The sequence below is a fragment of the Pseudochaenichthys georgianus genome, chromosome 13 (assembly GCF_902827115.2).
Source record: "Pseudochaenichthys georgianus chromosome 13, fPseGeo1.2, whole genome shotgun sequence".
Lineage (NCBI taxonomy): Eukaryota > Metazoa > Chordata > Actinopteri > Perciformes > Channichthyidae > Pseudochaenichthys > Pseudochaenichthys georgianus.
In genome coordinates this window covers 2,478,319-2,608,217 of record NC_047515.1, presented here as the reverse complement: position 1 = coordinate 2,608,217, position 129,899 = coordinate 2,478,319, and the positions used below count along the sequence as shown (strand labels likewise).

Genomic DNA, 129,899 nt, shown 5'->3' with positions numbered 1-129,899 from the left:
TGTGTGTGTGTGTGTGTGTGTGTGTGTGTGTGTGTGTGTGTGTGTGTGTGTGTGTGTGTGTGTGTGTATGTGTGTGCGTGCGCGTGTGGGAGTGTGCGTGCGTGCGCGTGCGTGTGTGGGAGTGTGTGTGCGTGTCCTCAGATCAACATGTTTTCTCTGATACATTAAACCTGAGTCGATGTGAATTTGATTTTCAAAGTTTTAAATAATAGAGGGAAGGACATGATGTGTTACTGTCAGAAACACAGTAAGAACAGATGCACTTAGTGAACAAGCAACAAAACAAGCAGCTCTTGAAATATCACATTTAAAGAAAGCAACTACAAACAATACAGATGAATGAAAAGTGTGGGGTATCATCTGCATAACACAAGAGATAAGGTGAAAAATGGCCGACGATTAAATATATTAAAATCAAAAACATAATGAAGAAGAGAAAGTCACACTGACGGCGTCTCCCTTAGCGTTTTTCTTTATTATTAAAACAATGAATGAAATACAACATGACTTAAACGTGAAAACATGGCGTAGGGTTGTGTGTGTGGAAGAGGAGACACACTTGCACCTTAATTACCATGGTGTCCTGTCAGTGGACAGATGTGGTGACGAGGGTGCAGACAGTGAAGGTGGAGTCCTGTCCTGGAACATGGCTGATCTCCTGCCTGCTCTCTCAGGACTCCACGACACAGGAGCTCTGCAGTAGGATCTGAGGATGGATGTGTGACGATAAGGCCAATCTATTGTGAAGAGTAGCAGCTCTTATCACTGGGGATAATAATAACACTATTCTGTTGGGCACGTTGTGAAAAGTCCCTTTAGCTGGCTTTTCAGTTCAATTTAACAAGTTGATTTAATGGCCACAAGGGGGCGCTGTTTGATCCACAGTCAAAGCTTAGGGCTTGTTCTTATTCTTCAAAATTCATTTCTATTTGATAGTGTTTAGATATCCTACTATTTAACAAATACAAAAATGAAAAACCTATTCATATTAAATGTTTAATTATGATAACAGCTGTGCAGAATGTAACAATATGTAATACTTAAAAAAAAATATAAAATCTATATAAGTGATCTGGATGATATTTGGTGTGTGTGTGTGTGTGTGTGTGTGTGTGTGTGTGTGTGTGTGTGTGTGTGTGTGTGTGTGTGTGTGTGTGTGTGTACACTCTACTCATTCACTGCAGTATTGTGACAGGTATCTGCTTGTGTCACTCTTCATCAGATGCTCCAGCTCCACACGAAGCTGCAGGAAGGACCAAAGTACGCTCAGCAGGTGCTGTGTGTGTTTGAATACAACTCCTGTGATACACTGACAGAATATTGAGTGGAAACCTTAGTTGAACTTCCCCAGAACAAATGTTTCCTCTGTGATACATTGAGACGATGTGAATTTGGTTTCTTTATTTCTAAAAAGAAATACAGGTAACTTGAGTTAAACATGATATCACATGGCGTAGGGTTGTGTGTGTGGAAGAGGAGACACACTTGCACCTTAATTACCATGGTGTCCTGTCAGTGGACAGATGTGGTGACGAGGGTGCAGACAGTGAAGGTGGAGTCCTGTCCTGGAACATGGCTGATCTCCTGCCTGCTCTCTCAGGACTCCACGACACAGGAGCTCTGGAGGGATGTTTGGGGCTCTTTCGATGTGAGGAACAACCAGAGCTATTGGTTATCTAAAGTGTGCTGTATCTCACACACATATCTGAGCCTGCACACTAGGGCTGCTCCATTATGGCAAACATCATAATCTCCATTATTTGGGTCAATAATTGATATCACGATTATTAAAAATGACTATCCATTTACTTTGAAAACATCATATTGGAGAAGAAAACTGTGAACAGTATGTTTTTAACAGTTGATTACCCTGAACTTTAAGTATAGCTGAAAGTCCAATCAAAAAAAAAGTAATAATAAAAAAATAATCGTTTTATTTCGATTATTTTGTTTTCGTAATCGTTGCAAGCCATAACTTATTTGCGATTAAAATACGATTAATTGAGCAGCCCTACTGCACACACACACACACACACACACACACACACACACACACACACACACACACACACACACGCACGCACACACACACACACACACACTCAGTGGTATGTCCAACATGTCACTTCCCAGTATGTACACTTTTCAGTGTCATCAGGGGTCTTGTAACGCAGCAGAGCCCCACCCTGGAGGTTATTTATGTCTCCTGCTAACCATCGAGCCCTGTGTGTGTGTGTGTGTGTGTGTGTGTGTGTGTGTGTGTGTGTGTGTGTGTGTGTGTGTGTGTGTGTGTGTGTGTGTGTGTGTGTGTGTGTGTGTGTGTGTGTGTGTGTGTGTCCTAGCATTACTATACTTGTGGGGACCTACATCTGTTTACATAGTCACATGTGGGGACTCGCCTCCCTTATGGGGACAAATTGGAGGTCCCCATAAGGGAAATCATTAATTTTAGGGTGAAGACTTGGTTAGGGTAAGGTTAAGGTTAAGGGTAAGGGTAAGTGTTAGGCATGTGTTGGTTAAGGTTAGGATAAGTCTCCAGGAAATGCATGTAAGTCAATGTAATGTCCCCTGAAGTGATGTATACATGGTGTGTGTGTGTGTGTGTGTGTGTGTGTGTGTGTGTGTGTGTGTGTGTGTGTGTGTGTGTGCGTGTGTGCGTGCGTGTGCAAACTATTCTCATTTTCTATGCAGTACTGTGACAGATTATCTCTCTCTTCATCAGATGTTCCAGCTCCACATTTCTTCAGGAAGGTCCATAGAACACGCAGCAGGTGTGTGTGTGTGTGTGTGTGTGTGTGTGTGTGTGTGTGTGTGTGTGTGTGTGTGTGTGTGTGCTTGCGTGCGTGCGTGTGTGTATGTGTGTGTGTGTGGGTGTGTGCGTGCGCGTGTGGGAGTGTGTGTGCGTGCGCGTGCGTGTGTGGGAGTGTGTGTGCGTGTCCTCAGATCAACATGTTTTCTCTGATACATTAAACCTGAGTCGATGTGAATTTGATTTTCAAAGTTTTAAATAATAGAGGGAAGGACATGATGTGTTACTGTCAGAAACACAGTAAGAACAGATGCACTTAGTGAACAAGCAACAAAACAAGCAGCTCTTGAAATATCACATTTAAAGAAAGCAACTACAAACAATACAGATGAATGAAAAGTGTGGGGTATCATCTGCATAACACAAGAGATAAGGTGAAAAATGGCCGACGATTAAATATATTAAAATCAAAAACATAATGAAGAAGAGAAAGTCACACTGACGGCGTCTCCCTTAGCGTTTTTCTTTATTATTAAAACAATGAATGAAATACAACATGACTTAAACGTGAAAACATGGCGTAGGGTTGTGTGTGTGGAAGAGGAGACACACTTGCACCTTAATTACCATGGTGTCCTGTCAGTGGACAGATGTGGTGACGAGGGTGCAGACAGTGAAGGTGGAGTCCTGTCCTGGAACATGGCTGATCTCCTGCCTGCTCTCTCAGGACTCCACGACACAGGAGCTCTGCAGTAGGATCTGAGGATGGATGTGTGACGATAAGGCCAATCTATTGTGAAGAGTAGCAGCTCTTATCACTGGGGATAATAATAACACTATTCTGTTGGGCACGTTGTGAAAAGTCCCTTTAGCTGGCTTTTCAGTTCCATTTAACAAGTTGATTTAATGGCCACAAGGGGGCGCTGTTTGATCCACAGTCAAAGCTTAGGGCTTGTTCTTATTCTTCAAAATTCATTTATATTTGATAGTGTTTAGATATCCTACTATTTAACAAATACAAACATGAAAAACTATTCATAGCAAATGTTTAATTATGATAACAGCTGTGCAGAATGTAACAATATGTAATACTTAAAAAAATATATAAGTGATCTGGATGATATTTGGTGTGTGTGTGTGTGTGTGTGTGTGTGTGTGTGTGTGTGTGTGTGTGTGTGTGTGTGTGTGTGTGTGTGTGTGTGTGTGTGTGTGTGTGTGTGTGTGTGTGTGTGTGTGTGTGTGTGTGTGTGTGTGTACACTCTACTCATTCACTGCAGTATTGTGACAGGTATCTGCTTGTGTCACTCTTCATCAGATGCTCCAGCTCCACACGAAGCTGCAGGAAGGACCAAAGTACGCTCAGCAGGTGCTGTGTGTGTTTGAATACAACTCCTGTGATACACTGACAGAATATTGAGTGGAAACCTTAGTTGAACTTCCCCAGAACAAATGTTTCCTCTGTGATACATTGAGACGATGTGAATTTGGTTTCTTTATTTCTAAAAAGAAATACAAGTAACTTGAGTTAAACATGATATCACATGGCGTAGGGTTGTGTGTGTGGAAGAGGAGACACACTTGCACCTTAATTACCATGGTGTCCTGTCAGTGGACAGATGTGGTGACGAGGGTGCAGACAGTGAAGGTGGAGTCCTGTCCTGGAACATGGCTGATCTCCTGCCTGCTCTCTCAGGACTCCACGACACAGGAGCTCTGCAGTAGGATCTGAGGATGGATGTGTGACGTTGCATCACTTCCCGATAAGGCCAATCTATTGTGAAGAGTAGCAGCTCTTATCACTGGGGATAATAATAACACTATTCTGTTGGGCACGTTGTGAAAAGTCCCTTTAGCTGGCTTTTCAGTTCCATTTAACAAGTTGATTTAATGGCCACAAGGGGGCGCTGTTTGATCCACAGTCAAAGCTTAGGGCTTGTTCTTATTCTTCAAAATTCATTTATATTTGATAGTGTTTAGATCTGATTGGTCGATAGCATTTTTGCGGACCTCTTTGATTACAGATTTGAAAACATCGTTGCTTGCTTTAAAAGTATCACTTCATTATGTCAAACCTTGGAAAGTATCTAGATATCCCTGCCCTAATGCCAAAGTAACTGCACACTGAATATGTGTTGCCGTTTGATGTCTATGTCTGGACCGCTGCGTAAAATGGAGGGTTTCTGCTCCGTTACTTCTCCGCTGCTTTCTTGTTCCAGTTTGAAAAGCAAACTGCATGCAGTTCGCTTTTCAGCCCAACGGTATACTGTTTTTCTCAGACGCGGGGGGATACTGACTTGTTGTGAAAAGTAACTTACAATTCTACCCGTGGTATACGCTCAGTATATCACGGCTAAGAACCAATCAGATTGCTTGATTTGACTTGTCCGTTTTATAAAAATGTATTTATACATTTATACAAATGTATAAATACATTTGTATTGATTTTAAGATCTTTTCATAGTTCATACAATCATACGTATTGGGATCATTTGTATTAATGTGGACCGGAGGGAGAGGGTGACGAGCAGAAGTTTCACTTTCCTCAGGGTGTCCGCGGGGTCTTAAAAAGTATTAAAAGTTGATAAATCAATTTAGCGAAAATTAAGGCTATTAAAAAGTATTAAAAAGTATTAAACGGCATTTTCCAAGGTATTAAGAAGGTCCACAGCAATGACAACATGAAACACCCTTTAATTTACTGAAACAACATGTCGGGAAACCCCCTCAAGGTGGCCCCATGCATAGCGTGCCTTAAAATGTTGCTTCTTATTTTAAATTTCGTTGCCTTGCTCCACTCTGTGGGTTTATCTGCTGGTGGACTACCTGAGAGATATACAGCAGGAGAACACGCCGTCCACCGCGGAGAATAAACACAAGGGCAACCATGAAAACCATGCTCCGGGGTCTTCTTCTCTGCTTTTGGTGTATTTTGTGGCGGCAGCAGCGCCACTTACGGGCCTGGCATATGTACTACAGCGTTTCCAGCATTTCCAGCGGTCTAGTGTGAACGGACACGTTAATGAATCAAATGCGTGTGAACGGAAGACTTTTTTGCGTATGCGTTTTACTGTATGAGGCCCCTCGTGGGGCCGGGGTCTAAGCCAAACTATATCCGGTCACAGAGATCTGCTATTTTAAAGTAAGTTCAACACATATCGACCCTAAATATAGTCTATATTAAGAACGAGAAAAGTCTTAACATATATATCGTTTTTTGTAACCGGTTAGAACTCGAAGTTGCGATGAGGTCTTAAAATGTATGGAAAGGGTCTTAAAAGGTATTAAATTTGGCTTCAGGATTCCTGTATATACCCTGTTCCTTTTTTATTTCAATTCCAACTTTGGTCCTGAAGAATATGTTTCTCTGTTGTCCACGTTCATAAAGAAAAGCAGCAGCATCAGAGCACGGTGCAGAGTCTCTAGATGAGTTCACAGTAGTCCCTCCTTCTTATTAAACATCCATGTTGTAGTCCGCTGTATAGAAAACTGTAGTTTCCATGGTTTCCCCACAGCAGCAGACGCACAAAATGACGTCCGCTGGCGCATCATAAACACGTCGGATAGTGAAAGTGCAGTCGATTCTCTAAAGCACCGCAGTCTCTTCTCCTAAGTCCTTTTGAATTCTCCTATCCACTATCCCTTAACCCCGTGACGTTTCACTCAGAGGTCAAGGGATAGACGATAGGGATAGAATTTAGGAGCTGATTTTTGGATTATCAGAACGCAACCATGGTCTTGATTCTAACTAAAGGACTCTCTCCCACAGGCAGGATCAGCGTTGGACAAACGGCACAGCAGCCAGAGAAAACTGAGGAACGACTGCAAATCAAACTGGATTTACTTCATGTGTTTTGTATAATATGTGTTCATATTGTATAAAAGTAAAGCAGGTTGCTTTAAGCATTCATGTTGCCTTCTATTATCATTGATATGGAAAATAATCAAAATGGGGCCAAATGTCTAGATGAGTCACTTTGTGTCCTTAGGTTCTACAGCTGGACTTCAAAATAAAGTAAATCAGATGTTCTAGCTTTCATCCCCTCTTACTTCTGAATATTATCAACTAATTTAGATCATTTTTCAATTCCATCCTATTTAATCAGTTGAAAGGGCCGTTAATGGCTCTGAAGGGCAGATGCCAACCTGTTTCTCTGGGTCTCCAGTTTTACTTGTTTAAATATTTGACTCATACAACAATGATATGTTTTCATAAAATGGCCTCCATGACAACGCTTTCTTATAAAACTCGCACACATTTCAATTTGTGATGCTAGCCAAAAAATTCAAAAACCTTTGATCTGTTCTCTGGGTGATCCTGTAGAGAACCTTTCATGGCAATCCATCCAAAAGTTGTTTAGACATTTCAATAATAACCACATTGCTTTAGTTCATCATGGTGGTACTAAAGAACACTTCAGAGGGACACATTCTCTGGGAAATGTCAGTGTATAATAATAATACATTTGATTTAAAGCGCCTTTCATGACACCCAAGGACACCGTACAATTTGTTAAATATTCTAAGAGGTAAAAGCAACAGAACATGATAAAAACACAAACATACCATCATGGAGAGGACAATTAAAGTGGACACAAATGATTGGGAAAAGGTATTCAGGGGAGACAGGCGATAGGGAGCACTACAGAGAGTAGGCTGATCTGAACAGGTGGGTTTTGAGGAGGGACTAAGTTATAATAACTCAATTATTGGGATTATTCAGATGGACCAAAGTGGTGGCACTGCCAACCCCAGAGTCATGTCGTGCATGGTGGAACAGGAAGGACAGAAGAAAGAAACAAGGGAAATAAAATATGAATAAAGATTTAGACTATGCTATATATTAAATCAAGTTAATTTCTACAAATAATTAACTGATATAACTATTTTAAAAAATCATAACTTTCCACCTCTGTAGTTAATCAGACATTTTAGGCTGGTTATAATTTTGGACACTTACGGCCCGTCCACACAGCGGCGTGCGTTGACGCTTCACCATTCACTTTGAATGGGGTGACGTAACTTTTAGCCGAAATGCATCGTGGGAAGCGGAGCGTAGCTGGCGTGGCTCGCTGCAAAAGTTGAGCAATGTTCAACTTTTGACGCCTCGGCAGAAGCGTCAGCCAATCGAATCATATGCCAGTACAAGCTCTAGCCAATCAAACCGCTGCCTGTGTGTCAGGGGCGGGAGATTCATGTGATTGGTTGTTGGTCGAGTTTCAGACACGCCCGCCGGCAAGCGTCAGCGCATGCCGCTGTGTGGACGGGCCGTTATGGAAGCTCGAATTCAAGAATTTAAAGTTACATGGAGAGGATTGCAAAAGGTCATTTTGGGCGTAGTATTCCTTTAAACTTCTAGTAGATTTCCATACCATACGAATTATGTGGATTCCAATGGCAATCATAAGATTGCCTATGGATCAAAAAAACATCAAAAAAACATTTGAGCTTCTAAACACGACGCTGAAGTTGGCTTCCGATTCAGAGCATCCGATTCGGCAGTTAAGGGGAAAGTTAAGGGATATTTAATTTACAGCGTTGAGCGAACAATCTTCCGTGTTTGAACCTCTTAAATCGCTGCATAGACGATTTATCTGGACTGGATTATCCCAGAGTCTAAAGATTCTTTATAACACAGTGAGATTTGTGAAACCTTTATTCTATTTGTGAAAATACAAACAAGGGAGATTGTAGTACTTTTTTTTACATGTAGACCACATTAGACCAGGTCCTGATCTAAAACCACTAGACCTACACTCATCAAATCTGGACTGGATTATCCCAGAGAGTCTAAAGATTCTTTATAACACCGTTTCAGATTTGTGAAATCTTTATTCTATTTTAAATGCAGCCGAACCGTGTATTAAAATGCCGTTATGTGATGACTTCCAAAGAGAAAAGCAAGAACACTCGGAATAAAGTATTATTTAAAATAAATGTTTTTCCGATTTCATATCGCATAATTGCACCATCTCCCAACATGCATTGCGGCTAAAACATCAATTGTTTTAGCCTATCAAAACCTCTGAAAAAAGAAAGGTGTCTCTCAGAATCGAAAGAGAAAACCCTATGGGAAAAACACAAAAGCATTGTACACAATTTAAACCAATTAATGTCGTATAATTAACTAGGATAAACTGATGTTTTTTAGTGGATGAGTAGTGCAGATATCACTGTTAAATCATTTGATCATTGGTTTTATTTTGAAAACGTGGAGACCGGAAATACTGTTTTCAACCCGTAACTTTACATGGAGGCTGCCGCATACCTCAAATCATCTTCGTAATATCTATAAAACTATAGATCCTACATATCGACTGGACGTGGATTCTAAAAGTACAATATACACTTCTCGCTAGAAATCTAATCAAAAAGCGTTTTAATGGCCAAACTATCCTACAATTTAGGATTTTACAGAGAGGGTTATTTGTGAATAAACGACCATCTGTAACGTTAGCATTCAACGGGAGCACTAGAGGCCGAACACTTTAAAACGTAATTATAGGACGTATTAAGCACTTGAACAAACGACATATTTGGTCGTAATAAGGGCCCGAGCAATCCGCCCATTTGGTCGTATGAGTTGGAGGACTTGTTGTAGGAAACCTGGGAAATATCCAACCAGTCCAGGCAGTTAAAGACCTATAGCTCTGACATCGCACTTGTGTAAAGTTATGGAAAGAATGATAACAGAAAGGCTGAAGTACTATGTTGAAAAAAATGAATGAATGACTCCTTCTCAGAGTGGGTTTAGAAGAGGGCGGAGTACTTTAGATCCACTGCTGTGCCTGGAATCTGAAGTCAGGAAAGCCCAAGCGAACAAGGAGTGTGTAGCTGTATTCTTTGATGTGGAAAAAGCTTACGATATGATGTGGAAGGAAGGATTATTAATAAAACTGGACATTATGGGTCTGCGAGGTAACGTATATAAAATTGGATTATGGATTTTTAGTCGGCAATTGATATTCTCGAATGCATGAAGTTGAGAATGGAACCCCGCAGGGGAGTGTAATTAGTCCTCTTTTGTTTTCTATTATGAAAATGATATATATACACAAGTAGGATCTGATATTGGTAAGTCACTTTTTGCAGATGATGGAGCTATTTGGAAAAGGGGTAGAAATGTAAATTATATTGTAGGTAAGATTCAGGAAGCCATTACGGAAATTGAAAGCTGGTCTCTGACATGGGGGTTTAGATTGTCGGTGGAAAAAACTGAAACTTTATTTTTTACGAGGAAAAGGATAGGTGAGGAGGTTAGGGTAAAACTGTATGGACAAGAACTAAAGAAAGTGAAGACATTTACTGGGAATATGACTGGACGAGAGAGTCACATGGAGTACTCACATTGATAAAGTAGTAGATACATGTAAAAAGGTTTTAAATGTTATGAGGTGCTTGGCACTAAGTGGGGGGGGCTGATAAAGCTGCTTTGAGGAACGTATACACAGCCTTAATTAGATCAGTCATAGAATACGGACTAATAGTGTATGGTTCAGCTGCATACTCTTCTCTTCAAAAATTAGATAGAGTCCAGGCACAAGCACTAAGGATATGCTGTGGGGCAGTCAGATCTACACCAGTGTCGGCACTTCAGGTAAATACCAATTGTTTTGAGGAGAAAACAGTTAATTGTTAATTACTGGGCAAATCTACAGGGCCATGAAGATACTCACCCTACTAAACAAACTGTAAAAACAAGTTGGGAAAGTAACTAAACTAAAAAAGAAAGTTTTTGTGTTTGTGTTTCGGAATTATGTAAGGAATTCAAAGTTAAAGAATGGAATATTAGTCCGACTGTGTTGATACCAGCTGTTCCACCATGGTTGCTGCCTCAACCTGTAATATATTTATCCTTATTGAAACGGTTACATTCAATGAAAAATAAAATCAACGTGCAGGCTTATGTGAACACTGTTCTCCATGAACAATATGGCCAGTTTATACAGATATTTACAGGTGGATCCAAAAATCCAGAAAATGGTAAAACTAGTCGTGAATTTTATGTTCCTGAGTTAAAGGTCAAAGTGGAAAAGTGAGCGAGTGATCACATCGCAGTGTACACAGTGGAGATGATGGCTATCTCACTAGCACTTCAGTGGGTAGAGGAAGTACAGCCAATGCGAGTGGTCATTTGCTCTGACACTGTGTGTGTGTGTGTGTGTGTGTGTGTGTGTGTGTGTGTGTGTGTGTGTGTGTGTGTGTGTGTGTGTGTGTGTGTGTGTGTGTGTGTGTGTGTGTGTGTGTGTGTGTGTGTGTGTGTGTGTGTGTGTGTGTGCGCCGGCTTTATTCTCGATGACTCAGCTCTCAACTACTCTGCACTTTGGAGGGATTAGCTGAGGCATGTGGCAGACAGACACGGCTCCTAATGAGTACAGAAACTAGGCCTACATTAATCACCCTGAAGACACTCACACAGTCTGAGTGTCTCTGTGGGGCAGACAACCCATTTGCTAAAAACTCAATCTTAATACTGATTATGGAAACAAAACTAATTCAGATGTGGGTGCTTTTGACGAAAAAATAATGCACTGTAATAATTTGTTGTTTAAAATGCTGGAAGTATTGGATGGTTGTGTTTTATGACAGGTTTGCAGCACTGCATTTGGCAAGTCCAAGGCTTAGTGAAATATCTGAACAACACATTTAATTGGAATATGACGACATTTGAGTAGCAGTCATTTCAGGGCAATTCGGAGGATACCTGTGCAATAGATCATTTCATGATGATTCTCAGTGGCTAGAAAGCAGTGCACTCTGTCCCATACTGCCTGCAGCCACAGTTGTCCAGAACAGTTCATTGTCATTCTCTTCCTGTCCACCAGATGCCCTCAGATCCCCTAATACGGGGCGTGCCTATGGGTGCTGTCCTATCGCGGAAGGTGGTCACCACAGACGCATGTCTAACGGGCTGGGGGCGTATATACGAAGGTCGACCTGTCAGGGATCTCTGGAGCAGAGACCTCCAACGGTCACACATAAATTATCTGGAGCTTTTAGCGGTGTTCCTCACCCTGAAACGCTTTCTGCCTTTTCTCAGAGGACATCATGTCCTCGTGAGGACAGACAACATGACCACAATATCGTATATAAACCGCGAAGGGGGTTTGCGTTCTCTCCAGTTACACATGCTGGCACGCAAACTAATCTTATGGAGCTGAGAGCGACGCACGTACCAGGAGTGATGAACCTCGGGGCGGATCTGCTGTCCAGAGGTGCACCACTATATGCAGACTGGACTCTACCTCCAATGATTGTGAGTCAGTTGTGGGTGCGTTACAGCCGAGCCGCGGTGGATCTGTTCGCATCAAAAGAAAACGCTCAATGTCAGCTGTTCTTTTCAATGCACGATTTAAATGCACCGTTAGGCGTGGACGCGCTCGCACACGTTTGGCCTCCGGTCCTTCTGTATGCGTTCCCACCCCTGGCTCTGATACCCCCAACTCTGGCCAGAGTGAGAGAACAACGCCAAACACTGATCTTAATAGCTCCACACTGGCCTGCAATGTACTGGCTGTCGGAGATATATCAGCGCGGGCAGCCGTGGCAGCTCCCGCTACGCAGGGACATACTGTCTCAGGCGGGGGGGACGATTTTTCACCCACACCCAGAGCACGGGGCACTATGGGCCTGGCCCATGAGTGGTATAACCTGAATACAGTGGGACTCCCTCAGAAGGTGATAAACACTATTCAGAGTGCAAGAGCTTCCTCCACCAGGTCCCTCTATGACTGTAAGTGGAGGGTGTTTGAGGAGTGGTGCCTTCAAGAAGGACACATCTCTTTTCAATGTCCTGTCGGGGTGATTCTATCATTTCTACAGGACTTGATCGATAAACACAGAGCTTTCTCCACGATCAAGGTGTACCTGGCTGCTATTTCTGCATGCCATGTGGGCTTTGAGGGAAAGATGGCTAGCCAACATCCCTTGGTCTGCCGTTTTATGAAAGGGGCTCGCAGGCTCCTCCCTGTTTCCTGGTCACTGGTGCCCTTATGGGACCTGGCAGCGGTTTTAGATGGGCTCACTCGACCTCCATTTGAACCCCTGGAAGAAGCTGACATGAAACACCTGTCACTGAAGACAGTGTTGTTACTGGCTCTGGCATCTGCCAAGCGAGTCAGTGACATTCATGCGCTCTCTGTACATCCTTCATGCTTCAGTGTTGCTGAAGCCCAACCCTGCCTTTGTACCTAAGGTGGTTGGCTCATGTACCCCCATTGACATTGAGGCATTTCCTCCGCCACTGTGTTCCTCTGAGGAACAGCGGCCGAATTTGCTGTGCCCAGTCCGTGCTTTATACACCTATATGGACAGGTCAAAAGAGTTTCGATGCAATGACCAACTCTTTGTATCCTGGGCTAACCCTCATAAGGGCAAGCCCGTTACCAGGCAACGGCTCTCCCACTGGATTGTGGAAGCGATTGCTCTGGCTTATACGAGTCAGGGTTTGCAGGCACCAACGGGCATGCGTGCTCATTCTACTCGTGGACTGGCTACATCCTGGGCTTTGTTCAAGGATGTTTCCATCCAAGACATTTGTGCAGCAGCAAGCTGGTCCCAGCTCTCTGCAGGTCATTGACTAGGTCCCCCCGTGTGGTTCTGGGATTTTTGCTCACCGTTCTTGTGATCATGTTGACCCCACGGGGTGAGATCTTGCGTGGTGCCCCAGATCGAGGGAGATTATCAATCGTCTTGTATGTCTTCCATTTTCTAATAATTGCTCCCACAGTTGATTTCTTCACACCAAGCTGCTTACCTGTTGCAGATTCAGTCTTCCCAGCCTGGTGCAGGTCTACCATTTTGTTTCTGGTGTCCTTTGACAGCTCTTTGGTCTTGGCCATAGTGGAGTGTGGAGTGTGACTGTTTGAGGTTGTGGACAGGTGTCTTTTATACTGATAACGAGTTCAAACAGGTGCCATTAATACAGTTAACGAGTGGAGGACAGAGGAGGCTCTTAAAGAAGAAGTTACAGGTCTGTGAGAGCCAGAAATCTTGTTTGTTTGTAGGTGACCAATTACTTATTGTACCGAGGAATTTACCAATTAATTCATTAAAAATCCTACAATGTGATTTCCTGGATTCTTTCCCCCCATTCTGTCTCTCATAGTTGAAGTGTACCAGGGTGAACATTACAGGCCTCTCTCATCTTTTTAAGTGGGAGAACTTGCACAATACTTTTTTGCCCCACTGTATGTAGGAAGAGATGGGCGCCATGGAAGCAAAAAAGTTCCTGTCATTTTCCATTTGTTAACCTCAATTGGACCAATGATTCCCCAAGTTCCTCATTTTGATGTATTTTGGACGTATTGAAATAATTCAATAAATCTGAAATAATATGAAATGCATCAGCTACCGATACAATAATATGAAGTTCAAACACTGTAAGCAAATACAGCGGTATGTTTATAAAACCATGTTCTTACAACTGTTCACCATGATATCCTATTAAAGCAATGTAGATAACTTGTTTTTATTCACCTTTAAATCTCAGGATTCAACATTGTCTATGATAACTCCCACTTTGGATCGTCTGTCCAATAGATTTGAAAACGTCTTCGACCAAACATCTAATGAGAATTGCACACCTGTTCTGCATTTACTGTCTATGTGGTTGGCTTTGTGTTTATCCTGTTTGACTCTGATGAAGATACAGTATGTGAAATGTCAGATTTAGCCAGAGTCTAATTTTCATCTGCAGTCCCTGGCAGGTTGATGATTAGAAGAAAAAACAGTAACACTTTATATTAAGGTATAAACAAATTAACCGTCAACTAGTTGTTCATTAACATGCATATTAGCAGTATATTGGCTCTTTATTAGTAATTATAAAACACTTATTAATGCCTTATTCTACATGACCATATTCTACAAGTAATAAGCCATTAGTTGAGAGTTTTTCCTCAATAACCCTCTAATTAGTGCTTATTTGTTGCAAGTAAGGAAGATGTTGTAGATGAGTTTTGGTCTTAATATGCTCTGCTCAATATGGGCCTAATAAGGCAGTAGTAACTCAAGAATAGTAATTCTCCTACAGTATAATAACACTTAACAAATATGATCTACAGGGTACATGCAGGAATCCTGAAGTCAAATTTAAGACCTTTTTTAAGACCCTTTCCAAACATTTTAAGACCTCATCGCAACTTCGAGTTCTAACCGGTTACATTGGCGACACACTTTACCTCACATTTACTATATTGATTGTAAGATAGCACAACTAAACAGAGTGCAGACAGACTACTGAAGCCTCCTCCTGCAGTATGCTGCTTTGTTGCTTCTGTACTCTGTGCTCTTTCATTCCAGTAAAACTCCTCAGAAACCATTAGAAACCAGTATTTGACCAATAAACAAAGCAATTGACAAAACTTTGAACTATGAAATATATTAAACTTTGGTGAGCTTCAGCGGTAATGCCATATACAGTAGGAGCTCCCTCACAAATACCCAGGGGTTAAATTGGGCTGGGGCTGTCCGGGGCTAAGCCCGGCACATAGGACGATGCTCTTACGTCATCACCCTCACACATATGTCATATGTTTACAAAAAACGATATATATGTTAAGACTTTTCTCGTTCTTAATATAGACTATATTTAGGGTCGATATGTGTTGACCTTACTTTGAAATAGCAGATCTCTGTGACCGGAAATAGTTTGGCTTAGACCCCGGCCCCACGAGGACGTATACAGTAAAACGCATACGCAAACGCAAACAAGTCTTCCGTTCACACGCATTCGATTCATTAACGTGTCCGTTCACACTAGACCGCTGGAAATGCTGGAAACGCTGTAGTACATATGCCAGGCCTGTAAGTGGCGCTGCTGCCGCCACAAAATACACCAAAAGCAGCGAAGAAGACCCCGGAGCATGGTTGTCATGGTTGCCCTTCTGTTTATTCTCCGCGGACGGCGTGTTCTCCTGCTGTATATCTCTCAGGTATACAGCACAGAGCAGAGCAAGGCAACGAAACTTAAAATAAGAAGCAGCATTTTATGGCACGCTATGCATGGGGCCACCTTGAGGGGGTTTCCCGACATGTTGTTTCAGTAAATTAAAGGGTGTTTCATGTTGTCGTTGCTGTGGACCTTCTTAATACCTTGGAAAATGCCGTTTAATACTTTTTAATAGCCTTAATTTTCGCTAAATTGTGTTATCAACTTTTAATACTTTTTAAGACCCCGCGGACACCCTGATCTATTCTTATGTAACAACGTAAGAGTAGATTTAACTGGTTTACTTTGGTAACATGCTTCCGGGACTTCCTCATGGGAACGTATACAACAGGCTCTTTCAATACCAAGAGTGAGTTTTCCCCCTGCTGGACAAATGCAATAACATGTAATAATAACAAAAGGTAAGATACCACATTTCCCCCCCTTTAAGCTAACAATACTTCCCGAAGGTGGGGGTATAACATACTCCCGTTACACAACATTTCGAGGTACTGACATAAATCCTTTCACTTTCAAAGATTAACATTCTAAACATTTCCTTAAAGTGAGAACAGAGAATTATGCTGCTCTATTAATTGAACATCTCTTGATCTATTTAACAAAGTCTTTCAGGTATACAGGTGGCTGTTTCTCGCGCTCTGATCGTCTCACCACGGGTGTAGCAGGCAAGTCCGGCGGGACCGGAGTACACAGAATCACTGGCTCACTTGCAGGAGGTCCTTCTTGCTCGATTGTCACTGGAACCACAGTGTCTCTGTTGGAGTCCAGCACTGGCTCTAAGGACACGGTGTCTGTCAATCTGGCTCTTACTTGATCCACATGCCGCTTCACGACTTGACCACTTACAATGATCACTGTCTATGACACTGGACCTGATGAGCTGTCGAGGACCGCAGGGATCCATTTAGGTCCATAAGGGTAGTTTCTGATGAAAACTGTATCCCCAGGTGAGAAACTTCTCAGTTTCCTGTTTGTGTCATGGGACTGTTTCTGTTTTAGTTGTTTTTGCTGCACTCTTGTTTTCACATCTGGCAGGAGCAGGTCAAGTGCAGATCTGAGTCTCCTTGTCATCACCAACTCTGCAGGCGACAGGCCTGTGGTCGCGTGAGGTGTGATGCGGTAACTGAACAGAAACCTTGACAGTCTAGTTTGCAATGTTTCACCTTTCATCTTTTTCATTTTTTTTTTTTAAGGTTTGGACCGCCCTCTCTGCCAGCCCATTAGAAGACGGGTGAAACGGTGCTGACCTCACATGGCGGATGCCATTTTGTTTCATGAAAGTCTCAAATTCAGCACTTGTAAAACAGGTTCCGTTATCTGACACCAAAAACACTGAAACTCTGACGTAGCTTTTCAATGGTCACCTGTGATGTAGCTGACTTCACTGGATAAATATCCATCCATTTTGAGTGAGCATCCACCATCAGTAGAAACATCTCTCCCAGGAAAGGACCTGCATAGTCCACATGAATTCTCGTCCAGGGAGACTCCGGCCACTCCCAGGGATGTAATGGTGCTGATGGTGGTGACTTGTGGTGCTTTTGGCACTCCTCACAAGACTGCACTTCCTTTTCTACATCCTGGTCCATCCCCGGCCACCATACATAAGATCTAGCCAGACCTTTCATCTTTGACATGCCGGAATGTGTTTGGTGCAGTACTTTCAATATCTTTTCCCTGCCTTTGTTTGGTACGATGACTCTGGCTCCCCAGAGCACGCAGCCATCCCTCACACTCAGTTCCTCTCTCCTCTGATGATACGGCTTGAGAGGAGCCTCAGTCACTGAAGGCCATCCCGACAGGACATAACCATGAACTTCAGACAATATTACATCCTTAGCTGTCCAGTGTTTTATTTTGGCTGTGTCCACGAGTGTGTCATCCAGAAGATCAATCATCATGAGCACTTGTTCTGCGGTCTCACTCTCTCGCACATCTTCCGACAGCGGCAGTCTGCTTAATGCGTCCGCATTAGCGTTGTTCTTTCCTGGTTTGTACACAATGTGATACTCATAGGCACTCAGGTGCACCGCCCATCTCTGAACTCTAGGGGAACCCATCTGTGGAATGGGTTTCTTTTCGTTGAAGAGAGATATCAGTGGCTTGTGATCTGTATAGATGGTGAAAGTTCAACCATACAAGTACTTGTGGAATTTCTTGATTCCAAATATAACTGCTAAGCCTTCTTTGTCTAGCTGTGAGTAATTCTTTTCAGCAGGCGCTAGGGTACGCAACATGAACCCCAAAGGACGTTCAGTTCCATCGTCCATTACGTGTGATAAAACAGCGCCCACCCCGTAAGGTGACGCATCACATGACATAATTAACTCTCGGTCAGCAGAGTAATGCACCAACACTTCTGCTGAGTTTAACAGGGCCTTTGATTTGTCGCAGGAGCTCATGCAGTGGTGCCAATAGTGTAGCTAAGTTTGGCAGAAATGTGTTATAGTAATTTAGCAAACCTAAGTACGACTTGAGTTCAGTAACATTTGTGGGGTTGGGAGCCTCCATGATGGTTTTGACTTTCTTTTCCACAGGGTGAAGTCCCTGTGCGTCCACTCGATGTCCCAGATATTCCACTTCCTCTTCCAGGAAAGTGCACTTGCTCCTTCTCAGACGCAATCCTGCCTCCTCCAGCTTTGCCAACACCGTTTCGAGGTTCTGCAGATGGTCTTCCTCATCCACACCGATCACCAGGATGTCATCTAAATACACTGCCACGAAAGGAATGCCTCGCAGGATACCTTCCATTGTCCTCTGAAATATAGCTGGGGCTGATGCTACTCCAAAAGGCAGTCTGTTGTATGTGAATAAGCCTCTGTGCGTATTCACTGTTAAGTATTTCTTTGATTCATCATTAGGGATGCACGATATTGGTTTTTTGAAACTGATACCGATAACTTCCTGCTTCTCAAGACCGATACCGATAACCGATAATAAAAAAAAAAAATTACGCCACTAATTATTTTAACGCATGTGTATTGTTTTTCCTTGGCTAGTTTCAGAGCGCATCGAGTTTAAAATACCATCTACAAGCTGATGCTGACAGCCCCGCTCCTGCCGCCCGCTTGTGGCAGACCACACTTCCACGCTCACCGGACACCGACTGGCCATCTGGAGGACCGGGAGGGTGTGTGTATGTGTGGCCCGAGCGAGCGAGAGAGAGACCTTACGTGCATTGTTGTTGTTAGCATCTGGTGCTAGCTAGCTACGCTAACGGATATAAGGAGCTGTTTAAATGAAAACAGAGGAGCGACATTTCGCCACAACTGCGCCGAGCACTTGACTTGATGCAGGAAGCCAGACAGTGGGACAGTGTACGAAAAGTCAGCACACTCAGCACGGATACATGAACATGATTGCAGCTTCCAGGCAGCTCCGGTTCGAGCATATGCCTTCAGTTGCACATAGCTCCAACGCGCGCGTGCACACACTCACACTCACACTCTTTGTATTGTATTATTGTCTTCGTACGCTTTTAACACACCATCGTAGCGATGGCGATGTTTCAGGTGACTGATCAGGTTCGAAGTATTAGGGAGCGCTGGATTTGTGAAGAACTCCCCTCTTCCTAAACCACTAATACCACAGTACTGGCAAAACGGGAGGAGCCGAGTGAAAAACAAGCGCCCCTCATCCCAATCCACCCACACTGCAGTATTTTTTTCTTTTTTTGTACCCAAAAAATATATTGTATATTATCGGGGCTATTAATACTGGTATCGGGTTTATCGGGATGACGTCATAATTCCTAATATCGGACCGATAATTATCGGGCCGATAATTATCGTGCATCCCTATTCATCATCCATGAGTATTTGTTGGTATGCATGACTCATGTCCAACTTTGTGAACGTTCTGTTTTCCTCCTGTCAGTGCTGCAAACAGATCTTCCATTCGGGGTATGGGGTATTGTTCAAGTGAGGAAACTGTATTTACAGTGAGCTTGTAGTCTCCACATAGCCTTACTGTCTCAACAGGCTTCAGTATTGGAACCACTGGTGCTGCCCATTCTGAATGTTTAACAGGTGAGATTACTCCTTCTTTCAACAATCTGTCTATTTCTTCATCTACTTTGGTGCGCATGGCATACGGGACAGACCTTGGACGGAAGAAACGAGGGACTGAATCAGCCTTTACATGGATGGTAGCGTTCATACCTTTCAGTGTGCCAAGCTCCTCTTTGAAGACATTTTCATGTTTGCTCAGTACTTGCTGCAGCGATTTGTCCTCTGTCTTCAGGTGTTTCAGGACTCGGGATTTGTGTCTGAGCTTGATTTCTTTCCAACTCAGATGTATTTCCTCCAGCCAGCCTCTTCCCAGCAGACTGGGGCCGTCCCCTTTAACCACAATGAGGGGTTACCGCCTTTGATGTTTGTATTTCACTCTAACAATGGCAGCTCCGACCACCTGTATAAGACTCAATGTGGATTTTGGTTGGTCTCAAACATGGACTTTTTGTGTCTTTCCATAGTTTTTGGAATGTCTGTTCATTCATTATTGTGAGACTACAGCCAGTGTCTATCTCAAAGTTAACAAACTTACTATCCAGGTTCACTTCAACCATGTATGGGTCTACTCGTCTCAGGTGCACTTCACTCATGCGTCCCAATCTGAACCTCATCTTATTCAGAAAGAATGTATCTTCTTCTGAGCTATCACTGTGGCTCTGTTGCTCTTGTACTTTATGAGAACGGTGATATGTGGTTTGCCTCCTTTCTCTCTTTGGGTCTGCATTTTTGTTGCTGTTTCCATTCTGTGTAGATCTACTACGACAAGCTGTGTCCCATTTTACCACATGCATGACATTTCTCTTGTTTAAACTTACAGTCTGCTGCTTCATGCTTGGTTCCCTTGCATCTGTAACACTCGTTGGTAGGTTCTCTGTGTGCATAAGCCTCCTGTAGCTTTTTATCCATGTTGAAGCATTTAGCTGTGGCCCCTTGGTTTTGTATCTCCTGTGCATTTGTATTTGCCGTCTCTGACGCCACAGCAATTGACAATGCTTTTTCAAATGTTAAATCCGCTTCTGATAAGAGTCGTCTCTGAATCCGATCTTCATTTATTCCACAGACCATCCTGTCTCTCAACCTCTGCTGCAAAGTGTTACCATAGTTGCAATCCTGCACTAACCGACGCAGCTCAGCCACGTATTCCATTACTGACTCATTGGGCTCACGGTTGCGGGAGTCAAACTTGTACCTTTGCACAATTTCACTAGGCTTTGGGTAAAAGTGATTTTTTAGCAGCTCCACAAGTTGTGTGTAAGTCTTATCCTTGGGCTTATCCGGACTGAGGAGGTTTTTCATAAGGCTGTATGTTGATGATCCCACAACACTTATTAATATGGCTCTTTGTCTGTCTCCATTGTCAATTTCATTAGCCTCAAAAAACTGTTCCAATACCTTACAGTATTCTTCCCACTTCTGATGTTTTGCATCAAAAGTTGCCAGCGTGCCAATCATTGCCATTGTGTGTCAATGAATCCTCTCCTCCACCCGCAGACGTTGCTAATAATTTGAGCTAGCTGCCGCTAACGACCCAAACCTGCATGTAAGGTGCTAACCAGTCAGTTCGGCATGTCCTCTTTGATCCCGTCTTGATCCTTGTCTTAATCCTCTTCTTAATCCTCGTCGCCAATAATATGTTGTATCTTGTGATCAATAATTGTATGTCCACAACGTAAGAGTAGATTTAACTGGTTTACTTTGGTAACATGCTTCCGGGACTTCCTCATGGGAACGTATACAACAGGCTCTTTTAATACCAAGAGTGAGTTTGCCTCCTGCTGGACAAATGCAATAACACGTAATAATAACACAAGGTAAGATACCACACAAGACATGAAACTCAAACTATAAGTGTTAATTGTGTCTAAATAACTCAAAATTAGGTATTTATATCTAAGAATATGTTTTGGGGTAATGACAGTTCAGCTACCAATAGCAAGGTGATATTGACCTGTATGTTTCATATTTGCACATTTGTATATTTGTAAAATGTGTAGCCTACTGAAGGTTAGACAGGAAACCGGTGCAACCTGAAGAGTAAAGGGGTCAAGTCCGTCAGAAAGCAATGACTGTAAGTGTAAGCCTTACACTTATACTGTAAGGATTAGTAACATATTTATTTCGTTTATGTGATGACATTTGGAGATGGTTAAACGGTGTAAACACAATGAGAAAATGCGTTAGCATTCGCGCTAGCGTTAGCATACATGCTAGCGTTAGCCATACTAGCCTGTACACATGCTTATTGCACAGCTAGCATTAGCTATATTTACCTTGTTTACACTTAGCGGTCCTATGTATTAATCTGCGTATGTTACACTTGCATATGAGATCATCACGTGCCTTGTATCTTCTTCTTTTTTTTTCGGGCGACTGTGGCTGCAAGGGAGTGCGGTCGTCTTTCCACCAGAAGGTTGTGGGTTCGATCCCAGCCCATGCAGTCAACATGTCGATGTATCCTTGGGCAAGATACTTAACCCTGATGGCATGGCCAACGGTGTGTGAATGTGTATGCGTGTTAGTTCCTAGAGTAATATACACTGCTCTGTATGAATGGGTGTGAATGGGTGAACGACATGTAGTATGTAAAGCGCTTTGAGGGGTCTTAAAGACTGGATAAAGCGCTATATAAGTACAGTCCATTTACCATTTTTTTATTGTTTCACTCTGTTTGAATGTCAGTGGACTGCAAATAAGTCAATAAAAGAGCATGGCTGCTCATTCACTGGCTCTCAAAAGAGTTTGGCTGGCTGTTTAATCTATGTTCACACTGAGACAGTATAACACAGAGAGAAGAGTACACTGTCCTATTGTGTAAGTACATACAAGCAGGTCACACAGTATGATCGATCACAAATACATAAACTCTGTTTTTATTAAAAAGTACAGGCTGCATGTGTTCTCAGCCTTGGAGAAACTTGATGTTTTGGCACATGTGTCTGAACCTCTCTTTAGCGGTTCATTAATAAAACAGATATTTCAACGTGTGCCTACTTTGTTCATGTACTTTTGAGGTTAGTTTCAGTATTTGTGTGCTATAATGTATTTACAAAGTGTGAAGAGGAGGCAACTTTAGAATAGGGAACCTGTTCTGGTCAATTAGAGTCAAACTAATAGCGTATTGGTTATGAACAAGACTTCACTTTAAAATAGGGAACATTTTCTTAGATATAAATACCTAATTTTGAGTTATTTAGATGCAATTAACACTTATAGTTTAATGTCTTGTTACGTAAAAATAGATCATATTTGTTAAAGGTGGGGTAGGTAAGTTTGAGAAACCGGCTCGAGATACACATTTTGTTATATTCCATGGAATGCTCTTAACATCCCGATAGCAATGAATATCTTAAGTGCTTTGACAAAAAATCCATAAAAAATTTCATCTGTAGCTGTAGAAGCCGTAATACTGTAAAAAATATTTTTTACAGTATTACGGCTTCTACAGATGAATTTTTTTTTAAGATGGCCTACCTGCTTGTCAGCCTTCCATCGGGGCACAAACTTATCTTGTGCGCTCATTGGTCATGTGCGCGTTCGTGTGTGTTGGAGGAGGGGCTCTGTAAGGAAGTGGCAGATGTTCTCCGGTTGTGTATTTCCAAATTCTAGCGATCTCGAGCCGGTTTCTCAAACTTACCTACCCCACCTTTAAGTGTTATTATGGGAGAATTTCTATTCTTGTGGTACTTCTGCCTCATTAGGCCCATATTGAGCAGAGCATATTAAGACCAAAACTCATGAACAACAACTTCCTTACTTGCAACAAATCAGCACTAATTAGAGGGTTATTGAGGAAAAACTCTCAACGAATGGCCTAGTACTGGGAGAATATGGTCATGTAGAATAAGGCATTAATAAGTGTTTTATTATTACTAAAGAGCCAATATACTGCTAATATGCATGTTAATTAACAACTAGTCAATGGTGAATTTGTGTACCTTAATATAAAGTGTTACCGAAAAAACACAAAATCAATACAACACAGCAGACACAAATTATTATACATAAGTAAAGATAACATAAAAACGATACGGCCCCCCCTCCATTCTGTACAGAATGTTTAACTGTCCACTGTTTTATAGATTTGTAGAAAGAGTTGAGAGATGTTCCTCAGCTCTGTGGGTTCAGTGCTCCTAAGCCTGAGAGGCCGACTGCCCAAAAGATACTTTCTCCATAAGGTAACCTACCATGCCGGCTGGTAGTGGCTCTGGTTGATGAGTTTTGATTTGTTTAATGAATTCATTGAGTGAGTTCTTCCCTGGAGGTGTGCTGTCTGAGCGGTGGGTGGTCTGACTGGTTTCAGCCGCTCTAAGCCCGCTAACAAGACCCTGCTGGGCCACCGCTAAAGCCTGCAGCACCACTAACAATGGAGCAGGGCTTTACAGAGGGCCGGGGCAAACTGCTGACTGTCCACTAGTGCTAATACACCCCCATTCTGTCCTGTCTGCTGCGGTCGCCTCTCACACACACACACACACACACACACACACACACACACACACACACACACACACACACTCACACAATGTCTCTGTGGTGGTTTGCAGCAGAAAAAGAAAGTTCACTGGTCCATATGTTGATATGTACACACACTCTGTCAATCTCCCTTTCTGTTGACCCCCTCCTCTCTGTGCTCTCCATCCCTCTTTCTCCCTCAACCCATCCCTCTCTCCCCCAGCCCGGGACCCTCCACCACTCTGTCCCTCTCTTTCTCTCTATGTGTGACCCACAAACAGTGTAGCTCGGTCTTCCGTGGGCCCAAACAGTCAAACGGATCCCGCATCGCCTCTGACCCCCCCCAGCCTCCCCATCTCTGCCGCCCGGCTCTCCCTGCCCCACAGCCCGTGTTGGGCTCCTCACCCGAGTGTTCCCTCCATCGGCCTCCTGCTGTGGACCATGTGTGACTGTCTGCGTGGAATATTCAGAGTCTCCTGGACGCCTTCCTCTAACTCAGGTCAGGATGAATAACAGGATATAACTCCAAATGGTTACACACAACTTTTGCAAAACAACAGTTTCCCTTTTTTGTAGATAAAAATGGAAGATATGTGTCATCATAGTGATTCATGTGTAGGACCAATAGTCACATATCTACTGTGAGGGTTGAGCTTTGGAAACAAATGTGAAAGATAAGTGTTCACAATAAGAACTGAAAAAAGTCAGTTGGAAGCAAGGATATTAAATTGAACCTAATATGTTTGAAATGTATAACTATTGCATTCAACTAACCTAATACAGTTATGTGAAATCTGTTGACATAATACATTTAATCAAAGTTCATGTTTCAGTGTTTTGAGTTAGCTTTGGTTAATGTTAGGCAGTTCAAACTTTGAGTAAAGTTGATTATTCCTTGGTGAGTTCAGAATTAAATAAGAAATCCTTTAACGGTCTGAAATGAATTGACCTCAAAGCACCTATTGTTGTCACTATTTTTGCTTTTATTCTTTTGTACTCATGTCTACTGCATGTCATACGGTGGTGAAATGCAGTTCTCAATTGTTTACTTCATATACTGTATGTATATACTGTGTGACATTCTGATTGGATTTGTTGGAATGTATTATTATTTACATGCTAAAACTTGAAGTGACCTACGATGAGTAAACAGTGGTAGATTCAGGGACATGAAGAGGGACACTTTATAGTGTTATCACTTGTTCTGTGGTTACCAAAATGTTTGGTAAAGTTTCAGTAACTGAAGCTTCTCCACTCAATAACCGACTACAGAGGTTACTGTCCATCCAATGTTCATTTATTGGGACGCTGACTTCTCTGTCCACTGTTTTTAGACAGGAAGGAAGCGGACAGGATTGTCATTTGGTCATTTTAGTTTTCCTACTACATTCTTACATCTTTTGTTTAAAATCTGATGAGGTTTCTAAAAACTCATTAAAAAAAATGATGAATGAATAATGCAGTGAGATGGCATTTAAAATGGCTCCTTATATTGTGGCATTTATTAACATTTAATACAACTTAATCAAATGTATGCAACGCTAGAGGAACATAATAGTGAAGTGAAATGCTGCAGCTCAAGTCTTTGTTTAGTGATGTCACCTAAGGATAGGACATTCCATCAAAGTGACCTTTTGTTTAATGGGAATCCTCTCTGGTTCCTACTTCACATCCTCTCAATGGGGACATCGACTTCAACTAAACTATAGTATATAATTATATATATTATTACAAACTATGAGTGACTTCTGAAGCGTTAGACAAGACAAATCTACAAATCTTGTTCTTTTTTACAGCCTCACTATATTAATAGATGTATTTTATATGCATATATATGTACATATATACTCAAGCATTTTGAGAATTGAATTCCCCACATTCATCTCTATTAATATCCAGAGGTCAGGTCAGCTCAGGGGAAGGTCGTTCAGCTGCAGGTCAGGAGGAGCTGAGGGAGGAAGTGAGCATTGTGTCCCTGAACAGTTTCTGTTGAGTTGATCTGCACACTCTGAAGAGTCTGAGCTCAGCAGAGACAATGTCCTTCCTCTTTGTGTCCCAGCATTTCCGCTCCCTTCAGAAACCAAAGGGATGACACTCACACACTCACACTGTGATTTGTGAGAACAAAGTCTGGGTTTGGCCTTCTACAGCTTTCTTTATTCTTGACCTCACAATCCTTCGCCCAATTGGTGTAAACTTCCCTGTGCCAAACTAGGACTGCCTTCCAGGGAGAACCTGAACATGTGCGTTTCTCCATGCCATGTGTATCAATCTCAATTGTACTATGGGCCACACTGGGACCTGAGAATCACACCAGGGGCCGTCCATATATGGTTTATTGACATGCTTTTATTTGAAAAAACATTTTACGCAACAAAAAAAGCTTTTGATTTGATCAAGTGGGCTAACATAGAATACACGTTTGGATCCGACCTAATCTTAAATGGAAGTTCACATGTTGAACCAATGTGGGCATGATATGTAGTAACATAGACAACATGTTCCAGCAGGCATCTTTTCTGTGAAGCAAGTTTCGCTATAACTAGATGGCCCTCATCTTTCAGTCTGCCATTGATTGTAGCCATTCAAAACAACTCTTTCAATTTTGGAAAACTAGTTCTAATCATGTAAAAAGGATCATACATATTGACATCGCTCCCTGCTCATGCAACGGCGTATAGGCAATAACACAGATTTGGATTGTTTACACATCTTTCTATGTAACGCACAACCGGCTCCAGTCTCTTGGCCCAAGTACGAGCTGATGAGGGCAGAGCTAAGGTCTGGTGGGACCTTGTGCCCCATGCCCACTGAGCTGCCCCCCCTCACCCCATCACTCGACTCCTCCTTAGACTCCCATTACCATGAGCACTGGGTGTGTCACTGCCATGTGAAGAGTAGTGGTTTTAACTTGGTGATGACACATTTTGGTTTATAAAAAAGCATCATAGCGTTGCAAACGGATACCTGCTCTCTGCCTCTCCCCCCCCCATCCCTCCCTCTCAGCCCAGCCCTTGTTTCAGTGTCCCGAGCCCCCCCATATCTAAATCCTGGCTTTGTGTGCGAGCTGGAGTGCAACAATGACCATGTTAGCTGACACAGTGCCGGCTGCCTGATCTGCGCTGACAGCGTTTCTGACAGTTGTTTTTACTTTACAGAGTCAGTTTAACTCATTTGATCCAGCTGCATTTCATCCAATGGATTGAATGCTTCCCTCTCATTTCACCTCAGTGGGTGTGAGTCCTCGCATGAATGCATCTTGAAGTCTGGGAGACAGGTGCTGAATATAAGTCTAGATGCAGCCTATAGAGGTGTACCACCTGTGGATTGAACCCGCATGGTGTCCAGTAGACACCATGCTGAAGCGTCCTTGAGCAAGATACTGAACCCCACTGGCAGAGTGACCTCTGACCCCAGTTGTTAGAGGGAAAGAGAATGTAGCTACTGGGATCACATAACTAACCCCTGGGCTTCGCCGTGAGAAATGTCCCTTAATGAGACACACACCACTGTAAAGGCCTTGTGTCCACATAGTGTCTTTTTCTGGCAGAAAGGCAAAGTCTCCTCCCAGCGTTTCTTATTGTTTCTATGACATCGATATCTCGACAACACATCACCGTTGATGTATGACGGACACAAAATGTTTCAACAATTAACATCAATCAAAAGATGCTTTCTCTCGCACTTGAGTTTCAACGCTTATATAGCGAGGAGGCTGATCTGTGAACGAATACACAAGTCTCACGCTCACTGGTGGCAACGGTCAGTGTTCTCCCGTCCGATCCGTTCAAAGACATTTCACTTTTTTTTTTTTTTTTGCATTCCATCTGACAAACACGGTCAAAAACAAGCTTCCCCCTCCAATGTGTACAGTGACGTCTCAATGCGTTTCAGAAAAGTTGGATATTTTCAACACGAATACCAAAAACGTAACGAGACAGTGCTTTTTCCTGAGGCACCGTCATGTGGTGGCATGCGCTCTGTTCTCATTGGAATCAATTGAGAAAAAATACTGGTGCTGTGGCCCTAAAACAAGAATCACAAAACGATTACATGCAACCACATTATTTGTAGATGTTTTGTCTTTGCTAGCCTGGGTCCCATATAAGGGAGGGGTGGGGGCCTCTTCTCAGGGGGGTTGTCTTGCTGTCCGGCACATACAGGATAAGCCTTTATCATTTGAACACCTATGCAGCCAGCTGGTCCATAACAAATCATCAATTAGAACAAACAGACAAACACCAATGTAAAGACCGATGCATGCAGACTGGAATACACAACAGCAGTTGCTTTCCTGTAAGTAAGCAACACTTTCTCTCAAATTAGATCCAAGGCCTGCTGCTACTATTTTCGGCCATTTGAGATAAAAATAACTTCCCAACATCACTTGTTGGAATGTTCATCCCAGCACCTTTGGGATTGTATTAGCGCTTGTCTTTTGGTTTATTTTGGCTTCCAGTCAGGTTTGAAGTTAGATCTCTAAGCTGGGACATTGAGATCCAACCCACAGACACACAACTGACTGGAAAGAAGGCCCGTGTGTCTAATGTAACACAACATCAGTGGGTGTGTTATTCAAAGAGCATTCATCACTGTTAACAGGATATATCACATTAGTTCAGAAGTGGGGTCGTATGAGGTGCTAAAGGAGAGCATACCCTAAACTAGACTGTGCTTTCGAGAAACTGAGTATCAACACAGAAGCAAATCCTACTATGAATAAAAACCTCACTTCAAACACGCGAACAATCACGTTATGGCTCATCATCCTCTCTGCACTCGAACATGGAACCTCAGCAGCATGCTGTTGGGAAGTGGAGGCGCATTAGCCAAAGCAGAAAGGCTGACCTTTGAGCTTTCACTTTATAGCCTTTAGTATGCATTTTTTTAAATGATATATCATTACCCGGATGTTGCTGATGTAGCCAGGTCTATGTCTGTCCGTTACTATATCACTTTAAAGGCCCCTGCAAGCAGGATAGGAAGACCTGCAGTTATCTCCTGATGATGATCACCTTGTGTCCTTTAAAATCCAAACTGACCTAATAGCATGGTTCTTGTTTTGATGTTTGTTTCTGAATTGTCAAACTAGATGAGGCTTTTTTATAAAACCACGACAGGGTTATTGATGTTTGTGTCAAGATTCAGAGAGGGAAACAGGAGTTTCACGGCTCAGACAGACAGTCACACACTTTGTTATCTTCTTCTCCTCCCTCTTTATCGAAGTGCTGCTGCCCCGCCTCTTACTGCCCTAATATGGGGGCATCTCTCTGCTATCTGGCCAATCAGACGGCTGGATGCGTCCCTCCTAAGGATGCCATGGTCCCAGGCCAGGCCTGAGGTTTCAGAGGGGAGCAACAGGCTGGCTGGTGACAAGGGGCAAAGTCTTTAGAAAGAGAGAGGTCGGACGGATTCAAAATACAAACAACAAGTGAAAGAGAGCGGCTGAGCACAAACAGGAAGTGCATGTTTGAGAAAGGGAGTCAGTGAGAGATAAGAAAGGAGAGAGAGGCTGAGCTCTGCAGGTGGAGGTCTGCCACCTTTGAACCCCTGGAGGAGGCACGCTGAGGCTGAGAGGAAAGGTAGGAGCATGGCTGTGCTTTAATCAAGCCTGGGTGCTGATGACACCCGACGGCTCTCTGTGGGTGCTCTGTGCGGAGAGGGAGCAGCTGGGAGAAGTCATGCTTAAAGTGACTGATCATTTAGTTTGTCATTTAGTTTCAGCCGGATCACTTTTTACATTTTCTGAAATGTTGCTTAAACATTGAGCAGCTCAGGCGGTGCTGAGAGCAGAGCCGTTCGTAAAGCAGCTTGCAGACGGCTGACTGGGGAGAGCTCAACAATAGCGGGCTGTTTAAATGCAAAGACAGTTTTAGGAAGACAGCTGTCGCTTGTGTTTATTCCACCGTGCCAGTTGTTGGTTACAACACTTGAGTATTCACTGAGGTTTAGGGTAACTATTTGCATGTCACGATGCCGCGTGTTTTGTAATGTGACCTGGGTCGAAAAGCACTTGGACATTATTTTTGGCCGTTATTTAAACCTTGAGACGTGCCAAATTGGTGTGGCCCACACAAACACATGGACCACAACATTTGGAGAAAAGCACGTTCATGCTAATGTCCCTGAGTGATAAAGTGTCCCAGTCCAAAATCAGTTTAAACAGGCTCATACAGGGCTGCTGGTGGCCGTGGCGGTCATTTCCAATAGCCCTTGTCTGAATGTTACATACCGGCGACAGCTGCAGTGTGGTGGTCATAGGATCTGCAGCAGCTCCAGCAGCCTGGTATGTGTGCTGGCCCAAAGTGGGCACAGAGCTGCTGAGCCCGAACACTACTCTGTGATGGAGGACCACCAGTGCTAGTGTCGAACCGATTACATAATACGCATTGGCTCTGTGTGAACATTCTGACTCGAAAGAAAAACGTTTATAAGACAGATTTTCTTTTTCTTTGCATCCTTTCCTTTTTTTTTTTTCTTTCCTTCAGGATCAAAATGAATTCTCATTAAGCTCCTTCAGATTCAAACAGATTTCTCAAAAATATCTGTTTGACAGGTTTCAACAGTTTCCTACTTATGGTAATTGTTGGTAAACGGTTCGCTTCAGTAAGTGTTACTTAAATGCAACGTGACAGCATCGGCTCAGCTAGGCAGCAGTGAGCTACGGAGTCCATAAACAAAATGGGATGAATATTCAGAGTCCAGGACAGTCGAACTCCTCCCTGGCCTACAGCTGTGTGAGCACCTTTTCTGGTTCTGTCAAAGGTGATCATGTTATGTTACACATTATAAAATGAAAGCTTCAGAAAGAATAAGGCTGTGATTTTTCCAATAATATTTTATAGCAACTGTCATTATTCTAGTTCCCTAAAACAGATGTTATGCACCCTAATGGTTGCACAGAAGCTTGGCTGCAGATTTAGTTTGTGTTTGTTGAAAACGTTTGGAGATTTGTGTTGTTGTTGTTGTTGTGCACTCTCTGATGTCATGCTTTATCATGTTAGTGCATATGGAGGTTCAGTTTGTTGATGTCTCTGCAGAGGATATTGCCACCTCTCTCACTCCATCTTACGAACAGTAAAGGGAAGCCAGTCACTGAACTCTGCTCTAATTCTGCGGGTCCAGACATTCACAGGTCGGATGCTACAAATACAGCCTGAGGTGTCAGACTCCTGTGGCACGTTGTTGTTGTTGTTGTTGTGGACGCTTTAATAAATCATAATCTGTTATTTTGAGGTCTTGTGTTGCTGGACGATGTGAAGATGATATCAAATGTGTGTGTACGTGAGCTGAGAGTAAATGTCGTAAAAAATGAAATGATGGATGATGGTAGCAGTTTCCTGGCGACAGACTTTGGGTGGTGGTGGTAAGGGGTTGAGGGTGGGGTTAATTTTAGAGCAGGAAGAAGGGTCAAGAGTGGATTGGGCCGTTTGGGAGGGAGACCTCATGAGGAAACATCGCTTGGCGTACGTACGAGGGAGAACTTCCCTCCGAGCCGAGAGGACTGTTCAGGAAGGAAGATGCATGTAAACAAACGACTGGAGAGCGTGTCAGCTCATATTTGAGTTACGACTTCAATGTTCAACGTTCCAAAAATGATAAATACAGTAGATCTTTGCAGAGGTTTCTTTTTATCTCTGAATGACTACATGGTGTGTCCCAATGTGTGCCAAGTATATCTGTCCAAAATGACTGCTTCCTGTTTACATGTAGGCCTTTCCTGTCCAGAGCCCCACGTCAGCGGGTGTGTCTTGTGTTGACCATCTGATGTCTCAGAAGGCCAGAGGGCATGCTGGGATATATCTCCCTGAAACACTTTAAACATAACGCTGTTTGGTGGACGCTCTTATCTGAAGTTGATCACAGCAGCAACACTTCCTAACTGTTCTGCTCTGATGGAGTCGAAGCTGAGAACCACTGAAGTCTTTAGCTTTTCATTTCCTCTCCTGCTGAAGCAAGCGCAGCACATTTTAAACATCCAGTCATTATACTGTGCTCACATTCATCTCCGGAATGCCTTTATGTTCGTAGTAACGGCATTTGGGGCAGCAGTAGCTCAGTCAGTAGGGGTTCAAATCCCCATCTGAAGCACAAACTGGAACGCACCTTCTCTCTGGAACCTCTAGTGCATGTCTATAGGTTTTCTTTGTGCATGTGAGTCTGTCTATGTTTGTCATTGTAAAATAACACCAGGGTGAAGAACTGAATTTCTCCTCTGGGATTAATAAAAGGGATGAAGCTCTCAATATCCTTGTTAAATTATTTTACCAACAAAAAACCCTCACAAAGCAAGTGTTGTCGACATATCTTGAAAACTCAACTCCGAAAAAAAGTTAAAGGAGACATGTCATGCTTTTCCGGTTATTGCCCGTCCCCTTGTGTGTTATGAAGGTTTTTCTGCATGTAAGCGGTGTGCCGAGTCAAAACCCTCAAAGTACACCCTGTAGGGAGTAAAACTCTAACACAGAAAATACCTCCCCAAAACGCCTCGTTGGTGAAACGTCATTGTCCATTTTTTACTTCCTGGGTGCTGTGTCGTAGAAGCACCCAGTAGCCACGCCCAGAACTATGACGCGATACGGTCATGCGGTACCCGGAACCAAATGGGCCAATCCGCGGAGCCGTTACGTTAAGTCCGTGGAGCCGTTACGTTAAGCCCCCGCTGATTGGTCCAAATTGACCAATCCACGACTTCCTCACACACTCAGTGCAGAGAGCTCTGCTGATGTCTCCTCCCTGGCTGCTGCTGATAACAGACAGTTGGGATCTTGGGGAAATCCTCTCTGCAGACCCATTCTCACAGCGTTCATCAACCTTTCTCTTCTCAATATCAAGCCACACTTATTGTTTTTACTTCGGCTGTGACTTTGTGTGTGCTCAGGGTGAGTTTGGCTGTGTTTCGCTGTGTATCGCTAAACAAGGAAATCTCACCTCCACGGAGCTCAGCGCGATTCACAACGTCCCGACTGGTCCCGACCAATCGGAGCACACTGGGCTCACAGGGAGGGGGGGTGCAAGAGCTGCAACGAGCCGTTTAGTGGAGAGAGTGAATACTGCTGAATACACGTACTTTACAGAGATGCTGTATGCGAAACCAATGTGAGTTTGGAAAATTGCACAGTATAAATCTATTCTAGTAGACCTCAACAATGGAATTATGATCAGGGGAAATGGCCATGACATGGGACCTTTAAGCTTAGTTGTAGCTGATCCTAGTACTAGACTCCTGGTACTAGGATGGGTTCAAAGCAGAGAACACATTTCACTGTGTGCTCTGCATGTGTGACCATTAAAGAGGGTTTCATCCCTCCCTCCCAATATTATTATTATTATTAGAGTCTTTATCGTATAGAAATTGCTTTAAGGGCTCACAAAGAATCAAAAATATATGTATGATTTAATTAAATTAAATTAATTGTGGCAATGATTTATTTATTTATTTCTCTCTATAGCTCGTCCCAGGCTCCGTAGTACATTTTTACCTCAATATATAAACTTGTCTTTCTGTGGCACTTCTAGGCTCTGTTCTTAGGCACCTGCAGCCTTGTGACTATTATCATTAGGGAACTCAGCAGGGAACACATCCTTTTCCAAACTTCACATCTAGTGTGTAACGATATGGGGATTGGAAGGCTTTCTCTTTTAAAATGTTCACAGGCTAGGTAGCACAAGTAAACTGACCTTTACTGTATATGTCGAGGTTAAACCAGCAGAGTGTCTTTCCAAAAACATGTCCTTGTTACTTTGAAGTATACACAGACCTCACTGTAAACACTTCAATGTGTTTAATACTGAAGTTACTAATACAAATCCCCTAATAACAAAGTTTGACAGAGATCAAATAAAAAAATGCATGTATTGAATGAAAGTGGAAACAGAAACACCTGCAAAACACCACCACTTTCCAAATCAATAATAACTGATGGTGGAAATTCAAGATTTTTTTGAAATTGTGCGAACTGCCCCTTTAACTGTTATCTATCTGACTGTTCATTGGCTTCCTGCCTAGTGTTCACTGCCAGCATGTGTGGTATTTATTTATGTTGGAATCAACCCTCATGTCTCAGAGGCTGAGTACACTGCCCTGTTTTGGAAGAGGTTTCCATGGAGACATGACGATAACATGATGACGATGAGACAGTACTTCTTTTATTTAAGAAAGCGGTAGTCTCCCACTTGTACTTTACGGGCTCACAGTGAAAACCTCTCCCTCTTTATTATTCTATATCAAAAGACTACAAATGATTTTCTATTTACTTATTGTAAACTTATTGTCCACGTCTTTTACTTTTACCTTGTTTAATTTCTATTCTTGACATTACGTAAGTGAATTCACAGAGTACACAAGCAGACTATCAAGGATACACTTATTGGAGAATGTTGAATAACATACTGGCAATATGCTGCTGTGTTGACCTTCGTCAGTCTAATTAAAAACATTCTGAGTGTTTTGATGACTGATTTCTTTTCAGAGAGTATTTGTCTGCTGTCTGGAGAGAAACAGTGTTCTTCCTCCGGCTTCAGATTGTCCCACAATTAGATTCAGATTAGATTGTGTTATGTACTCAAGCAGCCTCCAATTGTGAACGAGTGTTGAGGTATTTCCTCTGTGTGTGAACTCTCGTGCAATACGCAAGAAGAAAGCCTATTTCTGTGGAGATCTGGCCTCAGCTGATAATACCGTGCTCCACAAATAAATCCCAACCCCACATCCTCAGCTGTCCCTCGTGCTGCATCCCCGCTGCACGGTGTTACGTCTACGAACGTTATCAACTTTTAAAGGGCAGATGGGTGGTTTTTTGTTTGGGTAGACACCTGATGCTGGAGTCCGGCTACTACTGAGCCAACTATAACATCATTAACTTGTCCATGTCTAGTTGGCCTGGAGCTTCAGGGTTGAGGCAGTATTGCAATTTTAAACAGGACAACAACAACAAGTATTCCGCTCCATCACAATCCCTGAAAGACGTCTCGAGCAGTCTGAGGGCTCACAGCTTCACAATAACACTGACCGTGACTTGACTTGATGTGAGATCGAACCAAGGATAATATTTGTATACTTCATTCAGTGACTTGCAAATATGGAGGAAGCAGCTCACCGTTGTTATACTGCTAAAAAACAGTTACATTTACATTATTCCGTGTACCAAGAGTGGGACCTGGGACTTTTGTATACTAGACACATCTGTAGACAATTGACAGGATGAAACTTTGTTAGTGAAAGTATTCAGCTCTTTTGGAGAATCATCCAATATTCACGTTCTGATGAGAGAGGGGTGAACCTCAAACAGGGGTCCTAGTTGTATGTCCTGTTTCCTAGCAGCAACATGCTATTTAAACCATGAAGTCAATCTTTCTTGAAATAGCACACTTGTTAGTAAACAGTTGCTTATTTGTAGATTTAGAAATTACGGAGCAACATTACTTATTTTTCATTTGGATTCGTAGTGTCCACATGTAAGTCCAATATTCACCCTCTTTTAGCTCTGTTTTTGTATTAAAGAAACATACAAATTTGACATGATTGGACAATACTTGAAACATGTGATTTTGAAATGACTTCCCAGCATGCATCTGTACAGTCACGTCAAGACGGTAAGTCTCAATGTGTGGCATTTGTAAGAACTCTTTCAAAACCCACTTCCCAAAGACCTATCCTACTTGATCCATGTGTGGTGAATGCATGATCTGACTCCTTTAGTGAGAGTTTCAAGCAAGGCTTACCTTGATCTCCACATGACCCGGATGTTTTATATGGAATTGTATTGTCTTATTAAATGGAATGTAGGGCACTGACTGACATGATTTATACTTTCACTAAGGTGTGAGGACCGCAGTTGTGGAGAACATGTATTTATTTCTGTCGTGTGATTGCACCGACCACTGGGGACCATAGCCGCTTTCACACCAAGTACTTTGCCGTACTTAGGGCTGGCACTAAGTTCCCCCATGAAACTAAGTACAGATCGCGTTCACACCGGAATACGTTTGCTGATGGAAGATTACGCAAATGAAGCCGCTGACGTCACTTCTTCTTCTTCTTCTGCTTTGGGTTTACTGGCAGGCCCCAAACAACTTCACGGCGTATACTGCCACCCGAAGTCCCGGGCCGGAAGTCCCCGGAGTTGGGGACTGGCTTCAGTAGAAGCTGCTGGGACTTCCAGCAGCTTCTACTGAAGCCTTCCGAGTAAATCGCCAGAACGCCGACACCTCCTCATCTCCACCGCCATTTTTTTTGTGTTGCCATAAGTTATTCTCTCTCCGTTGGTGCACGGGGCTAATGCTAATAATGCTAATGCCAGCAAATACAATGGTGGCTTTACAAAACCTTTCAGAGTTTTACGGGCGTGGTTTGCAATTCGCCCAGCCGATAGAAATTGGTACTTTTTTCTCCAAAGGATAGTCCCACCTCTCTAGCAGGCACTAAACATGGGGGTAAAAGTTCTCGGAACTAAGTTCTCTTTTTGGTGTGAACGCAAAATTCCAGGCACTAACGGAACTAAATGGGAAAAGTACAGGGAAAAGTACTCCGGTGTGAACGCGCTGGTACCACACCACTAAGAACCGCCTGCATTATCAAATGCACTCATAAACACTTAATCCAGCTGTTAGACAAACTGCAGTGTCTGACAGCACAAAAACAAGCTCTTCAGACTCAGACCCATCCTGAGAGCCGGTAGGCAGCGAGAGACTCTTTGGCTGCATGGTTGCCTCTGATCCCGTTAGCAGAGAGCTCTGGATCCTCCTTATTGGTATATGTTTATGGTCTTCAAATTAAGTTATGTTTTTAAAAAAATGGTTTACTCAGAAGAAAATCCAACTGCAATAAGATTAGCAAATATATAGGATTCGTTGGTGAATCAACATGTCCGAAGACATTTCATGTTTCTCACACCTCTAACATGTGATAATAACCTGCAGGTTCATGTCCTCTGTGTCTGTCTCATTCAGTATTACATTCTGCTCACTACTAAGATGTAGTGTGATATCGAATCCCACTATTACTTATTCTACTATGCTGATTGTGGCGGGCATCAGGCGTGTGTAGACCTGCAGATGTGTGAGTCTGATCTAAAAAAAGAACTGTGAGGCATTTCAAATCTTCACCTCCTCCTCCTCCTCCATCCAGCCATTCCACCATTCCTCCTCTCCGTTCAGGGAGTGCCACCTGCTGCCGTCCGTCTGTCTGTCACACAGAGCTGCAGTTCAAACTGCTTTAGGTGCACCGAGCTGATAAACATTTAGAATTTTTACTGACATTTTCAGTTTTTCTCTACAGGTCTCAGAGATCAGGAAACTATTTTTTTATTGTAAATCACCACGTTGAGAGGAACTAAATTGCGTTTTTAGGATACAAATGTACAGACAAGATTGCCATCCTGCATATTACTTTCACCAACGTGTCTCCTGGAGAATCTTGAATCACTGCCATGACTATTGCTCATTTGGACTCTGCCACTGTCAGGACATCCGTCTCAGTGCAATGGGTGCACCTGCTGTTGCTGCTGCACCTGACACAATGCCGGAAACTCAGCACAAAAATAACAGATAGAAGTCCTGGTCATCAACACGGCATGCTGAACATCTTTGTTTGACAAGTATGTCACCAAAATTGAATTTGCTAGTGAAACTAAAAGAGTTGTATTTAAACTTTAAGATTTAGTGTTTAAAATCAGTTTTTTTCAATCTGATTATTTTTATTAAATTGCACACGGACCATTTATTCACAGCAGTTACATTTGTAGATGTTTGTTGACATGAAATGTAAGGGAAAGTCTGGCCGTGCTCAGTGTCTAGATGGTTATTGTAGAGTTATCAAGATATTCACGGGTACCATTTAATTATGTATATATCATCAGAGATCTAGCTCTAGCTCAGGGAAGGTTTTGATGTCTCCGTTCTCATCCCTTCAGATCAGATCGCTCCATGTGTGCAGGGTCTATCCCTTCAGAAGTTGTTCTATGCCATGAATACCTGTCCCTGCTCCTCTGTGACTGATACACTGACCGCCGGCCAGCAGTGAATGTGTGCTATGTGTTCCTGTGACCTGCAGGACACCAGATACCTCCAACCCGCCCAAACAGGCATCCAGGCTGACACCGTACACGTCTAAACACACACGCACACATTCAAACACACAGATAGACTTTCTCCCTGTGCACAGACACAAATACACACACATAGCTAGGCCTGGGCAGTTAAAGAAGTGGACACATGAAGGTAGGACTGTGAGGAATGGCATTGCTGGGGGCCAGAGTGATGGAAAGTCACGTGATTCTGTGTAACTATAGCACTTATGACTGGCTGATGGTAAACTGACCAGGAGACAGCTTCAGCAAAATCTTCAGATAAATCAATGAAATCTTAAATATTCTACGAAAGACTAGTATCTGCCGAGGTCCGGCTGTTTGCATAGCCGAAAAAAGGACCTGTGGATTTACTGCAGCTGTCAAAGTTGGTCGTTATTTCTCACCACATCAAGTCAACCCAAGGAGTTTGCCATCTTTAAAACACAGCAACTATCCAAGTAATAGGGTTAGGGAATGCTCCGGTATTGGGACAAAATTAACATGGGATCACTCCGGTCATTGTACGTACTTCGTCTCACTGGAATATTAACCGTCAGATTGAATACAACATCGACCCAATTTCTCCGGGCAATGACGGGAGAGTTTTGAAAGTGACAAAACACTGTTTTCACACATTTAAAAACACTTAAACAATGTTTACCCAGGATTCAGGCACCTTCCCTGGCTTGTAAAATGTGGTGATGCGCCCTGGAGGTATCAGACTATTTAAAACATGTATACCCAGGATTCAATCACTTTTCCTGGCTTGCAAAGTGCTGTGAAGCAGCCTGTTCTCTGGGTGCAGTCTGGGTGTGCATGGAGGGGTTTAGTCCAAGTGAGGAGTGCTCAAGTGTGGGAGGATGTGTAACGCAGAGGAGGGTAAAAAAAAAAGTTAAAGTGTGAACCTCCAGCAGGGCAGGTGGTGCTGTGAATAAGGCCGAATATTGATGCTGGTGTGCGGACAGTAAAGCACCACAAAATCCACCTCCTTTAAGTGTTACCAGGGCCATGAGAACATCCTGCACAGGAGGGTGGGTGGTGCTGCTGTGAATAAGGCCGAATATGGATGCTGGTGGGCGGACTGTAAAGCACCGCAAAATCCACCACCTTTAAGTGTCACCAGGGGCATGAGGTTCTGGAGGGTGTGAACATCTGGGTTTAGTCCGTTGGGGAGTGCTTAAGTCCGGGGGTCCGGGGTATCACGGTGGGCGAGGTTATGAAAGTATGCATAATTTTCGAAATTCTCGAAAAAACGGCTAAGTGCCAACGGAGGAGGGGCTACAAAAAGCTCAAGTCTTCGGCGCTTCCGGCGGAAGCCCCGGAGACATTTGCACCCCCCCGTTGCATTTTACAACGGAGAGGGGAATCGAGACCTCCCTTCCTCCGTCGAAAAAATGCATTCATCTTTTCCAAGCTACCATCTGCACGAAATCGGAAACCCGGTTTTTGAGAGCACTTTGAAAAAAACGGGCTATTTTCCATCATGGAGAAATCATAGAGGAATGCATCCGCTACATGAGCACTTTGGATCGGATACAATTGTTGCCTGGAGGACCCCCAATCATGGTTCTTGACAAACTTTAAGTCTTTGAACTGGTCTCTGGGTGAATTCAAGGGGAGTTGGCACGGAATAATGAGACACTATTTTCGGATACATTTTATCCATTTTCACCCCTTCCTCTGGTTCTTCCAAAAGTTAACTTAGACTTTTCCTGACTCTGGGTGAATGTAAGGGCAGTTGTCAGGGGACTGTACCTGCATTAAGAGACTCTATTTTGGGATACAATTTCTTCAATTTCTCTGATGCCTGGAGACCCCCCCAGCCTGGTTCTTAACTTTAAGTCCAAACTGGTCTCTGGAGGAATGCAAGGGGAGTCGAAAGGGGACTCTTCTTGCTGTTTGTCTTGTCAAAATTGAAGGGTGTGTTTGAGGGGAGGGCCCTGGCTGTTTCGGCAGCCTCCGCTCCTCTCTTCTCTCCCTCCCCGAGACCAGCTTGTGCTCCCGCTGTAAAAGGCAGGTGCGCGGGCACCCACTGCCACTCACTCTGAGGCTGGCTCCCGAGCAGCGCGTTCTCCCCGGCAGTCCGCCAGCAGAGGAAAAACACCCACCTCTCCACCTCTTCCGAGGGACGAGGGAACCGCGCGGGGGGGTCTGCTGGAGGCTCCTGCCGGGTGCTCCGTCCTGCGTTTCACCGGGACCTGGCTCCAACACTCGGAACTTTGACTCCAGCGTGGTGTGGCTGCCTCGCCCTGGCTGTCCACCGTGCGCCCTCCGGGTACCTGACTCCCCTGCCTCCTCCGGGGGCAGGTGTGAGGGGTTCAATGCCTCCTCCCCCCGCTGCGGTGAATGCCGGAGCGGGATGGAGCGCCCGGAGGTACTGTTGTCCCCACGTTACCATGTTGTCTGGAGGATAGGACCGAGAGATGACATACTCTCTACCCGGGTTACAAGTCACTATTTTCGGACACTTTCTTTGCTTTACCCCGGTTCTATCACTCTTTCCTCCTTTGATCATAAAACGTGTTTCCTGCTGGGGTACTGCCTGGTTCCGGGGCACCCCAAACCCTCTCATGGTCGGGCCACCATGAATTGATGCATCGGACCCAATGTTGCCATCACCAGCCCCGCGTTGGTGCGGAGGTCAGACCATTTTGCCAGGTGGTAACCCAAGTCCTCCTTTGGTCCGTGTACCAGGCATTGAAGCATCAAACTTGTGTTGCAATTACCAGTTACGCTAACGCATATAAACGGAGAAAAACAACAGAATTGAAATACAATTAACTGTGTCTGTTTCAGTAAGGATGCCCGGTGTGCAGACTCTTCTATCTGGCTTTGAACAAGCACCTTAAGCACAAACATGCAGTGCGGAACTTGGAGGAAAGAGGCATCATTCTTAAAATGGCCAGTGGCCGAATAAATGTTCGGACCAAACCCCGTCCCATCACAGGGTGTTCGTATGCTGGAAAGAAACTGCACCGTCATGTCACTCATGGCCACCCTGAGTTATCCCGAGATGAAGCACATCAGGTCCTGGCAAGGCTGAAGCATAGTGTGGCCCTGCAGTTGCTCCATGACCTCAGACAGACTAATCCCATCATTGGAATGGCTACATCGTTGGATATAGACAATGAGGAGGAATACCCGGTGCACCCTCCACCCTTCTCCCCACATACTGAGTGTGACGAAGAGGACTGCAGGCAGGTGATGCTGGAAAATGTGGCATTGAGGGCTCAGAAGGATGCCCTCATTGATGAGGTGAAGACCCTGTGCTCCAGGCTGAAAAAGGGGCTAAAACCCTGTGCTTGAGGAAGAGGAAGAATGTATACGATTTAAGGGCCTGGCAATCTCAAGGACCTCCGGCATAAACACAGCAGACTCCTGTAGTCAGACCCCGGTCAAGACTGTCATGCGGTCTCCAGCAGCCTCTGGTAGTCAGACCCCTCTCAAGACCCCGGTCAAGACTGTCATGCGGTCTCCAGCAGCCTCTGGTAGTCAGACGCCTCTCATGACCCCGTTCAAGACTGTCCTGCGGTCTCCGTGCTACTTCAAATGTCTGAGTGGGCATCAAAGTGGTACGAAACTAGCCATGGAATCTGCTGGGCAGTCCCACCCTGATCCAATGCAATTTATTTGGTCGCAGCGAGAACCTAGCCCGAAACCAGTGTAATATTCTTGTTTTCGTAAATATGTCCTTTTGCGCTACATTTCAATGCCAGAACAAACATCTCATCATGTGATTGACCAATGTAAGACCATGTGTATTTCAGGACAGCGACACACTTGGCAGCATTTCATTTGTATCTATGTTCGGGACACGGTGCATTGGTTGGTGCACTGTTGTTGCTTTCTTCCGTTTCACTGGAATGTTCTGCCGTTTCCGCTCTCAAGACCCAAATACATTTTCTGTTTCCTGGGAGGGACATTCGACCGGACTTTAACCCTTACAAGCATTAGTAGACATTGCAACTAATTATTGGGAAATGTTAGTTTTGCAGGTGTACTTCTAACCCTAGCATAGCCTTGGGCATTTTGGAAACATTTTGGCTTGGGTTGCCGATGTAGAGGAATGACCAGGACTATGGAAAGAATCTAAAGAACGTTGTCCCAGAAGCTTCAGAGTTACGGCCATGTCACTGTTAGCAGGCTCTTAAAGTCCACATTATAACTGAGCCTGCCGTGCAGCTACACCTTCTTAAGAATGTTGCTGGAACTAATTTACTGATATATGATACGGTCCTGTTATGATGGCATGTCAGGGGGTATGCTGCATATAGACGTATTAAAGGACCACATGTATTGAAATAGTACCATGAATAATTCAACTATCACTACTGCTGGACAGTAAGTGAGACAGTGAGTGAGGAAATGATTGCTCATATCATTTTAACTTTTGAATATGGTAGGGTATTATTAATTATTATTATCATTATTATTATTATTATTATTATTATTATTATTAAGCAAGGCAAGGAAAGTTTATGTATATAGCCCCTTTCAACACATGGCAATTCAAAGTGCTTTACAAAAAATGAAAGACATTAAGAAAATGGCATTTAAAAACAGTCATTAAAAATCAAAGATAATAAAAGAAACATTAAAAGAAAAAATACATGAATACAAGTTACAGTGCAGTTTAAGATATTAATAGTTCAATTAACAGCAGCGGCAAAAGGAAAAGTCTTTAGTCTGGATTTACCAGGACCTGCAGGTTTCTGGTAGTTTGTTCCAGATGTTTGGAGCATAATAACTGAACTTCTCCATGTTTAGTTCTGACTCTGGGGACAGGAAGCTGACCAGTCCCTGAAGACCTGAGAGTTCTGGATGGTTCATCATTTAGCAGGAGGTCAGAAATGTATTTTTGGCCTAAACTATTCAATGCTTTATAAACCAGCAGCAGTATTTTGAAATAAATTATTTGATACACGGGAAGCCAGTGTCTTCCTTTACCGTACATCTCCCTTTAAGAAGGGCCAACCATTTCTCAATAGGGTTTAGGTCAGGTGAGGAAGGGGTTAGGTCAGGTGAGGAAGGGGTAAGGTCAGGTGAGGAAGGGGTTAGGTCAGGTGAGGAAGGGGTTAGGTCAGGTGAGGAAGGGTTAAGGTCAGGTGAGGAAGGGGTTAGGTCAGGTGAGGAAGGGGTTAGGTCAGGTGAGGAAGGGTTTAGGTCAGGTGAGGAAGGGGTTAGGTCAGGTGAGGAAGGGGTTAGTTCAGGTGAGGAAGGGGTTAGGTCAGGTGAGGAAGGGGTTAGTTCAGGTGAGGAAGGGGTTAGTTCAGGTGAGGAAGGGGTTAGGTCAGGTGAGGAAGGGGTAAGGTCAGGTGAGGAAGGAGGCCATGTCATTATTCTTTCATCTTTAATAATACCAGCCCATACCAGAACCCACCTCCACCTTGCTGTCACTGAGTGGAACTGGAGCTCTGGGCCCGGTACTGATCCAGCCATGGGCCCATCCATCTGGTCCGTCAACAGTCTCCCTCGTCTCATCAGTCCATAAAACCTTTGAAAAATCTGTCTTCAGATATGTATTGACCCAGTCTTGACGTTTCAACTCGTGTGTTGTTCAGTGGTGGGTTTAGCCTTCCTCTCCTTGGCCATGTCTCTGAACACCTGGTACTGCTGGCCCTCCTGGTAGGTTGCAGTTCTTGAATATGACAGCACTGGAGGATAATGGCTTCCTGGTAGATTCACGCTTGATTATTCTCTTTGGCAACACTTTTTTGATGGTCCTTTGATCACGAACAAATATCTTAGCAATGTCAAGGGTGCTGCATCGCTCTGAGAGGCTTTAAACATTTTTTGACTTTTCAAAAGTCAGTTAAATCTCTTTTTTGGCCCATTTTGCCTGAGGAAAAGAAGCTGCCTAATAATTATAGACACCTGGATATAGGGTGTTGATCTCCCTAGGCCACACCCTCCCTCGTTACACAAATACACATGACACCTGATGTGCTTACATCCAATACACATTCAAGTTCATACAGCTTGGAGTTGGAATATATTCACAACAATTATGATATAGTCAAAATACTCACTTGCCTAATAATTGTGCACACAGTGTAATGTCTCTTTTTAATTGACCTTGAAACATTGTAAGTTATTGAGTGAACCAGAATAACCTGTGGTCTTTCTCTGTTTCAGACTCTGACAGAGACCTGGAGGACAGCCATGTTTGCAGCCAATCAAGAGATCCAGCTGTGAGTCAAAACTCAGCTCCTTCCCTTTATGCAAAATTAATACACAAACATACTGTAGAATTTCTTAAGTCAGAGCTGTAATACTAAAGTGAGTTTTGAGAGATTGGAGCCCCTGATCAATTTGACACATTTCAGTTTACATCAGTATTCACTGAGGAGGACATGGTGCATGTTTTGTTTCTGTGTTGTCAATCCTTGTTTTAAGACACCATCTGCCGTGCGCACAGTAATAACACAGTACTGCAGCTCTGATACAGTATGGCACTTTAACTCAGTGGAGCGATTATTTTTGCACTTTTGCAGTTTAATGACCAAAATAAATGGAACAGATGTTGCTGTTTGTTTTCCACACGAAAATGGACTTTCGTGTGGTCAAATGTTATATGTGTAACCCTCCATCATCACCACATTTCATTTAACACCATTTCAAACTGTAAATATTGTATCAGACTACATGAAAAACTGCAGTAAATATACAAAGAACATGTATTGCGTGTGCCAGGTGTGATCCATGTGGGGGGATGGGCACATAAGGGGGGGAATACATCTAGAGTGTGTGCGTGTGCGTGTGTGTGTGTGTGTACTTTTCTTTATGGCGGTACACCATGGGTGTTACAAAGTTGACTAAATCATCCAAGATTCAATGAAAGTGGTGATCAGCAATTTAATATGTTCAAATGTCTGCTGTGAAGGATATCATGAAGCCTTAATACAATCGAATGTAAAACAAAAAAGTTATGATTGATGAAAGTAGTAAATCGGTCAGATTTGACCCGAAGACAACAGGAGGGTAAACATAACTGTTATACTTTAGTAAGACAGTTCTTTTTGACTGTTTACAGGGTGCTTAATCTGGGCTGTGTCTTCATTTTGTTGTTACAGTGAGTGTGTTTTTTTGAGCTTCCAACAGTAAATAATACGACCACCGTGTGTCATAAAGGGGTCAAATAGAATTTGGTTTTGAGTAGGTTTTGAAAAAAACATAGAATAAAATAAATAATTAGTATTGTATAATTAGTTTACACCTGTTTGGAAATGTGTAGTCGGTAAGTGTCAGTGGTGAAGCCTGAGACCAGGTGAAGGGCTGAGACAGGATGTTTTTACAAGATTGACCATGCAAGAGTTTATGAAACAAGTAGATAGCAGATATGGAAGACTGGGACATGCCATGTTTGCCCCAGGAGGTACGAGGTTAAAAACAAACAAAAAATAGCTCAGTTTGATTCAGCCCACAATAACAAATAAATCCAGCAGAGAGACAGCAGATGTAGCAATTAGGGGAATTAAAGACACACATTAAAACCACATGATAATAATACACAGTAACATATCCAGAAAATCTATATCAGTTTTGGCAGAAGAAGTACATGTTCTTCATTACCTGCCACCACTGATCTATAGTCAGAATAGATTCAATAAACAGATTCAGGAGAGAAATTACCAGTTCTATTTCATCCTTACTGACCGCCAGAGGCGGTGCTTTAGCACTGGATATCTTCCGTCTCGCGCATGCATAGGTCGAATATGTATATCAACAAAGTCACGTGTGACCTCGTATGACCCCGGAAGGCATAAGTTCCGGTGTTGTCAACGAGTTCAGTCCTTTTTCATCTTCTCACTGCGCAGGTTACTACTTTTTGAGTAGAAGCCAAGCTAGCTTATTAAAAATTAAGATTCTAGCTCATCGCTGTGGGTCTGGCCACTGGAGGGCCCGACCCACTGCTGAGCGACTGCATAGAGTCTGTCAAGAAGACTATTCTCAGATGCCAGGGCACCATCTACTCGTAGGCAGTAAGAAAACAGGTGGAAACTTTTTTTTTTTTACTGGTGCCAAGGGCGAAATGAGGACCCAGTATATTGCTCGGTGCCTACGCCCCTTGAGTTCCTGCAGTCCCTCCTGGACGACGGCCGGTGTCCCGCTACCGTCAGGGTGTATGTGGCTGCTATATCAGCTCAACAAGCAAGGGTTGACAACAACACAGTGTGGAGCCATAGGTTGTATCCCTCTTTTTAAGGGGGAGCTCTGAGGCTTCGCCCCCCCGAATATCCCAAGGGCCCCTACATGGGATCTGCCCTTGGTGCTGGATGCCCTATGCTCGCCTCCTGTTGAACCTTTGTTACAGGCAGAACTGGAGTGGCTCTCAGCTAAGACTGCTTTCCTTCTTGCCATCACCTCAGCAAAGTGTGTAAGCGAGCTTCAGGCCTTGTCCGTGAACAGCTCGTGTCTGAGGTGGAACTCAGATGGCTCAGGTGTCACCTTATGGCCGAACACAGCGTTCCTCCCTAAGGTGCAAGGACATATGTGCTGCGGCCACATGGGCATCCCAGAGCACATTCGCCAGATACTACAGGGTGAATGTTGCCGCCCCTCACCCGATAGTTACGTATGTAACTACGGTTCTATGAATACTGGATGACCGCCAGAGTTTCTTGATCACTCGGAATCTCGTGTTTCTGCGAGAAGATTCCATAGGACTGAACTCGTTGACAACACCGGAACTTATGCCTTCCGGGGTCATACGAGGTCACACGTGACTTTGTTGATATAAATATTCGACCTACGCATGCGCGAGACGGAAGATATCCAGTACTAAAGCACCGCCTCTGGCGGTCATCCAGTATTCATAGTACCGTAGTTACATACGTAACTATCGTTTTCCCTGCTTTTCCAAAAGAAACATTCAGTTATAAAATATCTGACCATCAATCATCTGCATGTTCTCTGAGTGAAGCTTCATACATCCTCAAGTGGATTAGGAGTGAAAAGGCATGGTCAGTTTACAGAGCAGTTCGGAGTACAACAAAGTTTGTATTACCTTTTTAAAGCTGCCTGAGACACACACACACACACACACACACACACACAAACCTGGCAGCCTGGAGCGTCTCAGTATAACCAATTTTCTTTATTTGAGTAGCTTCACTGGAGCTGAGAATGTCAGTGGTTGTTGAAATAAATGAATATCTGCGGTCCCTGAGTGATTTACATGTTCCCACAGCAGTCTCCCAGAGGCTGCTGTGCCAACGCTGCTAGGAGGCACTGGAGATAATGTAGTTAGTTGAGTTAAAGGGTAAAAGCACTCTGAAAACTGCTGATGCATCAACATTTCAAACGATCTTCTTCCTGTGTGGGCAGGTAAGAGACAAGAGGCGGTCGCCCCCCTCCAACAGATCCCCCTCCTCCCAACAACGCAACCCTCACCACAGCACAGAGGAACAGGAGAGCCCAGAGAGAGTGGTGAGACACACACACACACACACACACCACGTCCGTCTGCAGGAATGTGTGTGTGTCACAGGAGGCTGTGGCTCAGTGGGTTAGTGCGTTGATCTTTGGATCAGGGCATCCCCAGTGCAGTCAGCATGTAGTCGTGTCCCAGGGCAAGACCCCTCACCCAAAATTGCTCCTGTGGGGACTGCCAACACCTACAGGATTGAGTGTATGCAAGTTGCTTTGGATAAAAGCGTCTAACAAATGACCTGTAATGTAATGCCCCTTTAGATGTACAGAAATACGTTGGTGATGCAAACACCAAATACCATGATGCTAAAGTAGGGGCCCTATTCTGCTTTTTGGGGGTTGGGGCCCTATTCCCTCTTCTGTAGTGTGTTATAAAGGTGTGTGTGCATATGGTCTGCAAAGGCTAACATCCCTGTGTTCCCTCCAGGGGGAGTTTCTCTCCCACTCCCCCCTGACTGCAACACTTCCATTTGTCGTCCTTTGTTTACTTCCGCAATATTGTTACATATGGAAAACTCACACTCCTATTGGTTAGCGCTCCAACACATTGTTTGTGAAGGCTAAGGGGCGGGAGATCTCTAAGCGGTTGACCAATCACAACAGAGCCGACCAGCTAACCAATCAGAGCAGACTGGGCTCTGGTTTCAGACAGAGGGTGAAAAGAGGTGCTGCAGCACAGGCAGAGAACAATAAAGAGCTTTTTGAACATTAAAGCATGCAGACATGTCACAGTAGAGACACTAAGTCAGGGGTCTCCAACCTTTCTCCACCTGAGAGCTACTTTGAAAAAATGAAAGTGGCCAAGAGCTACTTGCATCGCATCGCTTACATGTATTCACATAGCACTCATCAGTTGAATTAAGCTACTTTTGTGTGAAATCAATACCTAAAGCTTATCTAAAATCTTAACTTCACATCAAGGTCCAAGAAAACGACAATTTCTCACGTATTAATATGGACAACATAGTAAGTACTTCACTGAAGATTCACATACATGTCCAAGAGACAAATACAATGTTTTCACTTCTTATTATGGCCCACATAGTAAATACATCGCCTTAATCACCACCTTGCAAGTATCTTATGGCACGTGTACAATAAGTGCATTCACTCTTTTTTACAGTTAGTGAGATGACTGGCGCTGCATGGAGTCCACCATAGAGGTGTCTGCTGGACCCACTTAGGTTCACTCTAATGGAGTCATTTACATGTTCATCAGTCGGTCTTGTTCTGTAGTTAGATTTCATGCCGGAAAAAGCTGCTTCACAAAGGGATGTAGAGCCTAATAAAGCAGACATGTTCAGCGCTGCTTGGTGAATGTTCTTATAGTTTTCTGGGTCTACAAGGCTCCAGAAATGTTGTGAGTTTTGCTGAGACTTAAGCTGAACATGATTTTGGAGATGTATAACCTCCATCTCCACAGGATTGACACTGAACAGTGCAGCCATCTTTTCTTCTTCTTCGTCTTGACATTAAATTATAAACCATAATTAATCAATTGTATAGGTCTAGCCTCCCTATATCTGTGTGTGACATTTTTCCATCCTCAAAAACAAAAAACTAATACTTCTGCAGTCTAGCTGCAGCTTCTAGCCACGGTCTTCTGTTAAAGAAAGGACACTGAATGTCTTGAATGAGGCATCACACACAGGACTTGAGTCAGAACACAGCAGACAACAGGAGTATTTACAACAGCATTATAAAAACAAAAATAGTGCATGTGGGTGCACACTCACATTCTCTGTCTTACTGTTACATGAATCCCATGAATGTATGAGATGAAGTTAGCTTCATCATCTCAATCAGTGAATAATAAAGTTTCTATCAGCCTGTCACTCAGGGGGCGGGGTTTGGAGGAACCGAGAGGAGACGGTGATTGCGGAAGCTTTCCTCCTGTCTTCACAAACTTTACACGCGTATTTATCAACTGAAAATAGCAAGAGGACTTTCATACTCTGCAATCCAAGACTTGATTAAATCCAGCAAAAACCTGACATTACGATAACGAGTGTTTTTCAAAAACACAAATCCCTCCCTGTGTGTCTGAGCCGCAGCGACGCGGCCTGATTCAGAGCGGGTCATTCTGCTGTTGGTTCTGACTGGTGCTGCTGGAGAAAGCAGACTGCTCCGTGTGTGGTGCCGCTGTCACGTCTGCTCCTTGATCTCTGCGTCACCGACCAATTTTATATTTGTGTGACAGAAACAATTCTAAAATAAAAACACTTTATTGTCCGGCCGCGGCCGAAAAATCAAGAAGCAACCTTACTACGCTATAATCGATAAACGAGCGGAGAGCTACTGAAAAGCTGCCCGCGAGCTACCGGTAGCTCGCGATCGACGTGTTGGAGACCCCTGCACTAAGTACTAATATGAAACTGAACATTTGAATTATGGGGCCCCTTAAACTAGAAGAATTTGTCTTACTGTTCTCACTGTTCTTACTGCTCGGTATGGCTAGGCCTCGTTAGGACTGGCTCACTTTATGGCGCATTTCAGTTTAGGAACTGGGGTAGTATCTAACGCAGTGTAGGCGGAGCCGTGACCAGTGGCGTCGCCTGGCCTGGGCATTCGGGGCTTTAGCCCCGAATGTTTTTTCTGTAGCCCCGGACAATTCTTCCTCAATAATATAATACATTAACCGTGCTTTACGTGAACCTCATCATGACACAAGAGAGGACGGCAGGACTGTAATTTCCCGTGTTCAGTGAATGCAACAGAGGCAAGACATCAGACCAATCAGAGAGTTGCATGGAAATAAACGTGTGCTTGTGTCATTCAAGCTCGGCTCTGTGTGTGTGTGGCAATAGCGCATTAGTAGAGAGAGAGAGAGAGAGAGAGAGAGAGAGAGAGAGAGAGAGAGAGAGAGAGAGAGAGAGAGAGAGAGAGAGAGAGAGAGAGAGAGAGAGAGAGAGAGAGAGAGAGAGAGAGAGGTGAGAGGAGAGGGAGGAGGAGAGGAGAGAGAGAGAGAGAGAGGTGCCAGCAGGGACCGTGTTGTTAGCATCTGGTTAGCTAGCTGCACCAACGGACATAAGGAGCTGTTTGTTCCACGACAAGCTGGAGGAGAGTCCTCCCCTCTCAGACTGAGAGTCCTCTCCTGTCAGACTGAGGGACTCAGGTGAGCTAAAGGACTCTCTGAAGATTTAGATAGTTAACTTTAGTCTAAGTTATCTCAGTGGGTTTGGTCACAAATTATTCAAAAGATTATTTCCGCGGCACACCTTCATATGATCATTATAGTTATAACAAAAATAAGAGAATAAAGGAAAAACAGTTATGAAATACTATATGGCAGTAAAACAAGAATAGAGTTAAAAGGGGAGTGATTTGTAAAATATCCATAAAGAAATAGTAAATCTGTTTCCAGTTCTATTTCATATGGGTGTTGAGAGATGTATCCATAGTTCTCTTAATGTTGCTCTCAAAGTGCACCAGATTGATGCTTTTAACTTCAATATTTAAAAAAAAAATCTTCCCGCCACTGTGGGCTAAGCCCGAATGTGTTCAGGTCCAGGCAACGCCCCGTGACGTCATCTTCAATGAGCCCCCCAGAAAAACAACACAGCCGTTAGCTGTTAGCACTCAGAGCTCACAGCTCCTCATATCTGTTCAGAAACTAGACAAAAATGAAACAAGTACAAACCACAGACTGCCTGTGTCATGGCGAATACAGTCGCTGGTTTATTTATGTCTGTAGGCCGTTGTTGTGAGTGTGGACGGTCGGAGCATATACAACGTTAGGTTAGCCAATCTCCATTTAGAAAACACGCATTTTAAAAGGTTTTTCGCCTGCCGTCTGTCTGCAGACTTGTCAAAGCATTAATTCATGGTTTTTACTAACCGGTATCAGTATGTTGTTACTTCGGCATCATTTTGAAACGTGTATTACAATTAAATCACGGTCAAATATGTTGATCTTGTTGTAGTTGTAGCCCCCTTGCCAGCGATTCTCTCTCTAGTTTAGCATACCCAGCCTGGTTGTTCCTGGCCCTAGAACCACGATTTTATGGGGCCAGAAAAACTGTGAATTATGACCCGCTAGCCGGTACTAGGCCAAGTGGAAACGCAACCAAAAACGGGCCCCGCACGGCTCTGCACGCTTAAAGCGAGCTCTGCGCTGCAGTGGAAACGCGCAATTAGTTGGTGAATGTGCAATACAATGTGTGGGCAAATCTGAAATAACAATGTGGTCAAGTTACAAGAAAAAACAGATTTTCTTTAATGAAATACTTCACCCCCAGTCCATTCTTTTTATCTATAACTCACACCTTGTTTTTGTAATGCCTGCATGGTAAACCAAGAACATGTAAATGAAGAAAAGTCATGACTCGTTGAAGTAAATGGTTTCACAAAGACATACTTTTTTAGCTCAAATGTGACTGTATAAACAGATTCATAATGGTGCAGCTACTTTCCTGACGAGAGCTCTTTATGCAAAGGTGTATTAAATAGTTTGTGAAAATGCATGCATTTGGAGAACAGTAATCTTTTCACAGTTTTTTTTTTAATCACAGAAGAGTTCAGTTTTCCATGGATCGGGATGCTCCTGATTTCTTTCTATGGACTTGAGACACTGACCTCAGGAAGCGCAGTGCTCCATACAGAAAGGCTACATTGTTTTTGGGACAGGGGGAATGCAGCTTTGTGGCTGACATGGCGACCCCAGCAGACACCAGGCCCATACAAACCAGATCACAATAGTCCAGGCCGATCTGCTGAGGTCACTGTCCGGCACATAAACAACCAGCTTAGCAAGCCTGTCGCATGCAGCCTTTTCATGCCACAGCAGGAGATTGCCATTTGCAAAGTCAACAACAAAACACATGTGAATGTGACAGATCTGAAACCAGCTGCAGGTGTCAGTGTAAACACCCAGACCCACATTCACGGATGGAAGATTAACGAGTTATACCGAATAAAGCTGGTTTCCAACTGAAATGTCTGTGTAGCTAACAGCCATGTTAAACAGAAGGTGAGGGTTAAAGGGAAAAGTAAAACATCTGTAACAATACATTAAACTGTACACAGTTCCTGTTTACATCACACCATCACCATCTAGATTGAACAGAAGTGCACATAGTAAAGAAATGAGAGCATTATTATAGAATTAAGTAAAAGCAATATACCCCAAGATAATACTTTTAACAAAAGCGTGGTTGATTCTGTGTTGATCTTCTGGCCTCAAGACATACTCCCTCTGTACTGCAGGTGCAGAAGGAGAAGCTACATGCAGAGCTGAAGCAGGTGTTGAGTCAAAAGAGAAGTCACCTGAGAGAGTCCACCTGCCAACCGGCCCGACCAGAGATGGACTCAGAGCCGACAGACCAGCAGACAGTAAGCAGCAGCTTGTTAAACTCTGAGAGCTAAAACATGTTGTTTGTATCAGTGAGGGAAACTGGAGATCATAGTTTTTTTATCTGCCATCGCTAATGTTATTAAAGGAGAGGGAACACATGCACATAAGGTTACTCCAATGGTTAATAAAGTCCACTATTTCCTTTGTTTCAGTTAAAGTGTACCAATCATGCTATATTTGAATAATATATTGTAGGGCCATACCTTTATAAAACATGTGTGTGAAGTTCTTTTTTCAAAATACCAAACAGATCATGCATTTTAGTCATGCCTCATTTCGCTCTATTTGCTGTATTCCAGCCCCGTCTTCACAAGGGCTGATTCTGTGGCAAATGAGCTGCAGCTGACCACGCCCCCCTGCAAAGGAGGGGGGCAAGGCACGAGCGTCATGTTACCATGCTGTTACCATGCTGTTACCATGCCACGCAACCTCTCATTCCCCTGATAGGTGGAGAGTTGCCCATATAGGCGGAGCTCCTTGTTTCTGACGTCAGAACAATTTCAAATCTGTATCAGTCTGTATCAGATCCGTTGCAGCCCCGTTTTTAGAGATTTGGGTATGGAGGAAAAGAGAGAGGGTTGTGTTTTCTGACACTTGGTGAGTTCCCTGACACACCGGGGACACATTCATGTATAAAAGACGTACAAAAGTGCATTTTGCATGATAGGTCCCCTTTAACCTGTTCTACACTGCCCCCCCCGATACCGGGGAGAAAAATGCGTCATCTGCAGGAAACAGAGTCTGAGGGCATCTTAATATTCAATAAACTATGAATGTTTTATATCCATGTAACGGGAAGAAACTCATCTAACTGATATTTTTTTCCAAAAAAAAACACAAAGCTAGCGCTGAGCCTATGAATTAGCCACGAGCGGAAAAATGCTAACGCATTACTGCACAGAAACTCACTCATAACACCCTTATTACTTATCGTAGCTGCCCATCCAACCCTTCGATCTGATCGTGAGATGACACAGAATCGATCGGTCCATACATCATCACTCCATGATAAGTACTCGCGAAGATATTAACAAGAACAGACATCAAAACATGTGGCGCTAGGTAGCTAGAAACGGCAAAATGGCTCACCTTTGTTGTTGTCTGGTCAAAAGTGGTCTTCAATGGCATTAAAACGATAAAAAACGCCGCTGAAGTTAATCCATAGGTTATTCCAATGTGTCTGTGTCGCTTTGAAATGATTTCTGATAATCCATAAGCAATAAACCTGCTTTTCCGTTTCCAGATGTCAGAGCGAGAGATTCGCTCTCATGCAAACCTGCATGCACAAAGCTCCCACCTTTTTTTGTTAATGTTGGTGTGTATGTGGAAATTCCCCTTCGATTCTATTGGCTCTAACGGTCAAAAAGAGATGTCAATCACCAAAATCGACCAATGGGTTCCAGAGAAATGGTATAAACGGCCATTTCCACCCAAATCACCTCAGAGGTGGTGTTTTTTTTGCTAAACCTCTCTAAAAAGGTCAAATGTCACTTGTTTTTCAATCAACCTTGATACAGGGTACTTATATGTTGTACTTTGGATTCCTAAAGCATTTAGTCTACCTTACCAACTTTCATGATATAACTTCTCCGTCATAATCGTTTGTTTCTGTGAACGGCCGACTGTTGTGTGAAGGCAAATGCTGCGGCTGCAAGGCATTGTGGGGCAGCATTTTCTCCTCTCCTTTCGGTTAGGGAGGTCCAGTGGTTCCTAAGCTAAAGGAGATTATAAAAGAAGTTTGAAACCTCCTTTCGGCCCATTCCCAAACCGCCCCCTACACCCTACCCCTCCGTTTGCGCGTTCACGAGGAGGGTCCGCCATATTGAGGGCTGTTCCAAAGCAACGAGTGTGGAGGGGGAGTGGGCTATCAAGCCCTCAAACAGCGAGTCTGCATCGGTGCTGACTTGAGACCGGTCTCTATCTGACCGGAGTCACGCTGTGTGTGTCCGTCAGGAAACACGCTGTTTACAAGTAGTTCCAGCAAACATCCACTGATAAACTGCGATGTTAACAACCTCTTGATAACCTCATATGTTTAACTTAGGATCAAACCTGTGTTTAGTCTAGAAAAAGGTAAATGTGTGCATTTTATTATAAAGTTGTGTATATTTACAGACCGTTGCAAAAACTAAGAAGCTTATAAACATCAGGTTTAAAACTAAAAGAGCTTTGAAACACAATGAAAGATGTTTGGAGTTTTATTTGAGTTATTAATTTAAACTTTTTGTCTAAGAGATGCTGATTTGAAACCGTTGTTACATACAGTTACGGCATTTCCTGTTTCTGCCGGAGAGAGGGGAGGCCGTCCCAAAGCTTGCTGCTGTATTTACTCCCTCCATCTGACAGGAGGGAGCCTCGTTGAGCTGCGAGTGTGGCTACAGACGGAGTTCACTCCGTCACGGAGGGGTAGGGTCGAGGGAGTGGTTTGGGATTGGGCCTTCCTATCATTCTAGAGAATTCGAACGGCACTTATCATGGCTGCCACTGAGGGACTTCCGGGTCATTTCACTCCGTTAGGAAGGTTCCTAAGCCAAATGGACTATTCGACTTCAGCCCTCATTTCTCTAAATGCACTTCGAGGACCGAGGATCGAGCGTCGTGGAGGCTCTCTGGAGGAGCTCTAACCGAGGATACACTGATGGGTCCTCCACGGTCCTCCACGGCTCCTTCGTGGATGCATTTCCAGCAACAGAGATGTGACGCACGGGTGGACTTATCTCAGCCAATGACAGCTCTGCATGCATCCCCTGGATATTATTTAATTAACTGCTTTCATCGCGACGTGATGTTTACAGTGAGAACAGCTGTGAGGTCCGTGCAGAAAGCAGAGCAGTGTGTATAACATATATCACTCAGTATAACAGGCCTACTCTTTTTATTTGCTTTAGTTTAGTAGATATCTACAAAGAGTCGATATTTTTCTAAAACCATTTAGTGCTTCACATAATAAAATACACAACGGCTGTAGCCTGTTTTAGGAACTGTATGTGCGTGTGTGTGGTACAGTGTGCGTATATGCAGCGGACAGACAGGTCTCAGTTGGTTTGGTGTCATCTGCTTACTTTTAATAATTGTAAATAAAACATTTGGCCCGTAATTTATTTTCCTCATTGTAGCGACCAGAGAGGGGGGGGGGGGGGATATATCCAGTCTCTGATAGTGTTACGTTATTATGAGAGTGCTCCGTTTGATTCTGAAATTGTATATATTTATATAAATATATACATATGTGTGTGTGTGTGTGTGTGTGTGTGTGTGTGTGTGTGTGTGTGTGTGTGTGTGTGTGTGTGTGTGTGTGTGTGTGTGTGTGTGTGTGTGTGTGTGTGTGTGTGTGTGTGTGTGTGTGTGTGTGTGTGTGTGTGTGTGTGTGTGTGTGTGTGTGTGTGTGTGTGTGTGTGTGTGTGTGTGTGTGTGTGTGTGTGTGTGTGTGTGTGTGTGTGTGTGTGTGTATCCACTGTGATTGAATCAAAGTAAATATAGAAGTGGTCATGAACACATGTGTCCATCAGACAGAGGGCTGCTGTGCCTCCTTTCATCATTAATGGACGTCTCTTTAAAATGACCGCTCAGAGGAGAGGAGTTCTCATTTCTCTAACCGCCTGCTGCTTCCCCTCCTCTCTCCTCGGTTCCCCTCCTCGGCTCCTCCGCTCGAATCTCCTGTGGGCGGGACTAAGTATCGAGGAGGGGAGTCGAGGAGGGGAGTCGAGGAGGGGAGTTAGAGAAACATTCACACTCCATTCTGTTTAAACCATCAGGATTCACAACAACGCCCAGAATCCATTGCACACATAACAAATGGATGTAATGCATACAAGCGCCTGTACAAATGCGGTACAAAACATCTTACCATGTAGTGCAGAAATGTACAAGCACGCTAGAGTGTTACCAGAATGGTTTGGTTTTACCAATGATGTCTTTGCTAACATCCCAAATACACCTGATGTTGTGTTTGTTGACACCACAGGGAGGTGCTAATATTAGAAGTAGGCTGTGCCTTTGACCTGTGCATGGACCAGGCTTTCCAGGACAAGTATATTAAATACCAACCACTGCTCGATGTGATAACCAGCTTTGGGTACAAGTGTAGATATAGCATACTCATATTCAGAAGTCTTTGCCATGTATATAAATGCACCATGATTAGTCTGAGAATTGCTGGAATGTCAAAGAGAAAAGCCAAACAAATGACCAAATATTGCTCTGTTTCAGCTGCTATTGGCAGCTTAGCCGTGTGGAAAGGAGATGATATGTGTTCCCTTAAGGCTGCTGCTTAGCCGTGTGGAGAAGGAGATGCTATGTGTTCCCTTAAGGCTGCTGCTTAGCCGTGTGGAGAAGGAGGTGCTATGTGTTCCCCTAAGTGTTCTGTGCTGCTTAGCCCCGATATATTTGATTCCCTGTCTTATGTAATATAATTTGTGGAACCAAATAAAGTATTCAAATATGTGTGTGTGTGTGTGTGTGTGTGTGTGTGTGTGTGTGTGTGTGTGTGTGTGTGTGTGTGTGTGTGTGTGTGTGTGTGTGTGTGTGTGCGTGTGCGTGTGCGTGTGCGTGTGCGTGTGCGTGTGTGTGTGTGTATGTGTGTGTGTGTGTGTGTGTGTGTTAGTGTGTGGAAGAAGCCTCTCCATCCATGGAGATCGTGGTGGAGACGGAGGCGGAGGCTGGAGCCAGCGGCTACAGTGTGACTGGTGGAGGACAGCGAGGGATCTTTGTGAAAGATGTCCTCAGAGACTCACCAGCTGCTAAACATCTCAGTCTCCAGGAAGGTACCTGTCATCTTTATGAGCACCTACAGTGAACATTCTGTAGTTAAAATGAAACGGTCAAATGGTTAGCTACTACCATTGCCACTCCCCTACGGACATTTTGAACACTGGACATAATAATTCAAATGTTCTCTGTGTTAAGGGGACCAGCTGCTGAGTGCCAAGGTCTACTTTGACAACGTGAAGTATGAAGACGCTCTGAAGATCCTCCAGTGCGCCGAGCCATATAAGGTCAGCTTCCAGCTGAAGAGGATCATCCCTGGATTAGAGATCTGCGTACGGCCTTGTGTTCCCAGTGTGGAGGTCAAAGGTCCCAAAGCCAAGGTGGCCAAAATGGTATTTAATTATATTATGATATATACATACATATCCGTGGTAAACATCCGTGCGGGAGGAAGTTTGGGGGTTAACTTGATAATATGATTAATTTGCACGAAAAGAATGAACACATCAAGGTTTCCAGATGTAATACGAGAGTTAATGTTGACAGCCCTAATTATTAGTCTGTATGTGTGATTTATAATTCTAAACTCAATTGAGTCATTTTAGATAGAGTATCATTTTTATATAGTATAAACATTTCGTCCAATCTTCTAGTCCCAAATTAGATAAACAAACCTATTTTCCAAACAATTTCAGTTGTCAATCGATCAACCTAAAGCTAGTGCCTTAACAGTTCTATTTCGTCCCTAATGACCGTCAGAGGCGTGTGCTTTAGCACTGGATATGTCCATCGCACGCATGCGCAGTTCGAGTACCAATAACAACAAAGTCACCTGTGACCCACGTGACTACGGCTACATAGGCCGGCGTCATTAGTGGATCGGTTCCTTTTCATCTTCTCGCTTTGCGAGAGTACCGCGGCTACATTCTTGTAGCCTACAGCGTTCAGGTTTGAACGTTTGATCTGAGGGATTTCTCTGCAAGCAGCTGGCTGCGTGCAGCTTCGCGACTGACAGTCGGAGCTACGGGTTGTTAACGCGTCCTCCAGGAGCTGTGGCCGGCTGTGCAGAGCCTCGACGGACAGGTTTGTGTCAACTTGTTGCTGGTGATGGCTGTGTTCCCGCACCCTCTCCCAGCTAAGTTGTCCTGATTGCTGTCTTATTTATTGTTTGGCTTAGACTTTCTGGTGACGACAGTGTTCCCGCTTCCTCTCCCATAAAGTTGCCCTTATTATGCTATTTTGAGAGTTCTGCTTGTGGCGGTTGTGCCCGAGCTATCATTAGCATTTGAGTCCCAGCTTTAGCTGCGTCTCTCATTCAATTGAGTATGGAAAGCCAAGTGTGCCATAATTTGCCCGTTTTTTGTTTAGATGCAGAGAGTAAGGTAAGTACTGGCCATAGTTACTACTGTAACTACGGTCCTATGTAATCACTGGCTATGGTTACTACTGTGACCATGGCCTACGGTTTATGCGGGCAGATAGAAGCTAATTATCTGGTCTTAACATTGTGTTTTGACTTGGTTGCTTGATTGTTAGCAGCAGCCGCTTGGCTAACACCTTGCATGTACTGTTAAGCTTCATTATTTAACTCAGTGCTCTCGCTCCCGCTCCCGGTAATGTATGGTTTTGATTGCAGTAGCGCTATATCGTGGTATTTACTGCTCCTAGTACTAGACTCTAGTCTACTACCACTGTACTAGGATGATATGCAGAGAACAATCTTCACTGTGTGTGCTGTGTGATCTGCATGTGTGGCCATTAAAGAGGATTTCATCCTCCCAATATTATATTATCTAGGGTGCAGCCGTTGGCTAACACTTTTAGACGCCGGCCACAGTTACTACTGTAACTACGGTTCTAAGCCGTGTAAGTACTGGCCATAGTTACTACTGTAACTACGGTTCCAAGCTGCGTAAGTACTGGCCACAGTTACTACTGTAACTACGGCTCTGAGCCGCGTAAGTACTGGCCATAGTTACTACTGTAACTATGGTTCTATGCTGTGTAAGTATTGGCCAGAGTTACTACTGTAACTACGGTTCTAAGCCGTGTAAGTACTGGCCATAGTTACTACTGTAACTATGGGTCTAAGCCGTGTAAATACTGGCCATAGTTACTACTGTAACTACGGTTCTATGCCGGGTAAGCACTGGCCATGGTTACTGCTGTAACTACGGCTCTGTGCTGTTCTCTTCTTTAGAAGCTAGTTGTCTGGTCTTAAACATTTGTGTTGACTTGATCTCGCTTGATTGTAAACTTATTGTTTTGATTGTTAGCAGCAGCCGCTTGGCTAACATCTTGCATGTTTTGTTAAAGCTTCTTTATTTAAACTCAGCCGGTGAAGGCAGTGCTCTCGCTCCCGCTCCCTGTAACGTATTGCTCTGATTGTTAGCAGCAGCCGCTTGGCTAACATCTGGCGTGGCTGCCCCGTTAAGCTTCTTTATTTAATCCAGCTAGGTGAAGGCAGTGCTCTCGCTCCCGCTCCCTCTGCCGGTAACGTGGGTGTAGTCACATCCCTCTCTGTGTTCGGCGAGTAGGAGCATTGCTCTACTCTTTCCGTTCAGCAGGTAGCCGGTGAAGGCTGTGTTCTCGCACCCGCTCCCGGGTACGCTGCACCTGGCATTCGTTATGAACTCAACCAGTGAAGGCCGTGTTCTCGCCCCCGCTCCTGGTAGACGTGTTGCTTGATTCTAGCAGCAGCCTGGCTCTACTCTTTCCGTTCAGCAGGTAGCTGGTGAAGGCTGTGTTCTCGCGCCCACTCCCGGCTACGCTGCCCACTCCCGGCTACGCTGCATCCGGCTACCTATAGACTGGCTCATTCATGTCGCGCCTGTATGGCTTCTCTTGAGCCCGAGGACGGCCATGACCGCTGCCCCCCTCTGCCTTGGCCTCGAGCATTTGAGGGAGGGTCTCACGCAAAGCGCCTGCATGAGCTGTAGATTCATGCTTCGGGCGCTCAGAGTGGCTAGAGTCGCAGAGGTGGCACCTGTCCTCGTCACAACTTCCTCCAGCTCAGTCTGACCGTTCCCGGCGACTTGATGGAGGGATGGCTATGGGTTCACCCCCCAGGTAGAGGGCTAGAAACAGGCTGTCCTCTAAGGTGGGTCGGTTAGCTGCCGTCATGGAGCAGACGAAGTCGCTCCTGTTGGCCCTTCAGCCAGGGGCCGGTGCGGGGGCTACTAGCTTGCCGCCTGGCCCTCGTTCGGTTGCCACACCTCTACTTGAGGACAAACCTCTTCTATGAAGGGGGGGGCGGGGCCCAGCTCACCCCCGAGGAGGCTTCCCACTCCTCTGCTCAGAGCTCTCTGCAGAGCACGGAGGACGCCTTCATGGCGGCCATTATTCGTGCAGCCTTGTTACGCTTGCAGCTTCAGGTTCCGCAGGCCGACTCGGCTCAGGCTAGCGCCTTTTTCTGGCATAACCCTGCCCCTTTTCACTCCCACTGTTCCTCCTTCAGAGAAGTACCTGAGGGACCTCCATGCAGGCTGGAGAGACACCAGGGCCCTCTCCCACTCTGCTGCCAGGCAGGATCCGGCGAGGGTGGGGCTGGGTCGCTTGCCATCCATTGAGCCTGCCATCGCCTCCCCGATTCGGGCTCCTGATGCCAGGTGCCCTCGGCCTCAGTGCAGGGTCACAAACGAGCTGCTCTGTAGGGCCTACGACACAGCGGCACGCATCTGATACTGGCTTTCTCTACCTCTCTGCAGCAGGCGCCGGCTGAGCCTTCTTTGCTGGGCCTCAGTGATGCATCACTGTAAGCCTTTGCCCTAATGTCTAGGGAAGGGGGACGAGTTATGTCCTTATTGGTGCAAACTCGTCGCCAGGTCTGGCCTACGACCGTCGTAGGCTGCTTTCCCAGTTACAGCTCAGTTACTGGGCTGTCTGTACTTCCGACCCTTGGGTGGTTTCCACCTTAACCCAGGGGTACGAACCGCAGTTCCGGCCCCTAGCCTTCGGCCCGGCCAAAATGAAAGTCGTCAGCGATCCGGCAGAGGCCCTAGCTCTGGCCCAAGAGTTGTCCGTCCTTCTGTCCAAGGACGCAATCGAGCCAGTAGACCCTCTGCTTAGCCTAGGGGGTTCTACTCGGCGTACTTTCTCGTGAGCAAGAAAGTCGGCAGATTTCGCCTGATCTTGGACCTCAGAGGAATCAACAGATTCTTGAAGGTGCTGCCACTCTATATGCTGACCACAGCACATGCACAGCCGTGGAATTGAGGGATGCCTACTTCCACGTGGGCCGGGCAACATGGTGCCTTATATTCAGTTCCTTCGGCCCTTGGGCAGGCTGCCTCGGCCATTGTGCCCTTTGGCCCGCTGGCGTGGCGCCCCATGCAGACGTGGCTGAACAGCCTTCACTTGGACGCCAAGTGGCACAGGCGCAGGGAAGTCAGGGTGTCGCAGCGTTGCCTCCACTCTCGGTCACACTGGAGGGGCCTATCTCCTAATGGGCGTGCCCATGGGTGCCATCCCATCCCGCCAGGAGACCGTCACCATAGGTGCAGGTCTCTCAGGGTGGGGTGCAGTACGGCAGGGCAGGGCCGTTCAGGGTCAGTAGTCTGCCCAGGAGGGTGCACGCCATGCCAACGTGCTAGAGCTTCGGGCTGTGCAGCTTGCACTCACGCACTTTCTACCCCTACTGGGGGGCAAGAATGTGCGTGTTCCTTGGGACAGCAGGTACGCTGTTGCCCAGACAGCAGTCCCTTCTAGACAGTGGGCGTTCTCACTCCACCTTGAAGGTCTATACGGCTGCTATATCTGCCCGTCATGTGGGAGTGGACGGCGCCACAGGTTATTGTCCCTCTTCCTGAGAGGGGCTTTACGGCTGCGTCCGCCTAGCACCCCGAGGGCTCCAGCTTGGGACTTGCCCCTAGTGCTGAATGCCCTGTCATCTCCTCCCTTCGAGCCCCTAGCCCAGGTGGAGCTTAAGTGGCTGTCCCTGAAGGCAGCATTTCTGCTGGCCATGACCTCAGGGAAACGAGTTGGAGAGCTACATGCCCTCTCTGTGAGTGATACATGCCTGAGGTGGAACTCCGATGGCTCGGGTGTTGCCCTCTGGCCAAACGTGGCGTTCCTGCCCAAAGTGCTTCCACTAGCCCACTCCAATCGGCCTATCCAGCTGGCGCGCTTTAATGTCCCACAGGAGAACGGCACAACTGAGTTGCTGTGCCCTGTGCGTGCCCTAGAGGCGTATATTGGTGCTACGGCCCATATACGACAGTCAGAGCAGCTCTTCATCTGCCATGGCGGCACGAGAAGGGTCTGTGCTCTCTCAAAACAGTGGCTGTCCCACTGGGTTGTGGATACAATCACACATGCCTATGGGGCCAGTGGCCGCCCCCCGCCATCAGGGGTGAGATGTCACTCTACAAGGAGCATCTCAACATCTTGGGCTGCCCTGAGAGGGGTGTCCCTGGAGACCATCTGCGCTGCGGCGTCGTGGTCATCGTCTGGCACATTCTCCAGGTTCTACCGGGTCAATGTCGCCACTCCCCATCCTTTGGGCGTGGTCCTGTTGCCGAGCTCCGCTGCTTCCAACTAGGTACTGTTCGGATTCTTCATGACATGGTTGGTATAGTCATCCAATGCTAAAGCACCGCTTCTGGCGGTCATTAGGGACGAAATAGAACGATAGTTACGGCTGTAACTACGGTTCTATGAGTCCCGGATGACCGCCAGAGTTTCCGGTCACTCAGAATTCTTGTGTGCTCGCGAGAAGATTCTGGGAACCGATCCACTAATGACGCCGGCCTATGTAGCCGTAGTCACGTGGGTCACAGGTGACTTTGTTGTTATTGGTACTCGAACTGCGCATGCGTGCAATGGACATATCCAGTGCTAAAGCACCGCCTCTGGCGGTCATCCGGGACTCATAGAACCGTAGTTACAGCCGTAACTATCGTTAGTACCATACTCAATTTGAAAGCCTGAGGCTGAAACCTCTTGCCTTTTATGATTTATCAGAGTATGAAGGGCAGCAAGCAGTTCAAGGCCAAGAAGATGAGAGGTGGGCGTTTTGGTCTGAAGAGGCTGAAGGAGAAGCGCAGTGAGGAGCTGGTGATCGAGGGACAGCCTACCACGCTGGAGATGAGTGACGTAGACGTGGAGTTTTCTCTCCCAAAGTTCAAACCGAGGAAGAGCACTAAGGCTGAAGCAGAAGGAGCCGAGGGAGCAGCAGCTGTGGGGAAGGCCAAGAGGAGGATCAGGTTGGCCTTGTTTGTGTCCTTTTCATATTGAAATTGTCAAAATTACCCTCTGATCCAACTTGTGTAGGTGTTTAGAAACATTATGAGGCTAAAGAATAGTTACAAAAGTACCACAATTCTATACATCTATTTTTCAAAAACATCATCAAATTATGATCGGAAAACTATTCTTATTTTATACAGTACAGTATTCTTTACAAAATATTTTTGTAAATATGTCACAGTGTTTTTTCTTCTTCTCTCCATCCTTTCTCCTAGGTTTCCCCACATGAAAACAAAGGTTCTCACTGGAGACATCACAGGAGGTAAAGTGGAAACAGAACATCTCGAGGGAGAGGTGAACATCTCTCCACCTGAGATACCTGGAGCTAAGGTGAAAACCAAAGTAAAAGGACACAAGTTACCTAAGAGCAAACACACAAAGTCAGGCTCAGCATTGGAGACTGGATCTGTGGAGCTGAAGCCCCCTGGGGTGAACATCCAGCCACCCTCAGTGGAGTTTAGTTTGTCTGGAGATACAAACATAGACATGGAGATGGGAGGAGTTAAGCTTAATGCGCCTGATGTGGAGTTTGCACTACCTTCCGGAAAAGCTGAGGCGTCTTTGCCCGCTGTGAAGGGAGAGGCTAAAATCAAAGCTCCTAAGATCAACATCAAAGGAGGCTCTGATGCAGAGGCTACAAGTGGTAACATGAATGTAGACTCAGGCAAAGGAGATGCAAAGCTAAGAATGCCAAAGTTGAAACTGCCAAAAGTTAGACTCTCACGCCATTCGGATGAGATAGATGGTGAGATTAAGGTGAAAGCCAAAGGTATGAATGTGCCTCAAACTGACATTACACCTCCAAAAGTAGAACTCAAAGGAGGTGGTAAGATCAATCTCCCTGAGGCAAACATTTCAAAATCAAAGATGGAAGTTGATCTCTCGGGAAACGCTGCATCTGTTGAAATGCCTTCTCTTGATATTTCTTTACCACACGTGAAGGGAAAGTCTGACATGGAGATTTCGCTCCCAAAGTACGAAGGAGCTGGGAAGACAGCAATCAAAATGCCTGCCATGGACATCTCTGTGCCTGAAGTAGGTTTGGAATTTGACACTGGATGCAGAATTCCTGATGAGGTTGAGGGCACTTTCACAGGGCCCAAAATCTCCAGGCCAAAGGTTGACATCTCATTACCAAAAATGGGTCCATCAAATGTGAACATTGAAAGTCCAGAAGGTGGAGGGAAATGTGGTCTACCTTCTGTTGACATAGCTCTCCCAAAGGTGGAAGCAGAGGGGGACGATGTAGATATGCACTACTTTGTTGGTGGAGATGGGAAGTTCAAAATGCCTGAGTTTGACATATCTCTTCCAAAGATGAAGTCACCAGAAGGAGAAGTACATTTTAAAGGAGAAGGCTTTAAGTTACCCATGGTAGACCTGATACTTCCTGAAGGCAAAACTGGAGCAACTGATGTTGGAGAAGGAGGAGCATTTCAGTTACCAACGTTTGACATCTCCATCCCTAAAATGAAGACAGGTGAGGTGGACATCGAAGGCCTGAATAAAAGGTTGGAAGATCAAAGCGCCCACTGTTGATATCTCTGTTCCCAAGGGAACCGTAGAGGAGCATTTGAACATTGGGATCAGTGAATTCAAAGGTGGTAAATTCAATATGCCCTCTGTAGACATTTCTCTCCCAAAAGTGGAGGTACCTGAAGGAGACTTGAGCCTAGAATGCCCCAAACTTCCAAATGTTGACTATTCCCTCCCCACGGCAAACTTGGGGGGCAACATGGAGTTAGAGAGCAGTGTTGGTAGTGGAGCCAAGTTCAAGCTGCCAACTTTTGACAAAACACTCCCAAAGTTGAAAAACAAGGAAGGAGAGGTTAATATTCAAGGACCTGATATTAAAGGAGGAGCAAAGTTCAACACGCCTTCTTTAGATGTGTCACTACCCAAGATTAAGATGCCTGAGGTAAATATTGGACTTGAGGGACACTCCGTTGATATCTCTCTTCCAAAGGGGAAAGTTGAGGTTTCTCTCCCTACAATTAAATCAAAGAAAGGTGACATCAAAATCAAGGGATCAGACATCAAGGCTGGGGAAATGAAGATGCCAACTATTGAGATTTCAACCCCACCAGGAACATCACAAGGCAAATTCACCGCTGAGGGTGAAGGAAGAGGTGCTGAATTCAGCTTGCCATCTGCAGACATCGCTCTTCCTGCAATAAAAATCCCTGAAGGAGATGTGAATATACAAGGGCCGAAAGTCAAGGGTAGGAAATTTCAAATGCCAAAAATCAACTTCTTGTTTGCCAAAAGAAAAGCAAAGGGAGATATTGACATTGATGTTCACTCTGGAAAAGATGGGAATTTTGAAATACCATCCTATGATATTGGACTACCTAAAGGAAAAGTCAAAGGCCCTAAGCTTAAGGGAGGAAAAATCAACATGCCAGACATTGACTTGTCTCTCCCCAAAGGCAAGGCTGACCTCAGTATTGAGGGTCCTGAGGTCAAAGGAGGAAAACTCAAACACCTAAATTTGATGTTTCACTTCCGAAAATGAAGCTGCCAGAGGGCAATGTGGAAATTCCCACGGTTGATATTTCACTCCCAAAAGGAAAAATAGCGGGAGATATAGATATGCAAGGACCTGAAATCAAAGGTGACATGTCCCTCCCTAAATGAAGTCTCCAGAGGTAGATATCAGCCTTGAAGGTCCTGATGTTAAAGGATCAACGTTTAACTTGCCAACTGTTGACATTTCGCTCCCTAAAGGAAACCTTGAGGGTGACCTTAAAGTTGAAGGTCCTGAGGTAAAGGGGGTACATTTAAAATGCCAACATTTGATATGTCTTTCCCAAAAATGAATTTCCCCAGACGGTGATGTCAAACTTAAAGGCCCAGATATCAAAGGAGAGAAGATTGCGATGCCAGACATTGATATTTCACTTCCCAAGTGAAAGCATTAGGAGAAATGTCAGGACATGCTGGGAAAGGAGGCAAGTTCCATATGCCCTCTTTTGATATCTCTCTTCCCAACATGAAAGCTAAGGGGCCAGAGGTCAACATAGAAGGTCCTGAACAGAAGGGAGGAAACATCGACATGCCAGACATTGACCTTTCACTCCCAAAAGGAAAGGCTGATGTTGATCTCAATATTGAGGGTCCTGAGGGAAAAGGAGGAACATTCAAAATGCCCAAATGTGACATTTCACTTCCAAAGATGAACCTGCCAGAGGGCAATCTGGAAATGCCAAAGGTTGATATCTCACTCCCCAAAGGAAAGGTAAAGGGAGATGTTGACATAAAGGGACCTGACTTTAAAGGTGACGTTTCACTCCCCAAGGGAAGAGTTGAGGGAGACATCGATGTGGAGGGTCCTGAGGCGAAGGGTGGCACATTTAAAATGCCAACATTTGATGTCTCAATGCCAACAGTTAGTCTCCCAAAGGGTGATGTCAAGCTTAAAGGCCCAGACATGAAGGGAGGGAAGATCGAGATGCCAGACATTGATATTTCACTGCCTAAAGGAAAGGCAGGAGGACACATTGAAATCGAAGGACATGGTGCAAAAGGAGGCAAGTTCCATATGCCCTCTGTTGATTTCTCTCTTCCCAAAATGAAAGCTAGGGGGCCAGAGATAAACATTGAAGGTCCTGAAGTTAAAGGTGGAAAGCTAAACATGCCTTCACTTGATGTTTTCTCTGCCCAAAATAAAATCTCCTGATGTCGATATCAGCCTTGAGGGTCCTGATGTTTAAAGGAGGAAAGGTCAACATCCCAACTGTTGACATTTCACCTCCCAGAGGAAGGGTTGAGGGGGAGATAAATGTTGAAGGCCCTCAGTTGAAAGGAGGGACATTCAAAATGCCAAAATGTGATGTTTCTCTACCAAAGCGAGTCTACCAAAGGTGATGCCAATGTAGAAGGAACCGATTTGAAAGGAAAAATGTATATGCCAACTGTTGACCTTTCACTTCCAAAAGGAAAAGCAGATGTGGATATAGACATTGATGGGCATGGTGGTAAAGGAGGCAAGTTTCACATGCCCTCACTCGATATCTCTCTTCCTAAAATCAAAGCAAAGGGACCTGATCTTAATATCAAAGGACCTGAAATCAAAGGTGACATGTCCCTCCCTAAAATGAAGTCTCCAGAGGTAGATATCAGCCTTGAAGGTCCTGATGTTAAAGGATCAACGTTTAACTTGCCAACTGTTGACATTTCGCTCCCTAAAGGAAACCTTGAGGGTGACCTTAAAGTTGAAGGTCCTGAGGTAAAAGGGGGTACATTTAAAATGCCAACATTTGATATGTCTTTCCCAAAAATGAATTTCCCAGACGGTGATGTCAAACTTAAAGGCCCAGATATCAAAGGAGAGAAGATTGCGATGCCAGACATTGATATTTCACTTCCCAAAGTGAAAGCATTAGGAGAAATGTCAGGACATGCTGGGAAAGGAGGCAAGTTCCATATGCCCTCTTTTGATATCTCTCTTCCCAACATGAAAGCTAAGGGGCCAGAGGTCAACATAGAAGGTCCTGAACAGAAGGGAGGAAAAATCGACATGCCAGACATTGACCTTTCACTCCCAAAAGGAAAGGCTGATGTTGATCTCAATATTGAGGGTCCTGAGGGAAAAGGAGGAACATTCAAAATGCCCAAATGTGACATTTCACTTCCAAAGATGAACCTGCCAGAGGGCAATCTGGAAATGCCAAAGGTTGATATCTCACTCCCAAAAGGAAAGGTAAAGGGAGATGTTGACATAAAGGGACCTGACTTTAAAGGTGACGTTTCACTCCCCAAGGGAAGAGTTGAGGGAGACATCGATGTGGAGGGTCCTGAGGCGAAGGGTGGCACATTTAAAATGCCAACATTTGATGTCTCAATGCCAACAGTAGTCTCCCAAAGGGTGATGTCAAGCTTAAAGGCCCAGACATGAAGGGAGGGAAGATCGAGATGAGACATTGATATTCTCTGCCTAAAGGAAAGGCAGGAGGACACATTGAAATCGAAGGACATGGTGCAAAAGGAGGCAAGTTCCATATGCCCTCTGTTGATTCTCTCTTCCCAAAATGAAAGCTAGGGGGCCAGAGATAAACATTGAAGGTCCTGAAGTTAAAGGTGGAAAGCTAAACATGCCTTCACTTGATGTTTCTCTGCCCAAAATAAAATCTCCCGATGTCGATATCAGCCTTGAGGGTCCTGATGTTAAAGGAGGAAAGGTCAACATCCCAACTGTTGACATTTCACCTCCCAGAGGAAGGGTTGAGGGGGAGATAAATGTTGAAGGCCCTCAGTTGAAAGGAGGGACATTCAAAATGCCAAAATGTGATGTTTCTCTACCAAAGGCGAGTCTACCAAAGGTTGATGCCAATGTAGAAGGACCAAATATGAAAGGAAAAATTGAAACACCAACTGTTGACATTTCAATACCCAAAGCAAACCTTAATGTCGAGGGATCTAAGGTTTTGGGAGGTACATTAAAATGCCCAAATTTGATATGTCTTTACCAAAAGCAAATCTGCCAAAGGGTGATGTCAAACTCAAAGGCCCGGAAATCAAGGGGGGGAGGATTGAGATGCCCAACATTGATATTTCACTTCCCAAAGGAAAAGCAAGAGGTGAAATGGAAATTGAAGGACATGCTGGAAAGGAGGCAAGTTCCATATGCCCTCTGTTGATTTCTCTCTTCATTTGCTTTAGTTTAGTAGATATCTACAAAGAGTCGATATTTTTCTAAAACCATTTAGTGCTTCACATAATAAAATACACAACGGCTGTAGCCTGTTTTAGGAACTGTATGTGCGTGTGTGTGGTACAGTGTGCGTATATGCAGCGGACAGACAGGTCTCAGTTGGTTTGGTGTCATCTGCTTACTTTTAATAATTGTAAATAAAACATTTGGCCCGTAATTTATTTTCCTCATTGTAGCGACCAGAGAGGGGGGGGGGGGGGATATATCCAGTCTCTGATAGTGTTACGTTATTATGAGAGTGCTCCGTTTGATTCTGAAATTGTATATATTTATATAAATATATACATATGTGTGTGTGTGTGTGTGTGTGTGTGTGTGTGTGTGTGTGTGTGTGGTGTGTGTGGTGTGTGGTGTGTGTGTGTGTGTGTGTGTGTGTGTGTGTGTGTGTGTGGGTGTGTGTTTGTGTGTGTGTGTGTGGGTTGTGTGTGTGGTGTGTGTGTGTGTGTGTGTGTGTGTGTGTGTGTGTGTGTGTGTGTGTGTGGTGTGTGTGTGTGTGTGTGTATCCACTGTGATTGAATCAAAGTAAATATAGAAGTGGTCATGAACACATGTGTCCATCAGACAGAGGGCTGCTGTGCCTCCTTTCATCATTAATGGACGTCTCTTTAAAATGACCGCTCAGAGGAGAGGAGTTCTCATTTCTCTAACCGCCTGCTGCTTCCCCTCCTCTCTCCTCGGTTCCCCTCCTCGGCTCCTCCGCTCGAATCTCCTGTGGGCGGGACTAAGTATCGAGGAGGGGAGTCGAGGAGGGGAGTCGAGGAGGGGAGTTAGAGAAACATTCACACTCCATTCTGTTTAAACCATCAGGATTCACAACAACGCCCAGAATCCATTGCACACATAACAAATGGATGTAATGCATACAAGCGCCTGTACAAATGCGGTACAAAAACATCTTACCATGTAGTGCAGAAATGTACAAGCACGCTAGAGTGTTACCAGAATGGTTTGGTTTTACCAATGATGTCTTTGCTAACATCCCAAATACACCTGATGTTGTGTTTGTTGACACCACAGGGAGGTGCTAATATTAGAAGTAGGCTGTGCCTTTGACCTGTGCATGGACCAGGCTTTCCAGGACAAGTATATTAAATACCAACCACTGCTCGATGTGATAACCAGCTTTGGGTACAAGTGTAGATATAGCATACTCATATTCAGAAGTCTTTGCCATGTATATAAATGCACCATGATTAGTCTGAGAATTGCTGGAATGTCAAAGAGAAAAGCCAAACAAATGACCAAATATTGCTCTGTTTCAGCTGCTATTGGCAGCTTAGCCGTGTGGAAAGGAGATGATATGTGTTCCCTTAAGGCTGCTGCTTAGCCGTGTGGAGAAGGAGGTGCTATGTGTTCCCTTAAGGCTGCTGCTTAGCCGTGTGGAGGAGGAGGTGCTATGTGTTCCCTTATGTGTTCTGTGCTGCTTAGCCCCGATATATTTGATTCCCTGTCTTATGTAATATAATTTGTGGAACCAAATAAAGTATTCAAATATGTGTGTGTGTGTGTGTGTGTGTGTGTGGTGTGTGTGTGTGTGTGTGTGTGGTGTGTGTGTGTGTGTGTGTGTGTGTGTGTGTGTGTGCGTGTGCGTGTGCGTGTGTGTGCGTGTGTGTGTGTGTATGTGTGTGTGTGTGTGTGTGTTAGTGTGTGGAAGAAGCCTCTCCATCCATGGAGATCGTGGTGGAGACGGAGGCGGAGGCTGGAGCCAGCGGCTACAGTGTGACTGGTGGAGGACAGCGAGGGATCTTTGTGAAAGATGTCCTCAGAGACTCACCAGCTGCTAAACATCTCAGTCTCCAGGAAGGTACCTGTCATCTTTATGAGCACCTACAGTGAACATTCTGTAGTTAAAATGAAACGGTCAAATGGTTAGCTACTACCATTGCCACTCCCCTACGGACATTTTGAACACTGGACATAATAATTCAAATGTTCTCTGTGTTAAGGGGACCAGCTGCTGAGTGCCAAGGTCTACTTTGACAACGTGAAGTATGAAGACGCTCTGAAGATCCTCCAGTGCGCCGAGCCATATAAGGTCAGCTTCCAGCTGAAGAGGATCATCCCTGGATTAGAGATCTGCGTACGGCCTTGTGTTCCCAGTGTGGAGGTCAAAGGTCCCAAAGCCAAGGTGGCCAAAATGGTATTTAATTATATTATGATATATACATACATATCCGTGGTAAACATCCGTGCGGGAGGAAGTTTGGGGGTTAACTTGATAATATGATTAATTTGCACGAAAAGAATGAACACATCAAGGTTTCCAGATGTAATACGAGAGTTAATGTTGACAGCCCTAATTATTAGTCTGTATGTGTGATTTATAATTCTAAACTCAATTGAGTCATTTTAGATAGAGTATCATTTTTATATAGTATAAACATTTCGTCCAATCTTCTAGTCCCAAATTAGATAAACAAACCTATTTTCCAAACAATTTCAGTTGTCAATCGATCAACCTAAAGCTAGTGCCTTAACAGTTCTATTTCGTCCCTAATGACCGTCAGAGGCGTGTGCTTTAGCACTGGATATGTCCATCGCACGCATGCGCAGTTCGAGTACCAATAACAACAAAGTCAGCTGTGACCCACGTGACTACGGCTACATAGGCCGGCGTCACTAGTGGATCGGTTCCTTTTCATCTTCTCGCTTCGCGAGAGTACCGCGGCTACATTCTTGTAGCCTACAGCGTTCAGGTTTGAACGTTTGATTTGAGTGCAGCTTCGCGACTGACAGTCGGAGCTACGGGTTGTTAACGCGTCCTCCAGGAGCTGTGGCCGGCTGTGCGCCGTGCAGAGCCTCGACGGACAGGTTTGTGTCAACTTGTCAACCACTCTGCTGGTGATGGCTGTGTCCCCGCACCCTCTCCCAGCTAAGTTGTCCTGATTGCTGTCTTTTTTATTGTTTGGCTTAGATTTTCTGGTGACGACAGTGTTCCCGCTTCCTCTCCCATAAAGTTGCCCTTATTATGCTATTTTGAGAGTTCTGCTTGTGGCGGTTGTGCCCGAGCTATCATTAGCATTTGAGTCCCAGCTTTAGCTGCGTCTCTCATTCAATTGAGTATGGAAGCCAAGTGTGCCATAATTTGCCCGTTTTTGTTTAGATGCAGAGAGGTAAGGTAAGTAATGGCCATAGTTACTACTGTAACTACGGTCCTATGTAATCACTGGCTATGGTTACTACTGTGACCATGGCCTACGGTTTATGCGGGCTTCTAGTCATAGAAGCTAATTATCTGGTCTTAACATTGTGTTTTGACTTGGTTGCTTGATTGTTAGCAGCAAGCCGCTTGGCTAACACCTTTGCATGTACTGTTAAGCTTCATTATTTAACTCAGTGCTCTCGCTCCCAGCTCCCGGTAATGTATGGTTTTGATTGCAGTAGCGCTATATCGTGGTATTTACTGCTCCTAGTACTAGACTCTAGTCTACTACAACTGTACTAGGATGATATGCAGAGAACAATCTTCAGTGTGTGCTGTGCGCTCTGCATGTGTGGCCAATAAAGAGGATTTCATCCTCCCAATATTATATTATCTAGGGTGCAGCCGTTGGCTGACACTTTTAGGCACCGGCCACAGTTACTACTGTAACTACGGCTCTGAGCCGCGTAAGTACTGGCCATAGTTACTATACTACTGTAACTACGGCTCTGAGCCGCGTAAGTACTGGCCATAGTTACAGTGAAGGCAGTGCTCTCGCTCCCGCTCCCGGTAACGTATTGCTCTGATTGTTATCAGCGGCCGCTTGGCTAACATCTGGCGTGTTCTGTTTGAGCTTCGTTGTTTAACTCATCCAGTGGAGGCAGTGTTTTTCGACCCCGCTCCTGGTAGACGTGCTGCTTGATTCTTAGCAGCAGCCGCCTGGCTAACATCTGGCGTGGCTGCCCCGTTAAGCTTCTTTATTTAATCCAGCTAGGTGAAGGCAGTGCTCTCGCTCCCGCTCCCTCTGCCGGTAACGTGGGTGTAGTTACATCCCTCTCTGTGTTCGGCGAGTAGGAGCATTGCTCTCCTCTTTCCGTTCAGCAGGTAGCCGGTGAAGGCTGTGTTCGCGCACCCGCTCCCGGGTACGCTGCACCTGGCATTCGTTATGAACTCAACTAGTGAAGGCAGTGTTTTCGCCCCCGCTCCTGGTAGACGTGTTGCTTGATTCTAGCAGCAGCCCGGCTCTACTCTTCCGTTCAGCAGGTAGCTGGTGAAGGCTGTGTTCTCGCGCCCACTCCCGGCTACGCTGCCCACTCCCGGCTACGCTGCATCCGGCTACCTATAGACTGGCTCATTCATGTCGCGCCTGTATGGCTTCTCTTGAGCCCGAGGACGGCCATGACCGCTGCCCCCCTCTGCCTTGGCCTCGAGCATTTGAGGGAGGGTCTCACGCAAAGCGCCTGCATGAGCTGTAGATTCATGCTTCGGGCGCTCAGAGTGGCTAGAGTCGCAGAGGTGGCACCTGTCCTCGTCACAACTTCCTCCAGCTCAGTCTGACCGTTCCCGGCGACTTGATGGAGGGATGGCTATGGGTTCACCCCCAGGTAGGGGGCTAGAAACAGGCTGTCCCTCTAAGGGGGTCGGTTAGCTGCCGTCATGGAGCAGACGAAGTCGCTCCTGTTGGCCCTTCAGCCAGGGGCCGGTGCGGGGGCTACTAGCTTGCCGCCTGGCCCTCCTTCGGTTGCCACACCTCTACTTGAGGACAAACCTCTTCTATGAAGGGGGGGCGGGGCCCAGCTCACCCCAGAGGAGGCTTCCCCACTCCTCTGCTCAGAGCTCTCTGCAGAGCACGGAGGACGCCTTCATGGCGGCCATTATTCGTGCAGCCCTTGTTACGCTTGCAGCTTCAGGTTCCGCAGGCCGACTCGGCTCAGGCTAGCGCCCTTTTTCTGGCATAACCCTGCCCCTTTTCACTCCCACTGTTCCTCCTTCAGAGAAGTACCTGAGGGACCTCCATGCAGGCTGGAGAGACACCAGGGCCCTCTCCCACTCTGCTGCCAGGCAGGATCCGGCGAGGGTGGGGCTGGGTCGCTTGCCATCCATTGAGCCTGCCATCGCCTCCCCGATTCGGGCTCCTGATGCCAGGTGCCCTCGGCCTCAGTGCAGGGTCACAAACGAGCTGCTCTGTAGGGCCTACGACACAGCGGCACGCATCTGATACTGGCTTTCTCTACCTCTCTGCAGCAGGCGCCGGCTGAGCCTTCTTTGCTGGGCCTCAGTGATGCATCACTGTAAGCCTTTGCCCTAATGTCTAGGGAAGGGGGACGAGTTATGTCCTTATTGGTGCAAACTCGTCGCCAGGTCTGGCCTACGACCGTCGTAGGCTGCTTTCCCAGTTACAGCTCAGTTACTGGGCTGTCTGTACTTCCGACCCTTGGGTGGTTTCCACCTTAACCCAGGGGTACGAACCGCAGTTCCGGCCCCTAGCCTTCGGCCCGGCCAAAATGAAAGTCGTCAGCGATCCGGCAGAGGCCCTAGCTCTGGCCCAAGAGTTGTCCGTCCTTCTGTCCAAGGACGCAATCGAGCCAGTAGACCCTCTGCTTAGCCTAGGGGGTTCTACTCGGCGTACTTTCTCGTGAGCAAGAAAGTCGGCAGATTTCGCCTGATCTTGGACCTCAGAGGAATCAACAGATTCTTGAAGGTGCTGCCACTCTATATGCTGACCACAGCACATGCACAGCCGTGGAATTGAGGGATGCCTACTTCCACGTGGGCCGGGCAACATGGTGCCTTATATTCAGTTCCTTCGGCCCTTGGGCAGGCTGCCTCGGCCATTGTGCCCTTTGGCCCGCTGGCGTGGCGCCCCATGCAGACGTGGCTGAACAGCCTTCACTTGGACGCCAAGTGGCACAGGCGCAGGGAAGTCAGGGTGTCGCAGCGTTGCCTCCACTCTCGGTCACACTGGAGGGGCCTATCTCCTAATGGGCGTGCCCATGGGTGCCATCCCATCCCGCCAGGAGACCGTCACCATAGGTGCAGGTCTCTCAGGGTGGGGTGCAGTACGGCAGGGCAGGGCCGTTCAGGGTCAGTAGTCTGCCCAGGAGGGTGCACGCCATGCCAACGTGCTAGAGCTTCGGGCTGTGCAGCTTGCACTCACGCACTTTCTACCCCTACTGGGGGGCAAGAATGTGCGTGTTCCTTGGGACAGCAGGTACGCTGTTGCCCAGACAGCAGTCCCTTCTAGACAGTGGGCGTTCTCACTCCACCTTGAAGGTCTATACGGCTGCTATATCTGCCCGTCATGTGGGAGTGGACGGCGCCACAGGTTATTGTCCCTCTTCCTGAGAGGGGCTTTACGGCTGCGTCCGCCTAGCACCCCGAGGGCTCCAGCTTGGGACTTGCCCCTAGTGCTGAATGCCCTGTCATCTCCTCCCTTCGAGCCCCTAGCCCAGGTGGAGCTTAAGTGGCTGTCCCTGAAGGCAGCATTTCTGCTGGCCATGACCTCAGGGAAACGAGTTGGAGAGCTACATGCCCTCTCTGTGAGTGATACATGCCTGAGGTGGAACTCCGATGGCTCGGGTGTTGCCCTCTGGCCAAACGTGGCGTTCCTGCCCAAAGTGCTTCCACTAGCCCACTCCAATCGGCCTATCCAGCTGGCGCGCTTTAATGTCCCACAGGAGAACGGCACAACTGAGTTGCTGTGCCCTGTGCGTGCCCTAGAGGCGTATATTGGTGCTACGGCCCATATACGACAGTCAGAGCAGCTCTTCATCTGCCATGGCGGCACGAGAAGGGTCTGTGCTCTCTCAAAACAGTGGCTGTCCCACTGGGTTGTGGATACAATCACACATGCCTATGGGGCCAGTGGCCGCCCCCCGCCATCAGGGGTGAGATGTCACTCTACAAGGAGCATCTCAACATCTTGGGCTGCCCTGAGAGGGGTGTCCCTGGAGACCATCTGCGCTGCGGCGTCGTGGTCATCGTCTGGCACATTCTCCAGGTTCTACCGGGTCAATGTCGCCACTCCCCATCCTTTGGGCGTGGTCCTGTTGCCGAGCTCCGCTGCTTCCAACTAGGTACTGTTCGGATTCTTCATGACATGGTTGGTATAGTCATCCAATGCTAAAGCACCGCTTCTGGCGGTCATTAGGGACGAAATAGAACGATAGTTACGGCTGTAACTACGGTTCTATGAGTCCCGGATGACCGCCAGAGTTTCCGGTCACTCAGAATTCTTGTGTGCTCGCGAGAAGATTCTGGGAACCGATCCACTAATGACGCCGGCCTATGTAGCCGTAGTCACGTGGGTCACAGGTGACTTTGTTGTTATTGGTACTCGAACTGCGCATGCGTGCAGATGGACATATCCAGTGCTAAAGCACCGCCTCTGGCGGTCATCCGGGACTCATAGAACCGTAGTTACAGCCGTAACTATCGTTAGTACCATACTCAATTTGAAAGCCTGAGGCTGAAACCTCTTGCCTTTTATGATTTATCAGAGTATGAAGGGCAGCAAGCAGTTCAAGGCCAAGAAGATGAGGGGTGGGCGTTTTGGTCTGAAGAGGCTGAAGGAGAAGCGCAGTGAGGAGCTGGTGATCGAGGGACAGCCTACCACGCTGGAGATGAGTGACGTAGACGTGGAGTTTTCTCTCCCAAAGTTCAAACCGAGGAAGAGCACTAAGGCTGAAGCAGAAGGAGCGAGGGAGCAGCAGCTGTGGGGAAGGCCAAGAGGAGGATCAGGTTGGCCTTGTTTGTGTCCTTTTCATATTGAAATTGGTCAAATACCCTCTGATCCAACTTGTGTAGGGTGTTTAGAAACCATTATGAGGCTAAAGAATAGTTACAAAAGTACCACATTCTATACATCTATTTTCAAAAACATCATCAAATTATGATCGGAAAACTATTCTTATTTATACAGTACAGTATTCTTTACAAATATTTTTGTAATATGTCACAGTGTTTTTTCTTCTTCTCTCCATCCTTTCTCCTAGGTTTCCCCACATGAAAACAAAGGTTCTCACTGGAGACATCACAGGATGGTAAAGTGGAAACAGAACATCTCGAGGGAGAGGTGAACATCTCTCCACCTGAGATACTGGAGCTAAGGTGAAACCAAAGTAAAAGGACACAAGTTACCTAAGAGCAAACACACAAAGTCAGGCTCAGCATTGGAGACTGGATCTGTGGAGCTGAAGCCCCCTGGGGTGAACATCCAGCCACCCTCAGTGGAGTTTAGTTTGTCTGGAGATACCAAACATAGACATGGAGATGGGAGGAGTTAAGCTTAATGCGCCTGATGTGGAGTTTGCACTACCTTCCGGAAAAGCTGAGGCGTCTTTGCCCGCTGTGAAGGGAGAGGCTAAAATCAAAGCTCCTAAGATCAACATCAAAGGAGGCTCTGATGCAGAGGCTACAAGTGGTAACATGAATGTAGACTCAGGCAAAGGAGATGCAAAGCTAAGAATGCCCAAAGTTGAAACTGCCAAAAGTTAGACTCTCACGCCATTCGGATGAGATAGATGGTGAGATTAAGGTGAAAGCCAAAGGTATGAATGTGCCTCAAACTGACATTACACCTCCAAAAGTAGAACTCAAAGGAGGTGGTAAGATCAATCTCCCTGAGGCAAACATTTCAAATCAAAGATGGAAGTTGATCTCTCGGGAAACGCTGCATCTGTTGAAATGCCTTCTCTTGATATTTCTTTACCACACGTGAAGGGAAAGTCTGACATGGAGATTTCGCTCCCAAAGTACGAAGGAGCTGGGAAGACAGCAATCAAAATGCCTGCCATGGACATCTCTGTGCCTGAAGTAGGTTTGGAATTTGACACTGGATGCAGAATTCCTGATGAGGTTGAGGGCACTTTCACAGGGCCCAAAATCTCCAGGCCAAAGGTTGACATCTCATTACCAAAAATGGGTCCATCAAATGTGAACATTGAAAGTCCAGAAGGTGGAGGGAAATGTGGTCTACCTTCTGTTGACATAGCTCTCCCAAAGGTGGAAGCAGAGGGGGACGATGTAGATATGCACTACTTTGTTGGTGGAGATGGGAAGTTCAAAATGCCTGAGTTTGACATATCTCTTCCAAAGATGAAGTCACCAGAAGGAGAAGTACATTTTAAAGGAGAAGGCTTTAAGTTACCCATGGTAGACCTGATACTTCCTGAAGGCAAAACTGGAGCAACTGATGTTGGAGAAGGAGGAGCATTTCAGTTACCAACGTTTGACATCTCCATCCCTAAAATGAAGACAGGTGAGGTGGACATCGAAGGCCCTGAAATAAAAGGTTGGAAGATCAAAGCGCCCACTGTTGATATCTCTGTTCCCAAGGGAACCGTAGAGGAGCATTTGAACATTGGGATCAGTGAATTCAAAGGTGGTAAATTCAATATGCCCTCTGTAGACATTTCTCTCCCAAAAGTGGAGGTACCTGAAGGAGACTTGAGCCTAGAATGCCCCAAACTTCCAAATGTTGACTATTCCCTCCCCACGGCAAACTTGGGGGGCAACATGGAGTTAGAGAGCAGTGTTGGTAGTGGAGCCAAGTTCAAGCTGCCAACTTTTGACAAAACACTCCCAAAGTTGAAAAACAAGGAAGGAGAGGTTAATATTCAAGGACCTGATATTAAAGGAGGAGCAAAGTTCAACACGCCTTCTTTAGATGTGTCACTACCCAAGATTAAGATGCCTGAGGTAAATATTGGACTTGAGGGACACTCCGTTGATATCTCTCTTCCAAAGGGGAAAGTTGAGGTTTCTCTCCCTACAATTAATCAAAGAAAGGTGACATCAAAATCAAGGGATCAGACATCAAGGCTGGGGAAATGAAGATGCCAACTATTGAGATTTCAACCCCACCAGGAACATCACAAGGCAAATTCACCGCTGAGGGTGAAGGAAGAGGTGCTGAATTCAGCTTGCCATCTGCAGACATCGCTCTTCCTGCAATAAAAATCCCTGAAGGAGATGTGAATATACAAGGGCCGAAAGTCAAGGGTAGGAAATTTCAAATGCCAAAAATCAACTTCTTGTTTGCCAAAAGAAAAGCAAAGGGAGATATTGACATTGATGTTCACTCTGGAAAAGATGGGAATTTTGAAATACCATCCTATGATATTGGACTACCTAAAGGAAAAGTCAAAGGCCCTAAGCTTAAGGGAGGAAAAATCAACATGCCAGACATTGACTTGTCTCTCCCCAAAGGCAAGGCTGACCTCAGTATTGAGGGTCCTGAGGTCAAAGGAGGAAAACTCAAAACACCTAAATTTGATGTTTCACTTCCGAAAATGAAGCTGCCAGAGGGCAATGTGGAAATTCCCACGGTTGATATTTCACTCCCAAAAGGAAAAATAGCGGGAGATATAGATATGCAAGGACCTGAAATCAAAGGTGACATGTCCCTCCCTAAAATGAAGTCTCCAGAGGTAGATATCAGCCTTGAAGGTCCTGATGTTAAAGGATCAACGTTTAACTTGCCAACTGTTGACATTTCGCTCCCTAAAGGAAACCTTGAGGGTGACCTTAAAGTTGAAGGTCCTGAGGTAAAAGGGGGTACATTTAAAATGCCAACATTTGATATGTCTTTCCCAAAAATGAATTTCCCAGACGGTGATGTCAAACTTAAAGGCCCAGATATCAAAGGAGAGAAGATTGCGATGCCAGACATTGATATTTCACTTCCCAAAGTGAAAGCATTAGGAGAAATGTCAGGACATGCTGGGAAAGGAGGCAAGTTCCATATGCCCTCTTTTGATATCTCTCTTCCCAACATGAAAGCTAAGGGGCCAGAGGTCAACATAGAAGGTCCTGAACAGAAGGGAGGAAACATCGACATGCCAGACATTGACCTTTCACTCCCAAAAGGAAAGGCTGATGTTGATCTCAATATTGAGGGTCCTGAGGGAAAAGGAGGAACATTCAAAATGCCCAAATGTGACATTTCACTTCCAAAGATGAACCTGCCAGAGGGCAATCTGGAAATGCCAAAGGTTGATATCTCACTCCCAAAAGGAAAGGTAAAGGGAGATGTTGACATAAAGGGACCTGACTTTAAAGGTGACGTTTCACTCCCCAAGGGAAGAGTTGAGGGAGACATCGATGTGGAGGGTCCTGAGGCGAAGGGTGGCACATTTAAAATGCCAACATTTGATGTCTCAATGCCAACAGTTAGTCTCCCAAAGGGTGATGTCAAGCTTAAAGGCCCAGACATGAAGGGAGGGAAGATCGAGATGCCAGACATTGATATTTCACTGCCTAAAGGAAAGGCAGGAGGACACATTGAAATCGAAGGACATGGTGCAAAAGGAGGCAAGTTCCATATGCCCTCTGTTGATTTCTCTCTTCCCAAAATGAAAGCTAGGGGGCCAGAGATAAACATTGAAGGTCCTGAAGTTAAAGGTGGAAAGCTAAACATGCCTTCACTTGATGTTTCTCTGCCCAAAATAAAATCTCCTGATGTCGATATCAGCCTTGAGGGTCCTGATGTTAAAGGAGGAAAGGTCAACATCCCAACTGTTGACATTTCACCTCCCAGAGGAAGGGTTGAGGGGGAGATAAATGTTGAAGGCCCTCAGTTGAAAGGAGGGACATTCAAAATGCCAAAATGTGATGTTTCTCTACCAAAAGCGAGTCTACCAAAGGTTGATGCCAATGTAGAAGGAACCGATTTGAAAGGAAAAATGTATATGCCAACTGTTGACCTTTCACTTCCAAAAGGAAAAGCAGATGTGGATATAGACATTGATGGGCATGGTGGTAAAGGAGGCAAGTTTCACATGCCCTCACTCGATATCTCTCTTCCTAAAATCAAAGCAAAGGGACCTGATCTTAATATCAAAGGACCTGAAATCAAAGGTGACATGTCCCTCCCTAAAATGAAGTCTCCAGAGGTAGATATCAGCCTTGAAGGTCCTGATGTTAAAGGATCAACGTTTAACTTGCCAACTGTTGACATTTCGCTCCCTAAAGGAAACCTTGAGGGTGACCTTAAAGTTGAAGGTCCTGAGGTAAAAGGGGGGTACATTTAAAAATGCCAACATTTGATATGTCTTTCCCAAAAATGAATTTCCCAGACGGTGATGTCAAACTTAAAGGCCCAGATATCAAAGGAGAGAAGATTGCGATGCCAGACATTGATATTTCACTTCCCAAAGTGAAAGCATTAGGAGAAATGTCAGGACATGCTGGGAAAGGAGGCAAGTTCCATATGCCCTCTTTTGATATCTCTCTTCCCAACATGAAAGCTAAGGGGCCAGAGGTCAACATAGAAGGTCCTGAACAGAAGGGAGGAAAAATCGACATGCCAGACATTGACCTTTCACTCCCAAAAGGAAAGGCTGATGTTGATCTCAATATTGAGGGTCCTGAGGGAAAAGGAGGAACATTCAAAATGCCCAAATGTGACATTTCACTTCCAAAGATGAACCTGCCAGAGGGCAATCTGGAAATGCCAAAGGTTGATATCTCACTCCCAAAAGGAAAGGTAAAGGGAGATGTTGACATAAAGGGACCTGACTTTAAAGGTGACGTTTCACTCCCCAAGGGAAGAGTTGAGGGAGACATCGATGTGGAGGGTCCTGAGGCGAAGGGTGGCACATTTAAAATGCCAACATTTGATGTCTCAATGCCAACAGTTAGTCTCCCAAAGGGTGATGTCAAGCTTAAAGGCCCAGACATGAAGGGAGGGAAGATCGAGATGCCAGACATTGATATTTCTCTGCCTAAAGGAAAGGCAGGAGGACACATTGAAATCGAAGGACATGGTGCAAAAGGAGGCAAGTTCCATATGCCCTCTGTTGATTTCTCTCTTCCCAAAATGAAAGCTAGGGGGCCAGAGATAAACATTGAAGGTCCTGAAGTTAAAGGTGGAAAGCTAAACATGCCTTCACTTGATGTTTCTCTGCCCAAAATAAAATCTCCCGATGTCGATATCAGCCTTGAGGGTCCTGATGTTAAAGGAGGAAAGGTCAACATCCCAACTGTTGACATTTCACCTCCCAGAGGAAGGGTTGAGGGGGAGATAAATGTTGAAGGCCCTCAGTTGAAAGGAGGGACATTCAAAATGCCAAAATGTGATGTTTCTCTACCAAAGGCGAGTCTACCAAAGGTTGATGCCAATGTAGAAGGACCAAATATGAAAGGAAAAATTGAAACACCAACTGTTGACATTTCAATACCCAAAGCAAACCTTAATGTCGAGGGATCTAAGGTTTTGGGAGGTACATTTAAAATGCCCAAATTTGATATGTCTTTACCAAAAGCAAATCTGCCAAAGGGTGATGTCAAACTCAAAGGCCCGGAAATCAAGGGGGGGAGGATTGAGATGCCCAACATTGATATTTCACTTCCCAAAGGAAAAGCAAGAGGTGAAATGGAAATTGAAGGACATGCTGGAAAAGGAGGCAAGTTCCATATGCCCTCTGTTGATTTCTCTCTTCCGAAAATGACAGCTAAGGGACCAGAGATTCATATTAAAGGCCCTGAATTTAAGGAAGGAAATATCAACATGCCAGACATTGACCTGTCAGTTCCCAAAGGAAAGGCTGGCATCAGTATTGAGGGTCCTGAGGTAAAAGGAGGAATATTCAAAACGCCTACATTTGACGTGTCACTTCCAAAGATGAACCTGCCAGAGGGCAATGTCAAAGTTGAAGGACCAAAGATTAATGGAGGAGAGATCTCAACACCAGATGTTGATCTTTCAGTTCCTGTTGGAAAATTAGAGGGAGATATCAGCTTTGAAGGACCGTCTGGAAGGGGAAAGTATGAATTGCCAAAGGTGGACTTATCTGGTGTTGGGTTCCATATGCCAACTCTTGACATAAATCTCCCCAAATTTGATCTTGACCTTAGCCTTCCCTCTGGTCATAAAGACAAAAGCCTCAAAGTGGACACCTCTGGGCCCGAAGCATCAGGAGATTTAAAGATGTCTGGTCTCATAGGAGAAATCAATCCAGCCAAGGTGAAAGTAAAGTGTACAGACATGGCGACAGGTGGTGTAGAAGCTCCAGGTGCATCCCTCAAACCTCCTACTATCAGCGGCGTTCTTAAAGCCGAGGGAGGCAGGCCTTCTTCAGGGGGCAGCTTTGATCTGCCTGATGTTTCCCTCAAATTCCCAAGTTTCTCTCTACCAAGGTTTGGTGGAAAGTCTAAGAGTGGTGATTTTGCAATGTCTGTCCCCAAAGGAGACATTTCCCTCAGCTCACCGCATGTGGAAGGAGAGATAAGGGCACCATCAGTAGAGTTTGATGGGGACGGAAAAGTCAAGGTGAAAAAACCTACAATTAAAATGCCATCATTTGGTGTATCCAAAAAGCATGCAGATGTATCCGTGTCTTGTCCTGATGTAGATGTTAAAGTTAAAAAGGGAAAATTCCCCAAGTTTAAAATATCATCAAAAAGTCAGCTCCCAGAGGGAGGGGTTGATGCTGAGCTGGGGGCAGATGTTGAAGGGAAAGGTGGCTTCCATGCCCCTGACGTCACTCTCAAACTACCAAAGTTCTCAATGCCAGGATTTGGCTCTAAAGAGAAAGATTTAGGTCAGCAAAGTGTTAACTTTGAGTCTAAAGCCAAGGTTAAGATGCCCTCTGTTGAGTTGTCACTACCAGCAGCTAAGACACCAGAGACTGAGGTTGTGTTACCTAAAGCAGAGGTGGATGTCTCAGAGGCTGATATCAGAGGTTATGAGGTAAGCCTCAACATTCCAAAAATGCCAACAATTGACATTTCCAGCCCCAAAGTAGACCTGGATGTGTCCCTGCCTAGAGTAGAGCATGATGCAAAGACTGATGGAAAAGGAGGCAAATTCAACTTGCCTGGAATCAAGATGCCTGACATTGATCTGTCCCTTCCTAGAGGGAAAACTGGGGACCTAAAAATGCCAGATGTTGACATCTCTCTGCCTAAAGGAAAGATTGAAGGTCCAGATTTTGGAATGGAAGTAGGTACAGGTGGAATATTCAAAATGCCTCACATGAAAATGCCCAACATCGACATCTCCCTGCCCAAAGGAAGGATTGAGGGTTCAGAGATGGAAATCGAAGGCGAGGATGGAAAGTTTAAAATGCCTCATCTCAACATGCCTTCAGTTGACATTTCACTTCCCAAAGGAAAGATAGAAGGTCCCGATTTTAAAATGGGGGGAGGTACAGAAGGAAAGTTCAAAATGCCTCACATGAAAATGCCAGATGTTGACATCTCTCTGCCCAAGGGAAGGATTGAAGGTCCAGGCGTTGAAATGGAAGGAAGTCAAGGAGGAAAGTTCAAAATGCCTGATGTGAAAATGCCAGATGTTGACATCTCTCTGCCTAAAGGAAAGATTGAAGGTCCAGATGTTGGAATGGAAGGAGGTACAGGTGGAAGATTCAAAATGCCTCACATGAAAATGCCCAACATCGACCTCTCTCTGCCCAAAGGAAAGATTCAGGGTCCAGATGTTGAAATGGATGGAGGTACAGGAGGAAAGTTCAAAATGCCTCAGATCAAAATGCCAGATGTTGACATCTCTCTGCCCAAGGGAAGGATTGAGGGTCCAGAGATGGCTATCAAGGGAGATGGTGCTAAATTCAAGATGCCACATCTCAGTATGCCCTCTGTTGATGTTTCACTTCCTAAAGGAAAGATCGGTGATCCGGATATTGAAATAGAAGGAGGCACCGGAGGCAAATTTAAAATGCCGCACTTGAAAATGCCCAACATTGGCATCTCTCTACCCAAAGGAAGGATTGAAGGTCCAGGCGTTGAAATGGAGGGAAGTAAAGGAGGAAAGTTAAAAATGCCTGATGTGAAAATGCCAGATGTTGACATCTCTCTGCCCAAAGGAAAGATTGAAGGCCCAGATTTTGGAATAGAAGGAGGAACCGGAGGAAAATTCAAAATGCCTCACATGAGAATGCCCAACATCGACATCTCCCTGCCCAAAGGAAAGATTGAGGGTTCAGACATGGAAATCGAAGGCGAAGATGGAAAGTTTAAAATGCCTCACCTCAACATGCCTTCAGTTGATATTTCACTTCCCAAAGGAAAGATGGAAGGTCCCGATTTTAAAATGGGGGGAGGTACAGGAGGAAAGTTCAAAATGCCTCACATGAAAATGCCAGATGTTGACATCTCTCTGCCCAAGGGAAGGATTGAAGGTCCAGATGTTGAAATGGATGGAAGTACAGGAGGAAAGTTCAAAATGCCTCACATGAAAATGCCCAACATCGACCTCTCTCTGCCCAAAGGAAAGATTGAAGGTCCAGATGTTGAAATGGATGGAGGTACAGGAGGAAAGTTCAAAATGCCTCAGATCAAAATGCCAGATGTTGACATCTCTCTGCCCAAAGGAAGGATTGAAGGTCCAGATGTTGAAATGGAGGGAAGTAAAGGTGGAAGATTCAAAATGCCTCACATGAAAATGCCCAACATCGGTATCTCTCTGCCTAAAGGAAAGATCGAGGGTCCAGATGTTGAAATGGAAGGAAGTCAAAGAGAAAAGTTAAAAATGCCTCACATGAAAATGCCAGATGTTGACATCTCTCTGCCTAAAGGAAAGATTGAAGGTCCAGATGTTGGAATGGAAGGAGGTACAGGTCTAAAATTCAAAATGCCTCACATGAAAATGCCCAACATCGACCTCTCTCTGCCCAAAGGAAAGATTGAAGGTCCAGATGTTGAAATGGATGGAGGTACAGGAGGAAAGTTCAAAATGCCTGACATCAAAATGCCAGATGTTGACATCTCTCTGCCCAAGGGAAGGATTGAGGGTCCAGAGATGGCTATCAAGGGAGATGGTGCTAAATTCAAGATGCCACATCTCAGTATGCCCTCTGTTGATGTTTCACTTCCTAAAGGAAAGATCGGTGATCCGGATATTGAAATAGAAGGAGGCACCGGAGGCAAATTTAAAATGCCGCACTTGAAAATGCCCAACATTGACATCTCTCTGCCCAAAAGAAGGATTGAAGGTTCAGAGATGGAAATCGAAGGCGAAGATGGAAAGTTTAAAATGCCTCACCTCAACATGCCTTCAGTTGATATTTCACTTCCTAAAGGAAAGATGGAAGGTCCCGATTTTAAAATGGGGGGAGGTACAGGAGGAAAGTTCAAAATGCCTCACATGAAAATGCCAGATGTTGACATCTCTCTGCCCAAGGGAAGGATTGAAGGTCCAGATGTTGAAATGGATGGAGGTACAGGAGGAAAGTTCAAAATGCCTCAGATCAAAATGCCAGATGTTGACATCTCTCTGCCCAAGGGAAGGATTGAGGGTCCAGAGATGGCTATCAAGGGAGATGGTGCTAAATTCAAGATGCCACATCTCAGTATGCCCTCTGTTGATGTTTCACTTCCTAAAGGAAAGATCGGTGATCCGGATATTGAAATAGAAGGAGGCACCGGAGGCAAATTTAAAATGCCGCACTTGAAAATGCCCAACATTGACATCTCTCTGCCCAAAAGAAGGATTGAAGGTCCAGATGTTGAAATGGAAGGAAGTCAAGGAAGAAAGTTCAAAATGCCTGATGTGAAAATGCCAGATGTTGACATCTCTCTGCCCAAAGGAAAGATTGAAGGTCCAGATGTTGAAATGGAGGGAAGTAAAGGTGGAAGATTCAAAATGCCTCACATGAAAATGCCTAACATCGGCATCTCTCTGCCTAAAGGAAAGATCGAGGGTCCAGATGTTGAAATGGAAGGAAGTCAAGGAGAAAAGTTAAAAATGCCTCACATGAAAATGCCAGATGTTGACATCTCTCTGCCTAAAGGAAAGATTGAAGGTCCAGATGTTGGAATGGAAGGAGGTACAGGTCTAAAATTCAAAATGCCTCACATGAAAATGCCCAACATCGACCTCTCTCTGCCCAAAGGAAAGATTGAAGGTCCAGATGTTGAAATGGATGGAGGTACAGGAGGAAAGTTCAAAATGCCTGACATCAAAATGCCAGATGTTGACATCTCTCTGCCCAAGGGAAGGATTGAGGGTCCAGAGATGGCTATCAAGGGAGATAGTGCTAAATTCAAGATGCCACATCTCAGTATGCCCTCTGTTGATGTTTCACTTCCTAAAGGAAAGATCGGTGATCCGGATATTGAAATAGAAGGAGGCACCGGAGGCAAATTTAAAATGCCGCACTTGAAAATGCCCAACATTGACATCTCTCTGCCCAAAAGAAGGATTGAAGGTCCAGATGTTGAAATGGAAGGAAGTCAAGGAGGAAAGTTCAAAATGCCTGATGTGAAAATGCCAGATGTTGACATCTCTCTGCCCAAAGGAAAGATTGAAGGTCCAGATGTTGAAATGGAGGGAAGTAAAGGTGGAAGATTCAAAATGCCTCACATGAAAATGCCTAACATCGGCATCTCTCTGCCTAAAGGAAAGATCGAGGGTCCAGATGTTGAAATGGAAGGAAGTCAAGGAGAAAAGTTAAAAATGCCTCACATGAAAATGCCAGATGTTGACATCTCTCTGCCTAAAGGAAAGATTGAAGGTCCAGATGTTGGAATGGAAGGAGGTACAGGTCTAAAATTCAAAATGCCTCACATGAAAATGCCCAACATCGACCTCTCTCTGCCCAAAGGAAAGATTGAAGGTCCAGATGTTGAAATGGATGGAGGTACAGGAAGAAAGTTCAAAATGCCTGACATCAAAATGCCAGATGTTGACATCTCTCTGCCCAAGGGAAGGATTGAGGGTCCAGAGATGGCTATCAAGGGAGATAGTGCTAAATTCAAGATGCCACATCTCAGTATGCCCTCTGTTGATGTTTCACTTCCTAAAGGAAAGATCGGTGATCCGGATATTGAAATAGAAGGAGGCACCGGAGGCAAATTTAAAATGCCGCACTTGAAAATGCCCAACATTGACATCTCTCTGCCCAAAAGAAGGATTGAAGGTCCAGATGTTGAAATGGAAGGAAGTCAAGGAGGAAAGTTCAAAATGCCTGATGTGAAAATGCCAGATGTTGACATCTCTCTGCCCAAAGGAAAGATTGAAGGCCCAGATTTTGGAATAGAAGGAGGAACCGGAGGAAAATTCAAAATGCCTGACATGAGAATGCCCAACATCGACATCTCCCTGCCCAAAGGAAGGATTGAGGGTTCAGAGATGGAAATCGAAGGCGAAGATGGAAAGTTTAAAATGCCTCATCTCAACATGCCTTCAGTTGATATTTCACTTCCCAAAGGAAAGATGGAAGGTCCCGATTTTAAAATGGGGGGAGGTACAGGAGGAAAGTTCAAAATGCCTCACATGAAAATGCCAGATGTTGACATCTCTCTGCCCAAGGGAAGGATTGAAGGTCCAGATGTTGAAATGGAGGGAAGTAAAGGTGGAAGATTCAAAATGCCTCACATGAAAATGCCCAACATTGGCATCTCTCTGCCTAAAGGAAAGATCGAGGGTCCAGATGTTGAAATGGAAGGAAGTCATGGAGAAAAGTTAAAAATGCCTCACATGAAAATGCCAGATGTTGACATCTCTCTGCCTAAAGGAAAGATTGAGGGTCCAGATGTTGAAATGGATGGAGGTACAGGAGGAAAGTTCAAAATGCCTCAGATCAAAATGCCAGATGTTGACATCTCTCTGCCCAAGGGAAGGATTGAGGGTCCAGAGATGGCTATCAAGGGAGATGGTGCTAAATTCAAGATGCCACATCTCAGTATGCCCTCTGTTGATGTTTCACTTCCTAAAGGAAAGATCGGTGATCCGGATATTGAAATAGAAGGAGGCACCGGAGGCAAATTTAAAATGCCGCACTTGAAAATGCCCAACATTGACATCTCTCTGCCCAAAAGAAGGATTGAAGGTCCAGATGTTGAAATGGAAGGAAGTCAAGGAGGAAAGTTCAAAATGCCTGATGTGAAAATGCCTAACATCGACATCTCTCTGCCCAAAGGAAAGATTGAGGGTCCAGATGTTGGAATGGATGGAGGTACAGGAGGAAAGTTGAAAATGCCTCAGATGAAAATGCCAGATGTTGACATCTCTCTGCCCAAAGGAAGGATTGATGCTTCGGGGATGGAGATCAAAGGTGATGGTGGAAAATACAAGATGCCACATCTCACCATGCCCTCTATTGGTATTTCACATCCCAAAGGAAAGATTGAAAGTACAGATTTCGAAATAGAGGGAGGTGCTGAGGGAAAGATCAAAATGCCTAGCTGGAAAATGCCAGATTTTGACATTTCTCTGCCAAAGAAAAAAATGGAAGGCCCTAAAGTTGAAATACAGGGAGGTGAAGGAGGAAACGTCAATATGCGTGATGTGGACCTATCTATCCCTAAAGGACACCTGGAGGCTGAGGGAAGGACCAGCAAGCTGCCGCATATCAAGATGCCAAAAGTTGATATTTTACTTCCTAAAAGTAAAAGTAAAGATATTGAAACATTGAATCGATCCTGTGAAGCAGAGATCAATTTACCAGCTGTTGAATTAGGAGGGGAAACTGTGCCAAAAGTGTCATCACCGGAGTTGGACGTCGATGCAACACTGAGTAGACCTAAACAAGGCACAGAAGCTCTTGGGGAGCACAAAGGCCTCAGACTTAAGATACCTACAATAGACATCAAATGTCCAAAAGGCGACCTGGAGCTGGATGTAGGACTTTATAGAGGAGAGGGCGAGAAGGACAGGAAAAAGATGGAGCTACCTGATTTAGATATCAGCACAGCAGGAACCAGCAGCAAAGCCAAGGGCCCTAAAGTCAAAGGAACAAAATTCCACATTGGGATGCCAAAAAAGAAGACTGGTCGAGATGTAAAAGCAGAAGCAAAAATATGCAAAAACTGCGGTGATGAAGATTTAGGTGGTCATATCAAACACAAATGCAAGACAAAAGAAACATTTAAGTACGAAGTTGAAATTGAAACACATAATGGACATAAAAATAACAAAGGTCGTGTTAACATCCCAGTACCAGAGTGTACGTTACCAAGTGTTTGTCTGACAAACAAACAAGGCTCGGCTGACTTTGGAACCGCGGGAGAGGGTGGCTTCTCATCATCCAGAGCAGACATGAGTGTGCCCAGGATTCCAGACATAGATTTTGACATAGGTACAGCACAGGATGAAGATGAGGATGGAACAGAACAAGACAAGAAAGTCAAAATCCCTAAGTTTGGGGTCCCATTACCCTCCATCTCCTCTCCTAAGGGAAGAATGAATATCACTCGGCCAGAAATTCAGTATGAGGGTCCTAAAATGCCTAAAGTAAAGAAAGCTGTATTTGTCTTGGTAAATCCTCCTCAAACAGGTGAGCCCACTGCATGCTCACACCTCCCAAGAGAGGAGGCGACAGCTCAGGCTGAAACAGAAGGATTTAACGTGAAGTTGCCAAAAATCACAATGAAGCCAAACTTTGGGAAGTCCAAAGAAAAATCAGCTGCTGTGTCGTTTTCTCCTAGCGAATCAGGGTCCTTTGATGTCAATCTTAAGGGTGACGGTTCAAGATCCAATTTCAATGGTGCTCACATCGGCTCCAAGGATGATAAAGGGACATTCAGCGGCAAAACCAATCTTCCAAAGGTACAGTTAACATCTCCATACGGCAAGATGTCTGTAGAGGGGGAGGACTCTGGCATGCATGAGAAACTGGGAAAGGATTTAGCAACAGTACACATGGAGGAATTCACTAAAGAACTTAAAGTAAAATCAGGCAACATGGCCTTCTCTGGCTTTAGTGAGGAGCTCCCAAAGGATGTGGTGTCCTCTCATGCCAGAACAGACATGCTGGACAGGGACAGCTCAGAGTCCCCTGCTAGTTTCACCATGGAGTTTAGCTCTGCAAAAGTCCAGCCATGGAGCGAGGGCGAGAGCCAAAGCAAGGAACCCGAAGAAAGGGTGTCTTCCACCTGGTTCAAGGTCCCTAAGTTCAACCTGAAGCCACACTCCACAGGTAAGGACACCAACACTTCAAACGTTGATCACAAGAAATGATACATAGACTTTTGCAAAGGGTTGACGATATCCAAGTCCGACTGTAGGTGCTTATCATGTGACTGACTCCGACTGTAGGTGCTTATCATGTGACTGACTCCGACTGTAGGTGCTTATCATGTGACTGACTCCGACTGTAGGTGCTTATCATGTGACTGACTCCGACTGTAGGTGCTTATCATGTGACTGACTCCGACTGTAGGTGCTTATCATGTGACTGACTCCGACTGTAGGTGCTTATCATGTGACTGACTCCGACTGTAGGTGCTTATCATGTGACTGACTCCGACTGTAGGTGCTTATCATGTGACTGACTCCGACTGTAGGTGCTTATCATGTGACTGACGTCCAGTAGAACTCGTGCAGTATTTACTTTTTGGACGTTTGTTTCTTAGTCTTTCACCAGTTCTCTGAACATTGAAATGCAACACAAACCCACTGCATCACTCCTATTTCAGAGACATTGAATAATTGCAAGTCTTTCAAAAATAATAATAATTCACAAATCAAATAAGTAAATGACTTAATACCTGTTTCTTTCCTTATTTCACTATTTTTGGCACTACATTATACATCATCAGCAATTTATCCTTGCTATTTTTAATGTGTTGTGTTTTTGTGTTTATTGTATAAATTAATAATATGTTCTTTATATAGAATATATAATAATATGTATATCCCCTGCTACTTCTCTGCTACATACAACTAAGTTTCTTTTCTGTCATGATTTCCTAACCTCTTATCCTTTCCTATCCTTGCTTCCTTTCTTCTGCCCACCTGCTTGTCTCCTCCCCTCCAGGCTTCCTCCAGATAACCCCCGAGAGTTCTCCTCAGGCCCAGCGGAAGGGGGAGGTGGCAGGTGAGGCTGATGTCTCAGGGTCTTTCTGCCTTCACACCTCAGGGCTCGACTTTAGCACGCAAGAAATATCTGAGGAGCACCAAGCCTCCTCCGCTGAGGAGAGAACTGTCACCATGGTGACCAAGACCACCAGAGTCACCCGTCACATGGTTTCGTCTGAGACACGAACAGGTGAATCTTCAGCCACCACGACAACGACTCACAAGGTGTCGGACTTTAAATACTGAGGATGCTGTAATCATATCTTAAATGTCTTTACATCTTGTTGGGGTTCTTGGTGAGGTTGCAGTGTTCTTGTAGCCTAGGCTAAGCCTGCGAAGTGGCAAACCTCCATTAGGTAAAGGTCTTTCTTTTTATTTCAATGGGTGAGATATGAATGTGATAAAAAACAGTTGCATTTCATCAATCGGCACCATTATAAAACCAACAGAGTAATATGTGCTTCCTTTCTTCTCATTTTAAATGTAATTGTTGTAACTGTTGTTGGAGTTTTGTTAGTTTAGTTTGTATTATTTATCAGATTTTGTTTGGTTTTAAAGTGTTCACTCTGAATGTAAACATGTCACACTGCTTGATTATTTATTGTTGTTTGTTCACAGTGCGCTGGAATGAGTCGTTTACTCTCATCAGTATCATGGATTTGACGATTCTTTAAACTGCAACAGTACAGGCCGGAGTAATGTTCGTGTAAATACATCCATATCATTGCTTTTATGAAGCGGTATTCCCTCGATTAGAAATGTAATTATTTTCATATTCACCGGTCAGGAGAGGAAGTTATATTGTGTGACCTGATAATAACCTTGAAGGAAAAGTGTGAGCTTTTTGAGATTATAGGCTAATCTCATTTGCTGCCATAGTTTTATATTTGACGCATTTAGCTGATGCTGTTACCCAGAGACAGTCACGGTGCGTGAGCAGGACACCCTGGACTCTTTTCTTGCTGTGGGGATCAGACCTGTGACTTCTGGTTGAAGGTTCATGCATCTACTGTAGGCCACCCTGCTGCTAATCCATTTTATATTCATGTTTTTACTGTAGACTGCCACAAAACACACTGCTGTATATTTTGTGTGTTGACTCTTGGCTTCAAGATACACATCCTGACTGATGCTGATGTTTTGCAACTCATCTGTGAACTATGTCGTGTTCCAGAACATCAATATCAGGCTCAGAGGACATTTGGGGATGAGGGTGCTGTTGGGTGCTTTAACAAAATCACTGAGATAAGGTCTACATTTCAAACTGTAACACTTTTTCTCTTGAAACTTCAAAAAAGGTCCTCAAAAAATGATGTTACTCTCAGGCTGCTACAATTATTGATCAAAATAAAAGTTGAGGTTCATCAAAATCAAATCAAAATCAAAGTTCATCTTTAAAAAAAAGATGTGTTGACTACACATTTAGACATGTAAAGTGAATTCCCAAATGCAATATAGTACCTACACAAACACAGCTTCTGTAATGATACTGGCATCAAAGTAGAACTTTTGAAAGCTACCGATTGTATTCACATCTCATAGCCATTGTCAGTTTCACAGGGTACACAATACAGAGCTACTTTTAAGGTGGATATTACGCATTTGAGAATGGACAGTCTTTCATTAACATATTTTAAGACTGGGCCTGTTTCTCGGGTGGTAAAGAGAAAATAGACATTTAAAAAGCCGGAGAGAAATAGCAACAAGGTCAAGGTAACACACACCTATTCATTTCTATTTGTATTAGGATTTTTACCTTTCTGATTTAATCAAGTCTTCAAGTTTCTTTTGGATTATAAAGGGTTTCAGTGCCAAGTGTTTTTGTCAAAGCTGCATTGGAGAGAATGTTTAAGATGTCAATAAATAATAATCAATAAAATTATATAATTTTAAATGACAGTTTCCTGATGTTTTCACTTTCACACCGGATACATTATAAGTTAGATAAAAAGCTGACTTGTATTTTTGTCTATCATGGTTCTTTTTTTTTTCTGGCAGGAAAGGGCTTTCATACAGTAGCCCCACTACACTTAATCGTACCCATGTTAAGTCGTGATTTATACAACCGTCTTTATTTAGCGAGACGACAACAACAACAACCTCATGTCTAACATGCAAATCCAACATTATGTTACTAATAAAAAAAAGTAAATGAGTAGCATTTTAAAATGTACAATGTTGGTGCCCCCAGGTGATGATATTAAATAACAGAAGTGCACGCCCCCTACAGCTATGGTTATTTTTAAGTTTACTGCAGTTTACACATCTCTTTTAATGGATTACATGTTGGACATGAGGACCAATAACTCTTACTTGTTAACATGAACTGGAAAGACGGCAGGACCATAAACTGTATTGTAGGCATCAAATACAGAAGCAGAATACATTAACAAAACACTGAAACACACATTATTCTCACCTCAAGGAAAAGAGGGAGAAAAATCATCTCCTAACCAGAGACCCAAAAGCACATGGATTAGCCTTTTTAGAAACATTCCTGAAGAGGAGGAGACAGTGATAAACTATGGACACCGGTGCATGACGTCTTCCCATTGTGTGCGTGCGTGTGTGTGCGCGTGCGTGCGTGTGTCTGTGTTCTCCAATCCTCTGCTGTGATGATGCTGTGCGACGTGTATGTGAGGGCAGTTTAAACGTATGAGGAGTGAATAATGCCACAGAGAGAAGGTAGACTGCTACAGTACGTCACCAGATACACTCTCACAGTAGCAGACTTTCCTTTAAGAGAGCAATGGAGCATTCTGTTACACTTATCAGCTCAGACGCTGTTCAATTAAACAGGACTGCCTATTCCATCATTTCCGTAGGCCTATGACCTCATCAATGCCCGTTAAAGCTGAAATGTGGTACTTTAACATTCAGTGGTGTAAAGTATGTAGATTTACTCAAGTACTGTGCTAAGAAACATGTTGAGAGGGTTGTACTTTACTTGAGCATTTCAATGTTTTGCAATTTGCACTTCTACTCCACTATATTTCAGGAAATAGTGTACTTCTACCTTTGGTTACTTTACATATTTGGATTAATAATAATAATAATAATAATAATTCCTTACATGTATTATGTGTTATGCTTTTTCAATGACTCAAAGTGCTTTTACATATACACACATTACACATAACATATATGCAATGGTCAGATACTGTGGACATTACCCACAGGAGCAAGTTCAGGTGAAGTGTCTTGCCGAAGGACACACCGGCTTTACAGACGCAGCAGCAGCGGGTTTCACCGCTTGATCATTGCACAGCGCACTGCGCCACACCGTCCATCTTCACGCCTCGAGGTCATCGAGGCGCTTTTACAAGTACACATTGGTATTATACATCTACTGTGAGCAAATCCGGGTGAAGTGTCTTGCCCAAGGACACAACGGCCTGACCCAGTGGGGGCAGGAGCGGGTTTCGAACTGGAGTTCTCCGTTGATCTGATGATCGGATGCACAGACAGAGTATTCCCCCATTTTGGTACTTCTACTATTTCTTAAGTAAATTACCTGAGTACTACAACCATGGTTACATTCAAGCCTTTGTGAAATGAGTTTACACAAAGTTTCCCCCCCCCCCCATGGAACTCTCCATCTCAAGTCTTCCTAAGCATTTGTTCTCCCCAAATGATTCCTTCTTTTTAGCTGGGTTGTATTCTGGAGCATTCCGTCCAGAACCCCCCCCCTCTCAGCCATACACTTAGCTGCTGCGTGTTGCTGTTATTCTCACTGCCAGAGGAGGGAGACAAAGGTCCCCAACCTTAAGATATGAAATGAATGTATTATGCAGGGCAGCACCCTCAGCAGCACAGGCAAGTCACAATATTAAGCAACAATGAGGAAAAAGGATCTGACAATAATTAAAACTTGCACATGGATGAAATATGTATATCAATATATTGGCTGCACAATTGAAAGAGTTCAAACCCATTTATAACACATGTCGTGTCGTGACTCAAGTTGTAATATTATACTCAGCCAGAAATGAAACAGTTTTGTGCAACACAAGAATCAGTGGTGGAAATACTAAGTACTTTATGCTGTACTGTACATTTATACTCTATTACATTTGGAAAAGCAGAAGCAAATTGTGTACTTTTTACTCCAATACATTTATTTTACAGATGTATGTATTAGTAACTTTACAAATTCAGATTTTGACACACAATACTTATATACACTTTTACATTTGATTATTTGGTATAGATTGAAACCATCTAACATTATATTTAAGACACTAACCATGTGTGAGTTAACATACATGAAAATGTATTAGCAGCTTTTTTAAACAAGTGAATTGTTTAAAAAATATTTGACAGTTCCAGATTTGTGTGATGTTTTTGCTCATTTTGCTTCAAAAATATTTAGAATAATTAAGAATTAGTTGAGTATTTATAGGCCTACTCGTGTAAATAATCTAAATACTTTTTCCACCACTCACAAGAATACACAGGCACATATGTATGTATGCAAATGTAAAACCAAATGTGAAACCTTAGAAAGCAACACTGACTATTTTAATATGGATACAACAAACATGACCTTTTATCTTATTATTTTCATTCTTTATTTATGTATTCTGTTTGTAGTACAACTAACAATTTATTTAAAAAAATGGCATCAACAACCTCGCATACCCTTCCGCCTCACTCGCCCCCCCTGCCTCTGTGTGGCACTGTGCACCCCCCCTATGGGTGAGTGGGCTGCAAGTCAAATGAGCTCTCCGTCATCCTGCCGCCGAGCACCGGAGGTACTGCGGTAAGATGCGGCGACGCACGATGCCGAGCGCTGGATGAAATGATGCGCAATGGCCGAACGAGTGGGGGGGGGACACCGAAGAAGCATTCACTAACTGCGGGGTCTGCCTCTGATCTACACGAGAGGGCTACAGCGATGCGTGTGTGACTGATCTGTAGAGCTGCAGCTCCATTGGTGCAGGCCGAGGGGAAGGATGTGATGCCGCTGAAGGATGCTCCACAGCCCGAGGAGGGAAGAATAGGCTTCGTCTGTAAGGAAGGAAGAGAGACATTAAGTGAAGGACACTTCAATTTAAAGAGACTAAGGCATCGAATAAGGTGAGAATCAATCAGAGCATTCATCAGGCATCCCTTTCAGGACATGTTGGATGGGGAGACAGATTCCAGGTACAGTGTGGTTACATGTGGCTCCTCTGTATCACAGCGCTACACATCCTGCTCATATGTGAAGGCTAGTGTGATATGCATGGCCCGGACCTATTTCTACTTGCGTCCCTGTGCGCAAATCGTTTTAACTATGTCGGCACGGGGGGTGGATTTATGGATTAATGGCCACATGTGATTCATTTGGTGTCCCTTTAATGGTTCTGTAAGGCTGATGCAACTACTCATCTAATTGGCACGCTGATGGACATGGTGTGAATTCCAATCTCATGTAAGAATAGGGCTCTGTTGTGTCAGAGCAGTTCGAAAAAGAAGCCACTTAGATTTAAATGCATGCCCTTTGACAGACTCGCACCCCCACAGACATGACAGCTGTACTCCACTCAGCCTAATCACATCTCTGTGTGGGATTTAGTAAGTATGTTTTCATTTAGATTTGAATAACATCTGCGCAGAATCTGCTTCAAATTCTTTCTTATTAATGAGATAAGTAATGTATGCCATGGTGTCTCCTCCTTCAGCGAAAGCAAACAATTACCATATGAGTGTGTCTGTGTCATCAGCACATGTCCCCTTGGTTCACCTTTGGGTCTTACATGTCTTCTTGTGTCCCACTTCCCGCAGGTTGCTTGTGACAGCTGAGTCCGTCCTCAGTGATGAGAGAGCGGCCGACGGGGAGGACGCTGAAGCTCTGAAGACAGCATCACTGAGGAAAACAAACTTCTCATTATCCACTCCATCATCAGCGCCGACAAATGGATGTCTGACCCGGGCGTTTCTTTTCTTCAGGACTCTCAAAGTTGAGGAGGGATAAAGAGAAACAAGCACTACTCCAGCTGGCTGTCAGGGAAACGGCTCGTTCTATTTCTCTTTTTTCTCAGAATGAGCTAAGATGTTAGCAAGAGAGTCTTTCAGTGCCGAGTAGAGTTGTCAGAATTAAATGATACAGTATTTCAGAATGCTTACTGTATTCTTCTTATGTTTACCTTTTGAGCTGTCACGCTCTGAAACAAGAATAGACTCTTGATAGTGCCAGCACTTCCTCTCATGAGTAGGATTTCAACTTGACCTGATCTGCATTTTAATTAAGCATAAGCGAGGACAAACCAATAAAACATAGATGAGGCCAACAACAAGCACCATGCTCCAGCAGAATAACAACAACAACTACCCCTGCCTGAACGTGTCGGGCTCCACCAGAGACATGCTCCAGCAGTGCTCCAGAGCCTCTCTGCCCTTCCCCAGCCGACTGGAGCTGGGCCTGGGAGACCTGCCGCTGATCCGGGGCCTCCGAGCCTGGGCCCTGTGCTCCAAGAACCGCCGGAAGGTGGGAGGAGGAGGAGGACAGGCCCCCATAGCTCCTCCTGCGGGCCGTGGGGGTTCCACTTCCTGCCCCAGGCCTGCAGATGTGTACCTGAGTGGGGAGTGGGGTCGCATGGGGTACGGGCTACCTCTGGGGCTGGACGCCAGGCAGGCTGGGCTTGGAGCCTTAGTTACAGTGGCCACTCTGAAGACCTCAGAGGGCAGCGGGAAGACGCAGACTCAATGCCTCTTCCTCCGGACTGAGAAAGGAAGCTGTTTGTACTCCACAGCCAAACCCAGTTCTGGGGGGACTACCAGTGCAGCCTCCAGCGTGGTTGGAGGATGGCTGAGAGGGAAGACAGGAGGAGGAGGAGGAGGAGGAGGAGGAGGAGGAGGAGGAGGAGGAGGAGGAGGAGGAGGAGGAGGAGGAGGAGGAGGAGGAGGAGGAGGAGGAAACCGGGTTAGGGTGCGATCTGGCCGGAGATGGAGGAAGTCAAATAATGCTCTGGAGAAAGGAGGCGTGAGCAGAGAGAGGCCGCAGAGCAGCAGGGAGGATCCTGCAGGAGAAATCTCTCTGGAAGAAAGGCAGGAAGAGCCAGACAAAGGACGCCTGGCCAGTAAACAGCTTCCCAGCCCGCAGCAGGACAGCAGGAGAGCCAGGCAGCAGAGAGACGCAGCCAGCAGAAGTCCTATATGCTGCCACAGCGCTTCTCCCAGAACCTGTGCTCGGTGTGTAAGGAGAGCACAGAGGAGGGGAAGCCAGGACGGGCACGAGGCAGGAGAAAGTCCAAGGAGAGGCACCTCAAACAGGACAAAGGGTGAGGGGAAAGGAATGAGGAAGGACATGCAAAGGAATGAGGAGGCGGAGGAAGAGAAGGGAGGCCTCTGCGGGTTAGAGTCATCCAGTTCTGTTTGGGCTGAACCAGACCCCGAGCTAGAGACTAACCACTCTCATCCAGAATCCAACAGCAGCTGTGATGGTGAGGAGACCGGACAAGAGAGCAACGAGGAGCCGAAGACACAAACCTCTCAAAGCAAGGGCGACTATTCAGAAAGAGAGGAGGATAACGACTCTGAGGCTGTGACACTAGATACTGGAAACACTGATTCTCCTCATGGCCACTCCGGACAGGGTGATGTTACCTTCGGACTTAGCAGAGGTCTTGATGACAGAAAACCAAGTGAAGAAGTAGCAGCTGATATGAATGGATGTCCTGATGAGTCTGGGGCCGATCAAAACACGGACACAGAAAGGGAGCGTGTGGATGCTGAAGAGAAGGAAGGGAGCATCAACCGGACTCCTGCAGACCTCCCGGTGTTCTCCGACTGCTCTGAGGGGGTCTCTGTCTCCATCAGCACCGCAGTCTCCCCTGAGCTGTCCCCTCCTGTAGGGGGCAGCACCTTCAATACTGACCCTGAGATGTGTGTTCAGAGCGAGCAAGTGAGCTCCAGGACAGATCCCCTTGAGGGGGGTCAACAAGGGCTGGCAGACCCAGGAGTCGTTGCTAAAGGAGAACTGGATCTAATCAGACTTGTGCACCCAGAACCCAACTGCGCGGCTGCCGAGAGCAACACTGTGAACACAAACAGGAAACCCCCGTTGTCCTTTCAAAATGCAGGAAATGGCAGCGTGCTGCAGGAGAGAGAAGCTCCGTCTAAGCCTCCAGGACACAGAGGTCCTTCCGTTTCTGAGACAGACGGGAGGGACGTAACGGGGAGCGACTGCAGCCCAACTGAGCTCATCAGAGCAGGGCCCAGAGATGAGCTGGTGGTGGGTCACAGAGACGCAGAGCTCCATGCAGGGGAGACAGAGGAGAAAGAGGACACATCTGGAGACATGTTGAGGAGGGAATGCACCTGCTTTGAGATGGACAATGGCGAGGGCAAAGGTGACAAAGAACGAAATTCAGAGGGTCCCACAAATGAAAGTTCCATACAGGAGGATAAGGACACAAAGGAAACTGAAAAGTGTGCACAAATGGACAATTGGAGGGTGGAGGAGTCTGCAGGCGGGGGCAGGGGAAGCGGGAAAGAGGCTGGAGACACCTGTGGACAATCAGACCGTGTTGAAGCGACTGGAGAGACCGGCAGTACTGTTGCCTGTGCTGATCCCCCCGCCTCTCGTGCACTCTCCCTGGCTAATCCTGCCCCCACTGTTCAGCCCCTGAATTCCATGGAAACCAGACTGCACTGTTTGGACGAGAATGTGGAGAAGGAAAGGGTCGGAGTGCTGGAAGGAGACGAAGAAGGAGGCCAGGAAGGGAAGAAGAGGCTCAGGAGACTATTGGAGGAGCAGGGCGAGGCGGAGAGGGTCTCCACCGTGGCCACTGAGGAGGAGGGGAGAGAGGAGGAGGAAGATGAGTTTGGAGTATTCATGCAGGCGGAGGGAGAGCCGGCCTGGAGCGAGGGACCCCCCACGGCCCCAGTGCCTTGTGGGAGCAGAGCACGTGCTGGTGAGTCTCACCGTTTGTAGTCTCTGTCTGTGTGTTCTGGTTAGCCCCGCCTCCTCTCTCTGTCTTCCTCTTGTAGTATCTCTCTGGTATCTTTCAGAGTGATGTTGCCAAGTTGCTTGGAATGGCCACGGGACAGAGGATCCTTTGGTTAACCAAGCTGACATTAAAGGCCTCAGCAGCGGAGTGTTTTAAAGTTGTCAGAAATGAACAACATTAGAGACCTTTCACACTCGCTCAGGGTCTTAGTGCAAACGTAACCTTTTGTTCAGTCTCAGGAATGCACTCTGATTTAAAGGGCCACACCAAGCCAGTCATCTTGTGAGTGTGTGATACAGAAATGCTGTTTATCGCCTTCCAGAGGATACAAATATATAAAAACCATTAAGAGGCATAAATAAAAAGGCACAACAGTCAATATAAAAAAAGACTCCATATTACAGCCATTCATTTGTAGAACCTTGTTTCCTGTCCAGCCATAGCATTAATTATCAACATGTACGTTCCTTTACATGCGTTATGATCTAACAGATAACTGTGCACACCTGGAAGAGCTTTTCTCAACCCGTGTTGAGGCATGTGTTTGCAGAACTATATCTCATTCCTTTCTCACATTGATCAGCAATTTTAGCACCTAGCTTTCTTATTTAAATCATGACACAAAAAGAAGCTGAAGCTGTATACCCTTTGGAATAGCAACACATGGCTGCCTGATCAGTGCGAACATATGTCATCAGCGCTCTGAGCAAGACATGTCTCCTGCATGCCTAAATAATAGTCTTTCAATAGTAATCGTCTCTTATAGCCAACGCAGTTATGACACGCACCTGAGTGTGTGACATATGCTTTCCTGTGTGTCCTTGTTGACTGGGTTTCATGCTTCCTCATTATGCTCCCTTTAGCTAATCACCTAAGCCACGTTTCCACTGTGCAGCCAAATGAGGCTAATCCGGGGTTTCATCTTATTTCCTATGTATCTCTTCTCAGTCTACCCACCTGTAAACATCCACCCACCTGTAAACAGCCACCTGTAAACACCCACCTGTAAACATCCACCCACCTGTAAACAGCCACCTGTAAACACCCACCTGTAAACACCCACCTGTAAACACCCACCTGTAAACACCCACCTGTAAACACCCACCCACCTGTAAACATCCACCCACCTGTAAAGTGATGCTAAACATGAATCAGCAGAAGTTGCTTTCTCTGTTGACAGAAATCCCTTTGTGTGGATTATTGTGAGCTGAAGGACCATTCCAGTGTTTTTGCAAATGTACTTTTAAAGGTCCCTTCACCAAAATGACATGAGGTTTTGTTTTGTGAATTATCCAGAATTCCTTGAGACTATTTCTCTGTTTGAAAGTTAGTTCCAATTCAAATGTTGTATCATTTTTCAGCACACACACACACGGCTAAATAAAATGTAATTGACCTCCATTGTGCAACGTTGAAGCATAACTTCACTTAACTGATGTACACGTTGAGTTAACTAGCTATCCAGTGAAGGGGAGAATCTTTTGAAACTCCGTGGCAGCCTGGTTTTGTGACATGCGCACTGAAGAGACTTGCAATTATTTGCCGTGGACTTCTGCTTTCAGACGTAGTTAATTACTAAGTTATTATCCTATCCGATAATAATCCAATTCAGAGGCAATAATGTAATAATACATTATTTTATATATATATTATATATTATATAGTTACAACCGGCCCTTTGAGTGCAACCTTTATGCGAATGTGGCCCGCGATGAAATTGAGTTTGACGCCCCTGAGCTAAACCAATGCTACTACATGCAGACTTAAGGCGTGCTGTCACGAATAGAGGTTTAACCAAGCACGAAGAAGTATGTTCAAATATTGTCATATACTACTGAAATGATGGTGGCCTTCAATCTGCATACAAATCATTAAAAGATCTACTCAAAACACAAGAGTGTAGTTTCCAAAGATAACAATAATACATGTAACTTGCAGTAAACATTAGACTACACACTGTTAAACTACACGTCTTGTTCAGAAGGAATTGATTGTGGAACTCGAAAATAACAAAACAAAAACGAGTTGACTAATAACAATACTTAGCTCTGCAGGGAAACTGAGACTCTGTTCTGTCCCGACTTCCTGACAGATCTCTTGTTCTTGCTACATGCTATTAATCATTCAGAGTTAGGGTAAGGGAGGGGGGCAGCACACAGGGCCTGGGTCTCTAGTTAGCCTGAGGTTATGGAGCAGCGGGTGAGAGAGAAAGTCACACAAAGACGACTGATAAGTTGGGAGGTAGGGATGTTTTAGCATTGATTCATGTAATTAATGAATGGTGTGTGTGTGTGTGTGTGTGTGTGTGTGTGTGTGTGTGTGTGTGTGTGTGTGTGTGTGTGTGTGTGTGTGTGTGTGTGTGTGTGTGTGTGCGTGTGCGTGTGCGTGTGCGTGTGCGTGTGCGTGTGCGTGTGCGTGTAGCACATGGAAGCCGCGCCCTCGCTGGGGAGCCGACCCACTGGACACCAGGCTGGACGGATAGCCTCATCCACCAATCAGATGACAGGTGGACAGCCTTCCCTCAGGACTGGTCAGATGAAGGTGGAGACATGGTGGGACAGTGGTGGCCGACCAGTGCTGTGGAGGAGAGAAGAGAACCGGCCAATCAGAATCTGGTAAAGATGTCAAGTCTTCTCAGCTTTTTAAAGATGACTTCCATGAAACTATAATGTGGTTATTATGTCTCAGACGTTTCTGTTGAGACTGCATCCATTTCTCTGGAAAGCTCTCCGTGGTCAGTTCATTTCATCCTCAGCATAATATTGTGTTGTGAAGTTGAGTCAGCAGACCCAGCAATATCATCTTTTGTATTCCATGCATTGTTCTTTATATACTGTATATGCACCTCGACTGAGAAATGGAGATCTGTGTGTTAGATTTAGCGTGGGCCACAGTAGTCTGGTAGAGACACGTTTTTCTGATTCTTTTTACTCTAGATTTGTGTCCTTTTCAGACTTGTAATCTTCAGACCAGTCGAGGATGCTTCAGGTGAAATGGAAGTTGGGACCGCCTCAAAGGCTTTTTGCTTCCTTTGCTCTACTCGTAAAACACAGAGTTGTAAGCCATGAGACTCTTCTATGAGGCTTTGTGTATTTGGGACGATCAAACCTCACCCTAATGGCGGACCAACTTAAGCTCAGCCAGCTGTGTCCACCTGTAAACCAGCTGTTCATTGCTTACAATCGCAAACATCATTTGAAAAATCCTACAACAAAGACGGGTTGAGTTCACTGCCTTCAACTAGCTTCGTTGATAGCTCGGTAATAATAAGATAGTAAGTTATCTATCACAGTCGGAATGTGTATCTTTTTGGTGCAGTTCTGTTGAATGATGATGCAAAAACACTCTGGGGTTAAGTTGTAGTCAAAGCTCACCATCACCATCACCACTGCCTCATTGCAGATACTTTAAGCCTGCACGGTTCTGGTCAGACCTTTGGTTCAAAGATGTGTCTGGGCTGCCCTTGAGTTCATGGAAAGCCTCTCCCAACCTCAGCCTGGAATGTCTTTTTTGTAAAGTACGAGACAGACCAAATACTTTGCAATTAGTGTTATTAAGAGTCAGACCGAATATCGAGAGTGCTGTAACTTAGTAACTGTAAATCCACTAGTGCTTTAAGATTGCTTTATTAAAGCAGGTATGTCTCACACATAGCAACTTTCAAATGTTTCAAGAAAAAGCTTATTTCAGTAATGTTGAGCACTTCTGTTCTGGAAACCGTCAAGAAACCCCCTTATTGTCAAGAAACCCCCTTATTGTCAAGAAACCCCCTTATTGTCAAGAAACCCCCTTATTGTCAATACACCCAGGAAAGCCAGAGGCACGTTTATGTATGTATTGATATAGCACCATACATGATCTCATTGCCCTCAGTGTGAGGTCGCAGCTACAGCGAGGTCAGGTTTATCAAACTGGAATCATATCATCACATTTGAATCCAGCCTAACTAAAGAACCCTAACTTGTAGAGCACATCTGTATTCAGTAACTTGAGAAGTCAAGAGACCCCTTTAAGAATGAAAATGTGCCTCTTTATTTTTTGGATCTTTATTTTCCGCTTCTTTCTTTTCATGTTTGGTACCAATGACGCAAAGTCTGAGAGGTCAAACACTTCATGGTGCTGTCAGAGGATCTGAATGAAAAAGGTCCAGTATCTGAGGTGTGGCTGGGGTCACTTATCTTCTAGCTGCAGGCTAAATGTGTTGGTACTCTTGACTGTACATATGTGTTGGTTCAGGCTTGCTGCTGGCCTATCAGACCCCGAGTCTCTGCTGGCCTATCAGACCCCGAGTCTCTGCTGGCCTATCAGACCCGAGTCTCTGCTGGCCTATCAGACCCGAGTCTCTGCTGGCCTATCAGACCCCGAGTCTCTGCTGGCCTATCAGACCCTGAGTCTCTGCTGGCCTATCAGACCCCGAGTCTCTGCTGGCCTATCAGACCCGAGTCTCTGCTGGCCTATCAGACCCGAGTCTCTGCTGGCCTATCAGACCCCGAGTCTCTGCTGGCCTATCAGACCCGAGTCTCTGCTGGCCTATCAGACCCGAGTCTCTGCTGGCCTATCAGACCCCGAGTCTCTGCTGGCCTATCAGACCCCGAGTCTCTGCTGGCCTATCAGACCCGAGTCTCTGCTGGCCTATCAGACCCCGAGTCTCTCACAGTGAATCAATAGCAACAACAAACACCCAGTGTGTTGAATATGTTTCTAAATCCAGGCCACGTTCATCAGGGCCGGGTACCCCAAAGGCTGGGTCTGAAATAAACTGCTCATGAATTATTTAATGTTATACTGATGTGGTGCGTCATTTAAATGTGCGTACTGCTTTTGTAACTCACATTAGACCGTCTGAGCTCTCAGTGCTTTCTTCCTTTAAAGATGTAAAACAACAAGCCGGCTCTGCAGGACTCCTCCTCCCAGTGGACGTTAAACGCAGCGAAGAGATGCAGATGAAAAATGAGCTGCAGTGAAGGAGGGCATTGGAAGAAAACTGCTTTCATACGAGTTGTTTCATATTCTCACAGTGCCATGAAAAGACATGCAAGGGACTCCAGAATGAACTTCTCACAATGAACTGAAGACTGTAGTTGATCTGGTGTCTCTGTGTGTCTCCTGCAGGCGGCTGTCTTTGCTGCAGCCTTCCCCTCGTCCTCAGATGACCCCGGTGACCTCCAGACCGTCCCCACGCTGAGCCAGCTCCTCAGGGGCCGGGCCAGCCAGGAGCAGGGGTGGGTACTCCGTCTCTCTGAGTCCCCTGAGTGGGTACTCCGTCTCTCTGAGTCCTTTGATGGTCCTGGTGGTCTGAACACCAGCTGACCTGCTGCCGTGGTTACTGGCTGTGCTGACACATTCCAACGATGTGAAATAGGATGTCTCAGATCTGACAGAGAGATCCCACATTACGAGCTTGTAATCGGCTTTAGGAAAATGACATGGAGGATTCTTTCCTGTCGGGAGCTCATATTTACTGCTTATCTGACAGGACATGAACACAGCAACACTGCAGCAAGTTAGCCTGCCAGTTGGCAACAGCTGAGCCGTTTACAGCAATACAGCTTAAAGGAAATATATGTGTTCTAATATACCTCCAGAGACCACCCATTCATTGGTGTCCTCTGTGGGAACATTGGTTTTGGTCCATTACTTTGAGGTCATACATGCCACAGCATTAAGTCCACTTTACTCCACAGAGGACATCCTGGGCTTTTCAGACATATGACATATGGTGTGGCTTTGAAAAAGATCATTTCATTGTTTTCAAAATGGCATCCATCAACACAAGCACTATTTATAGAAAGATAAATGGTAAGTTTGTAATTTTGTAATTCCCAGTGTTGTGAGTTCAATATTTTTAATTAATTATATTAAGGGAACATGTTAGGAGTTAGTGTAGTGAGTTTCAGAGCAGTGTAATACTTATTTGACCTAAAACTAAATGTTTTTATGAACGTCCTCTGAGGAGGACATGGGGATTTGCTAACTTTTTATTTCCCCCATTTTACACGACACACATGGAGTCCACTTTGGGCCAAACTAACACGTAGGCTTCTGTAGGGGTCATGGCAGACGGATGCAGTGGGAACACACACATCAAGTGCCTCAGGTGTCAGATGTAGCTCTGCATTTCACCAAAGGATGGAGTGCTACAAATGAGGGCTCAATATGTGTTGCATTGAGTTGTGCTCTAATGTTGTCTAAATGTACTTGTAAGGTTGTTTGCATACTATGCTTCACATAACTAACACCCGATGTCCTCTACAAAGGACACACGATGAAACAAAAACATATTTTGTTTTGTTTCTGTTAGTCATTATGTTTGTACCACCCTAGCCTAATTTAGACCTAACCAAGTTAAAAGGCAAGCAAGCCAATAAAGCTCCTTTTCATCAAGGAAAACATTAAAAAGCCAAAACAGTGCGCGGTGTGAACATGGTCATGATTTCCACAAACAGAAACCGGATACTTGAAACCTTTTTCTTCCTGGGTCTCAGGAGGTTATCGACACAAATCCAGTCAATTATACAACTTCTGGTTATGTTCACGATTGTCCATTCAAGGGAACACTGGTTATTTGTATTCAGAATAAGTTACACATTTAGTTCAAATTGAAAAAAATGTTGGTCTGTAAATCTCACTCGTACCATTTGGTATACAAGAAAATAACAAAACAAACAGATGGCAAATAAATATCAATTGCTCCAAAGAAGTGCAGAGGAAACGACGCAACCTGGCAGAACCAGAGCACAGCCGTCTAATATAACCCCATGCCAACATGCCGTTGTGATCGTACATATTTAGTTTTCTGTTGTCCATTGAATCATTTTTAGAAATACAGTAATTTGTTTCGCATAACTCCTGAGGTTTTGTTTTAAAACACAATACATACAATCATATTACTCTCGTTTATTTGGATTCTTTCAGGTTGTTATTTCGTGATTTGTGCTATTTGTTTCTAATTTTCCAAGTCTCTGAACGTTTGTATTGAACATCATTCTGTGTGGTGCAATGGGATCTTTTTAATTTATTCATAAAAGTCCAGTTGTTTGGTCGTATATAATAATAATGTTTCATTTCATTTCAAACCTTTATTTAACCAGGTGAATCCCATTGAGATCTCAATCTCTTTTTCAAGGCAGACCTGTGTGTCCGACACCAAGAGACGTATCTCTTTATAGTCACACCAGCAAGAGATGAAGAGCTCGTGGAAAGATGTAGTCATTTAAACAAACACCCCATTTGATGTAAAATGTATGTTTGAATCGGGGTGGATATGTGTGGGGGTCGTCACCCTGACTGATTCCCACATCATAGCCACCAGGTGGTTATTGTGGTGAACTGCATCTCTGAAAACAAAACATGGATCGACCCTCACATGGCAGAGTGTGTCTTTGATGACATTATGGTTTTACAGTTGACATTGGTTTTGAAACAGACTTTGTTAGACCTTGGTTGTCTGATCCTCAAAGATTACCCTTTTTCACACATGCCACTGTGAGAAGAACAACATGTTGTTGTGCTCTCTCCCACAGGCTGCTGGACACGTTCCATGACTTGAACAAAATGATTTGCCAGAAATACAAGAGAGGGAACGGGGTGTCTCGTGACCTGCTGCTGAGGACCTTCCACCTGGAGCCGCCGCGCACTGTGAGTAAAGACACTTGCTTTAAACATGTATTCCGTTACAATTAGTAAATCACTTTTACCACCTGTAAATACTGTAATCACTAACATAATCTGAGTATCAAAATATAAAAGTAAATGTTACCTTATTACTTTCACCCCAATATCAAACGCAATGCAAATAGATACAAGAGAAAGGAAATATCAATTAGATGTTTTTTAATGAAGTGTGTTATGCAAGACACCAGAACAATGTGACCTTAGACAAGAAGAAACCACGGTATTTAGGATCAGAAATGATTGTATGGATCAGAAAACCTGCCTTCCATGAAGCAGATGCAGGCAGTCGCCTATACAGCAACAATGAAACACATGAGCACATGGTTTAACCAATCAGATGTCACCATACTGCATTTTTTTAAAAAGAGGCTATTGTAAAAAAGAAAGACGATGAAAGCAAATGTAATCAGCGCGCCTCCCTATTCCACTTTCCAACGGCCAAAGCATTTGTAATTATTCTTTATTTTAAAATGTATTATAACATTCTAATCCTCCTAGTAATCCTAAAATGTGAAAGTCATCTGATAAAGTTTTTACATTGTTACTTTACCTATTTTTCTATAAAGTGAGGATTTGCTGACCTACTTTAGATACATGCTCTGATAGAATAACTGTATGCTGTTGAACAGACGGAACAGACCCGATAAACAAAGACAAATAAAAGTAATCTGATGAAAACAGTTTTTTATCAGACATGTTTTCATGTAACTGTAATGGAATACAGTTGTTTGTATCCTGATTACATAATACATGTAATCCATTACTCCCCCAGCCCGTAAACATGGGACTGCGACGCAGCATCTCCTAGCAAACAAAGTGTGCTTTGATCAGCTGATCTCACCACGCTGATGTGTTTCACTGCTCAGCAAACAGAACGGATGTTACAGAAACTCATGAGAGGCCGTCGAGCTGCTCACAACTCATACTTGGTCTTACAGACACTATCAGAATCTCACACATGCACCATTCAACTCTTTCATACATATTGCTAAACACTTTTACACGCACAAGCATTCTCTCTTTCACACACTTTTGTCTGGGCCATAAATTAAAATCTTACTTACATTCCAAACTGTACTTTCTTAGAAACACTATTATTCCCACTTACAGACAACGTCATACTACAATATGATACTCTAGTAGTGTATGCAAGATAGAACACTGTATGTGAGAGAGGAATGTGTGTGTGTGTGTGTGTGTGTGTGTGTGTGTGTGTGTGTGTGTGTGTGTGTGTGTGTGTGTGTGTGTGTGTGTGTGTGTGTGTGTGTGTGTGTGTGTGTGTGTGTGTGTGTGTGTGTGTGTGTGTGTGTGTGTGTGTGTGTGTGTGTGTGTGTGTGTGTGTGTGTGTGTGTGTGTGTGTGTGTGTGTGTGTGTGTGTGAGAGAGAGAGAATGATAGTATATGTGAAAGACAATGCTTGTGTTTTTGAGAGCTTATGACAGTTCATGTGAGAGGACATTGTACTGTTGAGAGAGAGCATACTTTAAAGTCAGGTTGATCCAACAGGAAGCCAGTTTAAATATTCATTCCTTGGCTGGTTTACAGCCTTGAAAACAAAGCCTGAAGCTGCTCACAGCACTGCTAGCTACATTTGAGCTGCAATAAGAACTTTTGGTAACACTTTATATTTATATTAAGGTACACCAATTCTCCTAGTTGTTAATTAACATGCTTATTAGCAGTATATTGGCTCTTTATTAGTCATAATAAAACACTTATTAATTCCTTATTCTACATGACCATATTCTACAAGTAATAAGCCATTAGTTCAGAGTTTTTCCTCAATAACCCTCTAATTCATGTGTCAAACTCAAGGCCCGGGGGCCAAATCAGGCCTGTGGTGGATTTAATTTCGGCCCGCAGGATAATTTTGAATTCCTATTAGATCTGGCCCGTCGGTATATTGCACGCACACCTTCCCTCCATCCTGAGGGTCTCCTCAGCTCAGAGCCTGAGCCCAAACATTGATGACCTTGCACCCAAGATGAGACGCCAAGTATCTGGCTTGAACTAGCATCACAGAGCAGCACACTGAGTTTAAATGGATGTTTCCTTCTGCACTTTCTCTCACAACAACAGGCCATGTTTGGTTTTTGAGGGGAATAGTTTTGTTGAAGCTGTTGTTGGCCTGTGGGAAAATGTAATCATAAGAAATGACTGGAAAATCTGCAGATAGAGCCATAAGAAATGAATGCACCTGATTATTTAATGTTTAATGTTGTTTTTATAGGCAATAATTTAAGCTTTGTTAGTTCCAGGTTTAATATGTGCAACAACTTCATTTCAATAAGGCCCACTGTGCATTTGAGTTTGACACCCCTGCTCTCATTGGTGCTTATTTATTGCAAGTAAGGAAGTTGTTGAAACTGTTGTGAGTTCTGGTCTTAATATGCTCTGCTCAATATGGGCCTAATAAGGCAGTAGTACCACAAGAATAGTAATTCTCCCATAATAACACTTAACAAATATCATCTATTCTTATGTAAAAACTAAAAAGACATTAAACTATAAGTGTTAATTAAATCTAAATAACTCAAAATTAGGTATTTCTATCGAAGAATATGTTCCCTATTTTAAAGTGAAGTCTTGTTCATAACCAATACGCTATTAGTTTAACCTGAACAGGTTCCCTATTCTAAAGTTGCCTCCTCTTCACACTTTGTAATTACAGTAAGAGTATAGCACACAACTACTGAAATTAACCTCAACAGCACATGAACAAAGTAGGCTCACGTTGAAATATCTGTTGTATTAAACCACTAAACTAGGTTCAGAGTCAGACACATCCCAAAACATGTCATATTTCTCCAAGGCTGAGAACACATATGCAGCCTGTACTTTTTAATAAAAACTGATTTTTTTTAACAGAGTTTATGTATTTGTGATCATACTGTGTGACCTGCTTGTATGTAGGCCTACTTACACAATAAGTGTAGGCTACTGTTCTCTGTGTTGTACTGTCTCAGTGTGAACAGAGATTAAACAGCCAGCCAAACTCTTGAGAGCCAGGGAATGAGCAGCCATGCTCCTTTATTGACTTATTTGCAGTCCACTGACATTCAAACGGAGTGAAACTATAAGAAAGAGGATACAAGGCACGTAAGGATCTCATACATGCAAGTGTAACATACACAGATTAACACATGGGACCGCTAAGTGTAAACAAGATAAATATAGCTAATGCTAGCTGTGCAATAAGCATGTATACAGGCCAGTATGGCTAACGCTAGCGTGTATGCTAATGCTAGCGCGAATGCTAATACTTTTTCTCATTGAGTTTAACTTTAAACATCTCCAAATGTCATCACATAAACACAATACATGTTACCAGGGGCATTTCCCGGGCCTGGAAACATTCTGGGCTTAGCCCACAGTGGCAGCGCCAGAGATTTTCCTTTGGGGGTGCTGTGGGGTAGCTTGACGTTTCATAGAGGGTGCTCAAACATGTAGGGTTTCCCATTAATCAGAGCCATAGAGAGATATCTCTAGAGCCGCGTTCACACCGCAGGACTTTCCCTGGTACTTTAGTTCTTTAGTTCCGTTAGTACCAATAATGTCGCGTTCACACCGCCGGGACTACTCAGTGCCGGGAACTCTTTTGGTACTTTTTAGTCCCTGCTAGAGAGGTGGTACGAACCTGGTGACAAAAGAGTGCCAATTTCTATTCTATTTCTATTGGCTGGGCGAATTGCAAACCACGCCCCGTTAGACTCTGAATTTGTTTTGTTAGGCAGCCATTTTTTTCCTCGCTACAAAACCACATCCACACCTGAGCGAGTCGTTTATCCGGCAGATCAGGTGTTGGTGCTGCCGGATTTGGAAGCCCCTCTTTAGTTTTGTACCTGCTGGGCCCAGAGTAAAATGCTTTGGTGAGCATAAACTAGAGGGGAACAGCAAGCACCAGTGTGATTTTGGTGACATTGTGACTATCCTGGCCAAAATGACAGGGGGCGCTTCAAAATCCGGCAGCACCAACACCTGATCTGTCGGATTTGGAAGCCCCTCTTTAGTTTTGACCTGCAGGGCCCAGAGTGAAATGCTTTGGTGAGCATAAACTAGAGGGGAACAGCCAGCACCAGTGTGATTTTGGTGAGTCTGTGACTATCCTGGAGAAAGATAAAGGGGGGGTTCCAAATCTGGCAGCTCCAACACCTGATCTGAACATGTTATGTATGAAAAACAGTGCAGATCTTTCCTATTGACACCAGGATTAACCTAGTCTAAAATAAGGAACATTAATAGTGTGATAGAAAATGAAATGTAATGTAATAGAGGCACAGATATAAGATCAATAATACACTTTATTTTAGGGCACCTTTCAAAGCATTCAATGTCACCTTAAAATACAATTAAAAAAATAGGAGTGGCATTACAATACAAACATGTGTTGAGTAGGGATATATAAAAATGATATTCAAGGGAGCAATTCAAGTGAGTGAAGCCAGTTTGAACACATTATCTTTTAGGCTTGATTGAAAATAACACAGTGTCTGACATGATCATATGTGATATCATTACTGTTATATCATTGCTTACTATTCGTGGTTATCAGACACTTCAACAACAGAGAAGGTTTTAAGAAATAGGACTATACTGACAAATCACATATTACCCTGTCATTGTCTGTTCTGCAGGAAGGAGGAATATAACAGAGTGGTACTATACACTCAAAAACGTAAGTTTATTCCAATACGAAGATTGTGACAGATCTGAAAAAGGTGTCCTTAAAACGAGCCTCCTCGCAATTGTATGCACATTATTTATTCAGCCGTTTGCTGTTTAATCTGATATATCATTCAAAAGAGAGAAAAAAGCTTTGATAAGGGTGAAAATACGGCGAACGCTCAACACAGGCGATTACGTCACCTCTGCGCATCCCCGCGAACAGGGCTTCAATCCACGGCAAGGCTTCAACCTACGGCATAACACCGGCGCTACAGTGGCATGTTCTACTGCAACACTCCCCACACACACACACACACACACACACACACACACACACACACACACACACACACACACACACACACACAGTGTACCCGCGACTGTTACAATGAAGGCTCGATAATCAGCTCACGGCATATGGGTGTAAGCAGGGGTAAAGTGCTATTTTTATAAGTGGGGAGTGTGGACCTAACATCCTTTAGGGGGGCAAGCTCCCCCGGGAAGATTTAACTTCAATTTTTAAATATTGAAGTTAAAAGCATCAATCTGGTGCACTTTGAGAGCAAAATTAAGAGATCTATGGATACATCTCTCAGCACCCATATGAAACAGAACTGTAATGAGATGTTCTTCTTCTTTATGGATATTTTACAAATCACACTGTCATATATTTCATACCTGTTTTATGAGCTAGAGTAGACAGTCTCACATAGCAACTGATCTCTATCTCCTCACACATAAACACACACACACACACACACACACCCACATGCTTTCTTCACATCATTTCATGCAGAGGGATTTATAACAGAGTGCCTAGAGTTCACTCTTCATTTGTTAAGCTTCAAGGTTTCTAAATTGAATTTGTCAGGGCAGCCTTACAGCGTGTACAATGACCTGATAATGCTGTTTGACTAATGAGCAACTCCAGCTGCATTCAAATGAAGTGACCGCTGTTATATGCAAAACACTGCTCACACCGCGCTGATAAATGAGCCGGCTCACTCCGAGTTACAGCACTGAGAAACCTTTGTGTGATGCACTGCTCCTCAACCTGTGTGCAGGGCAGCAGAGTGGGAAACTCCACACTGTGTATATGTCTATTTCATGTTGTACTTGTTGTAAAGTATCATATCTATAAATATTGCATTTAGGTTGAGTTAGGAAGGGAACTACTTAGAGGTACATTCTGTAGAGGCTAAGCCAACGCTTTAAGCCTCTGAAGATCCGCTTGGTGGGTGTAATTGACGCACCCAAGTTTGCTGCCGAATAAAGGTCAGAAACAAAGTTTCCAGTTTGAAACAGTCCATTTATTTCCATTTTACTGGTTTCCATTTACTTGCTTCTTTCCATATTCACCACACGATATTACCGTTTACACAATACCTTTGCTTTGCTTGTAATCCCGTTTTTGTGTGTGTGTGTGCTCCGTGTGTGTGTTCTCCGTGTGTGTGTTCTCCGTGTGTGGTCAAACACTGTATGGGCCTTCCGGCGGAACCTCTCCCCAACACACATAGGTTCCTACCTTTATACCAACAGTTAATTGACTCCTACACATTCATCAGTTCTAGTTACTGATTTGTTTCTCTTAAAAAAAAAAGTGAAATGTGTTAAACGTTTCAATAATGTGTTTAACGTTGAGATTAGTGTACAAATGGGTTACAGCAGAAACCTAGAGCTCGACAATATTCATGGGATTAATGTTATTTGTAAAATTATAGTTCATGTAATTGGGATTTGTTGCTGATGAAGCCCAACATGTGTATGTTGCAGACAAATGTTGACATACTATTAAACAAAGAGACAAACCATTAGTCTTTAGTTTGAATTATAAGGGCAAAGTAAGTGCACCTACAGTATTGAGGCTGGCTTTGGATAATTGGTTCTAAATAGATGTTTCAGATCGTTTATTTATTGTATGTATATTGTGTTCATTTACAGTGCTGTGAAAATGAATTTCCCCCTGGAGACAATAAATGTAATCTAACATTTGAAATCGCAAGTGGTAGAGTTCGCACTCACTTTGTTGATTGAAATATGGTATGAAAAGATGTATACGACTTCACATAGTTGTTAATATAAGGGATTTTTAATTCAACACACAACACATAATAGTTAGCTACACTGACGGGTTTTCAAAAGACTGTTCACAGGGAGTCAATACAATATCTGTAAACGTACCTTCCAGCTTCCACTACGATGGACTGCTGCAGGAATGAGTCCTAAAACCCGGGAATGAGTCAGCATATTTGCATATACAGTTCCGTCACCTCAAATACATTTGGGTTTCTAGTTAGATGCATGAAATAAGGTGTGCAGTTAATGCAATAACATTTATTTCTAACATAAAATACGTCAGTAAATACCCCAGGTTTTCACGTGTGTTAAAAAAGGTTGCTAGCAAGCAGCTAAATTAAACTATTGTCAGGGTGAGTAAACTTTGAAATGCTGAACAAAGTGAGACTCATCAATTAAGTGGTGGGAAAATGAAGTCATGTGATTGTGGTGTAGTCTAAAGTTAGCTTTCTTACTTCTGGCAATTCAAAATATATATGTAATTTGTAAAAATAATCCTGCTGAAGAAAACTTTAAACTGAACCAAAATACTGTACAATAGAATGATCCCATTGGCTTTGTGCGAAGATGTATCTGGTCTGCCAACAAAGAAAAGTCATCCCTGCAGCACTCCATATCAAATGAATGAGAAAGCTGATTTTAATTTCCCAAAACCCAAGGTGATGTCTCCAAATGGTTTGTTTTGTTCAATCAGACACAATTATTAAAATCGTATTAAAAGGAAGCAGCAAATCTGCCCAGAGGCTTTAAATAATAATGCAGAATCAGATTGTTGTTTTTTCCTTTTCTGTTGACCAACACACATTGATAAATCAGCTTCAGCAGAGTAAACCCCTGGGTTGTGTTCAGTAGTCTAATAATAATAATAATAATAATAACTTAAATGAATATAGCGCCTTTCATGAACCCTGGGACGCTAACATCACATGTGCATGTTTGTGTTTTAATCTCTGCAGGAAAGCAGACCCCCCCAAAGGACAGCCAATCACCGTCTCTCGCCCGGCCTCCCCTCGACCAATCAGCACGCTCATAACGCTGCTGCTAAGCGACGGCTGTCATATGACTACAACAGAAACATGGAGTAACAGTGCGGCTCTGTTTGAACTGTGATGCATCAACATTTTCCTGAAGGACTGCAGTGGCTGGATTTCCAACACATCTGTCAAACACTGACCTTTGACCTTTGCACCCTCCTGGTTATTAGAGCCTGCGCCGCTGTGAAGTCGGATGAAAACAGAGCGACAGTTGTGTGTCAGAAGTTGTCTCCTCCAGCTCCTGTTGGAGTGTTTCCATCACCGTGTGCCACCGTGTCCACCTTCTCTTCTTATTTTCGCTTTCTGCCTCTGAGTGATATTTTCCTACCTAATATTTTATTATAGATTTAAATTGTATGTCAATAGAAATATGTCACTGTGTCAGAGCTGCTGTATGACAGACATGGTCACGTTGCTTGAAGACATCTTAATGGGTTGAGAAAAAGGAAGGAAGGATTAGAAATAAATCATTGTTTCTTGCATTCATGATCTTAGAAGGTCAGCATGCTTTGCTAACTATCTTATCTAAAATGAAACAGGCAAACATTTATTCCCCTTGATCTCTTTCTATTATCTTTAGCAAAATATGACATTGATGTCCTATCCAGAACATTGTCTGTAGCTCCACCAGGAGATCCTTTCTTCCTCTGCAGCAGAAAGATGTCGAGCTGAAGAAAGCAATAAGAGCAAAGGGTTTCTGTTCCAACCTGCAATTATTAAAGGATCAGACACTTTAAAATGGCGATTTGCAAAGTTATTTCTTATTATATTAACAGTTATTTAGCACTGAATCCTTAAGGCTTAAACAAATAGTAAAGTAGGCATTCCTGTTTGCTGTAACATGCAGCACTGAATAAAGTTAAACTAATAGTGACAGAGCTGGATTCATGCAAATGTCCAAGCTCTCCATTTCTTATTTTTCAAAGATAAGCAACAGAGAATCATGTGATCCACTGGAGGCAGAGTGAAGCATTATTTCACTCGCAGAACTCTGAAGATGTGTCCAGACGCATGTGCTTTCTTTGTGTGTGTGCTGCAGACATGACAGGAAAACAAGTTAGTCTTCCAGTCAGTGCCAACAGGAACAGCAGCTAAGTGCCGATGTTTACGAGGTAACGGAGCGAGGCAGACACAGTGTTGTTTCTCACAGTCTGAAGTGGACTCCACCAATCCTTCTGGCACGTGATGTCTCTCTGTTTCCTTTGTCTCTCCGTCTGGCTTCCTGTCTGCCTCTCTCCTCACTCTCAGCTGACTCCACGTCACCAGCAAAAACTTGAATCTAGCTGCCAATAAAAACAATATTGTTCACATTGTGTTCCACTGTACACGTTTAATTTATACGTACCACTACATGTTATGACTTTATTTCACTCTGTGTTGTATATTTCAGCTCAATCATTTGTGATGATATATGACATGTGTGAATGTGTGCGTGCGTGCGTACCATTTGTACAAAACTACAAATGGCTGAATAAGAAAAATATGAATATTTTCTGATCTATTCAAATGAGGAGGAGTTGTCGCCTTGGTAACTGATGTAATAAAATGATACTGTGTGATGGCTACCTGCTTCCTTGTCACGTGTTTATATACTTTAAAATTGCATATCCACCTATGCAAGACAAGTCATAACCAACACAAATTCAGCTGTCTGAGAAAGCTAAAAGATTAACATTTTGGAGTCTGTGGAAGCTATTCAGTATTTTTCACATTTATTTAATGTATTTATTTGTTGTTTTTTGTTTTGTAGAATTAATTTGTGTTCCAGCTAAAATGCTTTTATTTTTAAGGTGATGGGTCAATTTGGACACACAGCTGGGTTTATTTAAGTCAATCAGGGCACAGCAGCAGTCAGTGGGCACCGGCGGGAAGGTCTCTGGCTTTTTACCAGTATCAGGGCTGAGTTCAGCAAACATTTCAACACATTTTGCTGTATTGTTCCCGCAAGGTGAAGCTAATAAATACCACAAAAACGTTGATGCCTTGTCTGGACATTACCAACTCATGATCTGCGTAAAATCCACTATACCTGGTGCCTCAGTGGCCTTTTGAAGTGTTATTGTTGTTGACAAATAGCCACTACAGAGTCTATTTAAAAATGAAATGTACAGTATATAAAATAAATAATATAGATATTAGGACCTGGTTTACTCGTGAATTACCGGGGAGTGATGGATTAGCTTCACGGCCCGAGGAGGAGAGATTTCAGAAATCATAGACTTCATTTATTTCTAATCTGAACCTAGCATTATCCAAAGTATTCTTTCTCTTTTAAAGTTTGACACCCCACTTTTTCAATATCATAAATGTGAAAGTGGTGTGGTTTCATATTCTTGTAAATCCTGAGCCAAGGCAGACATTTCCTCAATGTGCTAATTTATATTTGTTGTGGCTCGACGTGAAGTTATGTTTTTTAGGCCACGTGTACACGGAGACGGGCCTGTAAGTGGCGCTGTACTTCTGCCACAAAATACACCAAAAGCAGCGAAGAAGACGCCCGAGCATGGTTGCCCTTCTGTTTATTGTCCGCGGTGGATTTAGCAACATGTAGTTCATTTAGTTCTTCATGTCCACTTGTTGCTGATGGTTGTGGTTGAGGAGCTGTAGATTTTGCACTAACATCTGTAGCATGGTCAGCAGCATCTGGAGCACGAAAGCAATCCTGTGATCCGCCATTGTTGTTGTTGTTGGCGAAAAACATCAGCAATGACGTGGGGGTGAGCAGCAGAGGTGGGGCTATGGCATCATCGTTATCAGGAAATGGTCGTATAGGACGTACACACGGAGCCGCTTGGCCCCCCAGAGTGTTTCGTCTGCAGATCTACCCACCTTGGGAGCCGTTATTGTTTTAGGGCTCCGTTTCCGCGGTTCCGTTACGGCCTTGTGTGGACGAACCGTCTATACTAGGGGTCGGCAACAGGCGGACCGGTCCGGACCTATAATCAATACATTAATAGGGGATTTCAATTTTGACGGGGCGATTCTATTTTAACCGCCGCCGACAGGGGGCGAAAGAGACGAGTGAGTGATACAGGAAGAGAAACAAAGAAGAAGAGACGAGAGAGCGGCAGAGATGCGGAGAGGAAAATGAGTGAAGAGAATAATTAGCGATACAGGGAGAGAAGCGGAGAGGAGAGTGAACAGGCATGTTAGCGGCAGACAGGGAGAGACACATAATTACACATGGCGCTCTCCAAGAAGAGGAAAGTGGACGGTGAGAACAGAGCTTTTAACCCTGAGTGGACTCGTTCATGTTCATCCTGCCCACTGGGAGCACAGAACCAGTGTGTCTCATTTGTTCAGAGACCGTGTGTTACGGTGAGTGAAGCAAGCAGGACCCAAATGCAGATAACGCTGAAAATGTCTTTATTTCAAGGATAATCTAGACAACTTGGACAAAACAGAAAATTCACCGGTGAACTCAGTCACAAACAAAAGACGAACCAATATTGAACACAGACAAGACAAGACTAAATACAGGGAGGGGTAATCACGAGACGAGAAACAGCCGGGCAGGGGAGGAAAAACACAAGGACAACAGGTGAACACAATCAGACAATCAGACACACCAGGGAAACTAACGACAGGGAGGAAAAACACAGAGAGGGACCAGACAATACACAAGGGAGACAGGGAGAACCGAACAGCAAAATAAACCCAAACCTAGACATACAAAACTAAAAACGTGACATAACATGAGTTGTGACACCGTGGTGCTCATTAAAAGTGCCAAAACGCCACTATGAGATAAAACACAAAGTGTTTGACCAAACATTCCCTCTCAAGTCAGAACTGAGGTCCCAAAAAATAAGCAGTCTCAGAGCCCGATATGATCAGTCCACCAGGATAAAAATTTTAAAAAACGAAATATCGTTCCAGGGCAGGCTAACCGAGGCTAACCAATGAGCACCTGCATGTGTATGAGAATGGCCCTGACACAATTTCAGCCCAGATTTAAACTCCTGACAGGACAATAAGCTCCAGCTCAATTCTTGCACTGAATAAAACAAAGTGAGTGAGGGACTGCAATATAAGAGAGAAAGAAAGAGAAACTGTTCAATTGTTATGATGTGTAAATACTGATATTGTTCTACAGTATAATCGGCTTAAATTGTTAAGTCATGATGTGAAACGGTTAACAAAGAAAAAGGGAAACTCAAGCTGCTGCTACACTTTATTTTATTTATCTAAAATTAAGCACACATTTTCAAAAGCTACTTTAATTATTTTCTCTATTTTATTTGTAAATGGAGCCTGAGAGGAACATTACATGAATTGTACTCTAACTGAGCCGTAACGCGGCGCGTGTGGTGGAATAGCACCCATTGACTAGAGTGGCCGCGATCCTTACGACCGCCGCGGCTCGGCGCAGCGCTTCTCTAAAATTAGGATGAATCATTTTTTTTGCGGCGGCGCAGCCGTAACGCAACGCAGGCAGCCCCTCCCTCGCAGGAAGTGGAAAAGGTGAGCATCCGGGCCAGGCCCATCCCCCACATATACTAATTTAGCAGACCCCCCTCCTTCATCACAACACCTCCACTACCATATGCACAATGGACGACGAGGTTTTTATCATGGAAGTGGACTGTTACAATTATTATTAACTGTGTCTGTAGACTACAACACAACAAAATAGGAAATTTATAACAACAATAAACACAATTTAAACAGACACAAAAATAAAACATTTAACTATGTAGCCTACTTACTTTCTTGAAGAAGTACAAATGTCCAGGATGCCCGAATCAATAACAAAACTGCGAGCCTGCATGCACGACGCAACGCTTCTGAAACGCTTCTGGGACACGTCCGGTGGGTTATGGCACTAGAGGAGGTCGGACCAAAACCGCGGTTGTATGGAACGCCATTTGCGCCATTATTCACGCGTTTATTCGCACGTAGTTTCGCACGAATTAACGCGCGAATAAACGGGGAGGTCAGTTTTATAAACGGGGAGGTCCGTTTAAGTTCAACGTTTCAGTAACCAATCAGTGAAGAGCAAAGCCAGACCAAAGCAATCTGTAGATGAAAAGTTCCTGACATTGTGACTGTGAGGCTGTAAATTGTACATTATTCCAGATTCAGGGGACTATGTATTAATTTGCCTTTCAATATAATAAATATATCAACCAATATAACCTGCTTTCATTGTCTTTTAAAATAAAATCACCTTACCTTATCTTACTGAAGTGAAGGGTATTTATGTCTCCTTAAATCACCTTTTAAATGTACTTATAACATGGCATGGTGTAACATATCAAAATGTTCAGTCTCTGGTCTTGCTAGAAATGCAATGTCACTCACCTTAGAGCACTGTCTTATGAGATACTTAGCTTAGAAATCAGATTTTTGGAAAACTTAAAAACTCTTGTGAAAACACAGATGTACTCATGTCATTCATTTTTTTTGGTGTTTCAGATGTGGTTTACCAACGTTTTTGGTTCACAAAAGTAGTGATGACAGGCAGCTGTGAAATCGGAAAGAAATGTAGGACAATAATTACTTCTAAGTTCATTAAAATATAAAGTTCAAGTGGAATGTTTCTCAAGCACAAATAACAATGCAAAATAAAATGGGGAGGTGGGATAGGAGTCTCTCTCTCTCTTACAACCTATTTAATTAAACCTCTCTCTCTATTTAACTATGTTACACCCACACAATGAAAGTACACTATTACTGTAATATTTACCTATCTTCAAATGGATCCTTGTTGTTGTTGCTGTATTCTCCAGATTCTGATGCTCCATCTCCACTGCTGCTAGTGTTACAAGTCCGCTGTGCAGAGCTGCATATTGCATTCCATGACTTTTCCAGGTTTTTAATGACTGTACAAACCCTGACAATATCAGAACTTTATCAACCAACTATTCATTATAAATGTAAAGACAGGGGAGCAGTGCCATGGTCTTTGTCTGGCTGCTGTGTAGGTGGGGGTGATCGTGCATGGGCTGCTGGTGGCTGTGTCGGCGGGAGGGAGGTGTGCTAGGCGAGACTTCTTTGCTGGCTGGGTTGATCGTGATGGCTGGGGTGAAGGCCCTTGTACCGAGGTGTATCTTAATCTTGTGGCAGGCACAGATGGAGATGGAGGCTGCTGTAGTGATGCTGGTCCTCTGGTCCTTGGTGGTGATGGCTCTGGTGAAGGCCCTTGATCCACGGTAGATCTTGACCTGGGTGCAGACACAGATGGAGGTTCTTGCTGCTAGGCCCAGGCAGCTGTGAAATCGGAAAGAAATGTAAGACAATAATTACTACTAAGTTCATTAAAATATAAAGTTCAAGTGGAATGTTTCTCAAGCACAAATAACAATGCACAACTCAAAATAAAATGGGGAGGTGGGACAGGAGTCTCTCTCTCTCTCTCTCTCTCTCTCGCTCTCTCTCTCGCTCTCTCTCTCTCTCTCTCTCTCGCTCTCGCTCTCTCTCTCGCTCTCTCGCTCTCTCTCTCTCTCTCTCTCTCGCTCTCTCTCGCTCTCTCTCTCTCTCTCTCTCTCGCTCTCTCGCTCTCTCTCTCTCTCTCTCTCTCTCGCTCTCTCGCTCTCTCTCTCTCTCTCTCTCTCTCTCTCTCTCTCTCTCGCTCTCTCTCTCGCTCTCTCTCTCGCTCTGTCTCTGTTTATTTATATTTTTGTTTAAAGGAGCAGATTATCTGCTTATTATTTCTGTTTACCTTTATAATCTTATTTCATTCAAGAACCCCTTGCGTTTAATTAACACAACTAGTTTAGATAGTTGATCGTTACACACCCACACAATGAAAGTACACTATTACTGTAATATTTACATTTACCTATCTTCAAATGGATCCTTGTTGTTATTGCTGTATTCTCCAGGTTCTGATGCTCCATCTCCACAGCTGCTAGTGTTACAAGTCCGCTGTGCAGAGCTGGTAATCAGATAATAAGCCTGTTGAACAGGAGAAAAGAATGAAGCCGAGGGAAAGTTGCTGCCGTTTGTGTGGTTGTCCTAGCCAGAATTTATTAAACACATTAATAAATTCACTTACAAATTATATCCGTTTTCTCTATTTATCTAATCATTCTCTGGTTTGACGCCACATGTATCTCTGCGTTGTGTTGTGTGGTCGAATGAATATGGCTTCCTTCTTGCCAACCAGGTTTATTATCTGTGCAAACAGAATATAATGAAATGGCTTCACCAGCTTTCTACCTCAATACTTCTCCTCAGTGAGGCCTGAAGCTAACTGAGAATGTAATCATACATTTAGCCAATCAAAATAACTGTATGTCTGACATATTTCGTTTTCTAATAAAAAATGGACAAATCTACATGCCATATTATGACTTTCATGAAGGATTAAAGCCTTTTTCATTTACAGTATAATTCAGTGATAACAGATAACACACACAACCCGACTGTACTCACTTTAACCTGGCTGTTGTACAGGCACAATATTAGCATAGCATTAGCGCTTTAGCATTTAAATAATATGAACAATTATGACCTCAGACCAGCATTTCACATATTTATACAAACAGAATAAACTTGAAATGTAAGCCAGACTAGTGCACGGGACTCATTACACATAGCAACATAGTAGAGCGCTACATTATTCAGGTAGCAACAGCCTGTGTTAAAGAAAGTAGCGGACGCCATTAGCCATTAGCCACACGCTAGTGGCGTAGCTCACAGAATGACATTAAAGTTAACTACACATAAAACAGTTTCAAACACACTTCTTAGATCGAAATATGACATAATCTGTGTACACACTACTAACCTGTTGAACAGGAGAAATTAATGAAGCAGAGGGAAAGTTGCTGCCATGTGTCTGTCGGCTTCTTCTTCTTCTCTCGGACCATGCCGTTTCTATAATGCTAAACCGGAAGTGAGGCTAAGAACTTAAAGATAACAATACCATTAGCATAATTGACTTTATGAACTGCAAACAAATAACATAAAATGCCTTTAAGGCAGCACATTATATAAACTAACTATTGGGGAATCTTATGTTGTGCGATGTTTGCGCCGGAACCGCTTCATCCAGAAACAGCACTCCGGTTAGAGAGTTCACACGGAGAAAAGGAATACAGTCTTTGGACTTTAATTAGCTTGAATGCTTCTTACAACAGCTATAGCAGTATTGAATCATGAATGAATGTAGAATTATTGCATCATTTATTCTTCACAGACGCATATGGGAAAACAAACCGCTCGAGGACCCGCAGCTGCCCACTCCAGCTGTCCCCAAATGTGCCCGACCAAAAAACACAAACGATACAACGCAGACTAAAGAAAACAAGGGGAATTTACAACACTAACGTTACACACGGCAACGACATTAACTGCAAACAGTCGTGACTTGTGTGAAGTGTAACATTAAACAATATATTAACATATTAAATACAACATTTATGACGCCACTCGTTCCACTCAGTAACCCTCTTTGTTCTAAGACATGTGATAGTCTATACACTATCATCTTCTCCATCCATTTACACAAGTGTGATGTTACTGGGTAATGATCACTTCCTATGGTTCAGTCACTTTTTACATACCATTCACACGATTTAACTAAACTATCCGTCACAAGTATGAGGTCCAAACATGATAGTGTCCCCCTATTCACGTCTATTCTTGTTTTTTGTCCATCATTAAGGCAAAAACAATGCCCTGTGAAAAAGTATCTCTTTAGCCCTTTCCAAAGTCCTTTAAAAACTCATGCAGCAGTTGCATCTCAAAAGGCCTTAAGGGAAGGTTTTGTTACATTTTAAGGCGTAACCTTTGACATTTAGTTGAACCAGAGGCATGAATCTGCATCTATACTTTCCGAGCCGGTTCCAACAAGACCAAGCTCAAAGCTGTTGGACCTTACTTTGTGCTGTAAAGGGCACCGTGCGGCATGAAAATGTGACCTCTGACCTCAGTTTTGACCTTGTCGAAGGTCACAGGGTCCCCAAATTGTGCAAGCGGGTTCCACACAAGTTAAGCAACACACTCTCAAAGTCTCAGAGCACCACGCACCTTTTTTCAATTTGTTTCATTTTCTACCCCTCCCCCACCACAAGCCTGTCAGACCCTTAGCTTATGAGAGGATTTTGTGATACAGTTTGACATTTAATTGAATAAACATTTCTGGGTGGGTTAGGGTTCCCGTATTTCAGATTCCTGATCTGGGCCCTATTTAGAAGACCCTGAAGAAAAAATGTGGACCCCATATTCGGTTGACGGACACCCCGACATGACAAAAAAGCCAAGGCGATCCCATGGCCAAGTATGGTGTGCTCTCGAGGGTCAGAACCGACCATGGGGGCGAAAACAACTCTGTCTGCCTATTGATGAGCATCTTCAGAGGCTCTCACAGAGGCAGTGCTCTCCGTGGAAGAAGCACTCACAACCAGAATAGAGCGGCTCTGGGGTGACCTGTGGCGAGGTGTGAGCAATGTCTATTACGACCTCTTCAACTTCCTGGAGAGTGAAGGCATAAAAGACAGACAATGAAATGCCCATGTGGGCCCTGCATTATGTCTATCTCCCTGCACGCATAAACCATGACCTACGGGGTTTTTGGACCAGTGGAACAATCATGGGTTGAGGACCGAAAGACACCAGAGTCCCATACAACTTTTTGTCCAAGGTTGCCTGGAACGGCAGGGCCAGACCACTTCTGCCATGCAGAGCCTCGTTGGTGGAGGACAAGGAGATGCTCAGGAGGAGCCAGAGATTTTTTTGATTTTTGAAAACACTTTTATTTAGAATTTCAACAAACAAACTAAAATGTCCGCTTATTTACATTGAGAGAGAAATTCCATTGTTTTCCTTACACAAAGACAGAGTTAAAAGTGAGCTCCTCCCCCACCACAGAGCACACAGCTGTAGTGAAACACCACCGGGTTAAGAACTCTTCCATGCTTCTCATCAGACAGTGAAACCTAAAATCTACGCTCACTCGTGCCTTTACCAAAGATAAAAACATGTGATTGAGCTGCTGACCGGCTGTACTGTTTATTTTGTTTTTCCTGCTTTTGTAGATCGATATTTTTGCCTGCCCCACAATAAAATTCAACAGTTCCCACTTCCCTGCATTCTGCTTCTTGTAGCCAGCACCACAAATAAAAGCAGTCTCTGTAAAAACCTCCCCACAGTCTAAAAACACAGTTTTTAAAACATTAAAAAGAGGCTTCAGCCTGTGGCAGTCCAGGTAGCAGTGAGTGATGGTCTCTCTGTGAGTGCAGAACGGACACTCGGAGGACACGGTGGGGTTTATCTTCGACACAAAGGCGTTAACGCCCAGGGCCCCGTGGAGGATCCTCCACTGCAGGTCTCCTGACCGCTTGTTCAGTGGAGGTTTGTAGAAGAGCCTCCACACTGGTTCACAGGCCCCCGGGCCGTTAAGCCTCTGTTTCCACACCGTGTCTCTCCTCTCGCTTAGCTTCTGTTTGTTCAGGGCCAGAGTGCAGAGTCTATAAAAACCTTTCCCATTCAGCATGTGGAAGTCTGCATGGAGTCTGTGTTTGAGTCCATCCTGGTCTGCTAAAATCCCAATGTCCGGAAAAGGGTCCCCTTCGTCAGGGGTTTCCTTCCTGTTGGAATACTCCCGCAGCATCTCCATCTCATCATCAGATAGCCTTTGAACCCACTCGTTCAGGATGGTTCTGGTGTGGCGGGCCGACTTCAGGCCGAGCAGAGAGGCCACGGCCTCGGTGTTGTGGAGTCCAGGACCTGCAGCATCCACGATGTTCCTCAGCTTCACGACCCCAACGGATTGAAGCCTCTCAGTGAGTGCAGGTCTGCTGCCGTCCTGGACGTCCAGCCGGGCCCCCCACACCAGAGGCTCTTCCAGGAGCCAGAACAGAGATACTGCGGGACCCACTCTGGCCCATTTAAAAAGTGTCCATACTTTAAAAAGTCCTTTGTAAAACGGAGGCAAAACACACACACGAGTAAAATCACAGTTTGTTAAAAACAATGACGCATCCAAACCCAGGCCTGCTACCCCCCTTAAAATGGTGCTGGCTACCGGCCCCCAGACGACATCATCGTTTCCTGTCAGGTATCTTTGTAAAAACTGGAGTTTAAAAGCAGCTGCTCGACTCTCCAGGTGCACCAACCCTTGCCCCCCTTCTTCCTTTGGCAGGTACAGCGTGCACTTAGGAACCCAGTGCAACTTGTCCCAAAAGAAATTTAAAATAATGCCTTGCAACTTTTTTAAAAGACCAGCAGGGGGCTCCACACACTTTAACTTATGCCAGCGCCACTTGTTGAGCTTCCCCTCCACCTTTTCTAAAACCCCTTCCCAGTTTTTCTCCAGTGTGACCTCATCTCCAAGATGGACCCCCAGATACTTTAGACCCCCCCTCTTCCATGTCAACCCACCTGGGAGTTGAGGGAGGCCACCAGTCCACTTCCCCACTGCTAGGGCCTCACTCTTAGCCCAGTTGACCTTTGCAGAGGAGATCTTTTGGAAAGTATCCACCACCTGCCCTAGCTTTAAAACATCCTGTTGATTTTTTATAAAAACAATGATGTCGTCTGCATAGGCCGATAAAATAAAACGTGCATTAAAACCAGGTAAAACCAGACCCTCATTAAAAGAGCGGATATTATGTAGCATTGGTTCTATTGCCAGTGTGTATAACATGCCTGACATCGAGCAGCCTTGTCTGATCCCCCTGGTCACATTAAAGGGTCTCTAGACAGACCGCCATTTATCTTAAGCACACTCTCAATGTTCACATCACCTTTATCTTGGCGATAAAGCCCGGGCTGAGGCCGAACCTCTCCAGCACCTTCCACAGGTAACGGTGCTCAACCCGGTCGAAAGCCTTTTCCTGGTCTAATGAAACCAGACCAGTATCGAAACCCAAAGAACCAGAGACTTCCAAAATATCACGAATTAGTGACACATTGTCAACAATTGACCTGCCGGGCACACAGTATGTCTGGGTCTGGTCTACCACCTGGTCCATCACCTTCCTCAACCTGGAGGACAGGGCCCTGGACAGCAGCTTGTAGTCGGTGCACAGCAGAGAGACAGGCCTCCAGTTCTTTATTTCCTGTAGGTCACCTTTTTTCGGAAGGAGTGTTAAAACGGCTCTTCTGCAGCTCAGAGGGAGGAAAGAGTCATTCAAACTTTCATTAAAAAGGTCCATTAGATCCTCTTTTAAAAAGTCCCAAAATGTCTTGTAGAACTCTGGGGGGAGGCCATCTATTCCAGGGGCCTTCCCCCCCTGCATGCTCTTGAGTGCTGCACACAGTTCCTCCTCAGTCAGGGGCCCGTCCAGCTCTTTGTTCATCTCCTCAGACACTGTTGGTAGGCCCCTGCAGAACAGATTAAACCCTCCATCGTCTTCACTGTACTCACTGGTGAAGAGGTCGCAGTAGAAGTCCACCGCTCTCTGCCGGATCTGGCTGTTCTCCGTCAGCTGCTGTCCTCCTGCTGACCTCAGAGTGTGGATCAGCCTGCCCTGCCCGTTCTTCTTCTCCAGACTGAAGAAGTACTTTGTGGGCGAATCCATCATGGAAGCGCTCTGGAATCGGGACCGGACCAGCGCCCCCTGTGCTCTAGAACCCAGCAGGTCTGCCAAAATGGCTTTTTTAGATTTGAGGTCTTCAATACAACCTGGATTTCCTGTGGACTCTGCAAAGCTCTGCAGTTCCACTATTTCCATCTCCAGATCTCTCATAGACTTGGTGATATCACGAGAAACATTGAGAGTGTACTGAAGACAAAGCTGCTTGATGTCGGCTTTCCCACAATCCCACCACTGCTTCAAAGAGTTCAAATCCCCCTTCCTTTCTCTAAAACCTTTCCAAAAATAAATAAAAACCTCTCTAAAATGTGTGTCTAAAAGCAGAGCAGTGTTAAAATGCCAATATGCAGATTTGCTTTTTATGTTGGCAATAAAAACATCACACATCACAAGGGAGTGGTCAGAGAACCCAACAGGCAATATAGCACACTTTCTAACAACATTAAAATGGTGCTTAAAACAATAAAACCTGTCCAGCCGGGCCGTTGATGAAAGGTTCTCCCTCGTGTGGACCCATGTGTGCTGTCTGTGAAGTGTGTGATGCTCTCTCCAGATGTCTGATAGACTATGTGTTGCTATGAACTGTGTCATGGCTCGTTTGGATGCAGCATGAGGTTCCCTATGGTTCCAATCGAGCTCGTCATCCTGTGTGCAGTTAAAAT

General features: G+C 44.5%; 4 protein-coding genes across 4 annotated transcripts; 3 read left to right on the top strand and 1 right to left on the bottom strand.

The window, feature by feature from the left end:
- Positions 1–20,467: 20,467 nt before the first annotated feature.
- LOC139432848 (uncharacterized) lies at positions 20,468–21,163 on the bottom strand. Its single transcript, XM_071205267.1, has one exon. It carries the CDS (start codon positions 21,161–21,163, stop codon positions 20,468–20,470), a length of 696 nt encoding a protein of 231 aa, XP_071061368.1.
- Positions 21,164–29,518: 8,355 nt separating this feature from the next.
- Positions 29,519–94,245, top strand: LOC117457517 (neuroblast differentiation-associated protein AHNAK-like). The gene is given in 21 exon segments (XM_071205305.1): positions 29,519–29,745; positions 44,368–44,423; positions 47,560–47,661; positions 52,870–52,995; positions 57,621–57,780; positions 57,923–58,116; positions 63,686–63,927; positions 64,186–65,472; positions 65,474–66,450; positions 66,453–66,602; positions 66,605–66,732; positions 66,735–66,794; positions 66,796–66,877; positions 66,880–67,622; positions 67,624–67,680; positions 67,682–67,818; positions 67,820–68,712; positions 69,050–69,108; positions 79,392–81,629; positions 81,632–91,484; positions 92,325–94,245. Coding segments are annotated over 18 exon segments (17,577 nt in total). The 5' UTR covers positions 29,519–29,745; positions 44,368–44,423; positions 47,560–47,661; positions 52,870–52,965; the 3' UTR covers positions 92,612–94,245.
- LOC139434949 (periaxin-like) lies at positions 71,334–79,365 on the top strand (the record flags this gene model as incomplete). The annotated part of the gene is given in 10 exon segments (XM_071205218.1): positions 71,334–71,487; positions 71,630–71,823; positions 77,106–77,303; positions 77,306–77,346; positions 77,601–77,646; positions 77,648–77,715; positions 77,717–77,858; positions 77,860–78,075; positions 78,077–78,239; positions 78,242–79,365. Coding segments are annotated over 10 exon segments (2,328 nt in total), but the record flags the coding sequence as incomplete, so codon positions are not given.
- A 2,815-nt stretch (positions 94,246–97,060) lies between the features above and the next one.
- LOC117457881 (uncharacterized) lies at positions 97,061–118,305 on the top strand. Its single transcript, XM_034098136.2, has 6 exons — positions 97,061–97,444; positions 98,135–101,265; positions 103,723–103,916; positions 106,414–106,523; positions 108,825–108,939; positions 116,672–118,305. The coding sequence occupies exons 2-6, from the start codon at positions 98,631–98,633 to the stop codon at positions 116,798–116,800; spliced, it is 3,183 nt and encodes a 1,060-aa protein (XP_033954027.2). The 5' UTR covers positions 97,061–97,444; positions 98,135–98,630; the 3' UTR covers positions 116,801–118,305.
- The last annotated feature ends 11,594 nt before the right edge of the window (positions 118,306–129,899 follow it).

Bases quoted from the DNA above. Each gene is read 5' to 3' on its own strand.
- LOC139432848 (XM_071205267.1), bottom strand. From the start codon at position 21,163: ATGATTGGCACGCTGGCAACTTTTGATGCAAAACATCAGAAGTGGGAA.
- LOC117457881 (XM_034098136.2), top strand. From the start codon at position 98,631: ATGAGGCCAACAACAAGCACCATGCTCCAGCAGAATAACAACAACAAC. The intron at 106,524-108,824 runs GTGGGTACTCCG...TCTCTCCCACAG, and splicing joins CGGGCCAGCCAGGAGCAGGG to GCTGCTGGACACGTTCCATG. The intron at 108,940-116,671 runs GTGAGTAAAGAC...TAATCTCTGCAG, and splicing joins ACCTGGAGCCGCCGCGCACT to GAAAGCAGACCCCCCCAAAG.